Genomic DNA, 132,500 nt, shown 5'->3' with positions numbered 1-132,500 from the left:
TGGGGGCTCTGGGGTCAGGGATTTACTCTGAAAAGCCCGAAATACAATTATGTGCAGCAAAGATTGTCTCGTCTGGTGTCAAATCCTCTATTTTGTCACTTTGTACAGAGTAACTATTAGAAATGACAGCTCCATGGTGGATGATTTGCCATAAACCATGTACAGAGCAAGGACACCACAGCGCCCTCCATCATGTAGTGGTCACTCCTGGGTACTGCAACTCTCCAATTTAATTGGTTGGGAACTAAGTTGCAGCCAGTAATTGGTGTATGGGGCTGTGGCAGGCAATCCTCCATGAGATGAATAGTCTATCCTGCGCACACTGCTACACTGTAACAAACCCTCTGCATTACATAACCATTTCATGTGATTAACCAGGTTAGAAAAACACAATTTCCAAATTTATGGAGATCTGAGAACTTTGTGTATTCTCATCTATTACCCAGGGAGGAGAAGACCAACAATTGGTGTCTCCTGCTCTTCAGGAGCCAACACCTCCATGATTTTCATGGACAGCGCAGAGACTAAAAAGTTATACTACTATTGAGGTGCTGTAGAGAGATTGAGCACTCGCTGCTGAGTGTCCACTAACATCAGGGCGTTTATACAGAAGGGATCAAGTGATCACCTGGGGCTTCCCTAACAAAAGGGTTAATCAAGAGCCAAAGACCTCTATGGGGTTTATTTCCAGCACCATTACATACATGTATTGTATGGGGAAACTTTACATGAGACCGGACGACCCCATCAAGGTCCATAGTGTTGATTTCAATTTTTTTTAGTTATATTTTGCGTACAAGATATATTTTAACAATTCCAATCTTTCCATCCACCCTTAGTGTCCCTGTGCACTAAAATGTCCCTAGATTTTCCCTATTGTCCTGTAACTGCCTATTTGTGGGGGTCAGCACCCTATGTATGAAGGAATTGGTGCCCCCACTTGTGTTGACGCAGTTGATGGACTGACTTAAATTTAACGACCTGACGCGTTTCTCCCTACACTTTTTGGGTTCATCATAGGTCTTTTTAAAACCATAGACAACACTTAATTGTTTAAATTGATAGGAGTATATCAATTTAACAAATAAGTGTTGTCTATGGTTTTAAAAAGACCCCTGATGAACCCCAAAAGTGTGGGTAGAAACGCGTCGGGTCGTTAAATTTCAGTCAGTCCATCAAGTGGGTCAACACAAATTTTAATAGAGCCCTATAATTCCCGTCCAGACTGGTGGAAAGCTATATCTATCCTGTAATTCTTAAACACCTAAATCTATCCTTCTACACAGGTGTCTATACCTACCCTAATTCCCCTAATAGATAGCAAAAGGGAATATACAGGGAGGGCAAGCCGCCGCGGAGTGGGGGCACCCATTCCTTCATACATAGGGTGCCGACCCCCACAAATAGTCAGTTACAGGACAATAGGGAAAATCTAGGGACATTTTAGTGCACAGGGACACTAAGGCGGGCTTTACACGTTGCGACATCCCTAGCAATTGCTAGCGATGTCGAGCGCGATAGCACCCACCCCCGTCGTACATGCGATATCTGGTGCTTGCTGCCGTAGCGAACATTATCGCTACGGCAGCTTCACACACACTTACCTGGTCGGCGACGTCGCTGTGACCGCCGAACAATCCCTCCTTCAAGGGGGAGGTGCGTTCGGCATGATAGCGACGTCACTGCGACGTCACTAAGCGCCGGCCAATAGAAGCAGAGGGGCGGAGATGAGCGGGACATAACATCCCGCCCACCTTCTCCCTTCCTCATTGCTGGTGGACGCAGGTAAGGAGATGTTTGTCATTCCTTCGGTTTCACACACAGCGATGTGTGGTGCTGCAGGAACGAAAAGCAACATCGTATCTGCAGCAGTAACGACATTATGGAAATGAACGACGTGACACAAATCAGCGATTTTTTTACACTTCTGCGCTCGTTCATTGTCGCACCTAGGACATTGCGATGTCGCTACCGGCGCCGGATGTGCGGGCACTAACGACGTGACTCCGACGATATATCGTTACCGATGTCGCAACGTGTAAAGTACCCCTAAGGGTGAGTGGCAAGGTTGGAATTGTTAAAATATGTCTTGTACACAAAATATAAATACAAATAATTTAAATCAACAAAATCTCTGAATAGTTTAAAAGAAAGAAAAAAATAAGAACTGTGAACAAAAGGTCCATAGTGCTGGAGAAGAAGACCCGGGGCTAAACCCACATTCACCCAATGGTCGCCCAATGAAATAAAGACAAGAACAAAGATGTAGAGGGGGAAAAAGAAGATTTTATTTATAGATAAAGGTTATTACTTATTGTATTATGTGTAAGTGTCATTTATACAACGATCACATTAATAATCCTATTTATGGGCATTATTTTTCTTTTCCTAATTCAGGTTTTTGTGTCAACTAAAAAATGTTGAATCTAAAATATTATATTTAACAAAAGTTCGATTTTTTTTTTTGCTATAAATATAAGAACCTTCTTTTTTAATTCTATTTTCCTAAACCTACTTATTGGCTGTTGATCCAGAGGAAGGCGAAAACCCCCTGTGAGGAATCGGCCAATTATCCTCATATCAGGGGGGAAAATTCCTTCCCGACCCCAAATATGGCGATCAGAATAAATCCCAGGATCAAGGGCTTATGGTTAATGTATGACACATAAGTGTAATTTTTAAAAAAATATCTAATTATTTTCTATTTTTGGAGAAATTTATATTTATTTATTTACATTTATATTTTTTTCATATTTTTACACAATTTTATTAATATAGATGTGTGTGTGTATATATATATATATATATATATATATATATTTTTTTTTTTTTTTTGCTATAAATACAAGAATCTACTTTTTTATTCTATTTTCCTAAACCTACTTATTGGCTGTTGATCCAAAGGAAGGCGAAAACCCCCTGTGAGGAATCGGCCAATTATCCTCATCAGGGGGGAAAATTCCTTCCCGACCCCAAATATGGCGATCAGAATAAATCCCAGGATCAAGGGCTCATGGTTAATGTGTGATACAGAAGTGTAATTTTTTTAAAAAATATTTAATTATTTTCTACTTTTGGAGTAATTTATGTTTATATTTGTGTCAATTTTTATACTAAAAATATTTTACGTAAATTATATTTTTTTACACAATTTTATTAATATAGATGTATGTATATAATTTTTTGCTATAAATACGAGAATCTATTTTTTTATTTTATTTTCCTAAACCTACTTATTGGCTGTTGATCCAAAGGAAGGCGAAAACCCCCTGTGAGGAATCGGCCAATTATCCTCATATCAGGGGGGAAAATTCCTTCCTGACCCCAAATATGGCGATCAGAATAAATCTCAGGATCAAGGGCTCCTAACCTGATTGTCATGTGAGATTTTATTTTTTTTTAATATACAATTTATTGTTATATATATCGACTAAAACATTTTGGTGTGTGTAAAATTAACAATTTTTGTAAACTTTTTTTTGGAGACTAATTATGTATAAATCTACTTATTGATCTATTATACTAAACTTATTTAAGGCCGTGTAGATCCAGAGGAAGGCGAAAACCCCCTGTGAGGAATGGGCCAATTCTCCTCATATTAGGGGGAAAAATTCCTTCCCGACCCCAAATATGGCGATCAGATTAAATCCCAGGATCAAGGCCGAAATCTCCCTCTACGATCTATGTGTCTGTGTGGGTGTCTATACTTATCGTGAGGTGTGGGGGGCCTATACCTATTGTGTAGTGCGGATGATGTGGATGTGGTGGTTGATGGGTGACATACTTACCCGGCCTGTGCAGAGCCGAGTTCACGACTTATGGGCATCAAGCACAGGCCGCTCCTGGGGGGCAGAGTCTCTTCAGGCTGGATGATGTCCGGTGCCAGCCCAGGATTGGAGGATGCACAGTGAAGAGCATGGTGCAGGGCCACGATGGCAGAGGTCGGGCATGAAGATGTTATGGAGAGAGATGGTGTTCTATGGCAGCCGAGGTGACACACAGCAGCAGAGACTTGAGGTACGGGTCAGGAGGCAGAAGTTCTGGGCAGTTGGCACGGGCTCATCCTGCAAGACAAGAAGATTATTCAGAAACTTCAATCTCCAGATCTTCTGTTATCTTAGGGGAATGATCTTTATAATGAAGCATCCCCTATGTAACATCAGATACAATGTATGGATATAATGACTGGTGTTCTGCGTGTACAGCGGTCAGGGCCGGCGTCCGCACCCGGCACACATGGGCAAGATGCAGGGCCCTGGACTGTCGGGAGGTGTGGGGGGGGGGCTACTTGCCGCCGGCACTGACGTTGATGTATCCCTCAGCCCCCGGGTCGATTTCAGGGGAGACCACAGTGCTCGGGCGGCAGCCGCACGTTCCTGCACGCAGCGTGTCACTGGTGAGCGTTGTGTGCAGGGACAGTGAAGTTCATCTGTGGGCGGAGCTAGTGCGCAGTGTGCTGAACTTCCATCCACAGATGAAGAGAAGGTACCTGGAAGGAGCCCATACACTCTAGCATCTACCATGGAGAGAGGAGCCGCAGCACCAACATCCCGCCGAGCTGTATGTCACCCCAGAACTGTCCCCTCACCCCAGTGCTGTATACCCTCCAGAACTGTCCCCTGACCCACCACAGTGCTGTATACCCTCCAGACCTGTGTGTCCCCTAACCCCAGTGCTGTATATCCCCAGAACTGTCTGTCCCCTTACCCCAATGCTGTATACCCCCAGCACTGTCTGCTTCACATCATAGAACTTTATACCCCCAGAACTGTCTACCCCCCACAATGCTGTATACCCTCCAGAATTGTCAGTCCCCTGACCCCAGTGCTGAATAACCCCCTCTAGAGCAATTTGTCCCCCCAAAAACTGTCTGCCCCACCACAGTACTTTATACACCCCACAACTGTATGTTCCCCCACCCCAGTGCTGTATACCCCCCTCTAGAGCAATATGTCCCCCCACCCCAGTGCTGTATATACCCCTCTAGAGCAATATGTCCCCTGACCCCAGTGCTGTATACCCCCCTCTAGAGCAATTTGTCCCCCCAAAAACTGTCTGACCCACCACAGTACTTTATACACCCCACAACTGTATGTTCCCCCACCCCAGTGCTGTATACCCCCCTCTAGAGCAATATGTCCCCCCACCCCAGTGCTGTATACCCCCCTCTAGAGCAATATGTCCACCCACCCCAGTGCTGTATATACCCCTCAGAGCTGTTTGTCCTCCCACTCCAGTGCTCTATACCCCCCTCTAGAGCAATATGTCCCCCCACCCCAGTGCTGTATATACCCCTCAGAGCTGTTTGTCCTCCCACTCCAGTGCTCTATACCCCCCTCTAGAGCTATATAGCTATATGTCCCCCCACCCCAGTGCTGTATACCCCCCTCTAGAGCAATATGTCCCCCCACCCGAGTGCTGTATACCCCCAGAGCTGTAGTTTCCCCCCCCATCCCAGTGTGGTATACCCCCAGAGCTGTATGTCCCCACCACATGGCTCTATACCCCCAGAGCGTTATGTCCCCCCAGCCAAGTACTCTATACTCCCCCATAGCTATTTGTCCCCTCACCCCAGTGCTGTATACCACCCCAGAGCTGTTTGTCCCCTCCACCCCATTGCTGTATACCACCCCAGTGCTGTATACCACCCCAGAGCTGAATGTCCTCCTCTAGAGCTTTATGTCTCCCTACTGCTGTATACCCCAGCGTCTCCTGTAATGTATATACAGCAGTGTCAGTGTGCACCATGTGTGGCCATGTCTGTTAGTCATGGCCACCAATAAGTGCGGCATAGCCACATGCCCGGGAGGAGCTGGATGGGCGACAAGAGGGGGGAGGGGAGTGCGGCTGCTGCCGGTTTCCCCATATTATTATCTCTAATGTGTCAGTGTGTGCATGTATGATACGTATATATGTATGTCACTGTACATGACTGTGTATAGAATTATGTCTGTTTATATGTATTTTTGTGAATTTCTCTTTAAACTTGTATATGTACGTATGCCTGTATGTGTATGTATCTGTGTATGTGTGTGTCTGTGTGTGCATAGGGCCCACTGAGACTATTTCACCCGGGGCCCACTAAAACCTGGATCCGGCCCTGACAGCGGTCACTCACCAGATGGTCGTGGATTCTCTCACAGCCCAGATCTTTTCATCCACCTAAGAATAACAGAGTCATAGTTTAGTCAGAGGCAAAGACAGTGAGAGAAGACAAGGACAATGGAAATGACGACAAGACGAGGACATCTGATGGGTGTTATCCCCAGACAAGGAGGTTCTTACCGGGCCCAACTTGGTGATATGTAATTAAATCTGGCCACGGGGTCTAGGGCTGCCTTTACTTCCGGCCACTGCATAAGAATGTTCTCCAGAACTGGCCTGAATGGTGTAAATGGCGGCCGTGCTCTCCTTTCCTCCAGATCCTCCCAGCCGATGGTGGTAAAGAATGGATGCGCTCTGATGTTCCCGCACACACCCAATCGCTCCTGAGGGTCTTTCTGCAGCAGTTGCTGGATAAGGTGTTTCAGGTCAGCATCAAGCCAAGATGGAATTTCAGGCTTTCCTTTGCCAACGGAGCCGATGTTAAATGGGGAGTGTCCTGTTGCCATCATGGACACCACAATCCCCAGGCTCCACCAGTCAACTGCTGTGCCGTATGATGTTTTGGCAAGCACCTCAGGAGCCATGTAACCGAAAGTGCCCGTCACTCCACAGATGGTATTGGAGGCGGTGACACCATCTCGGGCGAGTCCCAGGTCAATAATTCGGATGTGGCCTTCTGCATCCAACATGATGTTTTCCGGCTTTAGATCTCTGCAATTAAAGAGGAAAACAGAATGAGAAATCTTCCCATTGATACTAGAGATGAGGAATGGGTCAGTGCAGGACTGGACGGAGAAGATAAGAATATAGAGGGGACGGACAGAAGGAGGAGAGTTCTGCTTACCGGTGGACGATGTTGTGTCCATGGAGGAACTGGAGGCCACATACCATCTCTGCTGTGTAGAATCTGATGGAGAGAACAGAGCGTAGTATCAATGTCATCGTGGTCACTTCTGTCCTGCCTGGACCACATACTCTTTCATCCGTCTCAGCTACATCCTATCCTCAGCTTTTATTTTTTTGGCATACCATCCTCTTTCTTACCTTACAGTGTCAATATTCAAGTAGCCGCACATGTTAATCATAGCCTTCAGGCTGCCACCGGACAGATACTCCATGATGAAATACGCATGCTTCCGAGACTGTTGTGCGGCATACAGGTGACATAGGAATGGACAGTCTCTGGCCGCTAGGAGTATCCGCCGCTCTCTCATGATGGTCTTTGTGTTGCCCTCTTTTTTCTCGATGATCTTTACAGCCATTTTGATGTTTCGGCCGGGGACTGATGCCAGGACCACCTGAGGAAAGTAATAGAGAATGTACATGGAAGGTGGAAATCAGCTGCTTTATCTACTGCACAAGAAAACTTTTTTTAATTTTAAATTCTCCTCCCTCATCCGAACTCTTCATTAAATCCGTCTTTTTGGAGGAGGAAGGGGGCGCCGCAATCATTTATTTTTGCGTCTATAAGACTCCCGAATAAGAATGAAGCTGTGAGCGCGGCAGCACTTCCAGGGTCAGCGGAGCTCCAATCAGCTCCCTGCCCCGACGTGCGGCTGTGCGCTCACTCTGCAGAGGTCACAGCACCGTGAGGTGGACAGGGAATTATGGAGCTGCCTCCGCAGAGGAGGATGGGAGATCCCGCCGTCGCCGCCGCCGAGGAGAAAGGGAGATGCAGCCACCGCAGAGGAGGATGGTAGATGCAGCCCGGAGTAGGTAAGCGTTTAACAGCCGAAGACAGCGCCGAACAAGCAACCTGGGGGGTCGCAACATGGAGGATGGGCATGATGGGGGTGCGCCGCATGGGGGATGGAGCATAATGAGGGTGCACAACATGGGGGATTGAGCATGATGGGGATGCGCAGCATGGAGGATGGAGATGATGGGGTGCACAGCCTGGGGGATGGAGTATGATGGGGGTGCATAGCCAGGGGGATGGGGCATGATGTGTGTCGGCAGCCTGAGTGATGGGGTGATGGAGAATAGGGGAGATGGAAAATGAGGGGGTTGCAGTATAGAGAATAGGAGACATAGGGTAGCCTGAGTGGGCACGTTATTGAAAAGGAATAAGCTTGGTATGGACGGGGCTTGATATGGAGAAAGGGCAGCATGGGGCACGCTTGGTATGGACGGGGCTTGATATGGAGAAGGGGCAGCATGGGGAGTGTCGCGGGCGGGGAGGAGGGTGTCAGCACACCGCGCTCACCCCTTCTGCTCGGGTCCGGCAGTTGCTCCTGGTGGCTCGAGCCGTGGGCCGGATCCCGGGGTGTCTCGAGCGACACTCCTTGCCCGTGAGTGAAAGGGGGTGTTTGTTGGGTGTGGGGATTGCTATAGTTCGTGACGCCACCCACGGTTGTGGTGATTGCACCACCGCTGCTCAGTGTGGGGGTCCCGGGGATGGTGATGCGGAGCAGCCAGGTGTTGTGTTGCCCCTCCGTGGGTAGGGGTTGGTGATCCCGGGGCCCGGTGATGAGATGTGAAGTGTAGGGCCTGGAGGGCGCAGGGGCGCGGGGGCAGCGCTGTGCCTTGCGGCACTATGGTACTCACTCAGCCTGACACACGGACACAGTTTGTACGGTAAACCAACGGCTGGTAGGACGGTCCCACAGACGGCTGCACCTGCACTCCCGGTAGGTGACGGTGACGTTTCTCTTCCTTGCACCTATGTTGTCTGATGGTAGCGGTGGATTCCCTCCGGTTACCCGCTCCCCGACTGCAATCTGGGCCGGAGGAGCTCTACACTTTGCCCGCAGGCGCTGGCCCTGGGGAAACTTGTGCCTTGGCGGTGGCGGCGTCTCCCCGGTAATGGTCGGGCTGTTGCCGTCAATCGGGACTTGGTTGCTGGGGGATCTGCGTCCCCGTCACTGACGGATTTGGCAAATCTGGCGACTCCTAGCCTTGCCGGGGTCCGAGAGGCCCCTGCCCTGGTGCTGACTGTCCTTCGGAACACTGCTCCAGACCACCGGGCACACAGCCAACGGGGTCCTTCCAGGAACTTCCAAACTGTCCCCCTCCAAACAGTCACCGCCGTCGCTGACCTTGCTGTTCTGGCCCTACACAAAGCGGGGCTCTCAGGCTTTCTTTCCTTCTGTCACTTTGCTTACTCTTCTCCTTTACTACTTTCCTTACTTTCACCACTTTCACTTCTCTGTTTACTCTAGCCCCTGCCTGGGCTACTCCTCACTCCTTCCACTTCCTCCTCCCTGACTAGACTCCTGTCCACTCTCTCATGTCCCTCGCTCGACTCTAACTGCCTGGTTACTTCCTGCCTCCAGAGTTGTGAGCTCCTTGGTGGGCGGAGCCAACCGCCTGGCCCACCCCCTGGTGTGCATCAACTGACTCCTGGAGCAAGGCAACAAGGATTTCTGGTTAGCAGGTGTGCCTACCTGGAGTGTGGGGTGTGGTGGTGTTGTGACCTGTGTCCCCTGGCTTGCCCAGGGCGACACATTCCCCCTTAGCAAAATGCAGACCGTCCGCGGGCTGCCGTCCTACACCGGTTTTATTTTTCTGTAAAAGGGGATAACAAGGGTTAATCAAACATCAATAACATTTTTAATCAAAAACTCTTCCCAAGACGGGAGGCACATTTACTTAAACGTTGCAACGGTATACGGTCACGGTTTCCGCTCTCTCCCACCCAAGCAACCTGGCCCTGATGCTGCCCCTAAAACCCAGCCAGCACCCCTTGACCCACAGTCCAGCACAAGTTACCCGAGCGGGATCTGTCCTTGCCCTCCAGAGGGTGGCCACCGGTTCCTTTGGTGGCTGGGCCCTGGCCTGCTCTGCTCAGGGCCCTCCCTCCAACCTGCCTCTCCGGAGGCGGCATTGCGGAAACGGTAACGGTACCCAACATATTTACAAGCCACTTAACGTTTGTGGTGCCCTGCAAGTTCACGGGCTTGTCCATGGATTGTTCCCATGCAAATAAACTTAAACGGTCCCTACGGGGACAACGGTGCCGGCTCCAGCCGGTTGCAAATCACACGGTGAATCAGGTGAAGTACTCGGTCATTTTCATTTTCATCATTTCAAACTTTCAAACTTAACAAACAACCAGCAACCTTTTACATTTGCGGGTCCCTCTTACTCATAGAACGGTCTCCCTGTACCTAAGTGGGGGTCTACCTAGGTTGGAACGGGTGGACCTTCGGGGCCCGGTGTCAGTGGTGCTAGGCAGTGGGGTAGAGGGAACAATCGGTTCCTCCTCCCTGCTATAGTGTGGAGCAGGCGGAGGTGCAGGGGGACTGGATACAGGTTCATCCCTGGGCACTGGCATTGGTTCTGGCTCACGGTTAACCGCTTCCACTACTTCTTCATCCACGGGTTGTGGGAACAGTATCACTGGAAGTATCACCGCGCCGTTCTGTGTAGGCCAGTTTGCTGGGAAGTCACCCATTACCGTGTGGATTACCTCTGCTGCCTTTTCCACTGGTGGAGGAACCGGTACTTCAGCCTCTGCTTTCAACGCTGGGGGGCATTTTTTTAGATGGTCCCGGGAAACTGTGGCTAGGGTGTCCCCTTGGTCACGACTGATCTGGTAAGTCTTCCCGTCTCCCCATTCTGTGGGTTGTATAACATAAGGGACTTGCTCCCACTGATCATCCAGCTTGTGGGTTTTCCTCTTCCGTTTCAGCACCACATCCCCTGGCTGGAAAGGACCTGCGGGCGCCTTCTGGTTGAACCGGTGCTCCTGCTGCTCTCGGCTTCGACTGAGGTTCTTCTCCACATACTCCTGGATCTGCCGGTACTGTGCCCTCCTCTGACTTTCCCATTCTGCCGTTGAAGAGAGTGCTTCTGGGGCTTCCAACCCCATCTCCAGATCCACCGGCAGGCGGCCAGGCCGAGCCCTCATCAGATACGCTGGGGTGCACTTCGTCGAGCTGGACGGGATATTATTATACATGTCGACCAAGTCAGGTAGCTTTTCCGGCCACATGTTCCGTTCTTCCAGCGGTAGCGTCTTGAGGAGCCCCAGGACCAAGTGATTCATTTTCTCGCACATGCCGTTGGTTTGGGCGTGGTACGGAGTGGTCCGGATCTTCTTGCAGCCGTACAACTGGCAGAATTCGTGAAACACCTCTGCTTCAAAAGCCGGACCTTGGTCAGTTAGCACCTTCTCGGGGTACCCATGGGGTCGGCAGAAATAAGCCTGGAACGCTCGAGCAGCGGTTCGACCAGTTAGGTCCTTAACGGGGACTACCACCATAAATCTTGAGTAGTGGTCTACCATGGTCAATGCGTAGGTGTACCCACTTCGGCTAGGGGTGAGCTTGACATGGTCCAGGGCGACCAGCTCCAGCGGCTGATGGGTGACTATGGGATGTAACGGTGCCCGCTGGCTAGTCTCGTCCTTTCTCCTCAGTGTACAAGGACCACATTCTCGACACCAGGCTTCCACCGATTCACGCATCCCACTCCAATAAAACCGCTCCCTCAACAGCATCTCCAGCTTCTTCCACCCGAAGTGGCCAGCACCATCGTGGTATGCCCGCAGTACAGTAGCGACATCAGCCTGAGGAACGATTAACTGGCATATTTTCTCATGGGTCTTCGGGTTGATCAGCTCACGGTACAGCCTCCCTTGGTGCAGGTAAAGCCGTTTCCGTTCTTTCCACAAGCGTTGGGCTTCGGCTGGAGCGCTGGGGTCCATTCCCATGGCGCCTTGTTCCACCAGAGTCTTGACAAGGCGGACAGCCGGCGCTTGGTCCTGGGCGTTCTGCCACTCTTGACTGGGCCGCGGGTCCAGATCCACCCTTTGCTGACATACCTGTACCCTCTCAGTAGGCGGCTGGTGAAACGCAGGCAACTCAATCTCCTCGAGGTCGTCATCCTCACACCCCTCTTCTGACAAATGGGGCATCCGGGAGAGTGCATCTGCATTGATGTTGACACGACCAGCTCGGTACTTTATGGTGAAATCATAGTTGGCTAACCGGGCTACCCACCGCTGCTCCAGCGCGCCCAACTTGGCCGTGTTCAGGTGAGTTAGCGGATTGTTGTCCGTAAACGCGGTGAATTTTGCTGCCGCCAGGTAGTGGCGGAACCGCTCTGTGATAGCCCACACCAACGCCAATAGCTCGAGCTTGAAGGAGCTATAGTTCTCAGGGTTCCTTTCGGTCGGCCGGAGTTTTCGGCTGGCGTAGGCAATCACCTTCTCCTTTCCATCCTGGACCTGGGACAAGACCGCTCCTAGCCCCACGTTACTAGCGTCCGTGTGGAGGATGAACGGGCGCCCATAGTCAGGGTACGCCAAGACCTCTTCTCCGGTCAAGGCCGCCTTCAACTGGCCAAAGGACTCCTCATGCTTGTCCTCCCACAGCAGTGGGGCTCCAATGGGTCTACCACCTTTGGTCTGTCCCACGAGGAGATCTTGCATGGGGGCAGCCATCTTCGTGTACCCCTTTATAAAGCGCCGATAGTACCCCACTAGTCCCAGGAACTGCATTACTTCCCTCACTGAGGTTGGTCTCGGCCAGCTCTGGATGGCGGTGATCTTCTCCGGGTCGGGAGCGACACCATCCGCACTCACCACATGTCCTAGATACTGCACCCTGGGTTTCAGCAGATGGCACTTCGAGGGCTTCAACTTTATCCCGAACTTGGCAAGGGACGCGAACACCTCGGCCAGGTGTTCCAGATGGGCCTCATACGTCTGGGAATAAACAATCACATCATCCAAATACAGCAGGACGGTCTCGAAGTTTAAATGTCCCAGACAGCACTCCATCAACCGTTGGAAGGTCCCGGGGGCATTGCACAGCCCAAACGGCATGCTATTGAATTCGCAGAGCCCCATCGGGGTGGTGAAGGCGGTCTTCTCCCGGTCCTCGGGGGCCACGGCCACTTGCCAGTATCCGCTGGTGAGGTCAAGGGTCGAGAAGTAGTTTGCAGTTCTCAGTGCAGCCAAAGATTCTTCAATACGAGGCAATGGATAGGCATCTTTATGGGTTATCTGGTTGATCTTCCGGTAGTCCACACACATCCGCATAGTACCATCCTTCTTCTTGACCAGTACCAACGGAGCGGCCCAGGGACTACAACTGTCCCGAATAACCCCTGCCTCCTTCATATTCTTCAACATATCCTTGGCACACTGGTAATGTGCAGGGGGAATAGGTCTATACCTCTCTTTGATAGGGGGATGTTCACCCGTGGGGATGTGGTGTTGGACCCCCTTGACCTGCCCAAAGTCTAGGGGGTGCTTACTGAAAACCTGTTCGTACTCCTGCACTACCCTGTGTACCCCTGCCCTGTGATGTGTAGGGGTGTCGTCAGTGCCCACATGTAGCTGTTGGTGCCACTCCTTGGTGTCCCCCTGGGGTGGGGAAGTGCTGGTGGTAGGTGGGCGTGTGGATGGACGGGCTTCCTGGATAGTGTGAGGGTCCAGGGTGAGCAGCTTGGCAATGGTGGCATACCGGGGGAGCCTGACTTCTTCCTCCCCACAGTTCAACACTCTCACAGGCACTCTCCCTTTCTTCACATCTACCACCCCTCGGGCGGCCACTACAGTGGGCCAGTGCTCGGAAGGCATGGGCTCCATCATCGCAGGGTAGTCACGCCCCTGAGGCCCTACTGCTGCCCTACACCAGATCATCATCTCACTCCTAGGGGGCACAGTCAATGGAGCAACATCCATCACTCGCACTCCACCAATCTCCCCTCCGGTTGAGCTTACATGCTGGCGGTACATCAGGGCGCGGATCTCACGCTGCACAGCCCTCTGCCGGCTCCCCGCCGCCGTGGCGGCTAGCCGTTGCAAAAGGTTCAACACATCAGCCATGCAGTGTTCCATCACATTGGTTCCCAGCACTATTTTCGGGTTATGATCACTGGGTTCATTCATAATCACAATCATGCCCTGATGTTGCAGTTTAGCTTGCCCCACTGTCATAGCCACTTCTTTATACCCCACCTGGGTCAATGGAAGTCCATTAGCGGCAATCAAATTTATACTAGGGTCTGGAGGCGCCAGCTCGTCTGTGGCCCAATACTGCTGATACAACGTGTACGGTATGGTAGTTACCTGTGATCCAGTGTCCAAGAGAGCCATCACTGGTATGCCGTCCACAGCCACGGGGATGATAGGGCGGGCCCCGACATATCGGTCTCGCCAGTCCGGGGGGCCACGGTGTTCTACTCCTGAGGATTGGCCCGGGGCCCCAGGGGTTGCTCGTTTAACGGGCACTGTCGGTAATAATGGCCCGGCTTACGGCACTTGTAGCAGATTGGAGGTCTGCTCCGCGGGTTGTTAACGCTTCTCCGCTGCATCCAGGGAACATCTTCGGGACTGTCAGCGAGCTGTATCTGCGCTGGAGGCTGGGATCTGGTCAGAGGTTGCAGTGCAGCAAGGATTTTGGCAAGGTCTCCGTCCAGGCGACGGACCTGGGCGGCCAACTCTTCGACGGTGCTGCTCGGGGCTGCAGGCATTACAGAGGTTGGTTTGGCTGAGGCTGCCGTAACAGGAGCTGTCTCGACGGGCCACGGGACGGGTTCCAGAACTTCAGCAGCTAGGGGCTGTAGTGCTTTAATAGCCCGCTCCTTTAACACAGCAAAGTCCACATCAGGGTGTTCTAGGGCCCACAGCCGGAGTTGTTTACGATCCTCATGGGACCTCATCCCCTGCGCAAATTGCTCCACTAACATCTTATTGCTATCCGCCTCATTAATAGAGTTCACCCGCTTCAGCGTGTGGAGGTGTGGAGAGCGGTCTGCAGACGTAGAGCATAGTCCCGAATGCTATCCCCAGCTCGTTGCCGGCACTGGTAAAACTGCATCCTCAGCTCAGCTTCGGTCCGGGTCTCGAAGGCAGTCTGTAGCCTCTCGAAGATGGTGGCTACAGAGAGCCGGTCCCCCTCGGCCCAGGTCTCCGCTTCCTGCTCCGCCGCACCGGTTAACTGGCCTAGCACTATCGCAGCACGTTGCTTATCAGTCAGGGGGTACAGCTCTAGCAACGTGTTAAGCTTTTTCCGGAAGGCCTGTAGGGCATCCGGTTTCCCGTCATACTGCGGCAGCCAGGCAGCTCCGGGTGCATAGGGCAAGGAAAACGGCATGACCTGAGCAAGCGCGGGAGCCGCGGCACCTCCCGCCGGTGCGGCCAAGACCTGGGCAGGCCCATTCCCTTCCGCGGGTGCCGCTGCGGCTGCGACCACCGCTCCTCCAGCGGCTCCGTCGGGCGCAGACATCTTGTTTCCGTCCCCCTTAGCTCTTTCCGGCCCCTCCTCTCTCGGGGCGGGGTTTTGGCCTTCGCGCCTCTACTGCTCGAGAAGACGCTCGAGCGGGAACTTTTCGCGCCAAAGATGGCGGCTTCTGAAATTTTTCCGCCGGATGCCTCCGGCGGTAACAAGGCGCACCTCTACCAGACGGCAGAGCGGTAAGATCCTGTTCGTGACGCCAAGTTGTCGCGGGCGGGGAGGAGGGTGTCAGCACACCGCGCTCACCCCTTCTGCTCGGGTCCGGCAGTTGCTCCTGGTGGCTCGAGCCGTGGGCCGGATCCCGGGGTGTCTCGAGCGACACTCCTCGCCCGTGAGTGAAAGGGGGTGTTTGTTGGGTGTGGGGATTGCTATAGTTCGTGACGCCACCCACGGTTGTGGTGATTGCACCACCGCTGCTCAGTGTGGGGGTCCCGGGGATGGTGATGCGGAGCAGCCAGGTGTTGTGTTGCCCCTCCGTGGGTAGGGGTTGGTGATCCCGGGGCCCGGTGATGAGATGTGAAGTGTAGGGCCTGGAGGGCGCAGGGGCGCGGGGGCAGCGCTGTGCCTTGCGGCACTATGGTACTCACTCAGCCTGACACACGGACACAGTTTGTACGGTAAACCAACGGCTGGTAGGACGGTCCCACAGACGGCTGCACCTGCACTCCCGGTAGGTGACGGTGACGTTTCTCTTCCTTGCACCTATGTTGTCTGATGGTAGCGGTGGATTCCCTCCGGTTACCCGCTCCCCGACTGCAATCTGGGCCGGAGGAGCTCTACACTTTGCCCGCAGGCGCTGGCCCTGGGGAAACTTGTGCCTTGGCGGTGGCGGCGTCTCCCCGGTAATGGTCGGGCTGTTGCCGTCAATCGGGACTTGGTTGCTGGGGGATCTGCGTCCCCGTCACTGACGGATTTGGCAAATCTGGCGACTCCTAGCCTTGCCGGGGTCCGAGAGGCCCCTGCCCTGGTGCTGACTGTCCTTCGGAACACTGCTCCAGACCACCGGGCACACAGCCAACGGGGTCCTTCCAGGAACTTCCAAACTGTCCCCCTCCAAACAGTCACCGCCGTCGCTGACCTTGCTGTTCTGGCCCTACACAAAGCGGGGCTCTCAGGCTTTCTTTCCTTCTGTCACTTTGCTTACTCTTCTCCTTTACTACTTTCCTTACTTTCACCACTTTCACTTCTCTGTTTACTCTAGCCCCTGCCTGGGCTACTCCTCACTCCTTCCACTTCCTCCTCCCTGACTAGACTCCTGTCCACTCTCTCATGTCCCTCGCTCGACTCTAACTGCCTGGTTACTTCCTGCCTCCAGAGTTGTGAGCTCCTTGGTGGGCGGAGCCAACCGCCTGGCCCACCCCCTGGTGTGCATCAACCGACTCCTGGAGCAAGGCAACAAGGATTTCTGGTTAGCAGGTGTGCCTACCTGGAGTGTGGGGTGTGGTGGTGTTGTGACCTGTGTCCCCTGGCTTGCCCAGGGCGACACAGGAGCACTCGGTATGGAAGGAGCTTGATATGGAGAAGGGGCAGCATGGGGGGGTTTGGTATGGAGGGGACTTGGTATGGAAAAGGGGCAGCATGGGGAGCGCTTGGTATGGAGGGGACTTGGTATGGAGTAGGGGCAGCATGGGGAGCGCTCAGTTAGGAGCCCGGGAGGGCTCGGTATGCAGAATGTGAAGCATAAGGCTCATTATAGAGTGGGGACAGCATGAGGGGTGCAGAGAAGTGGGGGCTGCATGGAGAGGTGGGGACAGTGGAGGTCATAGTTCATAAGTGAGGAAGGTGTGGAGGGTATAATTCATAGTAGGGACTACAGTGGGGGGTCTTCATTTGAGGGGGCAGTGTGGCTGTCATATTTCACTACGGACAGTGTAGTGGGAATATGATATAGGAGAGAATAATGTGGAGGCCGTATGCTATAAGTGAGACGATGTGGGGTAATTTTTTTGTGAAGTGAGCTCAGTAAATGGCAATTATTTATTTTGGGCACAGCCTAGGGCTTACTTAGGGTGGTTAGAGGAGCATTATATTGACACGGTTTGTCTTAAAGAGAATCTGTTACCAGGTTTTTGCCACCTAATCTGAGAGCAGCATAATGTAGGGGCAGAAATCCTGATTCCAGCGATGTGTCACTTGCTGGGCTGGTAGTGTAGTTTTAATAAAATCACTGTTTAATCAGCAGTAGCTTATCATTAGAAGACTACTTGTTGTGCTGCAGGTAATCCATCATATTCATGATCTCTGTATAACTGCTAGATCTGCAGCAGAGAAAATGACAGCAAAACGCTCAGTAAGTGACACATCGCTGGAATTAGGGTCTCTGTCTCTATATTATGCTGCTCTCAGATGGGGGAGCAAAAACCTGGGGACAGATTCCCTGTACGGGCACCGCTTCGGTATGTGCTGCGTCATCCGTTCTTAATGGGAGTGCTGAGCGCAGCGCTCTGCTGATCTTTGGCATTAGAATGAATGGAGCAGAGGTGCGGATGATCCATCTCCACTACATTCAGAAGTGCCCCGGATCACACAATTGTTGGGGGCCACGGCATATGGCAGTCGGACCCCCAGAGGTCGGGAAGTTATTCCCTATCACATAGAGGGATAACGTTGAAGTTTGAGAAAACTGCTATAAAGAATATCTAAAGTTTTGGGATATTTTTTATGTTTTAGGCCCCTTCTGAGTAGACTGATTAGAAGACCACAGTTCAGGAGACAGAAGAGCGTGCAGACAGAATGGAGGCCGTGAGTAGATTTTCACAGTCCTGTCTCCAGAGCTGTGCATGTAAGAGATCTTTTGAGCAATTGGTGGGGGTCTCAAGTCCTACCCCATGATTCCCCTTCTCCTTAATGAGCCCACCTCTGCCCCTACTATTTTTTTCAGAATTAATGGGCCTAAACATATAAGATATCTTCCAAAAGTTAAGTCTACTGCCTATGACTAATTAGTATTGGGGTTCCTATATAGTCCACAGTCTGATGATGGCTGGTAACAAGTACCATCATCTCTGTTAACGACATACTGGGAGTTGTACTTTAATGCAATACATATATGTGTCTAACCTGACACTGCACTTGATTGCTCTACAAAGTTTGGCAATGTACTGACGGTGGTTTTGGTGATCTATTATTGTCTTTAGGGTGGTTTTGGTGATGTATTATTGTATTTAGGGTGGTTTTGATGATGTATTATTGTCTTTAGGGTGGTTTTGGTGATGTATTATTGTCTTTAGGGTGGTTTTGGTGATGTATTATTGTATTTAGGGTGGTTTTGGTGATGTATTAGGCTGTGTCCTCACTTTGCGTAGAGGTAGTTGCAGTTCAAAAAGCATCCTCTGGCAGAAAGGACAATGCTTTTGGCTTTAAAAATGCATGTAAAACGCAAAGAAAGTAGCCTATGCGCACCTTGCGGTTTTCATGAGTTTTTAGTGCTTTTCCGGTGCTTTTAGAAACGCTGCAGTTTTGTATTAAATTGAATGGATGGGAAACGCAGCAAAAAATGGCAAAAATAATTCACATGTTGCTTCTTTAAACACTGAGTTTTTGCCCAAATTTATGCAAATTAAACGCAGCGTTTTGAACAGCAAAGTGCGCACAAGAAAGCTCAATGTACCATTGACTTTTCTTGAAAAGCATAACGCAAGCATTTTGGCATGAAAACGCTGCAGTTGAAAAAGCAGTGGAAAAGCAGGTAAAAAAGCAAAGTGCGGACATAGCCTTACTTTATTGACGGTGGTTCTGGTAATGTATTACTGTACTAACAGTGGTTTTGCTGATATATTTTTGTATGTAGTGTGGTTTAAGTGATGTATTACTGTACTGATGGTGGTTCTGGTGATAGTTATGTGGATGTTGTAATCTTTACCTTCTCAGTCTTGATCCTAAAACATAAGGCAGTGTGCTGGTCTAAAAATACAGCTATCTGCATGTCTGTCAGCTGAATAAGCAAGAGACTACAGCCCCCATACACTGTAGTCTGATGTTTCGGCCGGCGGCTATCTTGCTTGGCTCTCCCATATACAGGAGCACTCATTCTGCCAAGTGTTCCTGTGTTCTCTATTGGAGCCGATGCTAGACGTCTCCGGCAGCAGTTTATCATTTAGAGGATAATAGGATCTACACTCCGTAATGGGACATGCTGGATCCTTATTCCCCCCCGACAATCATAGGTTAGAGCCCCCATACACATTGGACTGTCAGCAGAACCTGTCGGTATTGGTGGGTTTAGACAACTTTAGGTTAATGTGTATGGAGGTCTTATCTCCTCTCTGAAGGCTCTGGGCTTCTCTCAGGTCATGTGCACACGTCTTGTAGATGTCTGTGAACCCCCTGAGTTATTCAGACAGAAGACGCTTCAGGACACAGTCATCATTTTATCCTGAAGCAAATATTTATTTTTTTTTTTGTTGCTTCTTGGTCGTTTTTTCCAACATCTTTTATCTACTGGATTTTTCTTAATTTAATAAACTAGTAAGTGGCCTCCAAGCAGCAGCCGCCATATAATGGACCGGTCACCGTCAGCCGCTGCATGTCTGAGGAAAGCTGACGCGCTTAGAAACCCTCCAAAGACTGAACATATGGACAGCAAGTCGTTTTTACACTGCAGTGTATGAGTTCATTCCTTTTACAATTTATCGTTTGGGGTGTTTGGGCGGGTTACAGGGCGGATCTGTCAGAAAAAAAATAAATCTGGTGTGCTTATACCCCTAATCTGACTGATCAGAAGGGGGCGCCACCACTGACAGTGCCGAGGGCAGCATGAACTCCAAATACGGCCCTGGAGACACCTTACCACTTTACGACCAAGAATGTATTGTACATCCTTGGTCACCTCCGTCTGGTTACCATGGGCTCCGGCGGTGAGCCTGTGGTGATCCCTGCACATGTCTGCTGATCTGATCAGCAATCATGTGTGAGATGTGTGGCTGACAGGCGCAGGTGGATCGGAGATCACCCGCGCCTGTAAAGCCCTTAGATCGTGCTGTCAAATACTGACAGCGTTATATAAGTAGCTGCGGCGGGGATTGCGCTGTTCCCCGCCACTATTGGTGGCCCCTTGATGTGATTACAGGGCACCAGTGTGTTGCCATGGTAGCGCGGGGTGAGCTGATGACCCCTGACACTGCCATGACTCACTTCCTGTGAGAGCCGGAGAAGCGCCGACACTCACAGGAGATCAGCATTTCTCCTGATCAGAGCGATGCTACTCTGATCAGCAGAAATGAACAAACGATCGGACACTGCAGTGAAAAAGTCCCCTAGAGGGATTAGTAAAATAAATGAAAAAGGTAAATAAAAAAAAGTTTAAACATATGAAAAAAAACCTGAAAGTTGAAATCACCCCCTTTTCACACCATTGAAAATAAAACTGTAAAAATAAAAAATATACAGATATTTGATATCGAGAAACAATTCACAAAAAATAACCACAACAGAGAAAAAATATTATAATCTTCATTAAATTAAAAAAGAAAGAGCAAGAAAAAAATCACAACACAACGAAATATGGGTCCGGACAGCAAAAAATCCATATACTGTACATAATTATATAAGGGTCAGCCAGCGCTAGAATATATAGTGTATGATGTAAAGAAATAGAATATGTAGGCAATAGACCCATGGTGCAAATATGCAAGGACCACCAAAGTGCAACTGTGCAGCAATGTGTAGTCAGAGGGCGAATGTGATCACTATGTAACTCCAAATAGCAGCTACAATGGAAAATGCTGGAAATGGAAACCCTGCACCCAAAGTGCAAATGTGCAAACACTGTGTAGCCAGGGGCAAATGTACAGTGGGTGCGGAAAGTATTCACACCCCTTTACATTATTCACTCTTTGTTTCATTGCAGCCATTTGATGCATTCAAAAAAGTTCATTTTTCTCCCATTAATGTACACTCTGCACCCCATCCCCCATCTTCTCAGAAAAAAACAGAAATGTAGGAATGTTTGCAAGTTTATTAAACAAGAAAAACTGAAATATCCCATGGTCATAAGTATTCAGCCCCTTTGCTCAGTGTTGAGTAGAAGCGCCCTCCTTTTGAGCTAGTACAGCCATGAGTCTTCTTGGGAATGGTGCAAGAAGTTTTTCACCCCTGATTTGGGGATCCTCGGCCATTCTTCCTTGCAGATCCTCTCCAGTTCCGTCAGGTTGGATGGTGACCGTTGGTGCACTGGCGGACATACCGCCGGTGCAGCCAGAGGCGGATTATAATGAGGGCAATCTGGGCTACCGCCCTGGGCCAAGACTCCAGGGGGCCCATTCAGGCCAGTTAGTAATGAGGGCAATCTGGCCAGTTGTTCGGAGCCCGAGGCCCATGCCCAGATTGCCCTCATCTATTATAAGCGGTGTCCCGGGTCGGGAGCGAACCTGCTGCACAGTATAAGCAGCGGAGCCGCAGGAACCCCCCTGTGGTTACAATGTAGGTGCTCCTGTGAGGTGATGATGTAGTCAGAGGACATATATGATCACTATGTAACTCCAAATAGCAGCTACAATGGAAAATGCCTATCTGTCTATCTATATATTATCTGTGTATTTAATCTATCTATCCATTATTTGTGTATCTAATCTGTCTATCTGTATATTATGTGTATCAAATCTATTATCTGTGTATCTAATATGTCTATCTATATATTATCTCTGTATCTAATTATCTATCTATTATCTGTGTATCTAATCTGTCTAATATCTCTGTATCTAATCTATTATCTGTGTATCTAATCTTCAGTGCCTTGCGAAAGTATTCAGCCCCATTGAATTTTTCAAACTTTTCCCACATTTCAGGCTTCAAACATAAAGATAAAAAAATTTAAATTTTATGGTGAAGAATCAACAACAAGTGGGACACAATTGTGAAGGTGAACGATATTTATTGCTTATTTTAAATTTTTGAAAAAAATAATAAACTGAAAATTGGGGCGTGCAATATTATTCATCCCCTTTACTTTCATTGCAGCAAACTCACTCCAGACGTTCATTGAGGATCTCTGAATGATCCAATGTTGTCCTAAATGACTGATGATAATAAATATAAGCCCCTGTGTGTAATCTAGTCTCCGTATAAATGCCCCTGCTCTGTGATAGTCTCAGTGTTATGTTTAAAGCGCAGATAGCATCATGAAGACCAAGGAACACAACAGGCAGGTCCGTGATACTGTTGTGGAGAAGTTTAAAGCCGGATTTGGTTACAAACAGATTTCCAAAACATCCCAAGGAGCACTGTGCAAGCGATTATATTGAAATGGAAGGAGTATCATACCACTGCAAATCTACCAAGACCCGGCCGTCCATCCAAACGTTCATCTCAAACAAGGAGAAGACTGATCAGAGATGCAGCCAAGAGGCCCATGATCACTCTGGATGATCTGCAGAGATCTACAGCTGAGGTGGGAGAGTCTGTCCTTAGGACAACAATCAATCGTACACTGCACAAATCTGGCCTTTATGGAAGAGTGGCAAGAAGAAAGCCATTTCTGAAAGATGTCCATAAAAAGTGTTTAAAGTTTGCCACAAGCCACCTGGAGACACCAAACATGTGGAAGAAGGTGCTCTGGTCAGATGAAACCAAAATCAAACTTTTTGGGCCCAATGCTAAACGATATGTTTGGCGTAAAAGCAACACAGCTCATCACCCTGAACACACCATCCCCACAGTCATACATGGTGGTGGCAGCATCATGGTTTGGGCCTGCTTTTCTTCAGCAGTTACAGGGAAGATGGTTAAAATTGATGGGAAGATGGATGGAGCCAAATACAGGACTATTCTTGAAGAAAACCTGTTGGAATCTGCAAAAGACCTGAGACTGGGACGGAGATTTGTCTTCCAACAAGACAATGATCCCAAACATAAAGCAAAATCTGCAATGGAATGGTTCACAAATAACCGTATCCAGGTGTTAGAATGGCCAAGTCACAGTCCAGACCTGAACCCAATCGAGAATCTGTGGAAAGAACCGAAAACTGCTGTTCACAAATGCCTCCATCCAACCTCACTCAGCTCCAGCTGTTTACAAAGGAAGAATGGGCGAGAATTTCAGCCTCTCCATGTGCAAAACTGATAGACACATTCCCCAAGCGACTGCAGCTGTAATCACAGCAAACGGTGGTGCTACAAAGTATTAACTTAAAGGAGCCGAATAATATTGCACGCCCCAATTTTCATTTTTTTATGTTTTGCAAATATTTAAAATAAGCAATACATTTCGTTCACCTTCACAATTGTGTCCCACTTGTTGTTGATTCTTCACCAGAACATTAACATTTTTATCTTTATGTTTGAAGCCCCAAATGTGGGAAAAGGTTGAAAAATTCAAGGGGGCCAAATACTTTCGCAAGGCACACGAGAAAATGGAGGGGAGTCAGCACTGCTCATGAATGGCATGCAACAATGAAAAAGTAAAAAGTGTAATATTCACAAATTCATTCCTACTGTAACAATTCAATGAGATTTTTGGCAAATAATTGATCAATGATTTGTGTATCTAATCTATCTATCTATATATTGTGTATCTAATCTATCTATTATCTCTGTATCTAATATGTCTATCTATTATCTATGTATCTAATCTATCTATTATCTGTGTATCTAATTATCTATCTATTATCTGTGTATCTAATCTATTATCTGGGTCTCTAATCTATCTATCTATCTATCTACAGTTAGGTCCAGAAATATTTGGACAGTGACACAATTTTGGCGAGTTGGGCTCTGCATGCCACCACATTGGATTTGAAATGAAACCTCTACAACAGAATTCAAGTGCAGATTGTAACGTTTAATTTGAAGGTTTGAACAAAAATATCTGATAGAAATTGTAGGAATTGTCACATTTCTTTACAAACACTCCACATTTTAGGAGGTCAAAAGTAATTGGACAAATAAACCAAACCCAAAAAAAATAATTTTTATTTTCAATATTTTGTTGCGAATCCTTTGGAGGCAATCACTGCCTTAAGTCTGGAACCCATGGACATCACCAAACGCTGGGTTTCCTCCTTCTTAATGCTTTTCCAGGCCTTTACAGCCGCAGCCTTCAGGTCTTGCTTGTTTGTGGGTCTTTCCGTCTTAAGTCTGGATTTGAGCAAGTGAAATGCATGCTCAATTGGGTTAAGATCTGGTGATTGACTTGGCCATTGCAGAATATTCCACTTTTTTGCACTCATGAACTCCTGGGTAGCTTTGGCTGTATGCTTGGGGTCATTGTCCATCTGTACTATGAAGCGCCGTCCGATCAACTTTGCGGCATTTGGTTGAATCTGGGCTGAAAGTATATCCCGGTACACTTCAGAATTCATCCGGCTACTCTTGTCTGCTGTTATGTCATCAATAAGCACAAGTGACCCAGTGCCATTGAAAGCCATGCATGCCCATGCCATCACGTTGCCTCCACCATGTTTTACAGAGGATGTGGTGTGCCTTGGATCATGTGCCGTTCCCTTTCTTCTCCAAACTTTTTTCTTCCCATCATTCTGGTACAGGTTGCTCTTTGTCTCATCTGTCCATAGAATACTTTTCCAGAACTGAGCTGGCTTCATGAGGTGTTTTTCAGCAAATTTAACTCTGGCCTGTCTATAGTTGGAATTGATGAATGGTTTGCATCTAGATGTGAACCCTTTGTATTTACTTTCATGGAGTCTTCTCTTTACTGTTGACTTAGAGACAGATACACCTACTTCACTGAGAGTGTTCTGGACTTCAGTTGATGTTGTGAACGGGTTCTTCTTCACCAAAGAAAGTATGCGGCGATCATCCACCACTGTTGTCATCCGTGGACGCCCAGGCCTTTTTGAGTTCCCAAGCTCACCAGTCAATTCCTTTTTTCTCAGAATGTACCCGACTGTTGATTTTGCTACTCCAAGCATGTCTGCTATCTCTCTGATGGATTTTTTCTTTATTTTCAGCCTCAGGATGTTCTGCTTCACCTCAATTGAGAGTTCCTTAGACCGCATGTTGTCTGGTCACAGCAACAGCTTCCAAATGCAAAACCACACACCTGTAATCAACCCCAGACCTTTTAACTACTTCATTGATTACAGGTTAACGAGGGAGACGCCTTCAGAGTTAATTGTAGCCCTTAGAGTCCCTTGTCCAATTACTTTTGGTCCCTTGAAAAAGAGGAGGCTATGCATTACAGAGCTATGATTCCTAAACCCTTTCTCCGATTTGGATGTGAAAACTCTCATATTGCAGCTGGGAGTGTGCACTTTCAGCCCATATTATATATATAATTGTATTTCTGAACATGTTTTTGTAAACAGCTAAAATAACAAAACTTGTGTCACTGTCCAAATATTTCTGGACCTAACTGTATCTATCTATCCATCCATTCATCTATATGTGTAATATGTTTGTATATGTGTCACGTCTATGTATTTCTGCGCATATGTGTGTATGTTGTACGTGTATTTATCTGTATACATCCTTGTATTCACCTATCTGCTCATATTATTTCAGCTCCATTACAAGTGTGAGAAAGGCCGGATGTGGGGAAGTCGCATGTGAGCATATAGGTGACTACATTCACATACAGAGGCCTCTTACTCACTTTTTATTGATGGAGTGTGTCTGTGCAAGTAATGTAGTGTTGTATTTATATACTCACCTGCTGCTGCTCTTCTACTTTCCTGAGTGCAGTCACCGCTCTCCGGTATCTCGGGTCACACTACACTCTGAGCCAGATGTCTTTTACAATTAAAGCCTTTCTGACGCTCCATAGACTTACATTGTATTTCAGGTCCTGTAGAGCAGTGTGATCTGGAGATGCTTGAGAGCGGGGACATCACTGAGAAGAGGAGGAGAGCAGCACTAGAAACTGGAGAGCGGGGACATCACTGAGAAGAGGAGGAGAGCAGCACTAGAAACTGGAGAGCGGGGACATCACTGAGAAGAAGAGGAGAGCAGCGCTAGAAACTGGAGAGCGGGGACATCACTGAGAAGAGGAGGAGAACAGCGCTAGATACTGGAGAGTGGAACATCACTGAGAAAAGGAGTAGAACAGCGCTAGAAACTGGGGAGAGGTGACATCACTGAGAAGAGGAGTAGAACAGCGCTAGATACTGGGGAGAGGTGACATCACTGAGAAGAGGAGTAGAACAGCGCTAGATACTGGGGAGAGGTGACATCACTGAGAAGAGGAGTAGAACAGCGCTAGATACTGGGGAGAGGTGACATCACTGAGAAGAGGAGGAGAACAGCGCTAGATACTGGAGAGCGGGAACATCACTGAGAAAAGGAGTAGAACAGCGCTAGATACTGGGGAGAGGTGACATCACTGAGAAGAGGAGGAGAACAGCGCTAGAAACTGGAGAGTGGGGACATCACTGAGAAGAGGAGCAGAACAGCGCTAGATACTGGAGAGCGGGGACATCACTGAGAAGAGGAGCAGAACAGCGCTAGAAACTGGAGAGCGGGGACATCACTGAGAAGAGGAGCAGAACAGCGCTAGAAACTGGAGAGCGGGGACATCACTGAGAAGAGGAGCAGAACAGCGCTAGAAACTAGAGAGCGAGAACATCACTGAGAAAAGGAGTAGAACAGCGCTAGATACTGGGGAGAGGTGACATCACTGAGAAGAGGTCACTGAGAAGAGGAGGAGAACAGCACTAGAAACTGGAGAGCGGGGACATCACTGAGAAGAGGAACAGAACAGCGCTAGATACTGGGGAGAGGTGACATCACTGAGAAGAGGAGGAGAACAGCGCTAGATACTGGAGAGCGGGGACATCACTGAGAAGAGGAACAGAACAGCGCTAGAAACTGGAGAGCGGGGACATCACTGAGAAAAGGAGTAGAACAGCGCTAGATACTGGGGAGAGGTGACATCACTGAGAAGAGGAGGAGAACAGCGCTAGATACTGGGGAGAGGTGACATCACTGAGAAGAGGAACAGAACAGCGCTAGATACTGGAGAGCGGGGACATCACTGAGAAAAGGAGTAGAACAGCGCTAGATACTGGAGAGCGGGGACATCACTGAGAAGAGGAACAGAACAGCGCTAGAAACTGGAGAGCGGGGACATCACTGAGAAAAGGAGTAGAACAGCGCTAGATACTGGGGAGAGGTGACATCACTGAGAAGAGGAGGAGAACAGCGCTAGATACTGGGGAGAGGTGACATCACTGAGAAGAGGAGCAGAACAGCGCTAGATACTGGAGAGCGGGGACATCACTGAGAAAAGGAGTAGAACAGCGCTAGATACTGGAGAGCGGGGACATCACTGAGAAGAGGAGGAGAACAGCGCTAGAGACTGGAGAGTGGGGACATCACTGAGAAGAGGAGCAGAACAGCGCTAGATACTGGAGAGCGGGGACATCACTGAGAAGAGGAGCAGAACAGCGCTAGATACTGGGGAGAGGTGACATCACTGAGAAGAGGAGGAGAACAGCGCTAGAAACTGGAGAGCGGGGACATCACTGAGAAGAGGAGCAGAACAGCGCTAGAAACTGGAGAGCGGGGACATCACTGAGAAGAGGAGCAGAATAGCGCTAGAAACTGGAGAGCGGGAACATCACTGAGAAAAGGAGTAGAACAGCGCTAGATACTGGGGAGAGGTGACATCACTGAGAAGAGGAGGAGAACAGCGCTAGATACTGGAGAGCGGGGACATCACTGAGAAGAGGAACAGAACAGCGCTAGAGACTGGGGAGAGGTGACATCACTGAGAAGAGGAGAACAGCGCTAGATATTGGAGAGCGGGGACATCACTGAGAAGAGGAACAGAACAGCACTAGATACTGGAGAGCAGGGACATCACTGAGAAGAGGAACAGAACAGCGCTAGATACTGGAGAGCAGGGACATCACTGAGAAGAGGAACTGAACAGCGCTAGAAACTGGAGAGCGGGGACATCACTGAGAAGAGGAACAGAACAGCACTAGAAACTGGAGAGCGGGAACATCACTGAGAAAAGGAGTAGAACAGCGCTAAATACTGGGGAGAGGTGACATCACTGAGAAGAGGAGGAGAACAGCGCTAGATACTGGAGAGCGGGGACATCACTGAGAAGAGGAACAGAACAGCGCTAGATACTGGAGAGCAGGGACATCACTGAGAAGAGGAACAGAACAGCGCTAGAAACTGGAGAGCGGGAACATCACTGAGAAAAGGAGTAGAACAGCGCTAGATACTGGGGAGAGGTGACATCACTGAGAAGAGGAGGAGAACAGCGCTAGAAACTGGAGAGCGGGGACATCACTGAGAAGAGGAGTAGAACAGCGCTAGATACTGGGGAGAGGTGACATCACTGAGAAGAGGAGTAGAACAGCGCTAGATACTGGGGAGAGGTGACATCACTGAGAAGAGGAGCAGAACAGCGCTAGATACTGGGGAGAGGTGACATCACTGAGAAGAGGAGGAGAACAGCGCTAGAAACTGGAGAGCGGGGACATCACTGAGAAGAGCAGAACAGCGCTAGATACTGGAGAGCGGGGACATCAGTAAGAAGAGCAGAACAGCGCTAGAAACTGGAGAGCGGGGACATCAGTAAGAAGAGCAGAACAACGCTTTACACTGGAGATACTGGAGTGTGGGGACGTCAGTGAGAAGAGGAGCAGAACAGCGCTGGTCACCAGAGAGAGCAGCGGTAGGTGAGTATATTATGACACTACATGTTTATACACATATTCCATCAGTAAACAAATTAGTGATACCTTCTTTAATGATATCTATGGTGCCCCTGTTTTTTGTTGTATTTCCTCTGCTTCTCTTCTGCACCCTCCTGTGGTATAGAGCGCTGCTTACAAGGAACCTGACAGCGGATACATGTCACCCGTTGATCGAGCAGCTTGTATCAGACATCACATCTGTACGACTAGTATTTGATGCGGCTCAGTCCCCGACATCTATTAATGTCTTTCACTGAATCTTTGCAGCCTTTTAGGATCACACATACCTGACTGTGATCATCCAGCCCCTGCCTGGTACAGGCTGCCACAGCTCATGGGTATCAGCTGTCAGGGTCACACATACCTGGCTCTGATCATACAGCCACTGCCTGGTACAGGCTGCCCACAGCTCATGGGTATCAGCTGTCAGGGTCACACACACCCGGCTGTGATCATACAGCCCCTGCCTGGTACAGGCTGCCACGGCTAAGGGTATCAGCTGTCAGGGTCACACATACCTGGCTCTGATCATACAGCCACTGCCTGGTACAGGCTGCCACGGCTCATGGGTATCAGCTGTCAGGGTCACACACACCTGACTGTGATCATACAGCCACTGCCTGGTACAGGCTGCCACGGCTCATGGGTATCAGCTGTCAGGATCACACATACCTGGCTGTGGTCATACAGCCACTGCCTGGTACAGGCTGCCACAGCTCATGGGTATCAGCTGTCAGGGTCACACACACCTGACTGTGATCATACAGCCACTGCCTGGTACAGGCTGCCACGGCTCATGGGTATCAGCTGTCAGGATCACACATACCTGGCTGTGATCATACAGCCACTGCCTGGTACAGGCTGCCACGGCTCATGGGTATCAGCTGTCAGGGTCACACACACCTGACTGTGATCATACAGCCACTGCCTGGTACAGGCTGCCACGGCTCATGGGTATCAGCTGTCAGGGTCACACACACCTGGCTGTGATCATACAGCCCCTGCCTAGTACAGGCTGCCACGGCTCATGGGTATCAGCTGTCAGGGTCACACATACCTGGCTGTGATCATACAGCCTCTGCCTAGTACAGGCTGCCACGGCTCATGGGTATCAGCTGTCAGGGTCACACATACCTGGCTGTGATCATACAGCCCCTGCCTAGTACAGGCTGCCACGGCTCATGGGTATCAGCTGTCAGGGTCACACATACCTGGCTGTGATCATACAGCCACTGCCTGGTACAGGCTGCCACGGCTCATGGGTATCAGCTGTCAGGATCACACATACCTGGCTGTGATCATACAGCCACTGCCTGGTACAGGCTGCCACGGCTCATGGGTATCAGCTGTCAGGGTCACACGTACCTGGCTGTGATCATACAGCCCCTGCCTGGTACAGGCTGCCACGGCTCATGGGTATCAGCTGTCAGGGTCACACACACCTGGCTGTGATCATACAGCCACTGCCTGGTACAGGCTGCCACGGCTCATGGGTATCAGCTGTCAGGATCACACATACCTGGCTGTGATCATACAGCCACTGCCTGGTACAGGCTGCCACGGCTCATGGGTCTCAGCTGTCAGGGTCACACATACCTGGCTGTGATTATACAGCCACTGCCTGGTACAGGCTGCCACGGCTCATGGGTATCAGCTGTCAGGATCACACATACCTGGCTGTGATCATACAGCCACTGCCTGGTACAGGCTGCCACGGCTCATGGGTCTCAGCTGTCAGGGTCACACATACCTGGCTGTGATTATACAGTCCCTGCCTGGTACAGGCTGCCACGGCTCATGGGTATCAGCTGTCAGGGTCACACATACCTGGCTGTGATCATACAGCCACTGCCTGGTACAGGCTGCCACGGCTCATGGGTCTCAGATGTCAGGTTCCCTTTGAAGGAGTTGTGTGAAATAATACATGCACTGTAAAGAAACTGTCTGGCAAAAGGATCTAATGCGGGTTACATTGTGTAGAAGTAACAAAATAACTATTCACACCTGCTGTCACCCTCCTGGATCCAGCGCTGACCGTCCTGTGGTCTGTGCAGCATTAATTATGTCACCGTTCTACCAGACACAGGACTGCTGCAGCTTGTGATCGGCTGCAGCGGTGAGGTGACATGAACTGCAGGCATCACAGGGTCCAGCGGTCCTGTCTCCCATAGAACGGTGACATAATTAATGCTGGCACAGAGCACAGGACGGCCGGCGCTGGATCCAGGAGGTGACAGCAGGTGAGTACAATTTATTTGGTTATTTTTACAGAATCTGGCCTCCAGGTAATGACCGTTGTCTGGACTTTAATAAACTATAATCCTCATCCTTCTTCCACCTGACAGCTCTAGTGTAAAGGGTACTTTACACGCTGCGATCTCGCTAGCGAGAATGCAACCGAGCGTACCCGCCCCCGTCGGTTATGCGACACAGGCAAGTCCCCGTCACACGGACTTATCTGCCCTGCGACGTTGCTCTGGCCGGCGAACCGCCTCCTTTATAAGGGAGCGGTTTGTGCGGCGTCACAGCGACGTCACACGGCAGGCGGCCAATAGAAGCAAAGGGGCGGAGATGAGCGGGACGTAACATCCCGCCCACCTCCTTCCTTCCGCATTGCCGGTGGACACAGGTAAGGAGATGTCCGGCGCTCCTGCGGTGTCATACATAGTGATGTGTGGTGCCGCAGGAGCGACGAACAACATCGTTGCTCACCAGACAACAATATTTTGTGTTTGGACGACCTCTCCAAAACCAACGATTGTTGCCACTTTTGCGATCGTTGAAGGTCGCTCGTACGTGTTACATGCTGCGATGCCGCTAACGACGCCGGATGTGCGTCACAAACACCGTGACCCCGACGTTAAATCGTTAGCGATATCGCAGCGTGTAAAGCCCCCTTTACATCCCTAATGCTTCTGTTTACAATTGCTGCAGATATCAAAGCCCAGGTACCTCATGTGACCGCTGCAGACAATCACTGGCTTGAGCTGTATACCACTGACAAGCTGCAAAACACACAGGGTGTCTAGGTTGTGCCATTTCCAGCCAATGTAACTAGAGGCATTGGAGACAGCGCTGAAGCTGCAGCAGATAGAAGGGGGCAGGACTGTGCTGTGTTATATTCAGAGGGTAAATATGGAGCTTATTTATTGTTTAGATTTGGTAGTTGTGTCCTAAACTAGGAATAAACTGTGCAATCTGTATGTTTCCATCATTTTGTTGTGGTATGGGGGGGCCCAAAACGATTTCTTGCACAGGGGCCCCCTGCAGTCTGTGTCCACCCCTGCGTTGGTGGACGCCATTTTCAGGTCTCTCCAGAGATGCTCAATTGGGTTTAGGTCAGGGCTCTGGCTGGGCCGGTCAAAAATGGTCACAGAGTTGTTCTGAAGCCACTGCTTTATTATTTTAAATGTGTGCTTAGGGTCATTGTCTTGTTGGAAGGTGAACCTTTGGCCAAGTCTGATTGTATTGGGCAGGTGATGAGCAGTGCCTGGTTTGCTCCACACATACCGCTTAGAATTATTACCAAAATGTTCTATCTTCGTCTCCTCAGACCAGAGAATCTTATTTCTCATAGTCTGGAGTCCTTCATGTGTTTGGTTTTGTTTTTGCAAACTCTATGCGGGCTTTCATATGTCTTGCGCTGAGGAGAGGCTTCCTTCTGGCCACTCTGCCATAAAGGCCCGACTGGTGGAGGCTGCAGTGATAGGTGACTTTGTGTAACTTTCTCCCATCTCCCTACTGCATCTCTGGAGCTCAGCCACAGTGATCTTGGGGTTCTTCTTTACCTCTCTCACCAAGGCTCTTCTCCCATGATTGCTCAGTTTGGCTGATCAGCCAGGTCTAGGAAGAGTTCTGGTGCTCCCAAACTTCCTCCATTTAAGGATTATGGAGGCCACTGTGCTCTTAGGAACCTTGAGTACTGCAGAAATTCTTTTGTAACCTTGGCCAGATCTGTGCCTTGCCACAATTCAGTCTCTGAGCTCCTTGGGCCGTTCCTTTGACCTCATAAATCCATTTGGTGTGACATGCGCTGTGAGCTGTGAGGTCTTATATAGACAGGTGTGCGCCTTTCCAAATCAAGTCTTATCAGTTTAATTACACACAGCTGGACGCCAATGAAGGAGTAGAACCATCTCAAGGAGGATCACAAGGAAATGGACAGCATGTGACTTAAAATGAGTGTCTGAGCAAAGGGTCTGAATACTTATGACCATGTGATATTTCAGTTTTTCTTGTTTAACCCTAGAATGCATACCTGGGGCCTCGCAGGCCTGGTAGGTTATTTGTTTTCTATGGTTGCGCGTTCTAGGGTTAATAAATTTGCAAACATTTCTAAATTTCTATTTTTTTCTGACAAGATGAGGGATGGGGTGCAGAGTGTACATTAATGAGAAAAAATGAACTTTTTTGAATTTACCACATGTCTGCAATGAAACAAAGAGTGAAAAACTTAAAGGGGTCTGAATACTTTCCGTACCCACTGTAGATCACTATGTAAATCCAAATGCTGATCAATAGAGCTGCTCAGACTTTCAAATAAAGGGGATCAGCGGGTCGCTGCTCAATTAAAAAAAACCCCCAATCCGCTCCAGAATCCGGCACCCATATAAGTCTATGGGGACTAGGATCCGGAGAACAGAAACGTTGGTGGAAGGGATTGGGGGGTAGGAGCGCACGCGGTGTTTTCACCGAGGCTGTGTCATGGCGGCACACTCCTTCCGGGTCACGCTTTCCCTTCCGGAGCCAACAATTGACTGTTGACTGCTTTGCCCGCCCACCGGCGTGTGTAATTGGTTGCAGTTAGACGTGCCCCCACCCTGAGTGGCAGCGTGTCAGTTGACTGCAATGAATCACAGGCGCCAGGATGGCTGGTGTCTATGGGTCAGTATGGTAAAATAAATAAATAAAACAATCGGTGCAGGGTCCCCCCATATTCTGATGCCAGCACAGATAAAGCCCCCGGGTGCAGCCCCCAGCTGTCAGGCTTTATCTGTGCTGTGTATGCAGAGCCCAGAGTCACACGTGTGAGGGACTTGCGTGACATCACCCGGCAGCTGCACACTCTCCTGACAGGAGCGTGCAGGTATATAGAAATACATGGTGCCGACCCGCTCTTGTCAGAATAGTGTGCGGCTGTGTCGGGTGATGCGACGCGAGACTCGCACAAGTCCCTCATAAGTGTGATTCCGGCCTAAAATAAACTGCATGCGACTTTTTTTAAAATTTATTTTCATTATCATTATTTTAGAAAATAATTTAAAAAAAACAACGTGCGGTCCCCCCACTTTTGATACCCAAACAAGAAAAAGCCAGCTGGGGCTGGTATTCTCAGCTGGAATAAAATACAAAAACACACCCTCTTTCACCCCTTTATTAACCCCAAGCACCCCTCCAGGTCCGAAGTAATCCACACGAGGTCCCACGGATATTCAGCTCTGCTACATCTCAATATCACAGCGAGCGGCCATACAACAAGACCGTTCGCTGTGAGCTCCAGAGAATGAATGAGCGGTTACGTCACTCAGGTCATTTGCGGTCACAGCTGTAGGTTCCCACGGTCCTTCACCTGCGATCGCAGGTAACCTGACCTCAGGTGGAGGTCACTGAGTTCACAGACCTGCATTTCCTAGCAGAAAATGGCAGGTTTTTTAGCCAAGGGATGCACAATTGGTGCTGAAATTATCTGCACCAGATTTCAGCACGAAATTTCCTCCTCCTGCTAGAAAATTATATAATTTTTTTTGCATTTTTGGGCCAAGGGATGCAAATTTGGTGCTGGAATTTTTACACCATATTCCTGCACCCAATGTACACCTACTGGCAAAAAAAAACGTGTGTTTTTTGCCGCATTTTTTTGCCGCAGTGTTTGTTGCGGTTTTGTGCCAGTAGGTGCACATTTGGTGCTGAAATCGTCTGCACTAGATTTCTACACCAAATTTGCATTTTTTTGTTACTTAAAAAAAAAATAAAAAAATGACGTGCGGGCCCTTCCCCCCCCCAATTTTGATACTCAGCCAAGATAAAGTCAGCTGGTCTGGATTAGATGTGACAATCCCAGAGCTCTACTGGCTTTTCCCGAATGCCCTGGTACGGTGGCAATCGGGGTAATAGTAGGGGTTAATAACAGCACACAGCTGCTACTAAACCCTAGGTTAGTGATGGCACAGGCATCTATGAGATACCTGCATTATTAACCTGTAAATAACAGTAAATAAGTACAAACACAGAGAAAAAATCCTTTATTTGGAATAAAATACAAAAACACACCCTCTTTCACCACTTTATTAACCCCAACACACCCCTCCAGGTCCGGCGTAAACCACACGAGGTCCCGTGCCACTTCCAGCTCTGCTACGTGTCACAGTGAGTAGCCATAGAGAACGACCGCCGGCTGTGAGTGTAGACTATGACTGAGCCGCGATGACTGAAGGAAGATGCTGTGACAGGCTGGAGGCACGTCTGACTGCAACCAATCACAGACGACAGGACGGCCAGTGGGTTGGGAAAGCACGAAAAGTTGTATGTATGTGATAAGCCTAATGGGCAGTACAGGAATTGAATGCGCGACCCGGAAGCATTTTGCCACCATGACACCCAGTTACCGTAAGTATGAAACTCTCGCTTAATTCCTGTTTTTTTTAAATTTTCCCTTTAATTTCCCCAGTGCTGGATCCGGATCCTGCACCCGGAATCTCGGGTGCGGCACCCGGGCATCTTTCAAACTGCGTGAATCCGGACTTTTACAGTCCGGATCCGCTCAGCCCTACTGATCAAGTGACCCGAGCCGAGAAACAGACACCCCCAATGGTGACGCCTGCCCCCCTCCATCTGTGCATGTGCACCAATCCAGAATGTTATAGAGGATGCGGCTGCCCATGGGACCCTGACTGTAAACCAAGGAACTTTAAAAACAGCAGAAAAGTATAACGTCAAGACCAAAAACGTATCTATATTACATGTCATAAAATATGAAAGGAATTATATATTAATATATCAATTAATTAATTAATGCAGAATAGCAGATAATTCAACAAGATACAAGCGGGGTCAAAAAATATATGATAAAATGATTATGAATACAACAACAAAAAATACAAAGAATGTACAACACAAAGTCAGTAATAAGACAATACATTAATATAACAGACCAATGTGCAAAATCATGCTACTTGTGTAGAGTTAGAGATAAAAAAGTAAAAGCTGAAACATACAAGCTCATATACGAGGCAAAATACAAGTATAGTCAAAAAACATATATACAGTATATCCAAGTGCACGTGGTCAGAGGATAAACATAAAATAAATACATGCAATATGCCAATTACAATATGTGAAGCAAATACAACATATATAATGCAGTATGACAGAATACATGTGTATAAATACATATATTTAAATATATATATATATACATACAAATCTATATATAATGTGTGTCAAAAGCCATATGCCAATGCACAATGATAAACATAGTGATCATGTGTGTATATATGGTAAACCGATGCACACACATACAAAACAGTGCAAAATATATGTGTACAATTGTAAGTAATAAATACAGAAGACACACATACAACCATAAATATACATAACACCATTAACTTATCCGGCCCTTAACATAAAATCCCCACATAAATATACAATCATGTACTGAATGCAAAAAAAAATAATGATTAATAAATAAATAATGGGGTATAAATAGTGAAAAAACGTGAAATGGTATCGCCGTGTTCAGAAACGCCCGATGTATCAAAACATAAAATCAATTCATCTGATTGGTACACAGTGTTGCGAGAAAAAAAATAAAAATGCCAAAAATACATTTTTCGTCACCGCAAATGTTTTTTTTTTAAAAAATGCAATGACAGGTGATCAAAACATCTCATCTGCACAAAAATGGTATTAAACATGTCAGCTACACCTAACTATGGTGATAACAGGCACTAATATGTGACATACAGAGTGGTCATGGGGCAGGGGAGGGTCTGGATGTTTTGTTTTTTTTTTTAAATCCATAAAAGTACACATTAATGAATATGTACAGACAAAAATGGATGGAGATAAAATGACAAACCGTTTTATAAAGAAAAAATATATTATACTCACTCTGCCAAAGCTGCCCCTACCCAGAATTTTGTGGATGTTGTAGTGGCTCATGTTAAGCCTGGGGTAGGGGCTGGATGTTCCGGGGTCTCTGCTGCATCCAGGTGTTGGCTCTTTATCATCCTCCAATCCATTGTCTTTGTCCTTCTTCCTCTTCTTTGAGATCTTCTTGAATCCAGAGGTATCTCCATCCTCTTCTCTCTTCCTCTTGTCTTCTCTCTTCTTCTCGCTGTCTTCTCCATGTCCAGTGGACGCCATTCTCAGAAATATCTTCCAATCTGCAGACTTCAGCCCGATCACTTCAGTCGACGTTTGAAAGTAAACGGCAGTTGGTCGTGTGCAGGTGATGTCAGCGGTGACGGATCCTCAGGTGGCTCCTGCCCGGCAGCGGCGCATGCACCTGCTCTGCCCTATACACTGTGGTGGCCATCATGGCTGACAGTTACCATCCAGAGATGGGAAAGAAACTTCATGGCGGCTTCTAGTGCTGAATTTTTATTTTATAATACATTTTTTTATACACATATACAGAAATGTAAAAATATACAAAAGAATGCATGAAAAAACCTCCCATACTATAACATCCCAGCTCTTCCCATCACTAATGTCATTCTTCTAGGGTTTCCATATTTAACCAAAAATGTATGACTTTTATCTTCCATGTTATAATCCTATCTCCTGTATCACAGGTATTACAGATGAGAAAAGCAATTTGGTGCAAATTTAATTAGCGTCAAATTTAAGGAAATTCTCTGGAACAGGTGAAGTTGAACAATTTGTGATTTAAAGGGATATCGGAGGCCATTTTTTACTCTTACAATGTGCCTGAGCACTAATACGCAGGTAGTTGGTAACTACCTGTCTGTTCTGCCCAGTGCCGATCTTTGGCTGCACAGAGGGGTCACAGACCGGTGCTGCCGGTGATTTCACGGTTTGGACTGACACCATGGTGACAGAACAACAGCTTCTTTTCCACTCTGCTGTGTTGATGGGGCGAGACTGCCGATGTCATTCTGAGTGACAGCCGCCTCCCTTCTGAATAATTGGGGGAATCTGGCTGTCAGTCGGCATGACAGCGACAGTCACGCCCCATTGATAGAGCAGCCCGGAAGAAGAAGAGCTGCTCTGGTGACATGGAGGAGCTAAATCGCCCCCAGGGGTAGTCAATGACCGCTCTGAGCCAGCGCCAGGCACAACAGGCAGGTAGTTGTCTTTATTAGCATCTATCTGCCTCTTAGGTTTTTGGCACTTATTAAAAGAAAAATCATGGCTGTCCCCTTTAAGTAATCTGAAATGCCAAAAAATGGCGGCTACCGTATTAAACAAGCCCAAAGATATCATGAGCAAGAGAAGGCTCCATAATAACTCACATCATATAGCACAGCCCATTATGAGGGGGTTAGAGGTCATCAGGTGGGGGGGATTCACAGGCCGGGGGGCCCATTTATCCTACAATTGGCAATTGTGGGGCTGATTGCTGATGGGTTTTCATACTTTATTATCTGATTTATTTTTTTAAAACTATTATGTCTACTTGTATTTAGTTCTGAGTCCACATTCATAGGAATCCCAGTAGCAGCATATAGATTGTTATATACAGCTTACCACTGCTGTATACATCTCTACATACTGTGTATAGGGGGGCTATGTGAGGGCTCATACTGTATATAGAGGTATGTGAGGGCTCATACTGTATATAGAGGTATGTGAGGGCTCCTACTGTATATAGAGGTATGTGAGGGCTCATACTGTATATAGGGGGGCTATGTGAGGGCTCATACTGTATATAGAGGTATGTGAGGGCTCCTACTGTATATAGAGGTATGTGAGGGCTCATACTGTATATAGGGGGGCTATGTGAGGGCTCATACTGTATATAGAGGTATGTGAGGGCTCATACTGTATATAGGGGGACTATGTGAGGGCTCATACTGTGTATAGAGGGGTATGTGAGGGCTCATACTGTTTATAGGGGGGCTATGTGAGGGCTCATACTGTATATAGAGGGCTATGTGAGGGCTCATACTGTATATAGGGGGGCTATGTGAGGGCTCATACTGTATATAGAGGTATGTGAGGGCTCATACTGTATATAGGGGGCTATGTGAGGGCTCATACTGTATATAGAGAGCTATGTGAGGGCTCATACTGTATATAGAGGTATGTGAGGGCTCATACTGTGTATAGGGGGCTATGTGAGGGCTCATACTGTATATAGAGGTATGTGAGAGAACATCCTGTGTATAGGGGGACAATATGAGGGCTCATACTGTATATAGAGGGTTATGTGAGGGCTCATTCTGTGTATAGAGGGCTATGTGAGGGCTCATACTGTATATAGAGAGTTATGTGAGGGCTCATACTGTATATAGAGGGGTATGTGAGTGCTCATACTGTATATAGGGGCTATGCGAGAGCACATCCTGTATATAGGGGGACTATGTGAGGGCTCATTCTGTATATAGAGGGGTATGTGAGGGCTCATACTGTATCTAGGGCGGTATGTGAGGATTCATACTGTATATAGAGGGCTATGTGAGGGCTCATACTGTGTATAAGAGGGCTATGTGAGGGCTCATACTGTGTATAAGAGGGCTATGTGAGGGCTCGTACTGTGTATAAGAGGGCTATGTGAGGGCTCATACTGTGTATAAGAGCGCTATGTGAGGGCTCATACTGTGTATAAGAGGGCTATGTGAGGGCTCGTACTGTGTATAAGAGGGCTATGTGAGGGCTTGTACTGTGTATAAGAGGGCTATGTGAGGGCTCATACTGTGTATAAGAGGGTTATGTGAGGCCTCATACTGTGTATAAGAGGGCTATGTGAGGGGTCATACTGTGTATAAGAGGGCTATGTGAGGGCTCATACTGTGTATAAGAGGGCTATGTGAGGGGTCATACTGTGTATAAGAGGGCTATGTGAGGGCTCATACTGTGTATAAGAGGGCTATGTGAGGGCTCATACTGTGTATAAGAGGGCTATGTGAGGGCTCGTACTGTGTATAAGAGGGCTATGTGAGGGCTTGTACTGTGTATAAGAGGGCTATGTGAGGGCTTGTACTGTGTATAAGAGGGCTATGTGAGGGCTCGTACGTGTGTAAGAGGGCTATGTGAGGGCTCGTACTGTGTATAAGAGGGCTATGTGAGGGCTCGTACTGTGTATAAGAGGGCTATGTGAGGGCTTGTACTGTGTATAAGAGGGCTATGTGAGGGCTCGTACTGTGTGTAAGAGGGCTATGTGAGGGCTCGTACTGTGTATCAGAGGGCTATGTGAGGGCTCGTACTGTGTATTAGAGGGCTATGTGAGGGCTCGTACTGTGTGTAAGAGGGCTATGTGAGGGCTCATACTGTGTATAAGAGGGCTATGTGAGGGCTCATACTGTGTATAAGAGGGCTATGTGAGGGCTCGTACTGTGTATAAGAGGGCTATGTGAGGGCTCATACTGTGTATAAGAGCGCTATGTGAGGGCTCATACTGTGTATAAGAGGGCTATGTGAGGGCTCGTACTGTGTATAAGAGGGCTATGTGAGGGCTTGTACTGTGTATAAGAGGGCTATGTGAGGGCTCATACTGTGTATAAGAGGGTTATGTGAGGCCTCATACTGTGTATAAGAGGGCTATGTGAGGGGTTGTACTTTGTATAAGAGGGCTATGTGAGGGCTCATACTGTGTATAAGAGGGCTATGTGAGGGCTTGTACTGTGTATAAGAGGGCTATGTGAGGGGTCATACTGTGTATAAGAGGGCTATGTGAGGGCTTGTACTGTGTATAAGAGGGCTATGTGAGGGCTCATACTGTGTATAAGAGGGCTATGTGAGGGCTCATACTGTGTATAAGAGGGCTATGTGAGGGCTCGTACTGTGTATAAGAGGGCTATGTGAGGGCTCGTACTGTGTGTAAGAGGGCTATGTGAGGGCTCATACTGTGTATAAGAGGGCTATGTGAGGGCTCGTACTGTGTATAAGAGGGCTATGTGAGGGCTCATACTGTGTATAAGAGGGCTATGTGAGGGCTCGTACTGTGTATAAGAGGGCTATGTGAGGGCTTGTACTGTGTATAAGAGGGCTATGTGAGGGCTCATACTGTGTATAAGAGGGCTATGTGAGGGCTCATACTGTGTATAAGAGGGCTATGTGAGGGCTTGTACTGTGTATAAGAGGGCTATGTGAGGGCTCATACTGTGCATAAGAGGGCTATGTGAGGGCTCATACTGTGTATAAGAGGGCTATGTGAGGGCTTGTACTGTGTATAAGAGGGCTATGTGAGGGCTCATACTGTGTATAAGAGGGCTATGTGAGGGCTCGTACTATGTATAAGAGGGCTATGTGAGGGCTTGTACTGTGTATAAGAGGGCTATGTGAGGGCTCATACTGTGTATAAGAGGGCTATGTGAGGGCTTGTACTGTGTATAAGAGGGCTATGTGAGGGCTCATACTGTGTATAAGAGGGCTATGTGAGGGCTCGTACTATGTATAAGAGGGCTATGTGAGGGCTTGTACTGTGTATAAGAGGGCTGTGTGAGGGCTCATACTGTGCATAAGAGGGCTATGTGAGGGGTCATACTGTGTAGAAGAGGGCTATGTGAGGGGTCATACTGTGTATAAGAGGGCTATGTGAGGGCTCATACTGTGTATAAGAGGGCTATGTGAGGGCTCATACTGTGTATAAGAGGGCTATGTGAGGGCTCGTACTGTGTATAAGAGGGCTATGTGAGGGCTTGTACTGTGTATAAGAGGGCTATGTGAGGGCTCATACTGTGTATAAGAGGGCTATGTGAGGGCTCGTACTATGTATAAGAGGGCTATGTGAGGGCTTGTACTGTGTATAAGAGGGCTGTGTGAGGGCTCATACTGTGTATAAGAGGGCTATGTGAGGGCTTGTACTGTGTATAAGAGGGCTATGTGAGGGCTCATACTGTATATAAGAGGGCTATGTGAGGGCTCGTACTGTGTATAAGAGGGCTATGTGAGGGCTCATACTGTATATAAGAGGGCTATGTGAGGGCTCATGCTGTGTATAAGAGGGCTATGTGAGGGCTCATACTGTGTATAAGAGGGCTATGTGAGGGCTTGTACTGTGCATAAGAGGGCTATGTGAGGGGTCATACTGTGTAGAAGAGGGCTATGTGAGGGCTCGTACTGTGTATAAGAGGGCTATGTGAGGGCTCATACTGTGTATAAGAGGGCTATGTGAGGGCTTGTACTGTGCATAAGAGGGCTATGTGAGGGGTCATACTGTGTAGAAGAGGGCTATGTGAGGGCTCGTACAAAAAAACGTAAGCAAAAAAAAAGTGCCGTTTCCATTCTAAACGCAGAATCAAAGCTTTTCTGTAGTATTGAAATGCATTAAAAACCCGGATTCACATCTGCACCAAACATGTATGAAATATTGGGAAAAACACATAAAAATGCAGCAAACAAGCAATAATCAGGGGAGATTGTTATTGCTTTTCTTGGTGCAGACACCTGCAGAAAAAACACAGCATTTATACTACGTGTTTTTTTTCATGGGTTTTAATAGAGAAATATAATCAATTGCGCCATTTACCGATCCCCATAAATAATCTGATCGCTGTGTTGTCAGAGTCATTACGATTACAAGGACAACAAATATGTCCGTATTATTTGCTGATTTGTGATATTTATTTTTAAGAAAGTTCAATAAAAATTACTTTATTGTATTGTTTCATTATTATTTTTAGTGATTTTAGTAGAAGACTAAAAATTCTTGTCGTCTCCGTCTAGAATCCAGGAGCCAGAGATGCATTGTACAGAGCAGCGTCTCTATGTCCAGTGTAATCTACCTGTGGAGCCAGAGGGGGCGCTGCAGCTTCACCTATGTAACATCTTCCTTATGACTTCAGCAGACCCTGTGGCTCCACAGCTAGGACAGCTATGGCTGCTGGTGTGATTCCAGTGGGAGGTAGAGTCCCACCAGGTCTGTAATTCCTTCACCATACTCCGCTCCAAGTCCAGCATATATTCTGGAAGCAAATCTTGATCATCTGGTGGAATGATGGCCGTGCTGTGAAAAATCTGTGCTACTTTAGAAAGTCTGGTGATAATCCTCCGTGACCGGGGAATGATCCATAAAAGGTTCCGACATGATAAGAGATTATATTGTATGATCCAAAAGAAATTCTTGATCGGGAGCACGAAGCCACAAGTGACTCCAAAGAGAAAAGAAAAACTTCAGCTCCCGATCAGCGGCCGGCTGTTTCCTAATGGGATTCTGCGCACGGAGGGCCTTTCCCCAAAGTGTATACAGCTCTACCTTCAAGGGTATACAGCTCCCCTCCCCCCAAGTGTATACAGCTCCCCTCCCCCCAAGGGTATACAGCTCCTCTCCCCCCAAGGGTATGCAGCTTTCCCCTCAAGGGTATGCAGCTTTCCCCTCAAGGGTATACAGTTTACCTCCCTGGTATACAGCTATTTGTCTTTGTGCTTACAGGGCCTGTGATGATGTCACATGGAGGGGAGGAGTCGTGGTCACATGATCAGCTCCTCAGTGTATGCAGGACTCTGCTGTGCTGGCTGTCATGGTGCTGGATGAGGTGAAGTTTATGTGTGGGGTCAGGAGGGATTTACACTGTGGATGTAGCAGAGCTGTGTGTGTAATGTGCGGGGGTGTGGAGCCGCGTGTGTAATGTGCAGTGGGCGGAGCTGCGTGTGTAATGTGGGGGGGCGGAGCTGCGTGTGTAATGTGCAGGGGTGTGGAGCCGCGTGTGTAATGTGGGGGCGGAGCCACGTGTGTAATGTGCAGTGGGCGGAGCTGCGTGTGTAATGTGCGGGAGGAGCCATGTGTGTAATGTGAAGTGGGCGGAGCTGTGTGTGTAATGTGTGGGGGCGGAGCTGCGTATGGTAATTTGCGGGGGCGGGATTAGCGAGTAACCACGAGTAATCACAACGGCTCTTATAGCCCAACTTGACCCGCTTAATTAAAAAGGGATTAACAGACACAATTGTTTTTTTAGAAGCAGCGCCACATCTGGTTGTACCTGGTATTGTAGCTTAGTTTCATTAAACTAAATAGGGCTGAGATGCAATACTAGGCACAACCTGTGGACAGTTGTGGCGCTGTTTTAGGAAGTACACAGCCATAAATGCTAAACCCATACAACCCTTTTATAATGATCCACCTCCCAAACCTAGAAAGTTGCTCCTTTATTTTTATAGATTGACACCTTCAATGATCTACACAAGACACCAGATTGGCCGGATTTATCCATTCTCTGGGGCCGTTACCAAATTATCGAGAGACACCTTGAAGATCAGGAGAAGTTATAGAAATAGTCAGGAGTGGCGCCATTACAGGATCCGGGCAGTGACTGTAACGCGCTGCTCGGTGGCTACAAAATGCGACTTTTACTCTAGAGGACTGAAAAGGAATCTGTCAGCAGGTTTTTGTGATGTAATATGAAAGTGTGATGCCCCTGAGGCTTCAGGCGCCACAGAGTATTGCACCTTCTTTATGGGATAATATCCATCCTGGGTTAGGAGGGGGTTAATTGCCGGTGCCTTCACAAAACCACACACATACAACAGTAAGGTGCCTTCCCACAGGGGGTGGACTAGGGCAGACAGGGAGGTTAGCCATCACGAAGCATGGGACATTCCCAGTCACTAGGACAAGCACTGGGGGCGGCACCATTTGGGGTAGAAGTAGGAGCGACCATCTCACCAGAGCAGACCTTCCCGGGCACAGCTTGGGATAACATCTCGCACTAACAGCTGGAGTTAGTGTTTCTCTCTGTCCGTGGCTTGGAGCTGGAGGCTTGGCCCGGCTTCCGGATAGCAAACGGGGGACACTTCACTAGAAAGACTTCCACGAGCACCGGCGGTGACCGCCGACTATCCGGGATCGGCTGGAGCCCATCGTGGCAGAGATCGGTACTCTGGGGCAGCGCCTGAACCATCAGTGAGTAAAAGACCTGGAACCGCAGCCCCTGAATCTGCCTCTCATTTGCTGTCGCCCAGCGCTGCGGCGCCAATGGGGACTACCACCACCCCCGTCCGTTCTCCATCATCCTTCCCGGGGTAACAACGCTCCGTCCGACACCATCCCGGCTGCAACCTTCACCATCAGCTCCAGAGAGCAGCACCCACAGCGGCGGCCCTCAACCCCGGCCGCGTACCACAGGTGGTGTCATGATCTAAAAAGACTTTCCTACCCGCCACTACCACTCCCATCCTCCGTCCTGCCTCCCATCCACCGCCTTCCCTCCCTCCTGTACGCCTTGGGGTCACAAAACCGGTCCAGGCCAGCCCGTGACGATGCAGAGCATCTGCACCCCCGACCCGGCGACGAGTCGGTTGAAAACCCCTCGACCCCAGGATGTTACAAAAGCAACATGATCTATGGACAGAAACCCTGATTCCAGTGATGTGTCACCCTAAGTATGGGGAAATACCGAGCGAATGCAAAAAGGGAGGAAGAGGGAACCCTGTGTCTAGGGGAAGGGCGGATGGTGACTTCTGATAAAAGCTTCCGCCGGCCCCTGGCTCTCCTGACGTCCCTAGATTGGTTCCGCACCTATGCACCGAGCAGGATAACGAGCCCTGGCTGACCCTGAACTGGGCCCTGGGTAATGAATGTGCAGGATGAGCACCAGTCATATCCACTAAGTCCTAAAGAAGGAAAGAAGAAACAGGAAATGCAAACAACAACTCATCTCCAAGATGACGCAGGGAGAGGAACAGCAACATACAACATTTCTCCAGATGATTACAAGCCGACTGCTGCAATCAGGACGTATAGAAACTAACTCTATCACCAGCAACATACCAAGGGGAAATGCAGGTATAGAAAGACAGAGGGTGAGGGACAATCATTAAAAGCTGAAAGAAAAAGTTGTCCGCAGGGTCCTAAAGGGGAAAGAGTAATCGCTAAGGCCTCTTTCACACGTCCGTAAAAATCACGCACATTTTTCACGGACGTGTCAAAGGTGCGTTTTGCCCTGCTTGAGCCGTGTTTATGGCACACGTGTGTTCTCCGTGTGTTATCCGTGATAACACACGGAGAACGGGAACTTTCTGCTCACCTGTCCCTGGCGTCGCTGTCCATGGTGCTGATCTTCTGTCTCCGATCCTGCCGACTCCCCGCTGCTGCTGCTTCCGGCCGCAATTAAGTGAATATGCAATGAGCATAATGAGCGGCGGTCAGAAGCAGGTGACAGCAACGGCAGAGACAGCAGGGCTGGAGAAGGTGAGTAAAGGTTTGTTCTTTTTTTCTCAGACACGTGTGTTTTCTCCGGTGCATGTCACACGGAACATCTCCGTGTGGTCTGTATTGGGGCCGTGTGACACCCGTGACGCCGGAGAAAAATGGCCATGTTCACATGTGGAGCATACTGGCACACGTATGCTCCACACGTACACACGGTCCATGGCAGAATACGCACGTGTGCGCAGACCCATTGATTTTAATGGGTCTACGTGTGCCCGTGTCTCCGGTACGTCAGGATACGGACCAAACACGTACCACAGACACGGACGTGTGAAAGAGGCCTAACAGAGAAGACACACAAAACTCTATTCACACTGCAGAGGAAAGGATGGGATATCAAGGAGCAGTTTGTGCAACCAAATGCAACGACCGTCTGCAGCCGGACACCACAGGGTTGTCTGTCAACCGTGACACACCCGTGACAAACAGGCTGAGTTGCTGTTTCAATAAAATCAGTATTTTATCAGCAGGAGATTATCACTGCAGGACTACTTGTCTCGTGCCTCCTAGTCAACTGCTGTGTGTAAACCCTGCCCCCACCACTAATCGGCAGCTGTACACTGTGCATAGGTAGAAAGCAGCCAATCAGTGGCGTGGGCGGGGCTATACACTGCTCAACATTCCGAACTCTGCTAGATTTGCAGCAAAAAAACAAGGATTATATCACAAAGACAACATGTAGACCAGCAAGTGACACATCTCTGGAATCAGGGTCTCAGCCCCTACATCATGCTGCTCTCAGATTACATTACAGAAGACTGATTACAAATATGAGAAAATCGTACTTGTAAAAGGGGCCTAAGACATAGAGGCAAAAATGCTCAATAGGAATAAGCCAAATACAAAGATGTAGGGGAAAAGCAAGATTTTATTTACAGGTAGAGAACGATAAACTATAAACATTGAAGGATATAATATTCTCTATATTCCTGCTCTATTATATGACATTAGAACACTATGGATAAGTGTATGACAATTAATGAGCAAAACCTTCTCCAAAAAGTGATGAGTTTATAGGAAATCCGACATCTCCAGACTCCAGGTTCAGCAGCCGAGTCCCGAGACGTCTTACATGGTCACAGTGGGTGTCTGTGGTAAATCGGGGGTATATACCCCTATCATGTGGAATTGTGCAGAGGACATAACTTGACCATGGCCGGTCTTGGTGCTATAGTCTGTGTGTAAGGTATGTACAGCCAAGTGGCTTTGTGTTCTTTCTTGCTGCTGCAGAACCTCTTTACGATTTAGTGACACATAATTAGAGGTCGCTGTCCTATTTTATTCTGCCGGGTTTCTTATTTTTTTCCACACTTTGTTCTTTGCTCGCTTCATGTGAAATATCATTTTCGCCATTTCATCTGAAAAAGTCTAAAATACAAAAAAATAATCAATATCATTCCCCATATATAACCTGTGTACATCTGTGCTGCTGTAGATATTGTAGAATCATGACCTCTAATAGTCAAGGATCTAAAGAAATCACAGTGTATAATACATTTGTAATATGCTGTAATATGACATTATGGCCACTCATTCCTTCCTCTGATATCTGGCATTGGCAGAAAGTCGAGAGCCCCCAGATACATTTGGGTTGTTCACCTTTGGGGACATTGTTGTTACGTGTAATGACTTCAGTTGGGGCTAGAAATCATTATTGCAAGAAGGTTTCATTGAAATATTTGCAGTTTTTGCCTCCCTGAGCTTCTGCCAATTATTTGCTTCAGAATGAGTCACCTGAGAATCCTTCAGTGAGCTCATTCTGCCGGATGTCATTCTTCTTCTAAGCTCCTCTCAGCTGATTTATGATCATAGACAACAGCGAGGTTGAATGTGCAGAGAAACAAAGAGCCTGTAAAATCCAAATTGTGATATATATATATATATATATATATATAAAATCGAAGGATCTTTGTACAGCTGTGCGATACTGTAGAAACATTAGAATCATGGCCTCTAAGAGAATGTATCTCTGTAATATGACATTACGTGCCACTCATTCCTTCCTCTGACATCTATTATTGGCCATACGTTGTGAGCCCCCTCCCACCCATACACATTTACGTTCCTCACTTTTGGGGACATTTTTTTAATATTCCTGGAATGAATTCAATTGTGGCGAAAAATTATTTTCATTGAAAAATGTACACTTTTTGCCCTCTTGAACTTTTTTCAAATGTTCAAGATGAGTTCACTGAGAGTTCAGTGAGCTCATTCTGCTGGTTTGATGGGTGCATTGTAATTCTTTTTCTAAGCTCCTCTCAGATGATTTATAATCATAAACTACATTAAAGTTGAATGTGCAGAGAAACAAAGAGCCTGTAAAAAAAAGCCAAATTGTGCAATATATATATGAACGACGGCAGAGCAATATCCAGCAATAACGTGAGCAATCCAGGATGGTGTTAAAAATGCCTTCACTTTATTCATGATTCCATAAAATTACAAAGGTCCAAGCGATTCAGAACAGCAATTAACGCAGGAAAATAACGCAGATAGGACTACGCGTTTCAGCGGTAACACCCGCCTTCCTCACGGTCCGGGCACAACGGAGTTAACCAGGCCAGCTGAGGCTCCAGGTGATTCATTCGAGTGAGCTGGTCTGCACTGTTTGCTCTATCTACCGTATATATATATATATACTAGAAGGTGGCCCGATTCTAATGCATCGGGTATTCTAGAATTTATTGTGTAGTTAATGTATGATTTTTGTTTTATATATATATATATATATATATCTATATATATAATTGCCTTATTCTGTCTGTCTGTCTGTCTTGCTCCAAAATTGTGTCCTTACGGTGACACAAAGCTGATTGGCCGCTGGGCCCGCCATGGCCCCGCCCCCCCGCACGGATTGGCTGCTCGCCTCGCCTCGGCTCCACCCCCCCCATGGATTGGTCGCTCGCCTCGGCCTAGCCCCGCCCTCCGCATGGATTGGCTGCTCGCCCCGGCCCTCCGCACGCATCGCCAGACATAACCTTGCGCTGCTGGGATCGTGACGGAGCCGATGTACGCTGGTAACCATTATGCACATCGGGTAACTAAGGTCCCTTGGTTACCCGATGTGTATCATAGTTACCAGTGTACACCGGCTCCGTCACGATCCCAGCAGCGCTAGACATAACCTTGCGCTGCTGGGATCGTGACAGAGCCCGTGAACGCTGGTAACCATTATACACATCGGGTAACTAAGGTCCCTTAGTTACCTGATGTGTATCATAGTTACCAGCGTACACCGGCTCCCGGTACACATGTGTAGGGAGCCGGCATTATACTCCTCTCCCCCCAGGACTACTCCTCCTATTATAGTCCTCCTATTATACTCCTCTCTGAGTATAATAGGAGAACTATTATAGCATGGGGGATGTAGCACGATGGGGGATGTAGCACGATGGGGGGTGCGCAGCATGGGGGATGTAGCATGATGGGGAGTGCGCAGCATGGGGGATGTAGCACGATGGGGAGTGCGCAGCATGGGGGATGGAGCACGATGGGGAGTGCGCAGCATGGGGGATGTAGCACGATGGGGAGTGCGCAGCATGGGGGATGTAGCACGATGGGGAGTGCGCAGCATGGGGGATGTAGCACGATGGGGAGTGCGCAGCATGGCGGATGGAGCACGATGGGGGGTGCGCAGCATGGGGGATGTAGCACGATGGGGAGTGCGCAGCATGGGGGATGTAGCACAATGGGGAGTGCGCAGCATGGCGGATGGAGCACGGTGGGGAGTGCGCAGCATGGGGGATGGAGCACGATGGGGAGTGCGCAGCATAGAGGATGGAGCACGATGGGGAGTGCGCAGCATGGGGGATGGGGCACGATGGGGGGTGCACAGCATGGCGGATGGAGCACGATGGGGAGTGCGCAGCATGGGGGATGGAGCACGATGGGGGGTGCGCAGCATGGGGGATGTAGCACGATGGGGAGTGCGCAGCATGGGGGATGTAGCACGATGGGGAGTGCGCAGCATGGGGGATGGAGCACGATGGGGAGTGCGCAGCATGGGGGATGTAGCACGATGGGGAGTGCGCAGCATGGGGGATGGAGTACGATGGGGAGTGCGCAGCATGGGGGATGGAGCACGATGGGGAGTGCGCAGCATGGGGGATGGAGCACGATGGGGGGTGCGCAGCATGGGGGATGGAGCACGATGGGGGGTGCGCAGCATGGGGGATGGAGCACGATGGGGAATGCGCAGCATAGGGGATGGAGCACGATGGGGGTGGGGCACGATGGGGGGTGCGCAGCATGGGGGATGGGGCACGATGGGGGGTGCGCAGCATGGGGGATGGAGCACGATGGGAGGTGCACACCTCCCCCAACACACACAACACACCACACACACACTGGGAACCACAAACACCGCCATACACAGACACCCACACACACAGACAACGCTGCACACACACAACACCCAACACACAAACACCGCGGCATACATAAATATACGCACATACCGCACAACACACACACTGCACAAAACATACCTCCCCCCAAAACACACCACACACACACAAACCGCGCAACACACACACACAACGCTACAGACACAGCGCTCCACAAACAACGCAACACACGCAACACACATACAACACCGCTCTCACCCCCCGCCACACCCAGACAACACCCAGAACATGTACAGCGCCCTACACAAACACTTGGTAACTACACACAACAACATCTATATATATATATATATATATATATAACAAAAATCATACATGAACTACACAATACGTAAATTCTAGAATACCCGATGCGTAGAATCGGGCCACCTTCTAGTATATATATATATATATATATATATATATATATATATATATATATATATATAATATTGTGTGTAGTTGCCAAGTGTTTGTGTAGGGCGCTGTAAATGTTCTGGGTGTTGTCTGGGTGTTGTCTGGGTGGGTGTGGGGGTGAGCGGTGTTGTTTGTGTGTTGCGTTTGTGGAGCGCTGTGTGTCTGCAGTGTTGTGTGTGTGTGGTGCTGTGTGTTTTGTGCGGTTGGTGTGGGTGTGTGTGTGTGTGTTTTGGGGGAGGTATATTTTGTGCAGTGTGTGTGTGTTGGAGAAGTAGTCCTGGAGGTGAGGAGTATAATAGGAGGAGTAGTCTTGGGGGGAGAGGAGGATAATAGGAGGAGTAGTCCTAGGGGGAGAGGAGGATAATAGCAGGAGTAGTCCTGGGGGGAGAAGAGGATAATAGGAGGAGTAGTCCTGGGGGGAGAGGGGGATAATAGGAGGAGTAGTCTTGGGGGGAGAGGAGGATAATAGGAGGAGTAGTCCTGGGGGGAGAGGAGGATAATAGGAGTAGTAGTCCTGGGGGGAGAGCAGGATAATAGGAGGAGTAGTCCTGGGGGGAGAGGAGGATAATAAGAGGAGTAGTCTTGGGGAGAGAGGGGTATAATAGGAGTAGTCGTCCTGGGGGGAGAGGGGTATAATAGGAGGAGTAGTCCTAGGGGGAGAGGAGGATAATAGGAGGAGTAGTCCTGGGGGGAGAAGAGGATAATAGGAGGAGTAGTCCTGGGGGGAGAAGAGGATAATAGGAGGAGTAGTCCTGGGAGGAGAGGAGGATAATAGGAGGAGTAGTCCTGGGGGGAGAGGAGGATAATAGGAGGAGTAGTCCTGGGGGAGAGGAGGATAATAGGGGGAGTAGTCCTGGGGGGAGAGGAGGATAATAGGAAGAGTAGTCCTGGGGGGAGAGGAGTATAATAGGAGGAGTAGTCCTGGGGGGAGGAGTCTAATAGGAGGAGTAGTCCTGGGGGGAGAGGAGGATAATAGGAGGAGTAGTCCTTGGGGGAGAGGAGTCTAATAGGAGGAGTAGTCCTGGGGGGAGAGGAGTCTAATAGGAGGAGTAGTCCTGGGGGGAGAGGAGGATAATAGGAGGAGTAGTCCTGGGGGGAGGAGTCTAATAGGAAGAGTAGTCCTGGGGGGAGAGGAGTATAATAGGAGGAGTAGTCCTGGGGGGAGGAGTGTAATAGGAGGAGTAGTCCTGGGGGGAGAGGAGGATAATAGGAGTAGTCCTTGGGGGAGAGGAGTCTAATAGTAGGAGTAGTCCTGGGGGGAGAGGAGTCTAATAGGAGGAGTAGTCCTGGGAGGAGAGGAGGATAATAGGAGGAGTAGTCCTGGGGGGAGAGGAGGATAATAGGAGTAGTAGTCCTGGGGGAGAGCAGGATAATAGGAGGAGTAGTCCTGGGAGGAGAGGAGGATAATAGGAGGAGTAGTCCTGGGGGGAGAGGAGGATAATAGGAGGAGTAGTCCTGGGGGGAGAGGAGTCTAATAGGAGGAGTAGTCCTGGGGGGAGGTGTCTAATAGGTGGAGTAGTCCTGGGGGGGATGTGTATAGGTGTCCAATGTGTGCAGGGGGCGTGGCCGAGCGGGCACAGTGTACGGGGGGCGTGGCCGAGCGAGCACAGTGTGCGGGGGGCGTGGCCGAGAGAGCACAGTGTGCGGGGGGCGTGGCCGGGCCAAGCGGCCAATGCGTGTGGGGGGCGTGGCCAGGCTGAGCCGAGCGGCCAATGCGACGGTTGTCACTGTAATGAAATCATTTTGGAGCAAGACAGACAGACAGAATAAGGCAATTATATATATATATGTATATATACACTGTATATATATATATATATATATATATATATAACCTAAGAATCTATGTGAGACTATATCTCTGCAATATGCTGTAATATGACATTACGTGCCACTCATTCCTTCCTCTGACATCTATTATTGGCCAAAAATTGAGAGCCCCCTCCCCGCTACACATTTGAGTTCCTCACCTTTAGGGACTTCTTATATATATACACCTGGAATGAATTAAATTGTGGCTAGAAATCATTTTTATTGAAAAATTTGCAATGTTTGCCTTCTCGAGCTTCTGTCAATTATTTGCTTCAAAATGAGTTCACTGAGAATCCTTCAGTGAGCTCTTTCTGCCGGTTTGACGGGTGCTATGTAATTCTTTTTATTCACATAAATATTTAAAATAACAAACATCTAAACAATAAATAAGCGACAGTTAAAAAGTAAGAAAGGGACAAAAATACCGACCCTGTATAGCCGTCATAAACGTGGTTTCTAGGTAAAGATTTGGGGAAGCGCCTTGGCTTTAGGTCTGGGACTTACCTTTACAACATGAACCTCTAAGTGGCTATCCTGATCCGATTTATCTGAAGATTTCTCCTGAAAACAATGTATGATTAATCAAAATATTCCGTATAAGTCACCTTAAATGATTATATTAATCAAAAAATACCTTTAAAAAACAGAAAGCGGTTCAAAAAAGGGATTGGTGTCTTTTCTTAAAAATATTAATTTTTATTCAAAAGTTTTTTAAAAATACATGTAATAAATGTTCAAAGAGATATATATAAAAGGACAGGATCAAAACCCATAGTAATGCAGCAACGGTGAAACAGAAAATATAAATATTCAGTGTATAGACCAAAACATGTAAACTTCCATTAATATATAGCATAAAGAATAAATGATAAATAAAGTGCAAAGTGCTTTTCTTTATATATCGCTATATAATATATATATGGTAATAAGGTATGAAACAAAAATAGCATATAAAAATAAAGTGCCCGTGAAGTGCAAGAAAGTGTTGCTAGATTCAATATACCTTAGTAATGGTCAGGAATATTCTGTATACCGCTATGTCCCGACGCGCGTTTCAAGCGTGTTTTCTTCAGGGGATGCTGTTACTGCATTACTATGGATTTTGATCTTGTCCTTTTATATATATCTCTTTGAACATTTATTACATGTATTTTTAAAAAACCTTTGAATAAAAATTAATATTTTTAAAGAAAAGACCCCAATAGCTTTTTTGAACCGCTTTCTGGTTTTTAAAGGTATTTTTTGATTAATGAAAACAATGTATGTGTTAGTAATGTAGTCTCATGGTTCACAATATAAGCTCCGATCACCGGCTACATTGTAACTAATGCCATACTGGTACACACCTTCATATACACCTGTAGATCTTCATAGATGGGAGCCATGGAGTTCTCCCAGTCTTCATACACAACGCCATGAGCCTCGTACTTCTCGTTTCTCCTGAGAACACAAAGAGGTCATTTTTTACCCCACCACAAATTTCCATTTTTTTATATAAGCTCATTTTTTTTCCTATATCTTTTTTTTAGTTTATTATTTGTGTAGACTTGTTTGTAGTTTTCAATGATGCCATATATTTTACCATCAATGTACTGGCAAATAGGAAAAAATCCAAGTGAAAAGAAGGGAATTTTGTTACTTACCGTAAATTCCTTTTCTTCTAGCTCCAATTGGGAGACCCAGCCGATTGGGTGTATAGCTACTGCCTCCGGAGGCCACACAAAGTATTACACTAAAAAGTGTAAGGCCCCTCCCCTTCTGCATATACACCCCCCGTGGATCACGGGCCGCTTCAGTTTTAGTGCAAAAGCAAGAAGGAGGAAAGCCAATAACTGGTTAAACAATTCAATCCGAAGGAACATCGGAGAACCGAAACCATTCAACATGAACAACATGTGTACCCGAACAACCAAAAAATCCCGAAGGAACAGGGGCGGGTGCTGGGTCTCCCAATTGGAGCTAGAAGAAAAGGAATTTACGGTAAGTAACAAAATTCCCTTCTTCTTCGGCGCTCCATTGGGAGACCCAGACGATTGGGACGTCCAAAAGCAGTCCCTGGGTGGGTAAATTAATACCTCAAGTTTGGACTGTAAAAACAGCCCTTCCCTACATGGAGGCAACCGCCGCCTGCAGGACTCTTCTACTTAGGCTGGCATCCGCCTAAGCGTAGGCATGCACCTGATAACGCTTGGTGAAGGTGTGCAGACTCGCCCAGGTAGCCGTCTGGCACACCTGCTGAGCCGTAGCCTGGTGCCGTAATGTCCAGGACGCACCCACGGCTCTGGTAGAATGGGCCTTCAGCCCTGAGGGAACCGGAAGCCCAGCAGAACGGTAGGCTTCAAGAATTGGTTCCTTGATACATCGAGCCAGGGTGGATTTGGAAGCCTGCGACCCTTTGCGCTGACCAGCGACAAGTACCAAGGGTGCATCCGAGCGACGCAGGGGCGTCGTGCGGGAAATGTAGATTCTGAGCGCTCTCATCAGATCCAACAAATACAAATCCAATTCATATCGATGAACTGGATGAGGACAAAAGGAAGGTAAGGAGATATCCTGACTGAGATGAAAAAGGGGGATACCACCTTAGGGAGAAACCCCGGAATCAGGCGCAGCACTACCTTGTCTTGGTGAAACACCAAGAAGGGAGCTTTGGATGACCGCGCTGCGAGCTCGGACACTCTCTGAAGAGACGTGACCGCTACCAAAAAGGCCACTTTCTGTGAAAGTCGAGAAAGTGAAACATCCCTCAGAGGCTCAAAGGACGGCTCCTGGAGAGCAATTAGTACCCTGTGCAGATCCCATGGGTCTAACGGCCTCTTGTACGGAGGGACAATGTGACAAACCCCCTGCAGGAACGTGCGTACCTGAGGAAGTCGCCCTATGCGCTTCTGAAAGAATACAGACAGCGCTGGGACTCGTCCGTTAAGGGAGCCGAGCGACAAACCTTTTCCCAAACCAGATTGCAGGAAGGAAGGAAAAGTAGGCAATGCAAATGTCCAGGGAGACACTCCCTGAGCAGAGCACTAAGATAAGAATATCTTCCACGTCTTGTGGTGGATCTCGGCAGACGTCGGCTTCCTAGCCCGTCTCATGGTGACAATGACGTCTTGAGATAATCCTGAAGACGCTAGGATCCAGGACTCAATGGCCACCAGTCAGGTTCAGGGCTGTAGAATTCAGATGGAAAAAACGGCCCTTGGGACAGTAAGTCTGGCCGGTCTGGTAGTGCCCACGGTTGGCCGACCGTGAGATGCCACAGGTGCAGGTACCACGACCTCCTCGGCCAGTCTGGGGCGACGAGGATGGCGCGGCGGCAATCGGAGCTGATCTTGCGTAGCCCTCTGGGCAACAGTGTCAGAGGGGGAAACACATAGGGTAGCTGGAACTGCGACCAATCCTGAACTAAGGCGCCTGCCGCCAGAGCTCTTTGATCGTGAGACCGCGCCATGAAAATCGGGCCCTTGTTGTTGTGCCGAGACGCCATTAGGGCGACGTCCGGCCTCCCCCAGCGGCTACAGATTTCTTGAGACCCGTCCGGGTGCACAGACCATTCCCCTGCGTCCATGCCCTGGCGACTGAGGAAGTCTGCTTCCCAGTTTTCTACGCCCGGGATGTGAACTGCGGATATGGTGTATGCTCTGTCTTCCACCCACATCAGAATCCGCCGGACTTCCTGGGAGGCTTGCCGACTGCGTGTTCCGCCTTGGTGGTTGATGTATGCCACCGCTGCGAAGTCGTCCGACTGAATTCGGATCTGTTTGCCTTCCAGCCTCTGCTGGAAGGCTTGCAGGGCAAGATACCCTGCCCAGATTTCCAGAACATTGATCTGAAGGGTGGACTCCTCTGAAGAGAGTCATTGCCCGTCTGAGAAAGGGGTACGTTCCTGTCTAGGGACGTTGACTTCCCATCCCATTGGCGAAGAATGTCCTATAGAAGTGGACGCAGATGAAACTGCGCGAAAAGGACTGCCTCTGCATGAGGCGTCTTAAGGGGTGTGACTGGCCTTGAAGGAGAGACTGCACCCCCGTCTGTAGTGAACGCTGTATGTCCAGCGGGAGCTGCACTATCGCTGAGAGAATGTGAAGCTCCATGCCAAGATATGTCAGCGATTGGGTCGGTGTCAGATTTAACTTTGAAAAGTTTCTGATCCACCCGAAACTCTGGAGAGTCTCCAGCGCCACGTTCAGGCTGTGTCGGCATGCCTCTTGAGAGGGTGCCTTGACAAGTAGATCGTCCAAGTAAGGGATCACAGAGTGACCCTGAGAGTGCAGGACTACTCCCACTGCTGCCATGAACTTGGTGAAAAGCCGTGGGGCTGTCGCCAGACCGAAGGGCAGGGCTACGAACTGAAGATGCTCGTCTTCAATAACGAATCGTAGCCAACACCGGTGCTCTGGAGCAATCGGCACGTGGAGATAAGCATCCTGATGTCTATTGACGCTAGGAAATCTCCTTGAGATATGGAGGCAATGACGGAGCGGAGGGATTCCATCCGGAACCGCCTGGTTTTCACGTGCTTGTTGAGCAGGTTTAGGTCCAAAACGGAACGGAAGAGCCGTCGTTTTTTGGTACCACAACCAGATTGGAGTAAAAACCGTATCTTGTTCCTGAGGAGGAACAGGGATTACCACTCCTTCTGCCTGCAGAAGAGCATCGGCTCGGTCGGGAGGTGAGGAAGTTCTGAAAATCTAGTCGGAGGACGAGAACAGAACTCTATCCTGTACACGTGAGACAAAATGTCTCTCACCCACCGGTCTTTGACCTGTGGCAGCTAAATGTCGCCAAAGCGGGAGAGTCTGCCACCGACCGCGGATGCGGAGAGAGAGAGTTGAACGTCATGAGGAAACCACCTTGGTAGCGGTTCCTCCGGCTGCCTTCCTTGGGCGTGATCGAGCCTGCCAGGAATCTGCGCCTCTCTGAGCCTTTTGAGTCCTTTTGGACGAGGACAATTGGGACCTGCCCGAGCCTGGGAAGGACCGAAACCTCGACTGTCCCTTCCTCTTGTTGTTTGATCTGGGCTGGTGTAAGGAAGAGTCCTTACCCTTGGACTGTTTAATGATTTCATCCAATCGCTCACCAACAGTCTGTCACCAGATAACGGCAAACTGGTTAAGCACTTTTTTGGAAGCAGAATCTGCTTTCCATTCCCTCAACCACAAGGCTCTGCGTAAAACCACGGAGTTGGCGGACGCCACTGACGTACGGCTCGTAGGGTGCAGGACAGCATTAATAGCGTAAGTCGCAATGCAGACATTGCGAGGTGAAGGACGCCATCTGCGGCACAGATGTACATGTGACAGTGTCCACGTGCGCAAGACCAGCTGAAAAAGCTTGGAATGCCCATACGGCTGCGAATGCCGGAGCAACCGACACGCCGATAGCTTCATAGACAGAATTCAACCAGAGGACCATCTGTCTGTCAATGGCATCTTTAAGTGAAGTCCCATCTTCCACTGCAACTATGGATCTAGCCGCAAGCCTGGAGATAGGGGAATCCACCTTTGGACACTGGGTCCAGCGCTTGACCACGTCAGGGAGAAAAAAGGATAACGTGTATCCTTAATACGATTGGAGAACGCTTATCTGGATAAGTGTGGTGTTTCCGGATTGCTTCTCTGAAGTCAGAGTGGCCAGAAAAGTACTCAATATACATTTGAGATACTGAAAAGGGATTTCTCCTGCTGTGAGGCTGAGTCCTCCACCGGAGGAGCTGAGGGAGAAATATCCAACATTCCCTTGATGGACGCTAGAAGATCATTCACTATGGCGTCACCATCCGGAGTATCCGGATTGAGAGCGGTCTCAGGAGCAGAGTCCTGATCAGCTACGTCTGCCTTATCATACAGAGAGTCCCGCTGGGACCCTAACCAGTGATGAAGCCGAGTGCCGCTCCCAGCGAGATCGCTTAGGCTGTCTGGGACTGTCGTCCGTGTCAGAGCCTGCGCCCTGGGATGCATGGGACCCCCCCCCGGAGCACTGATTTGTTCCAAATGAGGGCGTATCAACATTGCCCATGCTCCGTCTGGACTGCAAAGTCTCTAAGATGTTAGTCACAGTCACAGACCTATCAGCCGAAACTGCAACTCCGTCCCTGTCCCTGGACAGGGTTCACAGGTGGTTCCTTTAGCCACCTCTAGCAGAGACCCCGGCTGACCAAATGCTACGGGGGAGCATTGCACACAATGGGGACAGTGGAGCCTGCCGTGTGGAACAGTATCACGTGCAGTACAAGCAGCATAGAAAGCCTGTGCCTTGGCACCCTTTCTTTTTTGCTGCTGTTGTCTAGCCATCTAGAAGCATATAGCCAAGAATAGCGACCGTACAGTGCAATGTATAGCATACAAGCAGAAAGTACAAATGAACACCTCAGCACATGCAGTACAAGCAGCATAGAAAGCCTGTGCCTTAGCACCCTTGCTTTTTTGCTGCTGTTGCAATACAAGCAGCCTAGAAAGCCTGATCTAGGCATAAAGTACAAATGGCATTAGTGGGGTCAGCACTTCAGGTGCTGCTTACCGCCCGCCCAAAGGCGGGTGTGTGGTCGCCCGATCCTGTAACTGGTTGCCCAGAGCTTGTCTCCCTTCTCCAGCCCAGACTGCGTGCAGGAATGGCTGCCGGCGTCTTGTGAAGAGGGGCGGGCCGTGGGCGTGCCCCAGACAAGAGCGGGAAACTGGCGTCCCACTGTGTCCAGTGAAGGGGGCTGGAGAATGCAAAGCAGACTCCAGCTCTCGGCGCTGACTTTCTGTACAGCGTCCCGCCCCTCCCCTGACTGGCAGGGCTGGGGGCGGGAACGAAGCGAAAACTAGGCCGCAAAGCCGGGGACTCGAGTAATAAGCGCGGCCGTCCTATGTGCACGGCCAGCGCGGAAGTCCCCGGCGCACCACAAGTCCCAGCCGTGCCACAGTGTAAAACACCCCGCAGCGGCCGGCGCGGCAGTTTCTAACACATAAATTCACTCAGCTAAGCTGCAGTGAATAATAGCACAAGCGCTCCGCGCTGTTGTCCCCGGCGCACTAGCACTCCCAGCAATGCTGGTGTGTGTGTGCGCGATGTGTGCGGGGACACAGAGTACCTTAATGTAGCAGGGCCCTGTCCCTGACGATACCCAGCTCCATATCCAGCAGGATCTCCGGGTCTGTGGATGGAGCCCGGTCTCAGTGCCTGGAGACCGGTAAGATCCCACTTCACCCAGAGCCCCGAGGGGGGATGGGGAAGGAAAACAGCATGTGGGCTCCAGCCTCCGTACCCGCAATGGGTACCTCAACCTTAACAAACACCCGACAAAAGTGGGGTGAGAAGGGAGCATGCTGGGGGCCCTAGTATGGGCCCTCTTTTCTTCCATCCGACATAGTCAGCAGCTGCTGCTGACTAAAACAGTGGAGCTATGCGTGGATGTCTGACCTCCTTCGCACAAAGCATAAAACTGAAGCAGCCCGTGATCCACGGGGGGTGTATATGCAGAAGGGGAGGGGCCTTACACTTTTTAGTGTAATACTTTGTGTGGCCTCCGGAGGCAGTAGCTATACACCCAATCGGCTGGGTCTCCCAATGGAGCGCCGAAGAAATGCAATTTCTATTATTTTTTTTTTGTTTTGTTTTCAATATTTCGCTGTGCCTTAAAAATGATCTGGCGGTGCGATTCTTCAGCGGTGTTCCATTATGTTGTTTACAAACTTGCAACGTTTCTACTTTATTTAAATAAGTAAAAAATTAAAAAGTCGTATAAAGGTTTGAATATTTTTACGTTGTTTTCTGAGACATGGTGGCTCGCCTGTACCGGTATTCCTGCACTGGCCTGCCCCGCCCAGCAGCCACTGCTCAGTTACCGGGCCTTGCTGCTGTTCCCCAGAGCCTCCGCACGCCGCACATGCCCCCGGGAGTGTCCTTAGTGTGCGCATGCGGCCACAACCCTTTTCTTTGCTAGTTTTCAGGTCGCTGCTGTCACTGTGCTTTTGTTGATTCCTGTTTCAGTTTCAGTGCATATCAAGTCTGCTGCTGCAACTATGCACATCGGCCGTTCCTACGATATCCGCTGCTGCTGCAAGTATCCTCTCTGGCCGCTTCTATAATATCCACTGCTGCAAGCCTATCCAGCTGCTCCTACAATATCCGCTACTGCTGTCACAGCTATCCACATGGGCCGCTCCTACATTATCTGCTGCTGCAACTATCCACACCGGCTGCTCATACGATATCGGCTGCTGCAAGTCTCCTCTGCGGCCACTCATACGATATTCGCTGCTGCTGCAAGTCTCCTCTGCAGCCACTCGTACGATATTCGCTGCTGCAAGTCTCCTCTGCGGCCACTCGTACGATATTCGCTGCTGCTGCAAGTCTCCTCTGCGGCCACTCGTACAATATTTGCTGCTGCTGCAAGTCTCCTCTGCGGCCACTCGTACAATATTTGCTGCTGCTGCAAGTCTCCTCTGCGGCCACTCGTACGATATTCGCTGCTGCTGCTGCAAGTCTCCTCTGCGGCCACTCGTACAATATTTGCTGCTGCTGCAAGTCTCCTCTGCGGCCACTCGTACGATATTCGCTGCTGCTGCTGCAAGTCTCCTCTGCGGCCACTTGTACAATATTTGCTGCTGCTGCAAGTCTCCTCTGCGGCCACTCGTACGATATTCGCTGCTGCTGCAAGTCTCCTCTGCGGCCACTCGTACAATATTCGCTGCTGGTGCAAGTCTCCTCTGCAGCCACTCGTACGATATTCGCTGCTTCTGCAAGTCTCCTCTGCAGCCACTGGTACGATATTTGCTGCTGCTACAAGTATCCTCTCCGGACGCTCCTACGATATCCGCTGCTGCAACTACCCACACCGGCCGCTCCTACGATATCCGCTGCTGCAACTACCCACACCGGCCGCTCCTAGGATATCTGCTGCTGCAACTACCCACACCGGCCGCTCCTACGATATCCGCTGCTGCAACTACCCACACCGGCCGCTCCTACGATATCTGCTGCTGTAAGTATCCTATCTGCCGTTCCTGCGATATTCGCTGCTGTTGCAGCAACTATCCACGCCAGCCGCTCCTACGAGATCTGCTGCTGATGCTGCAACTATCCACACCAGCCGCTCCTATGATATCTGCTGGTGTAAGTATCATCTCCAGCCGCTCCTACCATATTCGCTGCTGCAACTATGCACGCCGGCAGCTCCTATGATATCCGCTGCTGCAAGTATCCTCTCCGGCTGCTGATACAATATTCTCTGGTGCTGCCACATCTATTCACACCGGCCGCCCTGACAATATCTGCTGCTGCTTCAACTGTCCACACTGGCTGCTCCTACGAGAGCAGCTGCTGCCGCAACTATTCACACCGGCCGCTCCTACTGCAACTATTCAGACCGGCCGCTCCTACCGCAACTATCCACACCGGCCGCTCCTATGATATCTGCTGCTGTTGCATCTACAACAACAGACTGTTAGTGTCCGTGGTGCCAGCTACCGTTGATTACCCTGGGGCTGCTCTCGGTCGGCTACCTACCAGCGTGTGTGTCTATTGACACCTCTTGTGACTTTAGTAAAGTCTCCATAGCCGTTCTAGTTCGCTTCTCCAGGCTAGTGATTGGTACCTTCGGTCCAGTGGATGCACTAGTCCCTTACTCGCCCTGCCAGCATTACCCCGGTACATGTTTATAACACAACTAGCATCCATACAACGGCACCCCAAGTGTGACATACATATATGTCGGGAAGTAGTGAAGCTATGAGCTGGTGTGTGCACTCTCACAACACTATCATAAGCTACTTCTTTGATTCCTAGTACTAGAAAAAATATGGATCATATTTCCTACGAAACTTACATTATAACCAGGTCTATTAATTGTTTCAGCTCCAGGGCCACACTCCTGGCTTCATTCACATGTCCCTCCATTGCAAGCCGAGCACAGAACTGAACACTGTGGATCTGCAGGACACTCAGATCAATGGACTCCAGAGCAGTAGCGCTAGAATGGAGAACAGAAAAATACATCCAAAGCAAAAAAACTGACAAAGAAAATCATGAATATACTGAAATGCTAACCCCTGGGCGCTCTTGGATCATAACTTCATAAATAGCTTGTATACTATTAAGACCATATGCACAAGTGACTGTAATGGGGCGCAGTGCAACCCCTATGTTCTCTGTACCACTAATGTGGCATTCATAAATGTGTATGGAAACAAATATTTTTTTTTTTGTTTTATTGGATGACATTTTACAAAAAATTACTACTGGGAGGGACATAGCTCTATATATAACATGTGCTATATAGAGACACTATAAGGAGACATAAGTACCCAGGGCTCCATAGAAGCTCAGTGCTCTCAGCTCTGATCCCTTACCAATCATTAGTAACCGGCCTTCTCTGGCTGAGGATCCGCCGTCTGCTTCTTCCATCTGGGAGTGTGTAAGATAAGTGTAATTGTATTGGTAGCTGGGAATATCGAAGAACTTCTGTTTTCAACAAACAAATGCAGGCGTCGTGAGTAACAAATAGAGGTGAAACAGTGAATCTTTATTTTTATTTATTTTTTTTATAAACCTTTAATCTTGGATGAATGGATACCAAATTCTGCAGACAGAACAGTATCAGCCGTTGTGCTGCCAAACGTCCTTTCCAAAACAGACTCATTATTTCCTTCATATAAGAAAAACCTTAATGGAAACATAAGAAAACAATAGTATCTATTCTATTTGTATAGAATTGAGGTACTGCCATGGGTATCTGAATGACTTTTTGTTTTAAAGACTAAGTAGGCAAATGTGAAACAAAACTGGTCTCTATCTTGTTACATAACATATACCAAGAAATCTGTTGCATGTATTCAATTAACTTAAATTTGGAATGAAATTTGTGAAGACATGTGGTACCGCAATGGGGACCAACCTTACGCCACATTTTGTTGCATTGTAAAAATTGTTGACTTACATTGTTTGAGGTAGAAGAACTTTCATTTTCACATTAGTGGCAATGATTTCTTCCTCTATGATTGACTGGAACTCATTAGCCAACTTGAATGGATTTACAATATTCACCTTGCAGAAAAGGAGTATAAGAATAGCATCTAAATCCTAGTATCTTATAGGTTATGAGATATGGGTTATTGTACTAGTACACATTACTGTTATTTGAAAGGCAGATATAGATGGAAGTACATGTTTTACCATAATACATCATACTGTTAGAAAAGGATATAAATTGTACCTTGCCTCCTGTCTTATCTGCTAGCAGTCCCAGTTCAGGCAACCGGCAGTTAGTTCCTTCTATTGTCACCACAGAGACAACGACACTGAAAGACAAAAACTCAACTATTTACAGTCTTAAAAAATGATATTCAATTCCTGAACGCAAATGATTATCAGAGATATTGTTGGTATTTAGGAGGCCATAATGGTGAATTTGCATTAGGGCCCAGAAACGTCAAGATTCACCCCTGCAAACCTGAACTGCTTAGTAGATGTAGTAGATTTTGATGCATGGCCTGTATTCGGGGGAAAAAGGCCTGACGTGCCCGTCAGTAAAATAGAAGCTATAGAGAGCAAATGGAGCATAATATTTTTGTCTTATAAGTCATACCTGTGCTGGAGAGCCAAGTCTGCTAAATGACTGTAGAAAAGCTTGGACGACTGGTAGATATACTCCTCTGATATGTCCTCCAGGTTGCCCAGGTCAGTGTTTGCTATGCCATCTGTGCAGACTATCACCTGAAGACAAACCGCATGTTAGAACCTGACGTTTACTATAGTAGACGACCAATATAGTCCGGTGTATGTGACCCCCTACTTAAAGAGAAATCGTTTTATAACAAAAATACGGTGTTATTTTTGCTATGAATAATCATCGATATCCTGATATGGGATGATTCTACTAATATATCACAAATCTCAATCTTTTAGGTTATTGTGCCAAGAAAAGTTCTGAATTTTCAAACACAGTCCCAGTATGTAATGAACTGCTCAGTACAAAAGAAGGCATGGGTCATCCCCTCTCAAAAGTGTGGGTTCATTGATGGGACATAGCGATTAGTGATGAGCGGGCACTACCATGCTCGGGTGCTCAGTACTCGTAACTAGTGATGAGTGGGCACTACCATGCTCGGGTGCTCTGTACTCGTAATTAGTGATGAGCGGGCACTACCATGCTCGGGTGCTCAGTACTAGTAACTAGTGATCAGCGGGCACTACCATGCTCAGGTGCTCAGTACTCGTAACTAGTGATGAGCGGGCACTACCATGCTCGGGTGGTCTGTACTCGTAACTAGTGATGAGCGGGCACTACCATGCTCGGGTGCTCAGTACTCGTAACTAGTGATGAGCGGGCACTACCATGCTCGAGTGCTCAGTACTCGTAACTAGTGATGAGCGGGCACTACCATGCTCGGGTGGTCTGTACTCGTAACTAGTGATGAGCGGGCACTACCATGCTCTGGTGCTCAGTACTCGTAACTAGTGATGAGCGGGCACTACCATGCTCGGGTGCTCAGTACTTGTAACTAGTGATGAGCGGGCACTACCATGCTCGGGTGCTCTGTACTCGTAACTAGTGATGAGTGAGCACTACCATGCTCGGGTGCTCAGTACTTGTAACTAGTGATGAGTGAGCACTACCATGCTCGGGTGCTCAGTACTCGTAACTAGTGATGAGCGGGCACTACCATGCTCGGGTGCTCTGTACTCGTAATTAGTGATGAGCGGGCACTACCATGCTCAGGTGCTCAGTACTCGTAACTAGTGATGAGCGGGCACTACCATGCTCGGGTGCTCTGTACTCGTACCTAGTGATGAGTGGGCACTACCATGCTCAGGTGCTCAGTACTGGTAACTAGTGATGAGCGGGCACTACCATGCTCAGGTGCTCAGTACTCGTAACTAGTGATGAGCGGGCACTACCATGCTCGGGTGCTCGATATTCGTAACTAGTGATGAGCGGGCACTACCAATCCTCCATGATTCAGAAGGTTGGGTGGTCCAGTATAGGAGGGGGTTTATCTGTTGGTGTCTCCCCGAGAGCTCAGCTTGTTCTCCAGTGGTGACCATTAAGCCTTATGCTGGAAGTAACTTAGTGTAATACCAAAGTAGTTTTTGGTTGACAGTATCACCTTCCTTATCAATATCCATATAATATAACAATTTGGGGTGTATCCAGGAGTAATGTTAAGCTCCTGCGCCCCACAAGATGAATTACTCCAGATATGGGGTGCACAGGGGCACAGATGCCTGTAAGCATCCAAAGGCCGTTCTGCTCCATAGGAAGATAATAAATGCCATACTGCGGTCTTCCTATGGAGCAGAACAGATTTGCCCCTTTTTGCATCCTACATCTGGATTAATTTGTGGCAACCTATGATTTTGCAAGCTACAACTCACTTGCCTTGGACCCTGGACTCTTGGACGCCATTGCTATCGAAACCAGAGCGGCAGGTCCCAGTGCTGTAGCTCCCCTTTCTTTTAAGCTGGAATTAAAGAGATGTAAAATAATTAATATTAAGTAATACTTACAAATTATGGCAGTGAAAGATGAATACTACTAAACCAAACAAGAGAGCCCCTTACCATTCAATCCTTCCTTTCAGGGCATGCAGAGTCTCCATCAGCGGGTGCGGCAAGGGTTGGTCTTCACCCTGTGACTTCAGATGATCGGGGTCTAAGAGCTCGGCGTCCTCCAGGATCCGTGGCTGTCCGGTGCCGTCACCATATAACTTCACCTGGATACAAACCAAGGTTATGAAAGGAAGAAGTCATCAACAGAAGCAATTCTTTTATAACAGGAGTCGATGGTAGATGTAGTATTATTACCTGGTCACTGAAGGTCACAAGAGCTACCCTCTTTCCAGGATGCTGCTCGTGAAGAAGATCTAGAGTTTCCCCCAATGCGGATTTAACAGCCTGAAAACATAAAGAGAGGAAAGCAAGTTACAACATAATTATAGCAGAACTAGGTGCTGGATGCCAGCAAGTCACAATGCAACATGGGCAACATTGTGAATATCGGCCAAATTGATTTATCACCCATGGTGGCTGCTATCAACCAATCTCTACTGCCTTACCTACTGTTGGGTAATAGGAAAGTTCTACAGGATGTTTTAACTGCCAAGTCTAAGCTCTTAGTGCAGCTGTTTAGAACTGCAAGTCTATATGTGTCTGTTTCTCTCAAGCTCCATGCTGAAAAGGCTGTTTTAACTGCCAAGTTCATGCCCTTAGTGTAGCTGTTTAGAACTGCAGGTCTATATGAACTTTTCCACATTTTTTCACATTACACCCACAAACGTAAATGTATTGTAATGGGATTTTATGTAATATTCCAAAACTATGTAGCAAGTATTTGTGAAGTGTAAAGGAAATGACGCATGGTTTTCTGAAAAATGGCGTCCGAAGATGGCGCGTGCACAGATGAGCTCTTGATCCGAAAGCTCCATCTGCGCACGCGCTGACTCTGGGTGCCATTATTTTGAAGTGCGCACTGCTGACATTTTCAGGATGGCGCCCGCAGCCCCAGCACACGTTAGCCATGCCCCCTCGGCCTGCAGCTCCAGCACATTGCCCGCAGCTCCAGCAATCGCCCATAGCTCTAGAACAACGCCCGCAGCTCCAGCAATCGCCCATAGCTCTAGAACAACGCCCGCAGCTCCAGCAATCGCCCATAGCTCTAGAACAACGCCCGCAGCTCCAGCAATCGCCCATAGCTCTAGAACAACGCCCGCAGCTCCAGCAATCGCCCATAGCTCTAGAACAACGCCCGCAGCTCCAGCAATCGCCCATAGCTCTAGAACAACGCCCGCAGCTCCAGCAATCGCCCATAGCTCTAGAACAACGCCCGCAGCTCCAGCAATCGCCCATAGCTCTAGCACAATACCCACAGCCCCAGCACAGCAAAGCGCCCGCAGCCCCAGCATAGCACAGCACAGCTCCAGCACAGCGCCCGAGGCATTGCTCCTGCGACCCCTCTCCATCACCCCCTGTAAGATACATTCGGATTATAAGATGCACCCTTCATTTTCTTCCCAAATTTTTGGGAAGAAAAGTGCATTTTATAATCCAAAAAATATGGTAATTTATTCTCAGTATAACTACAGATGTTCTCTACCAAGACATGGCCGTCCACCCAAACTAAGTTCCCAAGCAAGGAGAGCACTAATTAGAAGAGCAGCCAAGAGGCCCACGGTCACTGGAGGAACTGTAGAGATCACAGCCCAGGGAGGAGAATCTGTCCACAGGACAAATATTAGTCGTATACTTCACAGATCTGGCCTTTATGGAAGAATGGGTAAACGAAAAACATTTATGAAACCAATAAGAACTACTGATTGAGCATGTGGGAGAAGGTGCTCTGGTCACATGAGACCAAAGGAGAACTTTTGGGGCTAAATGCAACCGCTATGTGTGGTGGAAAACCAACACTGCACATCACCCTGAAAACACCATCCCCACCGTCACACATGGTGGAGGCAGCATCATGCTGTGGGGAGGCATTTTTTCAGCAGGGGCAGGGAGGCCTGGTCAGAGTTTATGGAAAATGGATGGAGCTAAATACAGGACAATCCTTAAGGAAAACCTGTTTTGTTAATCTGCAGATTTATATTTTTTAAATATTTAAAAAAAACATGTATTATTTTGATAACACTTCACAAATACTTGCTACTTTGTGTTGGTATATCACATAAAATCACAATAAAATACATTTAATACAACTGTATTGCAATATATAGATAAAATCACAGTTTCTTATGAAGCCCAGTCTGTGGATGAGCTTCACGGGAGCATTCAGCAAAATCGTATGCATACCCAGTGATCATATCATAAAGGATCCAATGGGTATGCCTTATATGCTGCTGTCAGAGATTCACATCAATATATAAGGGGTTAACAGCAGCTTTGTAATTTAAGAGCTCTGATTGCTACTGTTACAAGCAGATGCCAGCTGTACAGCACAGCCGGCATCTGCTGGGTATGAATTTATCCAATATGACACCAAAGATTATTATTATTATGCATAATGTTCCGTACCTCCATTCTTGATTTGTAGACTACTTTATAATCGTTGCTCTCCTCTTGGGTCACCTGCAATAATATATTAAAAACAACAAATATGTTGCCAGCAAAGCAAAATAACAATTCAAGTTGTTTGCTGTACAATACACTGCCTGTCCTTACTACACAGACTTATTTCAGTCATCTAGATAGGGGATAACATCCCGATCGCTGCACTCACACCGATCCCGAGAACCGGGGCTCTGAAGATCCCAGTGTAAATGGAGCAGTGTGTCACGGTCGTCTTGACCAGTGGCAGCTTGAGGACTGGAGCCCCTTAACTTTATCTGGAACTCTGCATTTAAAGGTAATGTCCGTTTTGCTGCTGGCAGCTTCTCCAGCAGCACTGCTGGCAGCTTCTCCAGCAGTCTCTAGCCAAAAGCTGCAGCTGCAATTACTTTGTAGTCACGTCCATCAGGTTACCCAGCAATCCCTGCTGTTGATACAAATCCATTTGTATTCTGGCCTCCTTGGTGGAAGGAGCTAAGTTGAAGTGTTCCAGAAGCCGGACTTTATCCTTTTGTGTTGCGGTATTTCCTTTGTTTATCTTCCTTTCCTTGTGTTTCTGTATTGTAGAGGCGAGTCTAGTGAACTTATCAGCCTACTCACTAGCCAGGGCGAGCTGAGGGCCCAATGTATTCTGCTCGCCGACAGGTTGAAAGAACCTAGGTGGCTCAGGAGTCAACTTGAGGTGAGTTCAGGAGTTCAGGAGGTGGCGGCAGGGGCCTCTGTTGTATCATGAGCCCGGTGTTCCCCCTGTTTGTGGTGTTGTTTTGGGGCTTTCCCATTGTGCCTCAGACTCCTTTTAGGTGTGAATGCGCTCGTAGCGTGACACAGTGATGGATCATGTGAACTGCGGCTTTGTCCATCCGGAAAATGCCGAGCCCAGCTGCTCTTTCATCATTCTCATGGATGGAGTGGAGGTGTGCGGAATCGACTACTGCTCTATTCACACAGGACTCTTCGGGGGTCACCGTTTTCAGGATTGATGGGTGTCTTGTAATCAGGATGCTATACCCCATCCAAACTTAAGAAAACTCCTTGAAGAAAGTTGTTAGGGAAGACCTTGAGAATTGCCGATGCTGACTCCTCACCTCTGAGGTCACACTCATGCTCCCCGATATATCAATGCAGAATATGATCATGGTTTGGTCCGCAAATGAGTACTCGTTCTCAGCCCGGGGGTCTCCGGCATACAGATCGTCTCCCTCTTCTCTGCTCTCTAATCTGGTGTCTTCGGACAGGAGATTGTCAGCAGCGCAAAAAACACAAGTCCAAGACTGCGGGAAAAGGAATGAAGGAATGAAAGAGGTAATAACGTGTCAGAAGGGGAAATCGTCAGAGGACGCAGAACTTTATATTATACAATCACACGTGGGACATTGTCATATGCCGAATTATGGGCACGTCTGTAACAGATCAACATCAACATTTTACATTTTCTCTTAGTCATGGTTCGTTTTTTTTAGTTTTTATATTAATCATCTTATTCCCTATATGGGGGAAAGTATTCGGACACACGTCTTAATTATTACATTTTCATTACGTCCCATCGCCCAACGGTGCGTCTCCTCCAATATTGAACAGCCAACCCCTCGCCCCCAGGTGTATAACATCTGGTCCCCCAGTGTATAACATTCGGCCCCTTGCCCCCTATGTGTAACATGTGGCCCCTCTCCCCTCGTATAACCTCCGTCTGGTGCAGAGCTAACTGATACCAGTGCGTGCTGTAATAGGAGCCACCGGGGTAACACGTCCGTTCATTACATTTCTTCCCTCCTAAATCTTCCCCCATCACCTGTGAGTGATATTATTGAGAAGTGGAAGGAACCGCAGCAACTCAGCCATGAAATGGAGACCCTGTAACGTTACACAGCAGGAGCAGAGGACAGAAAAGTCACCACCACTCTGCTGACTCCATAACTGTAGAGTCCAGACCTCCTCTGCTAACATCAGCACAAACACTGCGTCCGCCGGGAGCTTCATGGCCGAGCAGCTGCAGCCGTACATCACCAAGCACAATGCCGAGCCGTACATCACCAAGCACAATGCCGAGCCATTCATCACCAAGCACAATGCCGAGCCATACATCACCAAGCACAATGCCGAGCCATACATCACCAAGCACAATGCCGAGCTGTACATCACCAAGCACAATGCTGAGCCGTACATCACCAAGCACAATGCCGAGCCGTACATCACCAAGCACAATGCCGAGCCATTCATCACCAAGCACAATGCCGAGCTGTACATCACCAAGCACAATGCTGAGCCGTACATCCCCAAGCACAATGCCAAGCCATACATCACCAAGCACAATGCCGAGCCGTACATTACCAAGCACAATGCCGAGCCGTACATTACCAAGCACAATGCAGAGCCGTACATCACCAAGCACAATGCCGAGCCGTACATCACCAAGCACAATGCTGAGCCGTACATCCCCAAGCACAATGCCAAGCCCTACATCACCAAGCACAATGCCGAGCCATACATCACCAAGCACAATGCCGAGCCATACATCACCAAGCACAATGCCGAGCTGTACATCACCAAGCACAATGCTGAGCCGTACATCCCCAAGCACAATGCCAAGCCATACATCACCAAGCACAATGCCGAGCCGTACATTACCAAGCACAATGCCGAGCCGTACATTACCAAGCACAATGCAGAGCCGTACATCACCAAGCACAATGCCGAGCCGTACATCACCAAGCACAATGCTGAGCCGTACATCCCCAAGCACAATGCCAAGCCCTACATCACCAAGCACAATGCCGAGCCATACATCACCAAGCACAATGCCGAGCCATACATCACCAAGCACAATGCCGAGCCGTACATCACCAAGCACAATGCCGAGCCGTACCTCACCAAGCACAATGCTGAGCCGTACATCACCAAGCACAATGCTGAGCCGTACATCACCAAGCACAATGCCGAGCAGTACATCACCAAGCACAATGCTGAGCTGTACATCACCAAGCACAATGCTGAGCCGTACATCACCAAGCACAATGCTGAGCAGTACATCACCAAGCACAATGCTGAGCTGTACATCACCAAGCACAATGCCGAGCCGTACATCACAAAGCACAATGCCGAGCCGTACATCACCAAGCACAATGCTGAGCTGTACATCACCAAGCACAATGCCAAGCCGTACATCACCAAGCACAATGCCGAACCGTACATCACCAAGCACAATGCCGAGCTGTACATCACCAAGCACAATGCCGAGCCGTACATCACCAAGCACAATGCCGAGCCATACATCACCAAGCACAATGCTGAGCTGTACATCACCAAGCACAATGCTGAGCAGTTCATCACCAAGCACAATGCTGAGCATCGGATGGTGGGCGTGTAAAGCCATCACCACTGGACCCTGGAGGAGACGTGTTCTGTGGAGTGACTGCTCTATCTGCGTTTGATGGACAAGTGTGGGTTTAGTGAATGGAGAACATCACCCCCTGACTGCATTGTTCAGCCTCGGCTCCTTAATTCCAGTGAAGAAAAATCTTAACACTTCAGTACAAGACATTGTGGACAATTGTAGTTTCCAGTTTTGTGGGAACAGGTCAGGAAAGACCCTTTTCTGTTCCCTATGATTGTGCCCAGTGCACAACAGCCATAAAGATATGGTTGACGGAGTTTGGTGGGAAGAACATGCCCACCATCAGCCCCATCCAACACCTGAGATAAGCTACACCAGAGATTGTGTGAGCCCGGACTCTCCTCCAACATCAGAGTCTGACCTCACAAATCCTTTTCTGGATGAAGGGTCAACAATTCCCACAGACACCTCCAAAATCTTGTAGAAACCTTCCCAGTAGAGCGGGAGCCATTATATCTGCAGACGGGCAACTCCATATTAATGTCTGTGGATGTAGGATGGGAGGTCAGGAAAGCTCCTGTAGGAGCGATGTGGAGGGGGGGGGGCACGTACTTGTGCATATTGAAGTATTTCTGTCACTCACCTTGGAATTATCAACATTGTTAAGCATGGAGCAGACGGCAGAGCAGCCACCGCAGACCAGCGGAGCCTCTCGGATATGAGTATCTTAGGAAAAAGCAAAGAATAAAGATTAGAATATATAAATGATCTGCAGTCAGGAAGAGAACCTCACACCATCACTCATCAGGGTCACCTGAATGAAGCAGATACATTACGAGGGGCTGCTGATAAGTCTTTGGCTTTACCCAGAAAGAAACAAGATAGTATGATGAAACTTTCCATTTATTCCACATACTCTCCACTGATGACAACACATTTCTTACATCGGTATTCCACGTTCTGTAGGCCTAGCAAGAAGAAGGATTTCGGTTGTGTCTTAAACCAGGCATCCGTAGCAGCCATGGCATCAGAAATGGTGTGAAATTTGGTTATCTTGAGGTGTTTCTTCAGGTTTGGAAACAGATGACAGTCGGAGGGAGCTAGGTCTTGTGAATAAGGTGGGTGGTCAACCAGAGGGAAGCCCAGCTCTGCCAGTTTTGCCGTGGTTGCTTGTGCAGTGTGAGCGGAGACGTTGTCTTGCAGGAACAAGATTCCTTTGGACAGCTTGTCGCACCTTATTGCCTTCAGAGCTGCCTTCAATTGGTCCAAAAGTTCAATGTAATTCCTGGTATTGATGGTGGAACCCTTTTGAAGGTAGTCCACTAGCAGCACGCCCTCCTTATCCCAGAACACAGACGCCATCACCTTAGTGGCTGATTTTTGCACCCTGAACTTCACGAGGAGAACCACTGTGCCTCCACTCTTTTGACTGCTCCTTGTTTCCAGGGTCATACAAATAAATCCAGGTCTCATCCATAGTGACCAGTCGCTCCAGGAAGTTCGTATCAGTCCGGAAACGCTGACAAATGGACCGGGAAGTTTTCACTTGCTGCTTCTCTGATTTGTTGTCAGACATTTTGGGACCCACTTTGCAGATCGCTTCCTCATGTCCAAATGTTCATTGATAATGACACAAACACATTCACAGGAAATCCCCATGATGCTGCTATTGCTTTAGCTGAAATTCGTGGATTCTCCAGTATGAGGTTGTGCACAGCATCGACGATCTCCAGAACAACAACCACTCTCGCTCGTCCAGAACGTTCCTCATCATTGGGGCTGAAGTGGCCTGTTTTATATTTGGTAACCCAGTTCTTATATGTGGAATATGAAGGCCATTGATCCCCCAATGTCTGCGACATATCACCATGAATATCCTTCCCAGACTTTTCTTGCAGAAATAAGAATTTTATCCCTCCTCTGCTCTCAGTTGCTGTGAATATCACATTAGATTCTGCCATTTTGTTTTCCCGCGTGCGTAGAACACTGTTGCCATAAGCAACAAACACAAAATTTTGAAAACATATATTATACACATAAGGCTTTCATGTGATGTAACATTCGTTACCGTAGAAACAAAAAAAGATCACAAAGCCAAAGACTTATCAGCAGCCTCTTGTACCAGACACATCCATCCACTTTCCCATGGGCCATGGCATCTACTCAGATCCCTAAAAGTTTACATGACGTTTCTAAATGTTTCCTAGTTCAGATGGCTCCAAACTATAACTCATGCAGTAAAAAGCTGCAGCGAGTGACCATGGGGAGATCTGCTCCGCTATTAGCCATATCATCTGCTGTCCTTCTCTAGAAAATCACAGAATAAATACTTTTGTCCTCCTACCGGAATCGTCGACCATCTTTCCTATGTTCAGAAGCAGGATGTTGCAGTTGGCCGGCAGACGTTCACTCGGGGGAACTAGATAACAAAGAAAAACCTTATAAAAATCAACTGAAACCGCAAAAATGCAAATTAAAATAGGGAAAATCAAGAAAAATGAAGCAGCACTAATCCAAATATACAGTTAGGTCCAGAAATCTTTGGACAGTGACACAATTTTCGCGAGTTGGGCTCTGCATGCCACCACATTGGATTTGAAATGAAACCTCTACAACAGAATTCAAGTGCAGATTGTAACGTTTAATTTGAAGGTTTGAACAAAAATATCTGATAGAAATTGTAGGAATTGTTCACATTTCTTTACAAACACTCCACATTTTAGGAGGTCAAAAGTAATTGGACAAATAAACCAAACCCAAACAAAATATTTTTATTTTCAATATTTTGTTGCGAATCCTTTGGAGGCAATCACTGCCTTAAGTCTGGAACCCATGGACATCACCAAATGCTGGGATTCCTCCTTCTTAATGCTTTGCCAGGCCTTTACAGCCGCAGCCTTCAGGTCTTGCTTGTTTGTGGGTCTTTCCGTCTTAAGTCTGGATTTGAGCAAGTGAAATGCATGCTCAATTGGGTTAATATCTGGTGATTGACTTGGCCATTGCAGAAGGTTCCACTTTTTTGCACTCATGAACTCCTGGGTAGCTTTGGCTGTATGCTTGGGGTCATTGTCCATCTGTACTATGAAGCGCCGTCCGATCAACTTTGCGGCATTTGGCTGAATCTGGGCTGAAAGTATATCCCGGTACACTTCAGAATTCATCCAGCTACTCTTGTCTGCTGTTATGTCATCAATAAACACAAGTGACCCAGTGCCATTGAAAGCCATGCATGCCCATGCCATCACGTTGCCTCCACCATGTTTTACAGAGGATGTGGTGTGCCTTGGATCATGTGCCGTTCCCTTTCTTCTCCAAACTTTTTTCTTCCCATCATTCTGGTACAGGTTGATCTTTGTCTCATCTGTCCATAGAATACTTTTCCAGAACTGAGCTAGCTTCATGAGGTGTTTTTCAGCAAATTTAACTCTGGCCTGTCTATTTTTGGAATTGCTGAATGGTTTGCATCTAGATGTGAACCCTTTGTATTTACTTTCATGGAGTCTTCTCTTTACAGTTGACTTAGAGACAGATACACCTACTTCACTGAGAGTGTTCTGGACTTCAGTTGATGTTGTGAACGGGTTCTTCTTCACCAAAGAAAGTATGCGGCGATCATCCACCACGGTTGTCATCCGTGGACGCCCAGGCCTTTTTGAGTTCCCAAGCTCACCAGTCAATTCCTTTTTTCTCAGAATGTACCCGACTGTTGATTTTGCTACTCCAAGCATGTCTGCTATCTCTCTGATGGATTTTTTCTTTTTTTTCAGCCTCAGGATGTTTTGCTTCACCTCAATTGAGAGTTCCTTAGACCGCATGTTGTCTGGTCACAGCAACAGCTTCCAAATGCAAAACCACACACCTGTAATCAACCCCAGACCTTTTAACTACTTCATTGATTACAGGTTAATGAGGGAGACGCCTTCAGAGTTAATTGCAGCCCTTAGAGTCCCTTGTCCAATTACTTTTGGTCCCTTGAAAAAGAGGAGGCTATGCATTACAGAGCTATGATTCCTAAACCCTTTCTCCGATTTGGATGTGAAAACTCTCATATTGCAGCTGGGAGTGTGCACTTTCAGCCCATATTATATATATAATTGTATTTCTGAACATGTTTTTGTAAACAGCTAAAATAACAAAACTTGTGTCACTGTCCAAATATTTCTGGCCCTGACTGTAGTGTGAGCGAAAGTCTCCAAGTCCAAGGACCACCAAACAGAAAAAAAATGGAAGGAACCACCATCAATAAAAGATAGATATATACAGGTGCGTCTCACTAAATTAGAATATAATAAAAAAATAAGTAATTCAATACAAAAAGGGAAACGCATATATTATATAGTCATTACACACAGAGGGATCTATTCCTATATATATTATAGAGTCATTACACACAGCGGGATCTATTCCTATATATATTATACAGAGTCATTACACACAGAGGGCTCTGGTGTCTCTCATAGATTCTCTATGGGGTTTAGGTCAGGCGAGTTTGCTGGCCAATCAAGCACAGTGATACTGTGGTTAGTAAACCAGGTATTGGTACTTTTGGCAGTATGGACAGGGGCCAAGTCCTGCTGGAAAATGAAATTTCCATCTCCACAAAGCTTGTCAGCAGAGGGAAGCATGAAGTGCTCTAACATTTCCTGGTAGACGGCTGCGCTGACTTTGGTCTTGATAAAACACAGTGGAGCTACACCAACAGATGACATGGCTGCCCAAACCATCACTGATTGTGGAGACTTCACACTAGACCTCTGCAGCTTGGATTGTGGCCTCCTCTTCCTCCAGACTCTGGGACCGCGATTTCCGAATGAAATGCAAAATTTACTTTCATCTGAAAACAACACCTTGTACCACTGAGAACAGTCCAGCTCTTTTCCTCCTTCGCCCAGGTAAGACGCTTCTGGTGTTGTCTATTGCTCATGAGCGGCTTGATACAAGGAATGCGACACTTGTAGCCCAGGTCCTGGATACGTCTGTGTGTGGTGGCTCTTGAAGCACTGACTCCAGCAGCGTCCACTCCTTGTGAATCTCCCCCAAATTTTTGAATGGCCGTTTCTTAACAACCCTTCAAGGCTGCGGTTATGCCAGCTCCTTGCGCAACCTTTTTCTACAACACTTTTTCTTCCCCATGATTGTGTAGCCTACTGAACCAGACTAAGGGACCATTTTAAACACTGAGGAAGTCTTTACAGGTGTTTTGTGGTAATTATTCAAACTTTCTGAGATAATGACTTTTGTGTTTTCATTGGCTGTAAGCCATAATCATCAACATTAACAGAAATAAAGACGTTAAATAGATCCCTTTTTGTAATCACTATATAATGTTTCCCTTTTTGTAATGAATTACTGAAATTAATTAACTTTTTGATGATATTCTAATTATTGAGATGCACTTATATGAAGATGAATGGATGCGTAAGAGGGTAGCCAGAAGAAGATACTCAGACTCAGTGCCCCATGGCATTTGTGCACCAACATCACCATCTGCCGGAGGACCAAGGTCACCAGGAACCAATCTGCCAAGAGTGTGTTTCCTCAAGGGAAGAGCTAGAAGAAGAGGCCAAGAAAGGTGACTACTGTGGCATAGTTGCTAAATATAAAAGGCTGGGAAAACAGAGTTGGTGCCAAGAACATCAGGGGAACAGATGTCTGTGCAACAGAGGAGACTCGTGTCGTTTGCAAGGGAATCATCTGGAAGTACACTGAGTACAGAGGGACCTGAAGCACAAATACCATCACTATAGGAACCCGAAGAGCGAATACCATCCTCAGAGGAACCCAAAGACCGAATTCCGTCGCCAGAGGAACCAAAGACCGATACCGACGCCTACTGCCGTCTGAGGAACCCAAAGACCGAATATTGTTCCTAGAGGAACCGAAAACTGAATATCATTGCCAAAGGAACCTGAAAACCGAATACCATCATCAGAGGAATCTGAAAACCGAATACAGTCACCTGAGGAACCTGAAGACCAAATACCGTCGCCAGAGGAACCCGAAGACCGAATACTGTTGCCAGAGGATCCCGAAGACTGAATACCGTGGCCATTGGAACCAAAGACCGAATACCGTTGCTAGGAACCCGAAGACCGAATACTGTCGCCAGAGGAACCTGAAGACCTAATACCAAGGCCAGGAGAACCCAAAGACCGAATACCGTTGCCAGAGGAACCCGAGGACCGAATACTGTCGCCAGAGGAACCTGAAGACTGAATACCGTTGTCAGAGGAACCCAAAGACCGAATACCATTGTCTGATGAACCCAAAAACTGAATATCATTGCCAGAGGAACCAAAGACTGAATACTGTCGCCAGAGGAACCTGAAGACCTAATACCAAGGCCAGGAAAGCCCAAAGACCGATTACCGTTGCCAGAAGTACCCGAAAACTGAATACTGTTGCAAGAGGAACCCAACGACCGACTACCGTGGCCAGGGGAACCCAAAGACCGAATACCGTTGCCAGAGGAACCCGAAGACCGAATACTGTCGCCAGAGGAACCTGAAGACTGAATACCGTTGTCAGAGGAACCCGAAGACCGAATACCATTGTCTGATGAACCCAAAAACTGAATATCATTGCCAGAGGAACCAAAGACTGAATACCGTTGTCTGATAAACCCAAAGACTGAATATCATTGCCAGATGAACCCGAACACCAAATACCGATGCCAGATGAACCCGATGACCGAATATCATCACCAGAGCAACGTGAAGACCAAATACCGTCGCTAGATGAACCTGAAGACCAAACACTGAAGAACATCACCAGAAAATGATCGATCTACGTGATCAAGTACCTAAGATTGGCCTTTGAGAGTCAGAAACTAAGAAATGGACATATGTTTGAGGACAGAATCCAAGTGAACCGAGAGCATACTTCTCGACTTGTGTAGGGTGCAGACAGAGAATAATGTGGCTCAGTGGTTAGCACTTGCAGCGTTGGGGCCCTGAGTTCAAATACCACCAAGGACAAAATCTGCAAAGAGTTTGTATGTTCTCCCCGTGTTTGCGTGGCTTTCCTCCGGGTTCTCCAGTTTCTTCCCACACTCCAAAGACATAGTGATAGGGAATGTAGATTGCAAGCCCCAATGGGGACAGTGTTGATCACATCTGAAAAGCGCTGTGAAATTACTATCACTATATAAGGAGTAAAATAAATGAATAAACTGAATTAACTGATTGTATAGTGCATTGCCACGCAACTACTCCACGATTAAGAACCACTGACATATGTGAGTGTATGAAATATAAAGTTTTCTTGTTTATTGTATACTTTGACCCTAGTAGGGCGACTTTGACATTCCCCTGATGAAAGGGCCAAAGTTGGGTTATTACTAAGTAAGTTTGTTTAAAATATTTATGTTTATGTTTCATTTAATTTGCTTTGTATTTCTGCTTTGTCTATTGTTTCCCCAACCATACCTCATCTTCCTGTTCCTGCCAAATAAAAAACGTTGAAGTCACCACTGAGTCATCCTTACTGCATGTTGCACTTCTGGCTTCGGTGTGACAGATGGATGATAGAAAGATAGATAGATAGATAGATAGATAAATAGATAGTGTATTTATGTGGGATCAGATCCTATTTATTCCATATACAGGATCAGTAATACAAGCTGTGGGCGCTGTAAGGTTACCAGGTAAGGGTGGCATCGGACGGTCTGCACAAGTCACGGGTGTCATCTGCATGTTCACTTCTGTGGAAGTAGCCGGCAGTATGTCCACGTAATCATGTGCAATTGGTGTTATGGTTGCACCTTGGGGTAGGTCTATAAATAAGAAAATGTTTCCAGAGATTAATCTTTGAGCATCTCTTACTGTCATCAACAAAACTGAAATAATAATCTTATTGTCTTGTAAGGGGGTGATGACCCAAGTAAGTAACTAAGCCCCTGAAGTCGGACAAGAATAATGTCGAAGTGTTGATAATAATATTGATGTTTTATGCCATATGGTATATATGTGTTGTGTTTTACAGGACTGTCTGGTTGAGGACAGCCAGGGACAAAGAGGGGAGGAGTGTAAGGGGGTGCTGGGTTGTGAGCCCCGCCATGAAGACACCGATTTTCGTTATAGAATAATAATATATATTGTGTTTATGCTTGACTTGCAGCTGTAGCCATCTGGTGGCCGATTTTAGGTACTGCTCCTTAGCAAGGAATTGGAGGTTTCCTAGCAACAGGGGTAGTGAGACAGCAAACAGTTAAGTGGTGTGGGAAACCCACAGTTGGAGGAGCATCTGACAACATCTTAGATTAGTCAGCTGAAGAGAAAATTTGAGTAAGTGGAGAACTGTGAGTGTGCAAGCCAGGTAAATACTGCAGGCAAGACCAAACAAATGTAAAGACTCTAATGCAGGATGGTACAGCGGAGTGCCCCTATCCCACCATAGCGAGTACCAGACCTCAAGCAGGGCAACTCGGGTCGCGACTGTTTCCAGCGGTACAAGTCCTATAGTGGAGGACTGACATAGACTTGGGCAAACAGGTGGTCACGAAGAAACCCAGTAGATGAGCTTTGTCCAACAGAGATGTGAAACCGCAACACGGGGACCCCAAGGGTTGGAGGCGACCATGGCCATGTGGGACTCCATGAATTTACTGAGTGGAACCATAGTGTCAGATAGTGAAGGAGAGGACGGTGGAACAACGGTGGTAGTATCAGGAACCATGGAGCAGTCCGCAGTAGAAGTGTGCTTTAAAGTCAAATGTTCCGTAACTACCATGTTCACGTGTTGTGCCCACAGTAATGATGTGAAAGAGATGAATGTTAGCAAGATACTGTTAGAAAAGAAAATTGAATCCGTGTCCATGAAAGCCTGTCAGGAGAGTCCTGGTTCATGCGAGGGGTTGAGCAGAGGTATGGCTTGCACACACAAAGTCCACACACACCCCACCAGGAACCCCACCAACCTCCCCTTTCCCATTGCTCAGTGGGGAGGATTGGGGTGCGGGCCCAGGAGAGAGAGTGACCAAGCCAAGACAGAGGGAGCCCCACAAGTGCGACTATATCAGGAACTGGCCCATGCCACCTACCTCCCCTATACATTTGGTGCTGCAAGCAGGGTCAGCGTCCATGTCAATCAATGGCAGAGAATGCCACTGTTCAATACAGTTTTGCACCCAGGGTGCGGTTGAAGAGAAAAAGTAAGATGGACGTTGTGGCGCGAAAGGTAAGACAGTCCCATTATGGGCATCGTTACTATTCCATGGTGCAAAAATTGAGCCGATTCCTGGGAAGAATCGTGAGTGCTGTTTGACCCAGGTGGATGCAGTGGAAGGAAGAGGCCCTGCCCGTTACAGCAAGCTGATAGGGATCGGGCGGTGGCGCAAGGTGAACGGGTGAGGTTTCCAGAAGAGAGATCGCCCTGGAAGATGTGGTCCTGTGAAAAAGGACTCCCATTGCCTGGCAGCCCAGCACAATTTTATGGCGAGCAGGAGAGCAGGATGGCGCCATCAGGAGTATGGACTGAGTGTCAAGGGCTTTGGCTTGGGGTTCCACTCCATGGAAGCCCAGGGACAGTAGCCTGTTGGAAGTGGCTGCAACTACAACCACAGGAAGAAATACTACAAAAAATGGTCATATATTATAAAGGGACTGTTCCTTGACCTGCTAGCTCCAGCGAACAGATTATAACAACAAAGAGGGGACAAGCGTAATGACCCTTAAAAACAGAGTCCAAAAATCAGGATAAGATCAATAATTTTTATTGAAAAATATATATATATAAAAAAAAACTAAGCTCCTGGCATCAGACAAGGATAATGTCGAAGTGTTGATAATAATGTTGAAGTTTTATGGCATGTGCTATGTGTGTGGTTTGTTTTACAGGACTGTCTGGTTGAGGACAACCAAAGACAAAGAGGGGAGGAGTGTAAGAGGGTACTAGGCCTGCGAGTCCCGCCCTGAAGACACCAATCATCGTTACAGAAGAATAATGTATATTGTGTTTGTGCTTGACTTGCAGATGTGACCATCTGGTGGCTGATTTTAGGTACTGGTCCTTAGCACGGTATTGGAGCTTGTCTGCAACAGGGCTAGTGACACAGCAAAAATAAGTGCTATGGGAAGCCCAGCTGCAGGATATAGACTGACTCCATCTTAGTTTAGTCAGCTGAGTGAAGAAAAAAGTTGAGTGAGTGAAGAATTGGGAGTGTGCAAGCCAGCTAATACCGCAGGTCCTGAGAGTGGGTGACTGTGGCAAGTCCAAACAAAAGTGAAGAATATAATGCAGGATAGGACAGCAGAGTACCCCTAGTGCGTACCAGACCCGAACCGGGTAACTCGGGTCGCGACTATTTCCAGTGGTTCTAGTCCTATAGCGGCGACTGGCATAGACTTGGGCGAACAGGTCGGCACAAAGAAACCCAGTAGGTGAGCTCTGTCCAATAGAGATTGGAAACCGGGAAAGTGGGACCCTAAGGGGGTTGGAGGCGACCATGACCGTGCAGGACTCCATGAGGGTGTAGTCCGTGCCCCGGCCTCCCCTCTACAATCTCATCTTAAACATCCAATAATTTCCAAAAAGATATGAAACAACAGAATAAAGCCCCGTATGCCCCTTGTAAGACCCTTCATACACATGGGCCCGAATAGAAGATACTGTGTTATATATCTATACTGTAGGTGTTTGTATATCCTGTAGGTGTTGTATTTCATTACACTCCTGTCTGTGATGATAATAAGATGACTGCATAGAAGTGATCTTTACAGAACAGGAAGTATCAGCGTATTATGAAACTCAGCAGTCTACAGTGAAAACTGCAAGATTTCAGGATATTTACACAATATAAAAAATGAAGTGTAAAATTAATGTAGGAGGTGGTTGCGTTCACCTCACCCCTATCGTGTTATACTGAGTTTTAAATTAAGTGTGTTGTATATATAGTTGAATAATATATGGTGTGTGCTTGAGAGATACGATTCCTGATGTAGCAGAAACGAGACCACACCACAGTCGGCGCCACCTAACATTGAAGCCTGATGATATAAAGTATATGGTTATATGATGTTTAATGTATAATACAATGTATTAGTCACATAACTGTTGGATGAAGATATAGGTTTTACTAGATGTAGCAGTGCTAGACAATTCCTGATACGGAGAAAGCCAAGTCAAGAGTCAAGAGGGGAGGCGTGATAGATGGCCAGTGGGTTGGTTAGAGAGACGGGCCTAGAAAGGAGTCAGTTTTGCACAAGGGTTCAAGGACTAAAGACGCGGCATGGAGTAAGGGCAGGTCAGGGAACTGTGACGGCTGTCCGGGGCCACAGGCATAAAATGGTCATCATGGACGGCGTGAGCCGCCCACTGAGCAGGATCCTGAGATACCTCAAAACCTCTTAACCCCTGTTCAGGGATCTGGATTTACTGCAAGGTCCAGAAGATCGCTGCCTGTGGAAAGGCTGCAGTCCAGAGACTGGGATGGTCACCAGGCAGGGACAAAAACCAAGAGGTACAAAAGGGGCAAAATCAGCAGGCAAAAGAGTAGTCAGGAAATCAGGCCAGGGTCAAAAACCAGGAGGTACAAAAGGGGCAAAATCAGCAGACAAAAGAGTAGTCAGGAAATCTGGCCAGGGTCAAAAACCAGGAGGTACAAAAGGGGCAAAATCAGCAGGCAAAAGAGTAGTCAGGAAATCTGGCCAGGGTCAAAAACCAGGAGGTACAAAAGGGGCAAAATCAGCAGGTAAAAGAGTAGTCAGGAAATCTGGCCAGGGTCAAAAACCAGGAGGTACAAAAGGGGCAAAATCAGAAAGCAAAAGAGTAGTCGGGAAATCAGGCCAGGATCAACAACAACGAGGTACACAAGGGGCAAAATCAGCAGGCAAAAGAGTAGTCGGGAAATCTGGCCAGGGTCAACAACCAGGAGGTACAAAAGGGACAAAATTAGCAGGCGAAAGAGTAGTCAGGAAATCAGGCCAGGGTCAACAACCAGGAGGTACAAAAGGGACAAAATTAGCAGGTGAAAGAGTAGTCAGGAAATCAGGCCAGGGTCAAAAACCAGGAGGTACAAAAGGGGCAAAATCAGCAGGCAAAAGCGTAGTCGAGAAATCTGGCCAGGGTCAAATCCAGGAGGTACAAAAGGGACAAAATTAGCAGGCAAAAGAGTAGTCGGGAAATCAGGCCAGTGTCAAAACGGAGAGGTCAGCAAGGTACAAAATCAGCAGGCAGGAGAAATGTCAGGGAAACATGCTGAGGTCAAACAAGGGACAACAACCACTAAGTGTGAACAGTTCCAGGGGAGCGTGTAGCACTAGCAAACACAAGACTATATCCGGCAGTGTCCGGTAGACCACTGAAGGTTTAAAAACAATGGGGTGCCATCCCATATACTGAAGCTGGGAGCTGATAACTTATACTGGAAAACACCACCACCACAAGCAGCCATCGGTACTGCAAGTCCCAGCGACACCAAGCTTAGTAGCAGGGTGAAGCCTGCGCCCACTACAACCACTGGTACTGACTCCTCTTCTATCATCAGCATTGCTTACGGCAGTGCCGGGTGACCAAAGCAGAAGCCACAGGAGCGCACTCAGGTGGAGACATGACAGGAACCCGGAGGAATCCTCGTAAGGTCCAGAGCCTACAGCTCACCCCAAGTGGGCTAAGGGAAGTCGTTCGATTAGAGAGCCATCAGGGCCCAGAAGCGGTGAAACTAGAGTGGGGGAACGGAGGCAAAGGCCCAGGAGCTTGCGGACGAGAGCTTCAAGATAGCGGGTATAGGCCGAGAGGGAGCACCCCAAAACACAGTAACAGCGGAACCGTGAGAAGTAAGGCCATGTCTATCATAGCGGTGTGAAGAATAAACTCTTCAAGTTATGTTTGCCATCGGATCTCCAGTGTCAAGTGTTTCGCACAGGATATTATCTAGAATGAGACAATGAATCATACGTTGGATCGTTTGTAAGAACAATATCCTCATCAGCATGCCAGACTAACCCGGCAGATCGAGGAGGAAGTCTGAAAATGGAAAACAATGAAATGGATTTTTGCAACGTGACAAAGCCACTGATGTCACACACTCGCAGTGTCACCTGAGAGCACGGAAAAATCCAGCCCGTCAGATCACTTTTTTCGCATGATCAGAACAATCATTCATGTGCAAACTCCAGTCGTGTGGTCACAAATTTGTTGCAAAATCAAATAATTCTCTTTATTTTTGTACCTTTTAAAAGTCATAAATTCACCAAAATTAAAAACATTGTGAGATACTTTAATCCAGGCAGGAGCTGGAGTGTGATGGGGGAAAAGAATCCGACTTTTACTAACAGTCTAATCTTGTGACGCCTGGATACTGAAGTAATTAAGGATAAATGAAAAAAAAAAAAGAGTCTTAAAAAGGAAAGATTCTTAAAAACAATCAAGTAAAGCTTATAGAGAATAAGGTGCAAATACTAAAAAGGAGCAAATTATACCAGAAAAGTGAAGAAACAGCGATGATGAATCAAGGACTACGACTACAAGGACTACAACTAGAAAGACTACGACTACAAGGACTACGACTACAAGGACTACGACTACATGGACTACAAAGACTATAACTGCAAGAACTATGACTACAAGGACTACAACCACAAGGAGTAATGCGGGTGTCACACAGGACGATCTATCGTGTGATCGCACGAGAGATCGTACCCGCCCCCATCGTTTGTGCGTCACGGGCAATTAGTTGCCCATGTCGCACAAAGTCGTTTAACCCCCGTCACACGTACTTACCTCCCGGACGACGTCGCTGTGGGCGGCGAACATCGTGTCTTCCTGAAGGGGAGAGACGTTCGGCGTCACAGCGATCTCACACAGCAGCCGCCGGCCAATAGAAGCGGAGGGGCGGAGATGAGCGGGACGTAACATCCCGCTCACCTCCTTTCTTCCGTATTGCCGGCGGCTGCAGGCAAGCTGTGTTCATCGTTCCCGGGGTGTCACACGCAGCGATGTGTGCTGCCCGGGAACAATGAACAACCGGCGCACAGAAGGAGGACCGACATTTTGAAAATGAGCGACGTGTCAACGAGCAACGATAAGGTGAGTATTTTTGCTCGTTCACCGTCGCTCGCAGCTGTCACACGCTACGATATATCAGACGATGCCGGATGTGCGTCACTAACGACGTGACCCTGACGACATATCGCCCGATATATCGTACCGTGTGACGCCGGCATTAGACTACAAAGACTACAACTACAAGGTCTACAAATACAAAGACTACAACCACAAGGTCCACAACTACAAAAGCCCCAACTATGGGGACCACAGCTACAAAGACTACAACTACATGGGTTACAACCACATGGACTACAACCACAAAGACTACATTTACAAGGACTGCAATTACAGGGACTGCAACCACAAAGACTACAACAACAAAGACTACAACCCCAAGGACTGCAACCACAAGGACTTCAAAAATAAGGACTGCAACCACGAGTATTACAACTACAAAGACTGTAACTACAAGGACTACAACCACAAGGGCTGCAACTACAAACATTGCAACCAGAAGGACTGCAATCACATGGACTGCAACTACAAGGACTATAACCGCAAGGACTGCAGCTACAAAGACTGCAACTACAAGGACTACAACCACAGTGACTACAACTACAAAGACTGCTACTACGAGGACTACAACCACAAGGACTGCAACACCAAGAACTACAACCACAAGGACTGCAACCACAAGGACTACAACCACAAGGACTACAGCCACAAGGACTACAACCACAAGGTCTGCAACTACAAAGACTACAACCATAAGGACTACAACTACAAGAACCACAACTACAAGGACTACAACCACAAGGTCCACAACTACAAGGACTACAAACACATGGACTACAAGGACCACAACTACAATGACTACAACCAAAATGACTACAATTACAAGGACTACCACTACAAGCATTACAACTACAAGGACTACAACCACAAGAACCACAACTACAAGGACTACAACAACAAGGAGAACAACCACAAGGACCACAACTAAAAGGACAACGACCACAAGGAATACAAGTACTACAGCTACAAGAACCACAACTACAAGGTCCACAACTACATGAACTACAACCAAAAGGACTACAACAACAAGGACCACAACCACAAGAATCAAAACTACAAAGACTACACCCACAAGGACCACAACCACAAGAACTACAACAACAAGGACTACAACAACTAAAACTACAAGGACTGCAACTACAAGGAGTACAACGACTAAAAGTACAAGGTCTTCAACTAGAAGGACTACAACTACAAGGACCACAACTATAAGGACTGCAACTACAAGAACTACAACCACAAGGACTGCAACTACAAGGACTGCAACTACAAGGACCACAACCACAAGTACTACAACCACAAGGACTACAACTACAAAGCTCTATATATCAAGACAATTATTTATGGTCTGTCCTTACCATTAGGTCCGGAGTAATCACGACTGGCATAATCATATGTGGGTGCTCCAGGCTGGGTCACATCTAGGGAACAGAAAAATCTCAATAAAATTAAATTAAAAAAATGGACAAAAAAGTGTTTTTCCCCTGATACTGAGGATTATAACAGTGATTACAAAACATACAAAGCATGTAAAGTGTAAGTAAAAAGCATGACCACTGCTATAGTAGTACCGGTACATGTAGATGACAAGTTTGCAGTTGTAGGAACTTTTAAACTCTTGTTTAATGACCCAAAACGTCAGTACTGTAATAATTTTACATTCTGCTGTTCCCTTCCTTTTTGTAGTATGAGAGGTAGTAGCAAAGAAAACAAGGGTTTAGTTTTCCTGCAGCACCCCAACAGGAGGAATGAGGAATTACATGGGGCAAACTGAAATTGGAGCAATTTATATGCCCCCTCCGGCATTAGAACCCGGGTGCACCTGTTACCTCTGTACCCCCTATAGCTCTACCCTTGTGCCAAGTAGAAATGTACTAACATGATCAATTCCATGTCTGCAGCTGCCCGGGAGTGACCTCTCGAGCCTTGTTCTCAGAACAAGGCTCCATAGAATTCGATGGACGTTATGGGACATTACACCATTGGATTACATTGTAACTTAGAGGATTTTTTTATTTTTTTTTTAAATTGGTGAACGAGGGGTTAAAATAAACATTTTTTTCCTGTGTGTGTGTGTGTGTGTGTGTGTGTGTGTGTTTTTTTAACTCTACACTTAACGGGTTAGTAATGGGGGTGTCTGATAGATGCCTCTCCTTTACTAACCACTGGGCTTGGTGCCAGCTATCAATTCACAGCTGACTTCAACCCCAAAAATGTTACCTCGATTGCCAGGGCAATTGGGAAGAGTTGGGTAAAACGCCAGAGTTGGTGCATCTAATAGGGTGGCTGCGGGCTGCTATTTTTAGTCTGGGAAGGGCAAATAACTATTTGATAATACCAGCTCCTAGCTGTCTGCTTTTCCTCAGCTGGTTATCAAAAATAGGGGGGACCGCAAGTCATTTTTTTTATTCCCTATCCACATTTGTTTGCAGGGAATGGTCCTGCTTTTACGCCTATTTTTCTTCCTTTTGCAGCCCCATAGCCCTTACTATGACCTTTTACAGCACCGAAGTGTGGGTCCCCATTGACTTATATGGAGTTTGGGTCAAGTCTGGGTACTGAACTAAACTTTTAAATTAAATCCGGCCAAACTCGAACATCCACGGGTACTCTGATCCCTATTCATATATTTTTTTGCACTAAATTCTCAAAATGGTGCACGCGGTTAATTAATTTTTCATATAATCACTAATTCTCTTTATTTTTGCCTTTAACTTTTTTTTTCATTTTTTTTTGTGCCAAAAAGTTCTATGTTCTACTAAAAGATCACCAAATTTGTACAAAAACTATAAGGAAAGACGTGGGACTGTAATACATTTGCATAAAAAAACACCAACTTTCTTAAAAGTTTAAGCTAAAAACATCTCAAACAAAAAGAAGAATGTAAAAAAAAAATCAAAGCAGAAGAACACATAAAATAAACTTAAAAAATATGTTAAAAAATAAACAAAAATAAGCGTAAATGCGATAATGAATTGTATCCTAAGTCTGAAGCCGCCATGTTACCAGGGGGTTTGTATACTGAGGTTTTCTTATTGCGGTCTGGAATAGGCGGCGGGATGTTCTGGGTTCCAGGAGGGATATTAATGGTGGTTGGTTGCTCAGTTTGGCGACTAATGCTTGCATAATGACCAATATTCCTTGTGGCGGTGGCTGAGGTTCCTGAAACAAGAGGAATAAAGCATGGTTATATGTGTCACAAAATGAGACAGACCTGAAACGCGTTAGTAGAAGGAAACCATGCAATAAATGGCACTTTATCAACACTGCACAGGTTTCGCCTGGAATGGACTTTATTGGCCCCATTATGGCGGAGCACCTTTACACCCTTAACCCTTGACCCAGGAGGACTCTCTGGTCTTCAAACCCTGCAGGTAAAAATCATGGTACCTGGGTGTGTAGGCAGAATTTTACGATATGGAAGTGGGGGAGGAGGAGGCGTCTTTCTGCCTTCTAAGTTCACAGACGATGACGGCTGCAAGCTCATGTATATATTAGTGAGACTGTGCCGTGGGTCCTGAGGTGCTAAAATGAGAACATAAATGTACAAAAGTGATATTATATGGAAGAAAACCAATATGGTTGTGATTATATATCCTCCAAAAATGGCCACCAACCGCAAACCATGAGCAATGGTAATTATGTATCTTACATACAAAAAGAAAAAGTTCAAGTGGTACTCACCATCCTAAAAGAATATTATTTATTTCTCAAACTTTAAAATCCATGCAGAACAGCGCAAAAAATGTCAGCCGTTTCGCTTCACAATGAGCTTCATCAAGTCCCTAGGTGGGAACCTGATGAAGCTCATTGTGAGGCGAAACGGTTGTTGTTAGAAATAAAAAATATTCTTTTAGGATGGTGAGTGCCACTTGATTTTTTTTCTTTTTATGTCCAACAGTGATATTATATGGAAGAAAAGCAACATGATTGTGATTATATTTCCTCCAAAAATGGTCACCAACCGCAACCATGAGCATTGGTAATTATGTCTCTACCAGACAAAAAGAAAAAATTCAAGTGGACTCACCATCCTAAAAGAATATTGTTTATTTCTCCAACTTAAGAGTGCAGAGAGCAAAGGATGACAGCCGTTTCGCTTCATAATGAGCTTCAGCAGGTCCCCAAGTAAGGACCTGTTGAAGCTCATTGTGAGGCGAAACGGCTGTTTCAAAATGGATATTTGAGAAGTAAAGAATATTCTTTTAGGGTGGTAAGTGCCACTTGGATTTTTTCTTTTTAAGTGGAAGATTTTTGAACTGTTGCACCATCGCTACCAATCTGTTTGATTCACCCTCTACAGGTACGTGGGTGGTGCCAAACTTTTTCTCTGTTTATGGGAATTATGTCTCTTAGTTGTACATCTGTAAGGTATAGAGGGAGAAGAATTGTTTAGTACAGCAAAAGAGAATGTTAAAGGGGATCTGTCCCTTTAAGGCTGAGGCAAGTTTAGCAGCGACTCCTGTCCTCTTCTCGCTAGGAGTCAATACAAGTGAATGGGGTCCCGTTCCGACCCCTGAGGATACTGCAATCTCAAAAAGTTCAGATTTTTTGCAATCACAGTACCCTTAAGGCTGCAACACATCCCTATTCACCAGCATTGTTGTGTCTCTGTTTGATCTGTGGTCAGCATGCTTTAGAGCAGGATGAGATCAGCAGATCGATATATAGTTATGAGGGAAACGATTCAATAGGTCTTTCTATGCTTAGGAGTCCAGTGGGCGGTCCTATCAGTGACTGACAGCCTTCCCAGCATCCATAGCTACCAATCAGTAAGTAGGACCGCCCACTGGACTCATACAAGTTATACTGACTCTGTCCCTAAATATGAATTTTCTCAGATCCGGATTGGACGACGTATGTTTCCGTAGAGAAATATTTGTAAATATTGGAGGAATTGTATCGATCACTAAGTCACTGGTGGAAATTCAAAAGTGAACATAAAGCAGATATTAGTGGATGGAAATACTAAATGATGGGCTTTACCAGAGGGTGCAGACTTTAGTGATTTTGTCCTCCTTTGTGGAACAGGTGGAGGCGTCTCCTCTTCTAACTGGACGGGAGATGCCGCCTGCCGGTGCCGGTAGGGATTAGATTCCGCAGAGAGTGTCCAAGGTTGTGGCCCTGTGCAGAAAACATGAAAGATGTGGCTTTTATCAGAGATAGACGACTTCAGCATTGGTCTAGCTTATCTGTCACATGTGTATTTCTTTTTAAGCAAGTAATATTGTCGCGGGCGGAGGAGGGGACGCTGCGCTCTCCCACTGCTCGGGTCCGGCCGCGGCTGCTGCGGCTGCTGCTGCTCGGTGGTGGCTCGAGCGGTGGGCCGGATCCCGGGGACTTGAGCGGCGCTCCTCGCCCGTGAGTGAAAAGGGTGGGGATTGGATGGTGGGGATTTGGTTATTGTCCGTGACGCCACCCACGGTTGTGGTGATATTGGTGACACCACCGCTGCTCTGGACGGGGATCCCGGGAGCGATGACAGGGAGCAGCCTGGATGTTAGTTCTCCCCTCCGTGGGTAGGGGGTTGGTTGTCCCGGGGCCCGGTGATGGGGTAGGGATGGATGGCAGGCGAGTTACGGGGCCTGGCGAGGTGCAGGGTCGCGGGGGCAGCGCTGTGCCGCACGGCATGGTGGTACTCACTCAGCCAATGATGAGGACACAGTTCTCGGTAAAACACACGGCTGGATGGACGGGTCCCACAGATGGCTGCGGTGTTTCTCCTCCCGGCAGGTTGATGGTGACTGCCTTTCCCTGCACCTATGTAGTGTAACGGTTCCAATGGGTTCCCACCGGTAACCCGCTCCCCAGCTTGGATGGGTGCTGAAGGAGCCCCTTTTGCCCGCAGGCTCTGGCCCTGGGAACTTTAGCCTTGGCGGTGACTGTGTTTCCCTCTCTCGGTTGGACTGTTGCCTTCTGACGGGACTTGGCTGCTGGGAAACCCAGGAGGTTCCCTTCGCTAACGGATTTGGCAAATTCACGGCGACTCCTAGCCTTGCCGGGGTCCGTAAGCCCCTGCCGGATGGTGCTGGCTTCTCTTTGCGTACCGGTCCGGTACCGCCGGGCCACCGCCCGTCCACGGTCCTTACGGTTAGCTCCAATAGGCCACTCCTGCAGACGGTCACCACCGTCTGCCAACCTTCCTGATCCGTCCGGGCCACACACCCGGACCAACTTCAGGCTGCTTAACTGCCAACACGGGTAGCGGGGGAGGTAGCAGGGCGAGCGGGTATGGACCGGGTCCCTCGGCCGCGATGACCGACCCACTAGGGGTACAGGGGCGTGGGTCACCTACCCTCCCTTCTAAGACTCCCTCCACCTCGCGTCTCCGTATGGCCGCCACCACTTCCGCCATGTCAGCCTCCCACTCCTCCAGGAGGAGCTGCATGCGGACCTACAGACGGCTGCTTAGCTGGACGGTTCGGACTTCCACCCACGCTGCGGTGCCAGGCGCGGGGACCACGGTGTTGTCGGTCGGACTCAGCATCTTTAGCAGCGGCCTCTTCCAGGAACCAGTGAATGGCCGCCGGGTCCTGGCGTCCCTGCTTCCATAGCCGCGTGCTACATGCGGCCAGACGCTATCCGTTCCCCTTAGTCTCTTTCCGGCTCCTCCTCTACAGGGGCGGGGTTTTGGCCTTCGCGCCTCCACTACTCGAGGAGACGCTCGAGCGGGAATTTTTCGCGCCCAAGATGGCGGCTTCTCTAATTTTTCAGCCGGACACCTCCGGCGGTAACAAGGCGCACTTCCACCAGACGGCAGAGCGGTAAGATCCTGTTCGTGACGCCAAGTTGTCGCGGGCGGAGGAGGGGACGCTGCGCTCTCCCACTGCTCGGGTCCGGCCGCGGCTGCTGCTGCTCGGTGGTGGCTCGAGCGGTGGGCCGGATCCCGGGGACTCGAGCGGCGCTCCTCGCCCGTGAGTGAAAAGGGTGGGGATTGGATGGTGGGGATTTGGTTATTGTCCGTGACGCCACCCACGGTTGTGGTGAGGTTGGTGACACCACCGCTGCTCTGGACGGGGATCCCGGGAGCGATGACAGGGAGCAGCCTGGATGTTAGTTCTCCCCTCCGTGGGTAGGGGGTTGGTTGTCCCGGGGCCCGGTGATGGGGTAGGGATGGATGGCAGGCGGGTTACGGGGCCTGGCGAGGTGCAGGGTCGCGGGGGCAGCGCTGTGCTGCACGGCACGGTGGTACTCACTCAGCCAATGATGAGGACACAGTTCTCGGTAAAACACACGGCTGGATGGACGGGTCCCACAGACGGCTGCGGTGTTGTTTCTCCCGGCAGGTTGATGGTGACTGTCTTTCCCTGCACCTATGTAGTGTAACGGTTCCAATGGGTTCCCACCGGTAACCCGCTCCCCAGCTTGGAGGGGTGCTGAAGGAGCCCCCTTTTGCCCGCAGGCTCTGGCCCTGGGAACTTTAGCCTTGGCGGTGACTGTGTTTCCCTCTCTCGGTTGGACTGTTGCCTTCTGACGGGACTTGGCTGCTGGGAAACCCAGGAGGTTCCCTTCGCTAACGGATTTGGCAAATTCATGGCGACTCCTAGCCTTGCCGGGGTCCGTAAGCCTCTGCCGGATGGTGCTGGCTTCTCTTTGCGTACCGGTCCGGTACCGCCGGGCCACTGCCCGTCCACGGTCCTTACGGTTAGCTCCAATAGGCCACTCCTGCAGACTGTCACCACCGTCTGCCAACCTTGCTGATCCGTCCGGGCCACACACCCGGAACAACTTCAGGCTGCTTAACTGCCACTTTCCTCCTTCCACTTTTACTTCCAACACTAATCTGCCCTACTTTTCCCGCCTCCAGGACTGTGAACTCCTCGGTGGGCGGGGCCAACCGCCTGGCCCACCCCCTGGTGTGAACATCAGCCCCTGGAGGAAGGCAACAAGGGTTTGTGTCTGACTTCGGTGTGCCTGACCGGGAGTGTGGGGTGTGTAGGTGTTGTTCTGTGACGACATGGCTTGTCCAGGGCGCCACAATATACAGTATATTGTGTTAGAGTAAGGAAGTACCATATTTTTCGTTTTATAAGACGCACCCCAAATTTAGAGATAAAAAAGGTTAAAATAAAAAAGGAGGTCCGTTTTATACTCCGGTTGTGTCTTACCTGTGCTGACAGCGGTGGGGTCTATGCTGACAGGGGTGGGGTCTATGCTGACAGCGGTGGGGTCTGTGCTGGCAGTGGTGGGGGCTATGCTGGCTGCGGGTGCCATGCTGGCTGTGTGGAGCAGGGCGGTGCGGTAGGTGTCACAGATGCTCTGTCGGGGGTGCAGGCGAAAGAAATGGCAGCCGGAGTCGGCTCATGCGCAGATTGAGCTCACAGCTCACTTATAAGCCGAGATCTCATCTACGTACGTTCCACCTCCGGGTGCCATATTCCTTAAGTCCGCTGCTGGGTGATCAGTGGGCCGGAGGCGGTGTATGCACAGATGAGATCTTGAGGCAGGAAGCTCCATCTGTGCACGCACCGACTCTGGGCGCCATTATTTGAAGCCCGCAGTACCACAAAGCATTTCACCCACCACACCTCCATGTTCCCCACCGCAGCCAGCACAGCCCCCACCGCAGCCAGCACAGTGCCTCGCAGCCAGCACAGCCCCCACCTCAGCCAGCACAGCCCCCACCGCAGCCAGCACAGCTCCCACCGCAGCCAGCACAGTGCCCACCTCAGCCAGCACAGCCCCCACCGCAGCCAGCACAGCCCCCACCGCAGCCAGCACAGTGCCTCGCAGCCAGCACAGCCCCCACCTCAGCCAGCACAGCCCCCACCGCAGCCAGCACAGCCCCCACCGCAGCCAGCACAGTGCCTCGCAGCCAGCACAGCCCCCACCTCAGCCAGCACAGCCCCCACCGCAGCCAGCACAGCCCCCACCGCAGCCAGCACAGTGCCCACCTCAGCCAGCACAGCCCTCACCGCAGCCAGCACAGCCCCCACCGCAGCCAGCACAGTGCCTCGCAGCCAGCACAGCCCCCACCTCAGCCAGCACAGCCCCCACCGCAGCCAGCACAGCCCCCACCGCAGCCAGCACAGCCCCCACCGCAGCCAGCACAGCCCCCACCGCAGCCAGCACAGCCCCCACCGCAGCCAGCACAGCTCCCTCCGCAGCCAGCCCCCACCACAGCCAGCACAGCCCCCTCCGCAGCCAGCACAGCTCCCTCCGCAGCCAACCCCCACCGCAACCAGCACAGCTCCCACCGCAGCCAGTACAGCCCCCATTCTCCACCTCCCAGTAAGCTACATTTGCATTATAAGACGCACCCCTCATTTTCCTCCCAAATTTTGGGGAGGAAAAGTGCGTCTTATAAACCGAAAAATATGGTAGTTAATAATCCTCAAACCTGTGCTTAGGGTGTGGGATTTTACTTTTTGTAACAAAGACTTGCTCAGGGGATATGGCTTAGCTGGGTGGATGCTGGAAGTGTCTATACTTATTACGCAGCTATGTCTTCTACTATTTTCTACTCTGTAAGGAACACCAAAATGTATGCACAGTGCGCCTTTATTTCTGAGGATCATAAAAGGTATTTCTTTAATTATCGCCTGTGCCATAGACTGAATCCCAGAAACTTTTAATTGAAGTAAGAATTACTTCAACAACTGTTATTGATTACAACCCCTTATTTTTTATTTAAACATGGAAATAAGCAACTTTTGAATTTATCTTTTCATATAAATCTGTTTAATTATCCTATTTGACTGATCTTTTTTTTTCAATCCATGGGTTAAAGCTGCAAAATCTGTATTTAGTGAAGACAGCGATCCCTATTACTGAGATAGGAGATGACAGTTGGTGCTTTTAAAGTTCTATGGAGGAGGAGGAGATAGAGACAGACACTGATCTTCTGCTGTTTTTATCCTGATTGACAGTTACCGTTCTCCATGGAACTTTATGAGCACCAACTGTCATCTCCTATCTCAGTAATGCAAGAGTCTGTAATCACTGGAGAGATTTTACCTCTGAATTCTGGAAATGAATGATCAGTTTAGGCGGAAACACAAGCAGATTTCTCTAATAAGATATATTACAAAGTTCTTTATTTTCATGTATACTATTGATTAATGGGGAGAATGAGGCTCCATATGTCACTCCTGGTCAGCGCCACACCCAGAGTTTCTCACACGCAGTGATGTCACAGAGTTGCTCACGTCACCACGTGCGAGAAATTCCAGATGTGGTGCTGACCTTGAGTCATCTATGGAGCTTCATTTTATAAATAAGACTGCATAGGTTGGAGTACCAATTCGGGGGGTGTTGTGGGACAACTACACAATGAATTATATTGGATCTTCTTTTTTTTTTTAAATAAATTGGTGAATGAGGGATAGCGTAGGGGAGTCTTTATTAAAAAAAACTATTTTTTCCCTATGTCTGTTTTTTTTTTTTTGTTTTTTTTTTTAAATTTTACACTTACCGGGTTAGTAATGTGGATGTCTGATAGACGCCTCCTCATTACTAACCCCTGGGTTTAATAATAATAATAATAATAATAATAATCATTTCTATAGCGCCAACATATTCCGCAGCGCTTTACAATTCAGGAGGTCTTGTACAAACAAATAACAGTTATAGAAAATACAATACTTAGAGAAAAAAAAAAGACAACCCTGCTCGTGAGAGCTTACAATCTACAATGAGGTGGGAGGGGACAAGGAACAAGTGCTTATTTACAATGACAGTCCAGCCATCTCAAGGAAATGGTGGATAGATGAAGGGATGTCTTTACCAGTTGGCCAAAACTTTGAGATGCATTTGGGAACGGTGGAGTTTGACGTGGGGTTATGTTCTGAGAAGTCGTGGAGGGACTATGTGAATTTAGTTAGGCTAGGGAGTGTTATAGGCCGCCCTAAAAAGATGCATTTTTGGGGAGCGTCTGAAGCTGAGCAAGTTGTGATTCATCCTAGCTTCTTGGGGTAGAGCGTTCTAGAGGATTGGTGCAGCTCGGGAGAAGTCTTGGATCCAGGAGTGAGAGGTTCGGATTAATGTGGATGTTAGTCAAAAGTTGTTTGCAGAGCGTAGAGAAGGGGTGGGGTGATAGACAGAGATCAGGGTGGAGATGTAGGGGGGTGCCGCACTGTGGAGAGCTTTGTGGGTGAGATCAAGCAATTTGAACTGGATCCTGTGATATATGGGCAGCTAGTGCAATGACTGGCACAGGCGTGATGTCAGCTGACAATTCACAGCTGACATCAACCCAAAAAGTATTAACCTGATTGCCACCTAACCAGGTCAATCGGAAAGAGTCAGGGCGAAGCACTAAAATTGGTGCATCTAATGGATGCGCAACCTCTCGGGCGATTGCAGGCTGCTATGTTTAGACTGAGAAGGGCTAAATACCCATGGGCCTTTCCAACCTGATAATATCAGCCCCCAGCTGTCTGCCTTACCTCGGCTGGTTATCAAAATAAGGAGGAACCCATGCCATTTTTAAAAAATTATTTATTAAAATAAACCAGCCTAAAAACACCCTTTAGTGCCACATGTAAGGCACTAAAGGGTGTGAGTATACAAACCCTGCTCTAGTCTAAGCTCTCCCTCCTACATCAACCCTTCCCGAACTGCATTGTGCTGAGCATCGCACCCCTGGGTCTCATATAATATGCGATGACTGCTACATTCCCTGCCTCTGCTTTTATACAGGCTATGATAATCCCTTCTGATGGCTGTGCTATACCATGTGACATGATAACTGCAAGGACCATTTCTTATATGAAAATGCTCCAAGTTCCCAAACTTTGGGTGCAAATACTATGATAAATGTGCACCTGAGGGTCTGCAGCTTCTCCCTTCACTGCCATTCACTCTTATCAAATCATATGTGTCAGTGCACAGAGCCCTCTATTGCTTATTTGCCTTGGTTCTTACCATTACCTCCGGCATTATTGCTGTATCTTTCTTCACCGTTAAAATTGTCATAAAAACGTGGTCCAGGTGTAACGCCTGTAAAAAAAAAAATACATCAAAAGATGAATGCTTTTGGAAGTTGAAACCAAACTTGAAGTCAATCATCTTAAGAGTGCAAGTTGCAAAGTGCTAATAAAAAGAAGCAACATTCCAAGGTTGCCCAGGTCTCAAAGGATAATAGTGCAACACTTACAAGCTCTTTGCTGTAGAGCTTGTAAGTGCTGGTCTGAAGCTAGTTGGATCACTGTATCCGGTCAGCTTCACTCCATCTGTGCTGTTTTAATACTGCAAAAGCAAAGCTGTCTGTGCACCACTAGAGAGTGCCCAGTGCCACTCGTCTGAACAGTCATTCTATCACAGGTGACAGACAGTCATGTGGTTTCTGGCCATAGAAGGTCACAATGTTTGGCTGCACAGAATGCTCCCTGACTTTCCATTGTTCCTGCTGTCAGCATTCATTGGTATAGGTAGCTTTCCTGCTGGATTCATCTCTCCCCCTTTTGGACCCAGCAGGAGCTCGCCTTCCACCCAGCTGCTGGTCATCAGCATTCACTTGGTGCTTATATACTCATATCTTCCCTGGACTGGTGCTGGTGATATTATTCAGTTCTTTAAAGCTTTGGTTGCAAGCAGGTGGCTTGTACTCCTCTGTGGTATGGTTGCTGAACTTCTGCCTGAGTCATCTGTGGATAAGTAGTTAATGCTTTTTCCCGTCTGTCCTCCTTGTGTCATCTATAGTGGTTAGTGGGGTTGATGAAAAGCTCATCCCATCCGTTCCCTATTTAGGGCCCAGTACTAGGGATACCTGATGCTTATATACTCCCATCTTCCCTGGACTGGTGCTGGTGATATTATTCAATTCAATCAAACTCTGGTTGCAAGCAGGTGGCTTGTACTATTCTGTCATATCGTTGCTAATCTTCTGCCTGAGTCATCTGTGGATAAGTAGTTCATATATTTTCCCCCATGTGTCCTCCTTGTGTCTTCCTTTAGCATTAAGTGGGGTTGATGAAAAGCTCATCCCATCCGTTCTCTATTTATTGTCCAGAACTAGGGATATCTAGGGTCAGGTATCCTGCTCGGTGCATAGGTGCGGAACCTATCTAGGGTGGTGAGGGACCCAGGAACCAGCAGTAGGTTTGGTCACGGGTCACCATCTCCCCTTCCCTAGACGCAGGGTTTTCCTTACCTTACCTTTCACAGCTCGCTGGGTACTTCCCCGTTCCTAGTGTGACACATTCAATCATTGTAAAAACAAGCAACTTTGGGATTTACTATTTATTAAAATTCCCCCCCCTTTCTCAATAGAGAGGTTTTACATTTTACTGCTCATTGCTCCGGGTCACATAGGCAGCACTTACAAGCTGTTTACTATAGAGCTTGTAAGCGCTGCTCTTTTAAGTATTGCAATACCAAAAGTCCCCAGGATGCCCTCACCCCAATTACATGGGTTGTGTGTATGTGTGGCGGTACATACCATATTGGGACGGTGGAGCCTGGAGACTTTCTTGACTTTTGGGGTCATCTATATAAATATATCTGCAGCCAAACTCCATGTCACCAACCTGAAATCAGAGTTATAATTTTGATTTCTATAAAAGCAGCAAAAATGACACAAAAACGTCTTATATTAAAATAAAACAACAGAAATGTCACATATAGGAATGTCCTAGATAAACAAGTCCTGCGTCTATAGATAGTCACCCTCGGGGCTATGGGACACATTCTTTTCATATTGGGGCAGCTACAGAGGCTGCCAGTGCAGGGCTATCTGAGGCAGTGGCCCCTGACCTGGAGGGGCCCACCCCGTGCTGCCTCTATTCAGGGGTGAAGGAGCCACTATGAGGACGTCACTCGGCAGGGGCGGACGAGGACTGACCGAAATGAAGAAAATGCCTGCCTATTGGTAAAGGACCTGGGATGACGTCATGCTCATGTGACCGTGTGTGAAGAGCCACAGCGTTTTGAGAGACAGGAAGCAGCAAAAGATGCTGGAGGAGATGGGGCCACGTGACAGGTAATGCTGGAAGAGGGAGACATTGGGGGGTGCAGGGTGAGTGGCATATGAGGGGTGCAGACTGTGACTGAGGAGTGTGAAGGGGTAACATCTAAATTCCAGTGTCCAGAAGGATCTCTGCTGACGTCATGCATATAACCAAAAGGGGCGGGGCCTCCACGGACATAGCTGATGCATTGGCTGCTTTCACACATCCGGTTTTTGCTGTGCGGCACAATCCGGCGCTTTGCAGAAAAAACGCAACCGTTTTTTTGCATAGACTTACATTAGTGCCGTATTGTGGCGCATGGGCTTGCGTTCCGTCCGTTTTTTGCCGCATGCGGCTGCCGGATGGAACGTTGCCTGGCCGATGCAGCGCGATTTGCAATGCATGCCTATGGACGCCGCATGCGGCGTCCTGCGGCAAACACCGCATCCGGCCGCTGCTTGCATTTTTTTCCACTGCGCATGCTCAGTAGCGTGCCGCAAGCGGCAAAAACCGGACGGGCCGCATGTCAAAATCTTATGCAAAGGATGCGGTTTTGTCACCGCATCCGTTGCATAGGTTTTAGAGCCGGATTGGCCGACTCTGCTAAAACCGAAGGTGTGAAAGCAGTCTTATGGAGCTGATTATAATAGAAGCGGGGGTCTGGAGTTAAAAACTGATACGACGGATCCAGCCAAAAACGGATCCGATTTTTTATTTTTTTCATGGCAAAGGGAGAGAGAGACCCCATCATCACCGCATACACCGGCACTACCGCCCCCATCATCACCGCACACACCCCGGCACTACCGCCCCCATCATCACCGCACACACCCCGGCACTACCACCCCCATCATCACCGCACACACCCCGGCACTACCGCCCCCATCATCACCGCACACACCCCGGCACTACCGCCCCCATCATCACCGCACACACCCCGGCACTACCGCCCCCATCATCACCGCATACACCGGTACTACCACCCTCATCATCACCGCACACACCCCGGCACTACCACCCCCATCATCACCGCACACACCCTGGCACTACCGCCCCCATCATCACCGCATACACCATGGCACTACCGCCCCCATCATCACCGCTCACACCGGCACTACCGCCCCCAACATCACCGCTCACACCGGCACTACCGCCCCCATCATCACCGCATACACCCTGGCACTACCGCCCCCATCATCACCGCTCACACCGGCACTACCGCCCCCATCATCACCACTCACACCGGCACTACCGCCCCCATCATCACCGCATACACCCTGGCACTACCGCCCCCATCATCACCGCATACACCCTGGCACTACCGCCCCCATCATCACCGCTCACACCGGCACTACCGCCCCCATCATCACCGCTCACACCGGCACTACCGCCCCCATCATCACCGCATACACCGGCACTACCATCCCCATCATCACCGCACACACCCTGGCACTACCGCCCCCCTCATCACCGCTCACACCGGCACTACTGCCCCCATCATCACCACTCACACCCCAGCACTACCGTCCCCATCATTACCGCACACACCCTGGCACTACCGCCCCCATCATCACCGCTCACACCGGCACTACCGCCCCCATCATCACCGCACACACCCTGGCACTACCGCCCCCATCATCACCGCATACACCATGGCACCGCCGCCCCCATCATCACCGCATACACCATGGCACTACCGCCCCCATCATCACCGCACACACCCCGGCACTACCGCCCCCATCATCACCACACACACCCCGGCACTACCGCCGCCATCATCACCCCACACACCCCGGCACTACCGCCCCCATCATCACCGCATACACCGGTACTACCACCCTCATCTTCACCGCACACACCCCGGCACTATCGCCCCCATCATCACCGCATACACCGGTACTACCACTCTCATCATCACCGCACACACCCGGCACTACCGCCCCCATCATCACCGGACACACGCAGGCACTACCGCTCCCATCATCACCACACACACCCCGGCACTACCGCCCCCATCATCACCGCACACACGCAGGCACTACCGCCCCCATCATCACCGCATACACCGGTACTACCGCCCCCATCATCACCGCACACACCCCGGCACTACCGCCCCCATCATCACCGCAAACACGCAGGCACTACCGCCCCCATCATCACCACACACCGTCACTACCGCCCCCATCATCACCGCACACACCCCGGCACTACCGCCCCCATCATCACCGCAAACACGCAGGCACTACCGCCCCCATCATCACCACACACCGTCACTACCGCCCCCATCATCACCGCATACACCGGTACTACCACCCTCATCATCACCGCACACACCGGCACTACCGCCCCCATCATCACCGCACACACGCAGGCACTACCACCCCCATCATCACCGCACACACCGGCACTACCGCCCCCATCATCCCCTCACACACCCAGGCACTACCGCCCCCATCATCACCGCACACACCGGTACTACCACCCTCATCATCAACGCACACACCCCGGCACTACCGCCCCCATCATCACCGCATACACCGGTACTACCACCCTCATCATCACCGCACACACCGGTACTACCACCCTCATCATCAACGCACACACCCCGGCACTACCGCCCCCATCATCACCGCATACACCGGTACTACCACCCTCATCATCACTGTACACACTGGCACTACCGCCCCCATCATCACCGGATACACCGGTACTACCACCCTCATCCTCACCGCACACACCGGCACTACCGCCCCCATCATCACCCCACACACGCAGGCACTACCGCCCCCATCATCACCGCATACACCGGCACTACCGCCCCCATCATCACCGCACACAACGGCACTACCGCCCCCATCATCACCGCACACACGCCGGCACTACCGCCCCCATCATCACCGCATACACCGGTACTACCACCCTCATCATCACTGCACACACCCCGGCACTACCGCCCCCATCATCACCGCACACACCCCGGCACTACCGCCCCCATCATCACCGCACACACTCCGGCACTACCGCACCCATCATCACCACACACACCCCGGAACTACCGCCCCCATCATCATCACACACACTCCGGCACTACCGCTCCCATCATCACCGCATACACCTGTACTACCACCCTCATCATCACCGCACACACCACGGCACTACCGCCCCCATCATCACCGCATACACCGGTACTACCACCCTCATCATCACCGCACACACCCCGGCACTACCGCCCCCATCATCACCGCACACACGCAGGCACTACCGCCCCCATCATCACCACACACACCCCGACACTACCGCCCCCATCATCACCGCACACACGCAGGCTCTACCGCCCCCATCATCACCGCATACACCGGTACTACCGCCCCCATCATCACCACACACACCCCGGCACTACCGCCCCCATCATCACCACACACACTCCGGCACTACCGCCCCCATCATCACCGCATACACCGGTACTACCACCCTCATCATCACCGCACACACCCCGGCATTACCGCCCCCATCATCACCGCATACACCGGTACTACCACCCTCATCATCACTGTACACACCCCGGCACTACCGCGTCCATCATCACCCCACACACGCAGGCAATACCTCCCTAATCATCACCGCATATACCTGTACTACAACCCTCATCATCACCGCACACACCCCTGCACTACCGCCCCCATCATCACCGCATACACCGGTACTACCACCCTCATCATCACCGCACACACCCCGGCATTACCGCCCCCATCATCACCGCATACACCGGTACTACCACCCTCATCATCACTGTACACACCCCGGCACTACCGCGTCCATCATCACCCCACACACGCAGGCAATACCTCCCTAATCATCACCGCATACACCGGTACTACCACTCTCATCATCACCGCACACACCCCGGCACTACCGCCCCCATCATCACCGCATACACCCCAGCACTACCGCCCCCATCATCACTGTATACACCGGTACTACCACCCTCATCATCACCGCACACACCCCGGCACTACCGACCCCATCATCACCACACACACGCAGGCACTACCGCCCCCATCATCACCGCATACACCGGTACTACCACCCTCATCATCACCGCACACACCCCGGCACTACCGCCCCCATCATCACTGTATACACCGGTACTACCACCCTCATCATCACCGCACACACCCCGGCACTACCGCCCCAATCATCACCGCATACACCGGTATTACCACCCTCATCATCACCGCACACACCGGCACTACCGCCCCCATAATCACCCCACACACGCAGGCACTACCGCCCCCATCATCACCGCATACACCGGCACTACCGCCCCCATCATCACCGCACACAACGGCACTACCGCCCCCATCATCACCGCACACACCCCGGCACTACCGCCCCCATCATCACCGCATACACCGGTACTACCACCCTCATCATCACTGCACACACCCCGGCACTACCGCCCCCATCATCACCGTACACACCCCGGCACTACCACCCCCATCATCACCGCACACACTCCAGGACTACCGCCCCCATCATCACCACACACACCCCGGGACTACCGCCCCCATCATCATCACACACACTCCGGCACTACCGCCCCCATCATCACCGCATACACCTGTACTACCACCCTCATCATCACCGCACACACCCCGGCACTACCGCCCCCATCATCACCGCATACACCGGTACTACCACCCTCATCATCACCGCACACACCCCGGCACTACCGCCCCCATCATCACCGCACACACGCAGGCACTACCGCCCCCATCATCACCACACACACCCCGACACTACCGCCCCCATCATCACCGCACACACGCAGGCTCTACCGCCCCCATCATCACCGCATACACCGGTACTACCGCCCCCATCATCACCACACACACCCCGGCACTACCGCCCCCATCATCACCACACACACTCCGGCACTACCGCCCCCATCATCACCGCATACACCTGTACTACAACCCTCATCATCACCGCACACACCCCGGCACTACCGCCCCCATCATCACCGCATACACCGGTACTACCACCCTCATCATCACCGCACACACCCCGGCATTACCGCCCCCATCATCACCGCATACACCGGTACTACCACCCTCATCATCACTGTACACACCCCGGCACTACCGCGTCCATCATCACCCCACACACGCAGGCAATACCTCCCTAATCATCACCGCATACACCGGTACTACCACTCTCATCATCACCGCACACACCCCGGCACTACCGCCCCCATCATCACCGCATCCACCCCAGCACTACCGCCCCCATCATCACTGTATACACCGGTACTACCACCCTCATCATCACCGCACACACCCCGGCACTACCGACCCCATCATCACTACCGCCCCCATCATCACTGTATACACCGGTACTACCACCCTCATCATCACCGCACACACCCCGGCACTACCGCCCAATCATCACCGCATACACCGGTATTACCACCCTCATCATCACCGCACACACCGGCACTACCGCCCCCATAATCACCCCACACACGCAGGCACTACCGCCCCCATCATCACCACACACACCCCGGCACTACCGCCCTCATCATCACCGCACACACCCCGGCACTACCGCCCCCATCATCACCGCACACACCCCGGCACTACCGCCCCCATCATCACCGCACACACCCCGGCACTACCGCCCCCATCATCACCACATACACCGGAACTACCACCCTCATCATCACTGCACACACCCCGGCACTACCGCCCCCATCATCACCGCATACACCGGTACTACCACCCTCATCATCACCGCACACACCCCGGCACTACCGCCCCCATCATCACCATATACACCCCGGCACTACCGCCCCCATCATCACCGCATACACCGGTACTACCACCCTCATCATCACCGCACACACCCCGGCACTGCCGCCCCCATCATCACCGCACACACCGGCACTACCGCACCCATCATCACCGCACACACCGGCACTTCCGCACCCATCATCACCGCACACCCCGGCACTACCTCCCCCATCATCACCGCATACACCGGTACTACCACCCTCATCATCACCGCACACACCCCGGCACTACCGCCCCTATCATCACCGTATATACCGGTACCACCACCCTCATTATCACCGCACACACCCCGGCACTCCCGCCCCCATCATCACCGCATACACCGGTACTACCTCCCCCATCATCACCGCATACACCGGTACTACCACCCTCATCATCACCGCACACACCCCGGCACTACCGCCCCTATCATCACCGTATATACCGGTACCACCACCCTCATCATCACTGTACACACCCCGGCACTACCGCCTCCATCATCACCCCACACACGCAGGCACTGCCTCCCCAATCATCACCGCATACACCGGTACTACCACCCCCATCATCACCCCACACACGCAGGCACTACTGCACCCATCATCACCACACACACCGGCACTACCGCCCATCATCACCGCACACAACGGCACTACCGCCCCCATCATCACCGCACACACTGGCACTACCGCCCCCATCATCACCGCACACACCCGGCACTACCGCCCCCATCATCATCACACATACCCCGGCACTACCGCCCCCATCATCACCGCTCACACCGGCACTACCGCCCCCATCATCACCGCTCACACCGGCACTACCGCCCCCATCATCACCGCATACACCCTGGCACTACCGCCCCCATCATCACCGCTCACGCCGGCACTACCGCCCCCATCATCATCGCATACACCCTGGCACTACCGCCCCCATCATCACCGCATACACCCTGGCACTACCGTCCCCATCATCACCGCTCACACCGGCACTACCGCCCCCATCATCACCGCTCACACCGGCACTACCGCCCCCATCATCACCGCATACACCGGCACTACCGTCCCCATCATCACCGCTCACACCCTGGCACTACCGCCCCCATCATCACCGGTACTACCGCCCCCATCATCACCGCTCACACCGGCACTACTGCCCCCATCATCACCGCTCACACCGGCACTACCGCCCCCATCATCACCGCATACACCCTGGCACTACCACCCCCATCATCACCGCACACACTCCGGCACTACCGCCCCCATCATCACCACACACACCCCGGAACTACCGCCCCCATCATCATCACACACACTCCGGCACTACCGCCCCCATCATCACCGGTACTACCGCCCCCATCATCACCGCTCACACCGGCACTACCGCCCCCATCATCACCGCTCACACCGGCACTACCGCCCCCATCATCACCGCACACACCCCGGCACTACCGCCCCCATCATCACCGCACACACTCCGGCACTACCGCCCCCATCATCACCACACACACCCCGGAACTACCGCCCCCATCATCATCACACACACTCCGGCACTACCGCCCCCATCATCACCGCATACACCTGTACTACCACCCTCATCATCACCGCACACACCCCGGCACTACCGCCCCCATCATCACCGCATACACAGGTACTACCACCCTCATCATCACCGCACACACCCCAGCACTACCGCCCCCATCATCACCGCACACACGCAGGCACTACCGCCCCCATCATCACCACACACACCCCGACACTACCGCCCCCATCATCACCGCACACACGCAGGCTCTACCGCCCCCATCATCACCGCATACACCGGTACTACCGCCCCCATCATCACCACACACACCCCGGCACTACCGCCCCCATCATCACCACACACACTCCGGCACTACCGCCCCCATCATCACCGCATACACCGGTACTACCACCCTCATCATCACCGCACACACCCCGGCATTACCGCCCCCATCATCACCGCATACACCGGTACTACCACCCTCATCATCACTGTACACACCCCGGCATTACCGCCCCCATCATCACCGCATACACCGGTACTACCACCCTCATCATCACTGTACACACCCCGGCACTACCGCGTCCATCATCACCCCACACACGCAGGCAATACCTCCCTAATTATCACCGCATACACCGGTACTACCACTCTCATCATCACCGCACACACCCCGGCACTACCGCCCCCATCATCACCGCATACACCCCAGCACTACCGCCCCCATCATCACTGTATACACCGGTACTACCACCCTCATCATCACCGCACACACCCCGGCACTACCGACCCCATCATCACCACACACATGCAGGCACTACCGCCCCCATCATCACCGCATACACCGGTACTACCACCCTCATCATCACCGCACACACCCCGGCACTACCGCCCCCATCATTACTGTATACACCGGTACTACCACCCTCATCATCACCGCACACACCCCGGCACTACCGCCCCAATCATCACCGCATACACCGGTATTACCACCCTCATCATCACCGCACACACCGGCACTACCGCCCCCATAATCACCCCACACACGCAGGCACTACCGCCCCCATCATCACCGCATACACCGGCACTACCGCCCCCATCATCACCGCACACAACGGCACTACCGCCCCCATCATCACCGCATACACCGGCACTACCGCCCCCATCATCACCGCACACAACGGCACTACCGCCCCCATCATCACCGCATACACCGGTACTACCACCCTCATCATCACTGCACACACCCCGGCACTACCGCCCCCATCATCACCGCACACACCCCGGCACTACCACCCCCATCATCACCGCACACACTCCAGGACTACCGCCCCCATCATCACCACACACACCCCGGGACTACCGCCCCCATCATCATCACACACACTCCGGCACTACCGCCCCCATCATCACCGCATACACCTGTACTACCACCCTCATCATCACCGCACACACCCCGGCACTACCGCCCCCATCATCACCGCATACACCGGTACTACCACCCTCATCATCACCGCACACACCCCGGCACTACCGCCCCCATCATCACCGCACACACGCAGGCACTACCGCCCCCATCATCACCACACACACCCCGACACTACCGCCCCCATCATCACCGCACACACGCAGGCTCTACCGCCCCCATCATCACCGCATACACCGGTACTACCGCCCCCATCATCACCACACACACCCCGGCACTACCGCCCCCATCATCACCACACACACTCCGGCACTACCGCCCCCATCATCACCGCATACACCTGTACTACAACCCTCATCATCACCGCACACACCCCGGCACTACCGCCCCCATCATCACCGCATACACCGGTACTACCACCCTCATCATCACCGCATACACCCCGGCATTACCGCCCCCATCATCACCGCATACACCGGTACTACCACCCTCATCATCACTGTACACACCCCGGCACTACCGCGTCCATCATCACCCCACACACGCAGGCAATACCTCCCTAATCATCACCGCATACACCGGTACTACCACTCTCATCATCACCGCACACACCCCGGCACTACCGCCCCCATCATCACCGCATACACCCCAGCACTACCGCCCCCATCATCACTGTATACACCGGTACTACCACCCTCATCATCACCGCACACACCCCGGCACTACCGACCCCATCATCACTACCGCCCCCATCATCACTGTATACACCGGTACTACCACCCTCATCATCACCGCACACACCCCGGCACTACCGCCCAATCATCACCGCATACACCGGTATTACCACCCTCATCATCACCGCACACACCGGCACTACCGCCCCCATAATCACCCCACACACGCAGGCACTACCGCCCCCATCATCACCACACACACCCCGGCACTACCGCCCTCATCATCACCGCACACACCCCGGCACTACCGCCCCCATCATCACCGCACACACCCCGGCACTACCGCCCCCATCATCACCGCACACACCCCGGCACTACCGCCCCCATCATCACCGCATACACCGGAACTACCACCCTCATCATCACTGCACACACCCCGGCACTACCGCCCCCATCATCACCGCATACACCGGTACTACCACCCTCATCATCACCGCACACACCCCGGCACTACCGCCCCCATCATCACCATATACACCCCGGCACTACCGCCCCCATCATCACCGCATACACCGGTACTACCACCCTCATCATCACCGCACACACCCCGGCACTGCCGCCCCCATCATCACCGCACACACCGGCACTACCGCACCCATCATCACCGCACACACCGGCACTTCCGCACCCATCATCACCGCACACCCCGGCACTACCTCCCCCATCATCACCGCATACACCGGTACTACCACCCTCATCATCACCGCACACACCCCGGCACTACCGCCCCTATCATCACCGTATATACCGGTACCACCACCCTCATTATCACCGCACACACCCCGGCACTCCCGCCCCCATCATCACCGCATACACCGGTACTACCTCCCCCATCATCACCGCATACACCGGTACTACCACCCTCATCATCACCGCACACACCCCGGCACTACCGCCCCTATCATCACCGTATATACCGGTACCACCACCCTCATCATCACTGTACACACCCCGGCACTGCCTCCCCAATCATCACCGCATACACCGGTACTACCACCCCCATCATCACCCCACACACGCAGGCACTACTGCACCCATCATCACCACACACACCGGCACTACCGCCCATCATCACCGCACACAACGGCACTACCGCCCCCATCATCACCGCACACACTGGCACTACCGCCCCCATCATCACCGCACACACCCGGCACTACCGCCCCCATCATCATCACACATACCCCGGCACTACCGCCCCCATCATCACCGCTCACACCGGCACTACCGCCCCCATCATCACCGCTCACACCGGCACTACCGCCCCCATCATCACCGCATACACCCTGGCACTACCGCCCCCATCATCACCGCTCACGCCGGCACTACCGCCCCCATCATCATCGCATACACCCTGGCACTACCGCCCCCATCATCACCGCATACACCCTGGCACTACCGTCCCCATCATCACCGCTCACACCGGCACTACCGCCCCCATCATCACCGCTCACACCGGCACTACCGCCCCCATCATCACCGCATACACCGGCACTACCGTCCCCATCATCACCGCTCACACCCTGGCACTACCGCCCCCATCATCACCGGTACTACCGCCCCCATCATCACCGCTCACACCGGCACTACCGCCCCCATCATCACCGCTCACACCGGCACTACCGCCCCCATCATCACCGCATACACCGGAACTACCACCCTCATCATCACTGCACACACCCCGGCACTACCGCCCCCATCATCACCGCATACACCGGTACTACCACCCTCATCATCACCGCACACACCCCGGCACTACCGCCCCCATCATCACCATATACACCCCGGCACTACCGCCCCCATCATCACCGCATACACCGGTACTACCACCCTCATCATCACCGCACACACCCCGGCACTGCCGCCCCCATCATCACCGCACACACCGGCACTACCGCACCCATCATCACCGCACACACCGGCACTTCCGCACCCATCATCACCGCACACCCCGGCACTACCTCCCCCATCATCACCGCATACACCGGTACTACCACCCTCATCATCACCGCACACACCCCGGCACTACCGCCCCTATCATCACCGTATATACCGGTACCACCACCCTCATTATCACCGCACACACCCCGGCACTCCCGCCCCCATCATCACCGCATACACCGGTACTACCTCCCCCATCATCACCGCATACACCGGTACTACCACCCTCATCATCACCGCACACACCCCGGCACTACCGCCCCTATCATCACCGTATATACCGGTACCACCACCCTCATCATCACTGTACACACCCCGGCACTGCCTCCCCAATCATCACCGCATACACCGGTACTACCACCCCCATCATCACCCCACACACGCAGGCACTACTGCACCCATCATCACCACACACACCGGCACTACCGCCCATCATCACCGCACACAACGGCACTACCGCCCCCATCATCACCGCACACACTGGCACTACCGCCCCCATCATCACCGCACACACCCGGCACTACCGCCCCCATCATCATCACACATACCCCGGCACTACCGCCCCCATCATCACCGCTCACACCGGCACTACCGCCCCCATCATCACCGCATACACCCTGGCACTACCGCCCCCATCATCACCGCTCACGCCGGCACTACCGCCCCCATCATCATCGCATACACCCTGGCACTACCGCCCCCATCATCACCGCATACACCCTGGCACTACCGTCCCCATCATCACCGCTCACACCGGCACTACCGCCCCCATCATCACCGCTCACACCGGCACTACCGCCCCCATCATCACCGCATACACCGGCACTACCGTCCCCATCATCACCGCTCACACCCTGGCACTACCGCCCCCATCATCACCGGTACTACCGCCCCCATCATCACCGCTCACACCGGCACTACCGCCCCCATCATCACCGCTCACACCGGCACTACCGCCCCCATCATCACCGCATACACCCTGGCACTACCACCCCCATCATCACCGCTCACACCGGCACTACCGCCCCCATCATCACCGCTCACACCGGCACTACCGCCCCCATCATCACCGCATACACCCTGGCACTACCGCCCCCATCATCACCGCATACACCCTGGCACTACCGTCCCCATCATCACCGCTCACACCGGCACTACCGCCCCCATCATCACCGCTCACACCGGCACTACCACCCCCATCATCACCGCATACACCGGCACTACCGTCCCCATCATCACCGCACACACCCCGGCACTACCGCCCCCATCATCACCGCATACACCGGTACTACCACCCTCATCATCACCGCACACACCCGGCACTATCGCCCCCATCATCACCGCATACACCGGTACTACCACTCTCATCATCACCGCACACACCCGGCACTACCGCCCCCATCATCACCGCACACACGCAGGCACTACCGCCCCCATCATCACCACACACACCCCGGCACTACCGCCCCCATCATCACCGCACACACGCAGGCACTACCGCCCCCATCATCACCGCATACTCCGGTACTACCGCCCCCATCATCACCGCACACACCCCGGCACTACCGCCCCCATCATCACCGCAAACACGCAGGCACTACCGCCCCCATCATCACCACACACCGTCACTACCGCCCCCATCATCACCGCATACACCTGTACTACCACCCTCATCATCACCGCACACACCGACACTACCGCCCCCATCATCACCGCACACACGCAGGCACTACCGCCCCCATCATCACCGCACACACCGGCACTACCGCCCCCATCATCCCCTCACACACCCAGGCACTACCGCCCCCATCATCACCGCACACACCGGTACTACCACCCTCATCATCAACGCACACACCCCGGCACTACCGCCCCCATCATCACCGCATACACCGGTACTACCACCCTCATCATCACTGTACACACTGGCACTACCGCCCCCATCATCACCGCATACACCGGTACTACCACCCTCATCCTCACCGCACACACCGGCACTACCGCCCCCATCATCACCCCACACACGCAGGCACTACCGCCCCCATCATCACCGCATACACTGGCACTACCACCCCCATCATCACCGCACACAACGGCACTACCGCCCCCATCATCACCGCACACACCCCGGCACTACCGCCCCCATCATCACCGCATACACCGGTACTACCACCCTCATCATCACCGCACACACCCCGGCACTACCGCCCCCATCATCACCGCACACACCCCGGCACTACCGTCCCCATCATCACCGCACACACCCCGGCACTACCGCCCCCATCATCACCACACACACCCCGGCACTACCGCCCCCATCATCATCACACACACCCCGGCACTACCGCCCCCATCATCACCGCATACACCTGTACTACCACCCTCATCATCACCGCACACACCCCGGCACTACCGCCCTTATCATCACCGCACACACGCAGGCACTTCAGCCCCCATCATCACCACACACACCCCGACACTACCGCCCCCATCATCACCGCACACACGCAGGCTCTACCGCCCCCATCATCACCGCATACACCGGTACTACCGCCCCCATCATCACCACACACACCCCGGCACTACCGCCCCCATCATCACCACACACACTCCGGCACTACCGCCCCTATCATCACCGCATACACCTGTACTACATCCCTCATCATCACCGCACACACCCCGGCACTACCGCCCCCATCATCACCGCATACACCGGTACTACCACCCTCATCATCACCGCACACACCCCGGCATTACCGCCCCCATCATCACCGCATACACCGGTACTACCACCCTCATCATCACTGTACACACCCCGGCACTACCGCGTCCATCATCACCCCACACACGCAGGCACTACCTCCCCAATCATCACCGCATACACCGGTACTACCACCCTCATCATCACCGCACACACCCCGGCACTACCGCCCCCATCATCACCGCATACACCTTGGCACTACCGCCCCCATCATCACTGAATACACCGGTACTACCACCCTCATCATCACCGCACACACCCCGGCACTACCGACCCCATCATCACCGCATACACCCCGGCACTAGCGCCCCCATCATCACTGTATACACCGGTACTACCACCCTCATCATCACCGCACACACGCAGGCACTACCGCCCCCATCATCACCGCATACACCGGTACTACCACCCTCATCATCACCGCACACACCCCGGCACTACCGCCCCCATCATCACTGTATACACCGGTACTACCACCTTCATCATCACCGCACACACCCCGGCACTACCGCCCCAATCATCACCGCATACACCGGTATTACCACCCTCATCATCACCGCACACACCGGCACTACCGCCCCCATCATCACCGCACACACCCCGGCACTACCGCCCCCATCATCACCGCACACACCCCGGCACTACCGCCCCCATCATCACCGCATACACCGGAACTACCACCCTCATCATCACTGCACACACCCCGGCACTACCGCCCCCATCATCACCGCATACACCGGTACTACCATCCTCATCATCACCGCACACACCCCGGCACTACCGCCCCCATCATCACCATATACACCCCGGCACTACTACCCCCATCATCACCGCATACACCGGTACTACCACCCTCATCATCACCGCACACACCCCGGCACTACCGCCCCCATCATCACCGCACACACCGGCACTACCGCACCCATCATCACCGCACACACCGACACTACCGCACCCATCATCACCGCACACCCCGGCACTACCTCCCCCATCATCACCGCACACACCGGTACTACCACCCTCATCATCACCGCACACACCCCGGCACTACCGCCCCTATCATCACCGTATATACCGGTACCACCACCCTCATCATCACCGCACACACCCCGGCACTCCCGCCCCCATCATCACCGCATACACCGGTACTACCACCCTCATCATCACTGTACACACCCCGGCACTTCCACCTCCATCATTACCCCACACACGCAGGCACTGCCTCCCCAATCATCACCGCATACACCGGTACTACCACCCCCATCATCACCCCACACACGCAGGCACTACTGCACCCATCATCACCACACACACCGGCACTACCGCCCATCATAACCGCACACAACGGCACTACCGCCCCCATCATCACTGCACACACTGGCACTACCGCCCCCATCATCACCGCACACACCCGGCACTACCGCCCCCATCATCACCACACATACCCCGGCACTACCGCCCCCATCATCACCGCATACACCCCGGCACTACCGCCCCCATTATCACCGCAGACACCGGTATTACCACTTTTATCATCACCGCACACACCCCGGAACTACCGCCCCCATCATCACTGCATACACTAGTACTACCACCTTCATCATCACTGCACACACCGGCACTACCGCCCGCCTCATCAACCCAAACGCAGGCACTACCCCCCCAATCATCACCGCATACACTGGTACTACTACCCTCATCATCACCGCACACACCCCGGCACTACCGCCCCCATCATCACTGCACATACCGGCACTACCGCACCCATCATCACCACACACACACAGGCACTACCGCCCCCGTTATCACCGCACACACACCAGCACTACCTGAGTGACGTCACCGCTAACAGCACGACTCACTTTAGGTTGGAGCTCACAGCGAGCGGCGGTGTTCTACGGCCGCTCCTGTCAGCTTCCAATGTAGCAGAGCTGAAAGCGTCGTGGGACCTCGTGTGGATTACGTCAGACCTGTAGGGGTATTTGGGGATTAATAAAGTGGTGAAAGAGGGTGTTTTTTTGTCTTTTATTTCAAATTAAGGATTTTTCGTTGTTTGTATTTATTTACTTTCACTTACAGGTTAATCATGGGGGTGTCTCATAGACACCTGCCATGATTAACCTAGGACTTAGTGGCAGCTATTGGCTGCCATGGGCTGCCATTAACTCCTTATTACCCTGATTGCCACCACACCAGTGCAATTCGGAATGAGCCAGGTAGAGTCCCGGGACTATCACATCTAATGGATGCGGCAATTCCGGGCGGCTGCTGGCTGATATTTTTAGGCTGGGGGGCTCCCCATAACGTGGAGCTCCCCATTCTGAGAATACCAGCCTTCAGCTGTGTGGCTTTACTTTGGCTGGTATCAAAATTGGGGGGGGACTGCACGCCGTTTTTTTTATTTATTGTACTGCACGATATAAACCCACCCACCGGCGGCTGTGATTGGTTGCAATGAGACAGCTGTCACTCAACGTGGGGGCGTGTCTAACTGCAACCAATCATAGGCGCCGATGAGCGGGGGAAGCAGGGAATACGAGATGAAATAATGAGCGTCCGGCATTTTCAAAAGAGGAGAAGCCGCAAGAGCAGTGTGACAGTCGTGCAGCGCTGCGCTGGTGATCGGTCGGTGATCGGTGACTATGTGAGAGGGGGAGAGACCGACCGACAGAGAAAGATAGAGCCCGAGAGAGACAGAGAGAGAGAGAGAGGCCAGAAATGAATTGACATCTCATCTGAGCATGCTCAGATTAAAAAACCAGATCCATCACTGGAATGCATTTTTTGCCGAATGCTGACGGATCCGGCGCCCACAGGCTTCCATTATACAACATGCCGGACGGCACGGCCCGTTCTTTTGTCGGAGACAAAAAACATTGCATGCTGCGTCCTTTCCAGCAGCAGGACGAAGAAATTTCGCCGCATCCGGCGGACGCCGCATGCAATGCACGGCCATCCGGCTCTAATACAAGTCAATGGGGAATAAAACGGATCTGGCACCGGATCCGTTTTATCCGGTTTTTGCCAGATTGTGCCTGATGCCAAAAAAATGATGTGTGAAAGTAGCCTTAGATCCCCAAATGGAGGGTGCAGGGGGGGCAAAGCCCCCCTTCGGATAAGTATAGTGGACGGAAGGAAACCAGCACGCCCACCAACCAAGACTGTCACACCCACTAACCAAGCTGGTCATGCCCACAGGTCCTTCTGCCCACTGGGATTTAGCAACAATCCTGTGAAGGGGTGCAGGCTGTGTGGGATTTGGGTTTGCAGGCTTTATGAGATATGACGGTGCAGGCTGTGTGGGTTATGGTTATACATGCTTTGTGTGAGATGGGGGTATGCTGTGTGGTATATAAAGGTGGATGCTGTGTGGGATATGGGGGTGTGGCTGCGTGGGATATGGGGGTGTGGCTGCAAGGGATATGGGGGGTGCAGAGTGCGTGGAATATGGGGGTGCAGGCTGTGTAGGATATGGGGGTGTAGGCTGTGTGGGACATGGGGGTACATGCTGTATGGGATATGGGGTAGCAGGCTTTATGGGATATGAGGGTGCAGGCTGTGTGGGATATGGGGGTACATGCTGTGTGCGTTATGGGGGGAATACTGTGTGGTATATGGACGTGTAGGCTGTGTGGGATGTGGGGGTGCAGATTGTGTGGGATATGGGGGGTATATGCTGTGTGGGATAATGGGGTGCAGGTTGTGTGGGATAATGGGGTGCAGGTTGTGTGGGATAATGGGGTGCAGGTTGTGTGGGATATTGGGGTGCAGGTTGTGTGCTGTATGGGGGAGCAGGTTGTGTGGGACATGGGGGTACATACTGTGTGGAACATCGGGTTACAGGCTATGTAGGATATGAGGGTGCATGTGGTGTGGGACATGGGGGTACATGCTGTGTGAAACATGGGGGGCAGGTTGTGTGGGATATGTGGGTGCAGGCTGTGTGAGATGGAGCACCACAAAGGAGGCGAAGATGAGGGATTAGGTAAGTGCTCCACTGTGGAGCTGAAGTTGTGAGAAACTTTTACTGTAGTGTGGGAGTGGGAATAAGGATGTTTACTCAGTATACAAAGTAACGGCACATTATGGGGGTCAGTAAGGACAGGGTAATGACACAGCATGAGGGGAGCAGTATACGAGGGACAGTGTGAGGGCACATTATCAGGGGAGCAAAATACGAGGGACAATGTAATGACACTTATAATGATACTTATTTTTTAGGACATCATCTTGGGATATGTGGTGGAAATCCAGAGAAGATGGAAGTCTGCGGGGACGAGCTATGGATGTCCAAAGTCACCATGGCATGTGGAGAAGTGAGAGAAGTCAACCAGTAAGGTACCTGGATCTAAGGGAGCATTTGTACTGGACAATTACCATCAACCAGTTGGTTATATGAAGCCGATCAGCAGTCGTTTAATGGCGTGTGACTACAGACTTGTGTATCCTCACAGCATGCCCAAAGCGCGCTGTCAGGATTTTCCATTGCCAGCGGTGAGAGTGGGCCATCATGTAGCCACAAGTGTGCCATTTGCCACATATGCTTGAGGCTTTAGTCTGACTTACCAGTTGGTGCATGATCAATTTAAGTGGCTAGGGCAGCATGGGCAGAAGTCATGCATATTGGTTGCTGGTGTTCTCCATGCTTTGCGGGTTGCATTCGCCCAGATTTGTTATAACCTTGTTTCTCTTCTCTAGGTGGTGTCAATGGATCCTTGGCCTCTTGTGTTTTGGGCTGTCACGTTCAGTACGAGGAAGTACCAAACGAACAGCGAAAGGTAAGGTAAGGGAAGCCCTGTGTCTAGGGAAGGGAAAGATGGTGACCCTTGACCAAACCTACTGATGGCCCCTGGAGTCCCTCACCACCCTAGATAGGTTCCGCACCTATGCGCCGAGCCAGATACCTGACCCTAGATATCCCTAGTGCTGGGCCCTAAATAGGGGACGGATGGGATGAGCTCTTCATCAACCTCACTAAACACTAGAGAAGACACAAGGAGGACACACAGGGGAAAATGCATGAGCTACTTATCCACAGATGACGCAGGTAAAAGTTTAGCAACGTTTTCAGCAACAATGCAACAGAAGAGTACAAGCCACCTGCTTGCAACCAAGGCCATGTTTTTACTGGGTGGGGGTCCGAGCTCTGTGTAGGGTTACAACAAGTTGCAGTGTGTGAGATAAGAGATCGGTGGTGGTCAAGCTTCGAAGGTGGATGTGCCTGTCTGGAGTCATAGCTAATTTGAATGTGGTGAGGTTTTTTTTGTTTTTTTTTGCAAGAAACAAGGAAGAAAGAAGTGAGCAAGTAAGGCGTGAAGTACACTTGTCAATTTGTGTGCCACCTCAGGGAGCACAGAGTATGTAAGAAGATCCTTCCTGCAATACCATTATTGTAGTCTTGCGAAGAGGAAGACATCGAGAGCCACCATGTAGATGGAGAGCCACCTTGTAGATGGAGAGCCACCATGTAGATGGAGAGCCACCATGTAGATGGAGAGCCACCATGTAGATGGAGAAGCCACCATGTAGATGGAGAAGCCACCATGCAGAGGAGACGCCACCATGTAGATGGAGAGCCACCATGTAGATGGAGAGCCACCATGCAGAGGAGAAGCCACCATGTAGACGGAGAGCCACCATGTAGACGGAGAGCCACCATGCAGAGGAGAAGCCACCATGTAGATGGAGAAGCCACCATGTAGATGGAGAGCCACCATGTAGATGGAGAAGCCACCATGTAGTTGGAGAAGCCACCATGTAGATGGAGAAGCCACCATGTAGATGGAGAAGCCACCATGTAGATGGAGAAGCCACCCTGTAGATGGAGACGCCACCATGTAGATGGAGAAGCCACCATGTAGATGGAGAAGCCACCATGTAGATGGAGAAGCCACCATGTAGATGGAGAAGCCACCATGTAGATGGAGAAGCCACCATGTAGATGGAGAAGCCACCATGTAGATGGAGAAGCCACCATGTAGATGGAGAAGCCACCATGTAGATGGAGAGCCACCATGTAGATGGAGAGCCACCATGTAGATGAGCCACCATGTAGATGGAGAGCCACCATGACACAGAAAGGGCGAGGATTGCTACCTAGGAGTGTAGGACAGCAACTTAAGGCCCCCATACACATTTGATTAATGTCGGTTGACCTTGCCAACATCAATGGGTTCAGTTGACTATCTAATATGTATGGGCTGACTGATAGCTGAAATGTGGATTGAACGTGTCTGATTGCAGACTGCTGATCGCACTGTTCTCCCGGAGAGAAACCACCAACTGACAAGTCATAGAAAGTGAACACAAGAACACTCGGACGAGGGAAGCATCATGTAGCCCATAGACATGTGTATGGCCAGCCTTACTCATGTCCGGGGATAGCCACATAAGAAGCATCAAAGTGCTGAGCCTTGAGTATAAATAGAAGTATCACCAGAGACAGCCAAAATAACTGCTGTGTGGTGATAATTCAATAAGTAGACTGCAAAAGTGTGCAAGTTGCCAAACAGGAGCTACGAAAGATGACCAGAAGAAATGTCTATAACCAACACTGTGGATCTAAGCTGCAATGTATTGTGAAGAACGCAATGCGATTGTGTCTGTGTGAAGGAACTGCTGCTGAGGTATTTGCCAGCAGACTGTCACAAGTAGGAGAAAACCGTCGCCACCAACCATCTACCTCTGATCAACCCTATTATTTTGTAAATAACTTTTGTAACCTTGAAGCTTGTAGCTTCTCAGAGTAAAGGTCACTTTACTGGTGTCCACATTACTTTCACCATTCCTAAGCAGGAAAAACACTCTGTCCATTGAGGTGAGGCTCGCCACACCAGCTAGCGCACCTAATACACACTCTTCGAGACGATGATGTGCTTGGAGCCAGGACATTGGTGTAGCTTTCCTACAACTGTTACATTATATATACAGTAATTACATCAGGAACACACGCACATACAGTGCCTTGCGAAAGTATTCGGCCCCCTTGAATTTTTCAACCTCTTCCCACATTTCAGGCTTCAAACATAAAAAATTTATGGTCAAGAATCAGCAACAAGTGGACACAATTGTGAAGGTGAACGAAATGTATTGCTTATTTTAAACTTTTTTAAAAAATAACTGAAAATTGGGGCGTGCAATATTATTCATCCCCTTTACTTTCAGTGCAGTAAACTCACTCCAGAAGTTGATTGAGGATCTCTGAATGATCCAATGTTGTCCTAAATGACTGATGATGATAAATATAATCCCCTGTGTGTAATCAAGTCTCCGTATAAATGCCCCTGCTCTGTGATAGTCTCAGTGTTCTGTATAAAGCACAGAGAGCATCATGAAGACCAAGGAACACAACAGGCAGGTCCGTGATACTGTTGTGGAGAAGTTTAAAGCCGGATTTAGTTGCAAAAAGATTTCCAACACTTTAAACATCCCAAGAAGCACTGTGCAAGCGATCATATTGAAATGGAAGGAGTATCATACCACTGCAAATCTGCCAAGACCCGGCCGTCCATCCAAACTTTCATCTCAAACAAGGAGAAGACTGATCAGAGATGCAGCCAAGAGGCCCATGATCACTCTGGATGAACTGCAGAGATCTACAGCTGAGGTGGGAGAGTCTGTCCATAGGACAACAAAGAAAAAGGAGCCAGCACGATCTGAAATTGGCATGCATCATATAAAAAGTGAAAATTCACAGATTATTCCAACTGTACTATAATAAAAAATAAAAAAAAAATAAAAATTTAGCAAATAATTGATCAATTCTTTGAGCCACCCCTGCCAATGTCACGGCAAATCTCAATAGGGGGGTCCTAACCTATATTACGTATTTCATGTGCCATGCGGCCTCCTTGATAAAGTTAAAAGCAGAACCATAATGGAGCACACATATTCCTCCTGTTGGTAGCTGTTCACATCCAGTTGCCTCACCCCTTTCCACAGGCATTGCTAATTAAGCACCATTCTTGGATCTGGTCCGCCTTTATCAATGGTTGCTGTCTGGCACTGGGAGGGTCAGTTCTGATATAGTGCTGGTATGTGTAGAGCTTGCTCCACATGCTGGGACCTGGGCTGGTCTCTATCCACAATTGCCTCTTTTGCAACATAGAAGCGGTTATATATACAGGTTACAGGTATGTGTGCTCCATTATGGTTCTGCTTTTAACTTTATCTAGGAGGCCGCATGGCACATGAAATACAGAATATAGAGTAGGATCCCCCTATTGAGATTTGCCGTGACGTTGGCAGGGGTGGCTCAAAGAATTGATCAATTATTTGCTAAAAATCTCATTTATATTACAGTACAGTTGGAATAAATCTGTGAATTTGCACTTTTTATATGATGCATGCCATTTTCAGATCGTGCTGGCTCCCCTCCCCCCCCATAGGACAACAATCAGTCGTGCACTGCACAAATCTGGCCTTTATGGAAGAGTGGCAAGAAGAAAGCAATATCTCAAAGTTGTCCATTAAAAGTGTTTAAAGTTTGCCACAAGCCACCTGGAGACACCAAACACGTGGAAGAAGGTGCTCTGGTCAGATGAAATTAAAACAAAACTATTTGGGCACAATGCCAAATGATGTTTGGCGTAAAAGCAACACAGCTCATCACCCTGAACACACCATCCCCACAGTCATACATGGTGGTGGCAGCATCATGGTTTGGGCCTGCTTTTCTTCAGCAGGGACAGGGAAGATGGTTAAAATTGATGGGAAGATGGATGGAGCCAAATACAGGACCATTCTTGAAGAAAACCTGTTGGAGTCTGCAAAAGACCTGAGACTGGGATGGAGATTTGTCTTCCAACAAGACAATGATCCCAAACATAAAGCAAACTCTACAATGGAATGGTTCACAAATAACCGTATCCAGGTGTTAGAATGACCAAGTCACAGTCCAGACCTGAACCCAATCGAGAATCTGTGGAAAGAGCTGAAAACTGCTGTTCACAAACGCCTCCATCCAACCTCACTCAGCTCCAGCTGTTTACAAAGGAAGAATGGGCAAGAATTTCAGCCGCTCGATGTGCAAAACTGATAGACACATACCCCAAGAGACTGCAGCTGTAATCACAGCAAAAGGGGGCGCTACAAAGTATCAACTTACAGGGGATGAATAATATTGCACGCCCCAATTTTCAGTTTATTATTTTTTATAAAAGATTAAAATAAGCAATAAATTTCGTTCACATTCACAATTGTGTCCCACTTGTTGTTGATTCTTCACCAGAACATTAACATTTTTATCTTTATGTTTGAAGCCTGAAATGTGGGAAAAGGTTGAAAAATTCAAGGGGGCTGAATACTTTCGCAAGGCACTGTATACAGTATATATATAAAACAACGCCTTTAATAAGTCATGGTTCTGATAAGCCACAAGTTGCATTTACTGAAAGGCGAATTAGTGACTTCAACAAACAATAAAGGCAAATAACGTTCCGTAGCGCTGACATTCAGGACGGTTTGCTCAGTGACCTGTCTGACTACATACCATTTCTAACAAGCGTAAATCTTTACAAATACAGTGAATCAGGAGGAGTTATCTGCAACAATCATGTGAGCTGAACATAAATAATAGGAAAAGAGGAAACAAAGCGGCTGAAACAGGAACCGAAGAGTGAGCTCCTCTCCACTGACATCTTCCCAGTAGTAATGAGCGAGCACTGCAATGCTCGGATGCCCAGTACTTGAATTGGGCAGATCGGACGCTCGGACAAGCTCCACTCAAGTATAATGGAAATCAGGGGTAAACTCAAGAGTTCTCCGGAAAACCCTCCCAGGAGGTCGGGAGGAGGGGGGGTGCAGTAAAATTGCTGAAATGAATGGGAACTGCATGGAAAAGACATCAACGTCTGGACACATCTCTGAAGAAGGGACTCCAAACCTCACAAAGCCTGTCGGACAATGCAAGAACTGACAAAACTTAGCAGGAAGAGGAACTCCGATAAACATAAAGGAGGGCCTCATACACATTCTGTTGAAATTGATTGGTAGTGGGACTGCTACACTTATAAACCTTATGCACGAAGTGCCAGCTCTGCCAAAAATTAGGAGGGACTGCAATACACTCTGCAAGACACGTAGAGGAAGGCCCCATACACATTTTGTTAAAATTGTTCAGTATTGGGAGTGGAGTGCTACACTCATAAAGGCTATGCACTAAGTGCAAGTGTGGCGCCCCTGCAGATCCAGGCGCCACAGGGTACTGCACCTCACCCGACCACGGAGGAGGTCATCACCGGTAAACCACCTCAACACATCCAACACATAACATGGAAGCTCATGCACTGGGACTGGGCCAGGGTAGGTGCCAGGGGTGGCCATCACGAGGTATGGGACCTCTTTCCCACTAGGTCAGAAACCCGGGAGGCAGGGCACCTGCACGGGAAGTTAGTAGCCATCACACACAACAGTTAGTTAGCTCCGGGCGCAGCAAACGCCAGGTCGCACTCGGGAAGAGACAACAGTCAGAAGGGACAAAGACAGAAAGGGGCCTGTGGTCTGGAGCTGGAGGCTCAACCCGGGTTCTTAGGAAGAAGGGGGATCTCAGGGCTCACCGGGAGTGCAGCAGGCACCCATGACCCGTTCAACGACCCAGGAGCTGGGGTGGAGGGAAGACCACTGGAAAGGACACACAGAAGAAAACACCGGCCTTGACGTTTGAACTATCCGGGATCGGCTGGAGCCCATCACAGCGGGACACGGCACTCCAAAGGCGGTATGACTGTGTTGTCCCATCATTGTTGGCACTCCCATCATCGCGCCCCTGCACCTTAGGCGACTACTACCACTCCCATCATCGCGCCCCTGCGCCTTAGGCGACTACTACCACTCCCATCCTCCCTGGGACCTAGCTCTGCCTGTGGAAAGCTACAACACCCGAGCTGTGTCACCATCTGCCCCAGAAGAGAGACTTCACGCAGCGGTGGCTAATAACTGGCCGCACACCGCAGGTGGTGTCACGAATAACTACTCCCATCATCCCCATCTTTATTGACACCGCCGGGGTCATGAAACCGGGCCAGGCCGCTGTGACATCCCGAACCAACCCCGGCCCGGTGATGAGTGTACCCCCCAAGACCCCGTGGGCGCGTCACAAGCGCTGCCAAAAAAATAAAAGGAAGAAGGACTCCCATACACCCCTTCACATGTCCATTTAAAAAAATGCACATGTTGCGTGGTTTGTTTTGTCCATCTGTGTGTGTGTCATCTAGCACCCCAATACTCCATCAAGCACCGAGCAGTCCCAGTTCAAAAAGTTATTAGATGGGCCTCTCATTAATAATGGAAGCCTGGAGGAGCGGTCAGCTGTAAAATTGTAGTAAAAGTACGTCACCAACACGACAAGAAGCTGATAACTAAACTGATAGGAAGTGTTAATTATTACGTTACACATTGAGCAACATCTTAAAAACAATGCAAGATCATTAGACACAATTGTGCGGAGGCTGTGATTTCTCAGAAGCAGAACCATGAGGATTCTGTTCTATCACTAGTGGGAAATCTGGCACCACTGAGACGGTGGAAAAACAGTGGCTCAGTGGTTAGCAAGGGTGCCCTGCCGTGCTGGGGTCAGGTTCAAAATTCTTCATTTTCATGTGTCAACTGACTGCAGCAGGAGCCTCCCCCCACTGCCATGTCTACAGCAGGAAGAAAGGATCAGCGGGAGAGAACTCTTGGATTTCTTTGGGAACATCCAGAATATTTCTCATTTTGTTTTATCATTTTATTTATAGGTTTAGTGTTGTTTTTTAAAAAAAGAAGAAGATGCCAAAACCCCCTCCCCATTAAAGGTACGCAATGAGGAATTTGGCCCTAGTAGAGCACTGATGACATCAGAAGGATGATGAGGTAGCAATGTGTATCTGGTATACAAACATTGCAGAACGTGCCTTTACCTGCTGCACTCCATGACACCTGCCTGGGGCCCAAGGCTTCACTCTCGGAGAGAATATATGCAGAACCACGGACCTCTCCGGGGTGCAGAATATTTGGAAAATACACATCGGTGTCTGTGAAGATATCCCCCATCCATGGATACAAACTGGACACAACCCATGCCCCCAAGACTCGTCAGGATTCTTAGGGTCCCCAGGGATCGGCAGCAGAACAAATACTATTGTGTAATAGACATTTACGCACAATTATTAGATAGTGGCCGTCAATACACACAATTTTGCTTAATAACATTTTCAGTCGTTTTTGAGATATTGACACTTTTCTTTACAGCTTGTTGCTTTGGAGACAGCAGAACATGCGCAGGACTGACAAGTTCTTTTCTGCAGAGCTTGTAAGCACCAGGACTGCTGGAGTGTGATGCTTCCTCCTAATCCCTGCTAGCTTTGGCGCACTGCTTAAAAGTTCCTTTTTTGCAGAGCTTGTAAGCACTGTTTTGAAGACAGGATTGCTAGAGTGTGACGCTTCCTCCTAATTCCAGCCAGCTTCAGTGCCGTGCTTACAAGCTAGTCAGCATCAGTGGTCAGGCTCCTAAACAATGAGCTGCTTATGCTAGAAATGGCTGGACAAAAAAAATTGGGTGTCCAGATAAAATTATTTTATACACACACACACACACACACACACACACACACACACACACACACACAAAATTGATGAGGTTATCCACCTTTGGGGACAAATTTATTTTTTAAAAAAAAAACAAAAAAACAAGAATATAGCGCTTAAAACTATTTTTGCTATTTGGTGTTAAGGATTTTGCACCATTTGCCTACTATAGCCTCTGTGTTGCACTGTCTATTCATGGCTGTAGAATGAGTCAACTGAGAATCTGTCAGTGAGCAAACTATGATGAGGAGTTTGTAACTCATATCTTTCTTTGTGCTCCATTCAGTTGATTTAGAACTATAGCCTTTCCGCATCCGTCAATGTGCTCTTCTGCTCCGGGGCCTTTGCACGCCACAGAGGTCCCCCGGGAGTGCACTTAGGGCACTTGAGCCTTCCTTGTTCTTAAAGGGCCAGTGCACATTACTCTATGGCTGAGAGACACTAGGTACTTTAGGCACCCTCCCTCTTTGGGAGGTGCCTGAGCAATGTGTTTAGTTACCTGCTAGTTGTTAGGTCCCGTGTTTCCTGTCCCAGTTTCCACCTTCCCATACCCTCTGTACCTGCCTGCACCAGACATTCAGTTTCAATCACCATACCTGCCCGGACACTGCCCTGGGAGTAGAACCTGGCGCATACCGGCTACGAAGCCCACCCTACAATAGGAGGCTCTGGTGTACACCTGGCGGGCACTTAGTTAAGCCCCTCATGTCAGGGTAAGCCCAGGTCCCCCTGTGGTCCAGAGAGTCCACATCCAGCAAGTTCAACACATACATGTGGGCGCTCACTAAGATCAGAGGACCCCCGATCCGTCTAAGTAGCGCAATCCGAGCACGGTCCATGTCTCATAGACTTGTCCATTTAGGCTCAGAGTGAGACCACCCTCCAGAATTCAGTGATTTGTCCTTAAGTCTATAAGTCCAGGTGTATAGTGGTGCAGATAATGTATATAGGGATCAATTACTAGGACAACATGGCACGCTAAAAATAGGGGATCCACACCCCTTCATTAGTCCATTCAGTGCCGCAATATATGAAGCATTGTCACAGGTTACACGGCCAATTCCATCCATTCTCGCCCTTACCTGCCGTGGGGTTGTGTTCCTTCTCCTTGAGAGGTTTCTCAGTGTGAAGAACAGTAAATGAAACTCTTAGAAAAGGCGTGGTGACACCTGATAACACTGCACATGCCCCCTGCTATAAAACAGCAAAGGAACACCTGGCTGCAATACTGCTAATGGCCACCAGGGGGCCTGGAGAGACGCCGAGCAGTAACCTGCAAATAGGCAGCAAAATACAAAACTAATGAGATCTGTGCATGAAAATCAAATCACAGAAAGAAAAAAAAAAATATAGAAAAGTTTACGAGATTTTTTTTTACTTTTTAATCTACTTTTTTCTATGTCCTCCTAGTGATGGGCGAGCTGAGTTTAAAAATACTCCAGTTTCCACTAACATGTATTATACGCAGTACTTATTAGCGCCCGCATGAGTAGCAAGTAGTGGCGAACATGCTTGCTCATCACTAGTCACCAGGTTTTTTTCTACCTAATCTGAGAACAGCATAATGTAGGGGCAGAGACCCTGATTTCAGCAACATGTCACCTCCTGAACTTCTTGCTGTAATTTTGATAAAATCCCTGTTTTATCTGTTATCAGGTCTAGCAGTTCTCTGAATGCTGAGCTCTGTATAACCCCTTCCCTACCACTGATTGGCAGCTTTCTGGCCATGCACAGAAGACAATCAGTGGTAGGGAAGGGGTTATACAGAGCTCAGCATTCAGAGAACTTCTAGACCTGATAACAGATAAAACAGGGATTTTATTAAAATGACAGCAAACAGCTTAGTAAGTGACACATCCCTGGAATCAGGATTTCTGCCCCTACATCATGCTGTTTGCAGATTACATAGTAAAAACCTGGTGTCAGATTACCTTCAAGTTTAGACTTTGATAATTTGGGAAAAGCTCAGGCTACAACATCGGCTCTAGTCAAAAGTAAGGCTACGCACACCTTCATACAGAGATAGATAGATAGATATAGTTTATCCATCCATGATACACACCAAAAAGTCCAAGACTTTAGATATAGATTTGGACTAACTTGGTAGGACGCCAAATTGAGCACAGAAGTACACTGGTGGGGTATGGGATTGGTTGGTTGTGTTTAAAAGCACTACTCCAGAGTTGTAGGATTTTCCTCATAACCCAGCATCAACTTGTTTTTTTATGAGGGATCGGTTCTGACAAATTAGTATCAGTTTCAATGAGGTGGTAAGCTCCAGACTTGGCCAGGGTCAGTACATGGACTTCTTCTATCTGGAGTATTAAAATGGCATTTGATAATACAAAAAGTGAGAACAATGGGACAAGGGAAAAATATGTGAAATAGAATTAACTTGCTCAGTGATAGAAAACAGAGCGGTAATTAATGGAACACACTCTGTAGTTCAGTTACCAGCTGACTATCACAGGGGTCAGCATTGGGCCATCTTCCTAAACATATGTATAGTACTTTATTGGGGAGATGAAATAAAATGTAAAGTATTTGCAGATGAAGTCTGTAAAATCAGCACAAAAGGGAAATGACAATGGGATTATATGTAACCTGCGGACAAGAAATGGCAGGTAAAGTTTAATCCTTTCCCATACAGGCAATTTTGCATTTATTTACTTTTGCATTTCTGTCCCCCTCTTTCAAGGGTCATAACTTTTCTATATTGACATGAAAGTATGTCCTGCCATTTTTGGAGGCCCAAACCATTTTAATTGTTACTTCAGTTGAGTTGTGTGAGTGCTTGGCTTTTGCGCAGCAAGCTGACATTTTTATTAATACAATTTTGGGGTGAATAGGATATTTTGATCGCTAATTATATTATATATATTTTTTTTTTAACCCTTTTTTATGGAGGGAGGAGTTGGCTTTTTTTTCTCCTTACGGGATGTACTGATGGAGTTTTTATATTTTGATAGGTCAGACTCTTAGATGTTTTTTTATTTTTTTGTTTTAAACTTTAATTTTGTAGTCACTTGAGAGGACTTGAACCTGCAATATTTAGCATCCCATTATTTTGCAGTATATATTACAAGTGATCAGAGATTTTTCTACTGATTCATTTTACACAAGTGCCAGCAAGAACAACAAGGGGGCCACCTCCACATCTAGCAGGAAAGAGGATTTCACCATCACCACATATACGGATTCTTTACTGTACGAGCAGTGAGACTATGGCTTGTTTACTGTACGAGCAGTGAGACTATGGCTTCTTTACTGTACGAGCAGTGAGACTATGGCTTCTTTACTGTACGAGCAGTGAGACTATGGCTTCTTTACTGTACGAGCAGAGAGACTATGGCTTCTTTACTGTACGAGCAGAGAGACTATGGCTTCTTTACTGTACGAGCAGAGAGACTGGCTTCTTTACTGTACGAGCAGAGAGACTATGGCTTCTTTACTGTACGAGCACAGAGACTATGGCTTCTTTACTGTACGAGCACAGAGACTATGGCTTCTTTACTGTACGAGCACAGAGACTATGGCTTCTTTACTGTACGAGCACAGAGACTATGGCTTCTTTACTGTACGAGCACAGAGAGACTATGGCTTCTTTACTGTACGAGCACAGAGAGACTATGGCTTCTTTACTGTACGAGCACAGAGAGACTATGGCTTCTTTACTGTACGAGCACAGAGAGACTATGGCTCCTTTAGTGTACGAGCACAGAGACTATGGCTCCTTTAGTGTACGAGCACAGAGACTATGGCTCCTTTAGTGTACGAGCACAGAGACTATGGCTCCTTTAGTGTACGAGCACAGAGACTATGGCTCCTTTAGTGTACGAGCACAGAGACTATGGCTCCTTTAGTGTACGAGCAGTGAGACTATGGCTCCTTTAGTGTACGAGCAGTGAGACTATGGCTCCTTTAGTGTACGAGCAGTGAGACTATGGCTCCTTTAGTGTACGAGCAGTGAGACTATGGCTCCTTTAGTGTACGAGCAGTGAGACTATGGCTCCTTTAGTGTACGAGCAGTGAGACTATGGCTCCTTTAGTGTACGAGCAGTGAGACTATGGCTCCTTTAGTGTACGAGCAGTGAGACTATGGCTCCTTTAGTGTACGAGCAGTGAGACTATGGCTCCTTTAGTGTACGAGCAGTGAGACTATGGCTCCTTTAGTGTACGAGCAGTGAGACTATGGCTCCTTTAGTGTACGAGCAGTGAGACTATGGCTCCTTTAGTGTACGAGCAGTGAGACTATGGCTCCTTTAGTGTACGAGCAGTGAGACTATGGCTCCTTTAGTGTACGAGCAGTGAGACTATGGCTCCTTTAGTGTACGAGCAGTGAGACTATGGCTCCTTTAGTGTACGAGCAGTGAGACTATGGCTCCTTTAGTGTACGAGCAGTGAGACTATGGCTCCTTTAGTGTACGAGCAGTGAGACTATGGCTCCTTTAGTGTACGAGCAGTGAGACTATGGCTCCTTTAGTGTACGAGCACAGAGACTATGGCTTCTTTACTGTACGAGCACAGAGAGACTATGGCTTCTTTACTGTACGAGCACAGAGAGACTATGGCTTCTTTACTGTACGAGCACAGAGAGACTATGGCTCCTTTAGTGTACGAGCACAGAGACTATGGCTCCTTTAGTGTACGAGCACAGAGACTATGGCTCCTTTAGTGTACGAGCACAGAGACTATGGCTCCTTTAGTGTACGAGCAGTGAGACTATGGCTCCTTTAGTGTACGAGCAGTGAGACTATGGCTCCTTTAGTGTACGAGCAGTGAGACTATGGCTCCTTTAGTGTACGAGCAGTGAGACTATGGCTCCTTTAGTGTACGAGCAGTGAGACTATGGCTCCTTTAGTGTACGAGCAGTGAGACTATGGCTCCTTTAGTGTACGAGCAGTGAGACTATGGCTCCTTTAGTGTACGAGCAGTGAGACTATGGCTCCTTTAGTGTACGAGCAGTGAGACTATGGCTCCTTTAGTGTACGAGCAGTGAGACTATGGCTCCTTTAGTGTACGAGCAGTGAGACTATGGCTCCTTTAGTGTACGAGCAGTGAGACTATGGCTCCTTTAGTGTACGAGCAGTGAGACTATGGCTCCTTTAGTGTACGAGCAGTGAGACTATGGCTCCTTTAGTGTACGAGCAGTGAGACTATGGCTCCTTTAGTGTACGAGCAGTGAGACTATGGCTCCTTTAGTGTACGAGCAGTGAGACTATGGCTCCTTTAGTGTACGAGCAGTGAGACTATGGCTCCTTTAGTGTACGAGCAGTGAGACTATGGCTCCTTTAGTGTACGAGCAGTGAGACTATGGCTCCTTTAGTGTACGAGCAGTGAGACTATGGCTCCTTTAGTGTACGAGCAGTGAGACTATGGCTCCTTTAGTGTACGAGCAGTGAGACTATGGCTCCTTTACTGGAAGAGCAGTGAGACTATGGCTCCTTTACTGGAAGAGCAGTGAGACTATGGCTTTACTGGAAGAGCAGTGAGACTATGGCTTTACTGTACGAGCAGTGAGACTATGGCTTCTTTACTGGAAGAGCAGTGAGACTATGAATTCTGT

At 49.4% G+C, this 132,500-nt stretch overlaps 1 protein-coding gene across 1 annotated transcript; it reads right to left on the bottom strand.

Moving 5' to 3' along the window:
• Nucleotides 1-47,156: 47,156 nt before the first annotated feature.
• Nucleotides 47,157-128,042, bottom strand: LOC142255799 (circularly permutated Ras protein 1-like). Its single transcript, XM_075327246.1, has 24 exons — nucleotides 128,017-128,042; nucleotides 99,646-99,733; nucleotides 98,130-98,204; nucleotides 91,251-91,388; nucleotides 89,655-89,789; nucleotides 89,271-89,426; nucleotides 87,623-87,685; nucleotides 79,846-79,977; nucleotides 74,548-74,622; nucleotides 72,847-72,929; nucleotides 69,958-70,143; nucleotides 68,840-68,893; nucleotides 66,632-66,721; nucleotides 66,389-66,540; nucleotides 66,207-66,288; nucleotides 64,413-64,540; nucleotides 64,041-64,125; nucleotides 63,765-63,871; nucleotides 63,378-63,490; nucleotides 63,178-63,289; nucleotides 62,655-62,798; nucleotides 54,193-54,286; nucleotides 53,351-53,407; nucleotides 47,157-47,600 (listed from the first exon to the last, which is right to left on the bottom strand). Exons 2-24 carry the CDS (start codon nucleotides 99,722-99,724, stop codon nucleotides 47,511-47,513), a joined length of 2,430 nt encoding a protein of 809 aa, XP_075183361.1. The 5' UTR covers nucleotides 99,725-99,733; nucleotides 128,017-128,042; the 3' UTR covers nucleotides 47,157-47,510.
• Between the last annotated feature and the right edge of the window lie 4,458 nt (nucleotides 128,043-132,500).

The sequence above is a fragment of the Anomaloglossus baeobatrachus genome, chromosome 11 (genome assembly GCF_048569485.1).
Source record: "Anomaloglossus baeobatrachus isolate aAnoBae1 chromosome 11, aAnoBae1.hap1, whole genome shotgun sequence".
NCBI classification, from domain to species: Eukaryota; Metazoa; Chordata; class Amphibia; order Anura; family Aromobatidae; genus Anomaloglossus; species Anomaloglossus baeobatrachus.
The sequence above is the reverse complement of the archived record's forward strand: the minus strand, read 5'-3'. Positions and strand labels throughout refer to the sequence as shown.

Excerpts from the sequence above, each read along its gene's own strand:
- LOC142255799 (XM_075327246.1), bottom strand. The coding sequence starts at position 99,724 with ATGGAGTTTGGCTGCAGATATATTTATATAGATGACCCCAAAAGTCAA. Across the intron at positions 70,144-72,846 it reads ACAATGTTGATAATTCCAAG|TCTTGGACTTGTGTTTTTTG; the intron begins GTGAGTGACAGA and ends CTTTTCCCGCAG. Across the intron at positions 54,287-62,654 it reads TTAATAGACCTGGTTATAAT|GAGAAACGAGAAGTACGAGG; the intron begins GTAAGTTTCGTA and ends TTGTGTTCTCAG.